This window comes from Zingiber officinale, chromosome 10B (assembly GCF_018446385.1).
Source record: "Zingiber officinale cultivar Zhangliang chromosome 10B, Zo_v1.1, whole genome shotgun sequence".
Lineage (NCBI taxonomy): Eukaryota > Viridiplantae > Streptophyta > Magnoliopsida > Zingiberales > Zingiberaceae > Zingiber > Zingiber officinale.
In genome coordinates this window covers 2,304,024-2,437,322 of record NC_056005.1, presented here as the reverse complement: position 1 = coordinate 2,437,322, position 133,299 = coordinate 2,304,024, and the positions used below count along the sequence as shown (strand labels likewise).

General features: G+C 38.7%; 6 protein-coding genes, 1 long non-coding RNA gene, 1 other non-coding gene and 2 pseudogenes across 12 annotated transcripts; 4 read left to right on the top strand and 6 right to left on the bottom strand.

Moving 5' to 3' along the window:
- Nucleotides 1-6,481: 6,481 nt before the first annotated feature.
- Nucleotides 6,482-12,640, top strand: LOC122028624 (serine/threonine-protein kinase GRIK1-like). The gene is made up of 11 exons (XM_042587471.1): nt 6,482-6,853; nt 7,512-7,586; nt 7,690-7,734; nt 8,128-8,202; nt 10,983-11,070; nt 11,159-11,283; nt 11,408-11,503; nt 11,717-11,783; nt 11,873-11,988; nt 12,089-12,167; nt 12,301-12,640. Exons 1-11 carry the CDS (start codon nt 6,638-6,640, stop codon nt 12,429-12,431), a joined length of 1,113 nt encoding a protein of 370 aa, XP_042443405.1. The 5' UTR covers nt 6,482-6,637; the 3' UTR covers nt 12,432-12,640.
- An 818-nt stretch (nt 12,641-13,458) lies between these two features.
- On the top strand, nt 13,459-18,098 carry LOC122030474 (annotated as a pseudogene).
- A 236-nt stretch (nt 18,099-18,334) lies between these two features.
- On the bottom strand, nt 18,335-21,632 carry LOC122030475. Of its 2 annotated transcripts, none has more exons than XM_042589692.1 (4): nt 21,072-21,632; nt 19,952-20,008; nt 18,783-19,207; nt 18,335-18,594 (listed from the first exon to the last, which is right to left on the bottom strand). In XM_042589692.1, exons 1-4 carry the CDS (start codon nt 21,606-21,608, stop codon nt 18,558-18,560), a joined length of 1,056 nt encoding a protein of 351 aa, XP_042445626.1. In that variant the 5' UTR covers nt 21,609-21,632; the 3' UTR covers nt 18,335-18,557. The 2 variants fall into 2 exon arrangements, with proteins under 2 accessions (XP_042445626.1, XP_042445627.1); XM_042589693.1 differs by having other exon boundaries at nt 21,075-21,632.
- A 14,172-nt stretch (nt 21,633-35,804) lies between these two features.
- LOC122030240 (homeobox-leucine zipper protein HOX21-like) lies at nt 35,805-37,163 on the bottom strand. 3 transcript variants are annotated; one of them, XM_042589413.1, is made up of 3 exons: nt 36,710-37,163; nt 36,264-36,646; nt 35,805-36,191 (listed from the first exon to the last, which is right to left on the bottom strand). In XM_042589413.1, exons 1-3 carry the CDS (start codon nt 36,765-36,767, stop codon nt 35,895-35,897), a joined length of 738 nt encoding a protein of 245 aa, XP_042445347.1. In that variant the 5' UTR covers nt 36,768-37,163; the 3' UTR covers nt 35,805-35,894. The 3 variants fall into 3 exon arrangements, with proteins under 3 accessions (XP_042445347.1, XP_042445349.1, XP_042445348.1); XM_042589415.1 differs by having other exon boundaries at nt 36,264-36,651; nt 36,710-37,158; XM_042589414.1 differs by having other exon boundaries at nt 36,264-36,625; nt 36,710-37,158.
- Nucleotides 37,164-63,279: 26,116 nt separating this feature from the next.
- LOC122030394 lies at nt 63,280-63,784 on the bottom strand. The gene is made up of 2 exons (XR_006125410.1): nt 63,540-63,784; nt 63,280-63,468 (listed from the first exon to the last, which is right to left on the bottom strand). It is a non-coding gene; the product is annotated as an uncharacterized LOC122030394 (long non-coding RNA).
- Nucleotides 63,785-71,837: 8,053 nt separating this feature from the next.
- Nucleotides 71,838-71,909, top strand: TRNAP-AGG. Its single transcript has one exon. It is a non-coding gene; the product is annotated as a tRNA-Pro (tRNA).
- Nucleotides 71,910-74,132: 2,223 nt separating this feature from the next.
- Nucleotides 74,133-79,989, bottom strand: LOC122029458 (protein NEGATIVE GRAVITROPIC RESPONSE OF ROOTS-like). Of its 2 annotated transcripts, XM_042588446.1 has the most exons (7): nt 79,674-79,989; nt 76,790-76,909; nt 76,004-76,079; nt 74,827-75,365; nt 74,584-74,743; nt 74,447-74,491; nt 74,133-74,356 (listed from the first exon to the last, which is right to left on the bottom strand). In XM_042588446.1, exons 4-6 carry the CDS (start codon nt 75,355-75,357, stop codon nt 74,472-74,474), a joined length of 711 nt encoding a protein of 236 aa, XP_042444380.1. In that variant the 5' UTR covers nt 75,358-75,365; nt 76,004-76,079; nt 76,790-76,909; nt 79,674-79,989; the 3' UTR covers nt 74,133-74,356; nt 74,447-74,471. The 2 variants fall into 2 exon arrangements, with proteins under 2 accessions (XP_042444380.1, XP_042444379.1); XM_042588445.1 differs by lacking the exons at nt 76,790-76,909; nt 79,674-79,989 and adding an exon at nt 76,158-76,694.
- A 126-nt stretch (nt 79,990-80,115) lies between these two features.
- LOC122029457 lies at nt 80,116-95,742 on the bottom strand. Its single transcript, XM_042588444.1, has 13 exons — nt 95,207-95,742; nt 94,079-94,225; nt 93,772-93,984; nt 93,598-93,687; nt 91,884-92,000; nt 90,640-90,909; nt 90,341-90,497; nt 89,565-89,642; nt 88,234-88,334; nt 85,330-85,500; nt 84,165-84,239; nt 81,545-81,637; nt 80,116-80,652 (listed from the first exon to the last, which is right to left on the bottom strand). The coding sequence occupies exons 1-13, from the start codon at nt 95,603-95,605 to the stop codon at nt 80,326-80,328; spliced, it is 2,238 nt and encodes a 745-aa protein (XP_042444378.1). The 5' UTR covers nt 95,606-95,742; the 3' UTR covers nt 80,116-80,325.
- A 19,946-nt stretch (nt 95,743-115,688) lies between these two features.
- Nucleotides 115,689-119,037, top strand: LOC122030524. The gene is made up of 6 exons (XM_042589737.1): nt 115,689-116,069; nt 116,775-116,865; nt 117,580-117,749; nt 117,992-118,019; nt 118,106-118,214; nt 118,682-119,037. The coding sequence occupies exons 1-6, from the start codon at nt 115,842-115,844 to the stop codon at nt 118,761-118,763; spliced, it is 708 nt and encodes a 235-aa protein (XP_042445671.1). The 5' UTR covers nt 115,689-115,841; the 3' UTR covers nt 118,764-119,037.
- Nucleotides 119,038-119,617: 580 nt separating this feature from the next.
- Nucleotides 119,618-122,088, bottom strand: LOC122028597 (annotated as a pseudogene).
- Nucleotides 122,089-133,299: the final 11,211 nt, after the last annotated feature.

Here is a 133,299-nt window from a genome sequence, read left to right as displayed (position 1 = left end):
TATTTCTGCCCGGATAATGAGATTCTGCTCCGCACTGAAGTCCCTTTTCTGCTGCTTCATGGGCGGGGCATCTGATCGAATATGAAGTTCGTGATGGGAGACGCTCGACGAGATCCCTGGGAGCTCATGGGTCGACTAGGCTAACACGTTATGATTCCGTCTGAGGCAGGCGGGCAACTCCGCTTTTTCCTCGCTCTCCATATCAGCGACAATGAAGGTTATCGCATTTGACTGGTTCAGGTGAATATGGACTTCTTCTTTTTCTTCATAAACCATCGCAGGGGGCTTCTTAATGATGGCATTCACCTCTAAGCACGGGTTTTTTCGAGCGGTCCTTGCTTCTGATCTGACCATCTCGATGAAACATCGCCGAGCGGTCAATTGGTCACCTTTGACTTCTCCTACCTTGTCGTCCACTAGGAACTTAATCTTCTGGCAGTAGGTGGATACCACCGCTCAGAACTCGTTTAGGATCGGTCGACTTAATATAACGTTGTATGCTGACGGTGCATCTACCACAATAAAGTTTGTTGTCCTCTTCAGGGGCTCCTCGCTAAGTGAAATGGCTAGCTTGGTCTGACCGATCGACAACACTTCGTTGCCTGTGAAATTGTAGAGCGGGGTTATCATCGGCAGCAGTTCGCTCCAGTCAATTTACAATTGATCGAATGCCTTTTTGTATATGATGTTTACCAAGCTTCCTGTATCAACAAAAGTTCGATGGATTGTATAATTGACAATTACCGCTGGGATGATCAATGTATCGTCGTGAGGGATTTTTATTCCCTCCAAGTCTTTGGGGCCGAAGCTGATTTCGGGTCCTTTATCTTTCTCCTTGCTGCAACCAACAACGTGGATATCGAGTCGCTGAGCATATGACTTCCTTGCTCAGTTAGAATCTCCGCCGGTCAGCCCGCCTATGATCATACCTATCTCCCCACGAACAGCATTACTCCGGTTCTCTTCCTCCCATGCCGATGGTTCCTTTCGCTCGGCGAAGCATCGGGCGGGACTTGGATCGTTCCCACACTTAGGCCGATGGTGGCGTGCTTCGGGCGCTGTCCTTTCTCCCTCCCTTTGGACGATTGATCGGTGCCTTTGTCGCTGATCAAGTGACAATGATAGATGACGATATCCCCGCGGGGCTGGCCTGTTAGCTACCAGGTCATAGCAGTCCCGGGTATTGTGCGCCATCGACTGGTGGAAGGAACAGAACATTGACGTCCACACCTTGCCTTTTGCAGCTTTTGGACGAGCAGTCGCCATATGCTGCATGACATGTGTCGTAGGTGTTAGAGTGTATTCTAAAAGCTTAGCTTTTGTATAAATATTTATTTAGAAATAAAGAATCACAATGGTCAAATACCTACATTTATTTGTTAAGTGTAGTTTTTCAATTAATCTATAATGTAGATAACATGGTGTGTGGTGTCACACACAGAAGATCATGTTATCAGTTCTTTATAAATTATAAACAGTTGCTCACGACTAAGATGGAAAGGAACAAACCATTGGAATAGTCGTAGTGTAATTAGGTATTAGTTTATCTTGACTAATAAATTACACTAGTACACTCTAAGTGTATTGAGTAGGATCATTTTAGGTAAGTTCTTTTTATACTGACTTGATAAAAGAACTAGACCTTAGTTATTATGGAAGTGTGTGCTCTTAATCCTAATATAATAACAAACACATATATTTTTAGTATTTATTTCTTTGACTTATCAAAGGGTGAGATTTAGCTCGATAAATCAATAGACTCGATAAGTTGGGAAATGATATTACTTATAGTGTGTGTTGTTGATTATAGAAGGAAACTGTGTCCTAGTAATTTAGGTTGATAATGTCCCCAAGAGGAGCTCATAAGGATTGTCATGTTAAACCCTGTAGGTGGACTTAGTCTGACATGACGATAAGGTTGAGTGGTATTACTCTTGGACTAAGAAATTAATTAAAGTGAGTTGTCAGTAACTCATTTAATTAGTGGACATTCGACATCTTAAACACAGAGAGACTAATACACTCATAATAAGAATGAGCCCAAAATATAATTTGGGATTGGTGCGGTAGTTCAATAATAATTCTTTAGTGGTATGAATTATTATTGATGAAATTAAGTTGTGTGTTCAGGGCGAACATGAGAAGCTTAATTTCATCGGAAGACCAAAACCAATTCCTACTCTCGGTCCTTATCGTAACCTCTTGTATATAGAGATTTATACCCACCACATACCCACTTCTTACCCACCTTTATACCCATCCTATTGAGGCCGACCAAGCAAGCTTGGAACCTAAGCTTGGGCCAGCCTAGTAAATAGGATGAGTTGAGTTGGTGTGGCCGGCCCTAGCTTGAACCCAAGCTTGGTGTGGCCGGCCACGTCATATTAAAAAGGGATTTTTATTAAAATTATTTCTTATGTGGATATCATGGTTTTAAAAGAGAGTTTGGAATTTAAATCTTTCCTTTTATAGCTTTATACAAAAAATTAAGAAAAGATTTGAAATCTTTCCTTATTTGTAGATTGAAAAGTAGATTTTAATTTTGAGAAAACTTTCCTTTTTTAACCATGTTCATGATTTAAAAGAGAGTTTAAAATTTAAATATTTCTTTTATAAAGCTTCTACAAAAGATTAAGAAAAGATTTGATATCTTTCCTTATTTGTAGATTAAAAGAGATTTTGAGTTTTAGAGATAACTTTCTTTTTATCCACATGTTTAAAAGAAAGATTTAATTCCTTTTTATAAACCACCATGAAGGGAAAAATTATTGGAGAATTTTTTTTATAAATTTTCGAAAGCAAATTAAGAAGTTTTAATTCTTGTGTGAATTAAAATTTCCTTGATTGGGAGAAAAGGTGGCCGACCATTATTATTGAGAAAAGAAAATTATTTTTAATTAAAATAATTTTTCTTTTTCATGGCAAAGGAATTAAGGAAGTTATTATTTAAATTTCCTTATTTGTCAAGACCAATGATTATAAAAAAGGAGGTAGAGGTGCCTTCATGGCTAACGACTCTATTCTTTTTCTCTCTCTCTCTTCCTTGGTATGGCCGGCCATAGAAGTTTTCTCTTCTTCCTTTTCTTTCTTCTTCATTGGCCGAACCTCATCATCTCATGGAGCTTGAAGGTGGCCGGATTCTAGCTTGGAGAAGAAGGAGAGAAAGGAAGCATCCCTTGGAGCTTGGTGGTGGCCGAACCTTATCCTTTCATGGAGCTATTGTGGTGGCCGAATATTGCTTGGAGAAGAAGGTGGCTTGGGTGGATTCTCATCTCGGTAGATCGTTGTCCACACAACGTCTGGGATAAGAAGAGGAATACGGTAGAAGATCAAGAGGTTATTTGCTTACAAAGAAAGGTATAACTAGTAATTGTTTTCCGTATCATACTAGTTTTCTTTGTATAAGTTATTTTTGGAAATGCCAAACACAAGAGGCATATGATTCTAGAGTTTTCGGATTTGTTTCGAATTTGTGTTTTCTTTGTTTTTGAATTTGTGATTCGATTGTTCTTTTTGGTTAACCTAGAGTTATTTAAGGAAATTAAATATTAGCTTTCCTTAAAAGGCTTTGTCTAGGTGGTGGTGGTTGCTCCCATATCCAAGAAGGTCATGTGCCTCGCCATGCAGTCCTCGAAGTCAATTTTAGAAATTAATATTTAATGGAATTAATAACATAGGTGAATTTGAATCAATAGTGTTAAGTTCCGTTTGCGATTCAAATCTAAACCATTAAGAACAGATAAGTTAAATTTGGAATCAATGATGTTAAGTTCCGTCTGCGATTCCTAATTTAATTTCTAAAGAACACAATAGGTTATTTAAGGAAATGTTTGACATTTGTACAAAATTTTTATACAGTGGAGCCGGTACGATTTTCCTAGGACTAACCAACAGTGGGCTCGTGTGGCGGGGCTCCTCCTAATCGAGGCCCCTTGGGAGGTTTATGGCTGCTTGGCTGCCGCCGTTCAGATACTCCTGCAGGTTCGACATGCGTCTCCTTCTTCCTTGCCGCCTGGGCTTCTTCCATGTTGATGTATTTGTTAGCCTTCTTTTGTAGGTGGCCAAAGTCCCTTCACGGCCTCCGAATGAGCGACCGGAAGAGCTTTCCTTCGGTAAGTCCTTGCGTGAAGGCGTTCACCAATACATCCGAGGAGACTGTTGGGATGTCCATCGCTACTTGATTGAAGTGCTGAATATAGGCCCTTAATGCTTCTCGGGGCCCCTGCTTAAGTGAGAATAAATTTACACTCGTCTTTTGATGGCAGCGACTACTAGCAAAGTGATGCAGGAAGACCGTTCGGAAGTCCTTGAAGTTGTGGATCGAGTTGCTCGGTAATCGCTTGAACTAGCGTTGCGCCGATCCATATAACGTGGTGAGGAAGACTCGACATTTCACCTCATCCGTGTACTGGTGAAGTGTGGTCGCATTATCGAATTCGACCAAGTGGTCATTGGGGTCGGTTGCTCCATTATATTCCCCGATTGTTAGTGGGGTGTAATGTTTCGGTAGAGGGTCATTTAGAATCCCCTTCGAAAACTGTTGATTGACCCGCTCGGGTGAATTATCCTCTCTGGGTGCCTTCCTTTTTCTTGTGTCTCGAGCGGGTGCCTTATATGAGGAAGATCCTTGGTCTCTGTCCGCTTGAGCCCTCTCTTCTGCTGGAGTCCATAACGGCGCTCGGTGTTAGGGGATCGACGCATGAGGTGCTTCCCCATAGATGTCGATTGGCCTCTTGTTCGAGTTCCGAATGGAAAGCTGTTCATTTGGTCCCCTCGCTCAACCTGGCGACCTGCCGCGAAGGCTGCAAGCTCCTACGCTTAGCGATCGGCCAACACCTGTTGTTGTTGTTATTCCAATATCTTCGTCACTCGAGCCTGTATTAGTACGTCAAGATCGTCTTGCGTCATCGTCACTGTTGTGAGTGGTCTAGCGTCTTCCATCTTCTCGTTCGGATGCTGGCTACGTTCCCACAGACGACGCCAAAATGTTACTGTCCAAAGGCATGAAGCTAGAAAGCCGAGGATGTGACAGTCCCGCTGACTGGATGAAGACCTTTCTCCTATCTGCAAAACAAACCAAACTAGGAAAGAGGTCTCTGGCGTTGGTCCTCTGATGCTCAAGTTAAAAGTAGAAGGAGAGGAATCGAAATAATAGGGATAGAGATGAATCTTGCCTTTCTTCATACCTATCATACTCTTTTATACCTGTTTTAGTGACCCTTCATATGCCCCTGTTTAATGATATTAATTGCAGACAGAAGACATCTTTGTTTTGGCTTCTCCGCATTCAATGATAGATGGAGTGTTCTATTTTATTTTCTTTTCCCCTTATTAAGTATCCGTGTTTTCCTCTTTTATTATATCGGTTCATTACACTGCCAATGACATACCCTCGAGGCAGACGGGTGACCCGCTCGACCCGCTCTCTTGCCGATCGGGCTGACCAGACGTTGTTTCATCCAGACGGCCGACCGAATAGCAGTTCCTTCGATCGACCTATGCAACCCCCTCTCGCTTGGGCGACGGGTTGAACCTCTGAGCTCTGACATTGACCGTTTTGACTTTGATCTCCACTGTGGCCATTGACCTGTGCCAGACTGCCAGGTGGGCTACTCCTTATCGCCGCATCACTAGCATTGAATAATGTTATTTAATTACATCACAGTACATATTTATTTTATATAATTTATATGTATTCATGCATTATATTATACACGAATGTATATATCGATTATTTCTAATTGTTGCATATGAAATACCCTTTTATAATAAATAAAAAAGTTTTTTTTTATTATTTCAATAAAGAATGTCCTTTTTTTGCTAAAATAAATATTGCATTTTTCTTAATTTAAAGAAGGAAAATTAATTTTATTGTTTTCTTTTGTTGTTTTAATGAATTCCTGTTGTCAATAAAAAAAAATTATTTTTAAAAAATTTTTAAAGATACATTTAATTAAAAGACAATATTAAATTAAAAGTCAATACTAAATGACTAAAATTTAATCTGCTAAAATATACTTTTAAAATTATTATAAATACACTTTTAAAATCATTATTAAAAGTATTCAAGTAAAATTATCTTTCTATATATTAATAATTAATTAAATTATATTAATAATTAATTATAATTTAAATAATTAATTATATTTTGAGATTACAATCCATTTTCTCAAGATTTACCAAAAATTAAATAGGTGTTTTAATAAAAATAATAATAATTCTAATTTATTTAGTAAATGATCCGACTTTATTTAAATTTATCATCAATTATTAAGATAAATTAGAAAGCATGCGACAATAAACATATGTCTAATATTTTTTATTACGTTCCCCGTTTAAAATAAATTCTAAAAATACAACTTAACGTGGGCCTGAATATCCTATCGCTGCAGGACGAACAGGGGTTTTAATAATGGCGGGATGGTTTCGACTTTATTCCAATTATTAGCGAACATTGGCGCACCGAGACACGTGCGCCCTCGGCTTAGGCCAAATGATGCTTTATTATGGTCGTGAAACGCATCACGATCTTCTAGGGATCCACGTTTGATTTGACTTCCTCATTCGCTGATCGACGATTTTCTTTGTTTTCCAAGCGGATTCGAGTTCGGTTTATGCTTGCAACACGATTCTTCTAATGTCGAGATTCATGATCTCCGATCTCGATATGGGCATGGGCTGCTGCGGCTGCCTTGGATTCTTTAAAAAGCCTGAAAGAGATGTGGATTTCGAGAAATTTCGCATACTCGATCGGGATCGATTTCGAAAGGTTGCGACCTTGACGCCGGGAAAGGATCGAGCGATCTGCAGGGGAATGCCTGTGAAGGAAACGAAGCTTTTGACCCTGAGCCAGGTACCGTGCGATGATATCGTACTAACGGTTTTTTTTTGGTTCTGGTTACGATCAAATATGATATGTTGTTGAATTCGTTTTGTGATTTTAAAAATGGTAGATTCTTTAGTTGTTTTTTTCTTTACTGATTGCTTCTAGATGTCAACGTCAAATTGCACCATCTGAAAAAACTTGGATTTCAATCCCGCATTCATCATTCAATGAAACAGATCGAAGCCTCCTTGAGTTTTGTTGGTTTTGGTATATGTTTAGACTGCTACTTACCAGTATGATAGTGTACAGACTGGTACGGCTGATTTTTTTTTTTCTTTATAGAAATTTTGGATAAGTTTCTTGATAAATACTATTGCTGCGTACAAACTTTTAGAATTTTTGGATAATTTTATGGATACATACTATTGCTGCATAAAATGTTAACATGATTTTTAGAAAAAAAAAAAATAGCTATGGAAGTCCACAAGCACTTACATTTGGGTGAATTCAGGTTTCAAACCTAAGACGTTTGACAACAACTTCCTAAGGCCCTATGAACTTAGCTTGTTGGCATCCTCAAAATATTAACATGATTATCTGCAATTTATAGTATTGATGAATGTGATCTAGTCTTTATATTCAACATGAACAACATCTTATAAGTATTCTAAATGTATCTTTGCAGGATGATTTTGGCCAAAAAATGATAAATGAATTTGCCCGCATACGTACAATAGGTCGTGGAAGCTATGGAAAAGTGGTATTTATGTTACTTGATTTTAGAACTTAGTTTATGCTGAAATCATCTTTTATGAAGTTTTTTTGAACTTGAGATGATTTGCCTGACTTTAAATATGACACAGATTTTGTATCAGAATACTATTGATGGCAAACAGTATGCATTTAAGGTATGCTTCTTGTTTAGTCCTCAGTTCTTCCTGTTGCATTGTTAAGGAAATATTCATGCTGTCACTGATAAGTCTACTCTTTGCTGAAGGTTATAGTAAAGTCATTTTTCTAAGAGATTTCTTGCATAATAGGTGGTTTCCTACATTGCTCTATATATAATTTCTTGATACTCCCTTCAGTACTATATGCTACTCTAAGTCATAGTTATTGCTTCATAGGTTATATATTACATTATGGGTTTTCACATACCCTGTTACTTCTTTATCAAATCAAGATTAACCACATGACTTGCACAAAAACACTTGTCTCCTTTTCATAATTTTTCAACATTGCCAACAGTTGTTTGAGACAGTAAATAAGTGTTCTCATGTAGGAAAATCTTTCCAGTGCAGGTATTTTACAAGTCTCGTCTATCTAGGGTGCAAGTTACATCCACTGAAACAGCGATGACAGATGTTCTTAGGGAGGTAGGTTTTCTCTTCATCTTAGTCGTGCCTCGACGCTAAATGATTTTTTTTTTATATAGGAGTATATTTTTCATTTTTCATTTTTGACTCATTTTGCTGTTAGGGATTGATTGTTCTTTTTCTTTAGATGAAAATTCTGTGAACTTACAGTTCTTGGCAATAACCATTGGTGTCATAGATTATGTATCCTATATTTATTTGTTTATGTGATCTTGAAAAACATACTGTGAGTCCTGTTTCTTATGGATAATTGGAAAGGATATTATCTCAAACATTCTTGAGTGGAAAGAAAGATTGGCTCGTTGCCTCATTCTAACATGGTGTTATGGTGTTGTATCAAACATTCTTGAGTGGATTATGACTACTCATAGGGAGGTAGTTTTTTTGTTTGTTCTTGTCATCCATCTGCTTAAAATTTATTTAAATATAGATGATGATATAATAGGAGATAGAGCTCAATGGCGTAAAAGGATTCATACAGCCGACCTCACCTAATGGGAAAAGGCTTGGTTGTTGTTGTCGTCGTCGTCTTGTCATCCACGTGCTTTGATTTTCTATGGCAATGGTCATTATTATGCCAAGCTATTCTTCTTTTATATATATATATATATATATATATATATATATATATATATATATATATATATATATATATGTTTGCGTATGTATATTTCAAAAAAATTTCATGGCTTTGGTTCATTTGTTATTTTAGTTTGATGTTTTTGATGGTCCCGTGTAGACCGGCTAGAGGGGGATGAATATCCTATAATAAAAGGTTAATACTTCTCTTGCTTTCAGAACTTAGTAAGGAACACACGTTAGTTTAACAAAAAATAAAAACATAAAAAGAAAGTAAGAGACACTTGGTTTGCAACCGGGGAGGTTGCTAATATCTAAGATAGTGGAAGTTCACTAAATTTATCCTTTGATGTAGGCGAAGAAGCCTCTTACATGCATTGAAAGTACTAGTGATTAAACCAAAGATTACAGACGATTAAAACAAGTGTGTTATTTAAAGTTTGAAAATCAGAGCTCTATTTATAGTCCACTGGTCAAACTAACCGTTTGCTGACATGGCAGCTCCCAAGCACCTGGACCCGGTCTGGATGCCTGGATGTGGTTGCCTCAATCCCCTTCGCGACGGCTCTTTATCGACGAGTTATCGGTTCCGGGTGATTGGAGTCTTACTGACGTGGACTCTAATCTGATCCTCGCTGCAACGGTTCTGTGACTGGCCCGTACTGGTCCGGGCACCTAGACCTGGTCCGGGCGCCTAGACACTGAGTTGTCCGATCGCTTGGGGGATCCTCCGATCTTCAGAGTTGAGCTCACCCAAACTCAACTCCGTCCTTCTCCTCGAGCAGTCTTCCTCTCCAGCTTCTCGTCCCTCGGAAGCACCGCACGCGCCCATCTCATCTATCAGTGTACTCTTCCACAACACCTTATCCCTCAGATGCACGAACCTGACGACTTGCTTCCTATGTCATCCTTCTCGCTAGCTGCATCTTCCGCTCGACTTCTTGTGTTCCTAAGTTCCTGCACACTTAGACACAAGACATCAAATATGCGGGATCTAACTTAACTCTGTTGATCACATCAAAACTAACCCGGGATACTTACATTTTGACCTCACTTGACTAGGCTAAGGCATTGCCAGTTTTTCCTTGGTTTTGTTCAATCCGCTATCTTGTTCACTATTACAATTCTCTCAGAGAAAAACTTTATAAAATATGTATTTGTCGGAAGCATCAAAGTATCTTTCTGGATGTCAAATACCAAGTAAAATGCCTAGTTAGGATTTCATTGATTATGATCATACTGTTTCTAATATTTTATATTTTGGATTAGACCTGACTTTTGCCATGCTGATTTCTTGGGAGGTAACTTCCTTAGTTGATTTCATTCGTCCTACGTCTTTGTTCATAGTATTGCTTGCTAAATTGAAATTAACAACTGATAATTTCATAGATATTTCATCAATTGATTTTCTTCAATGCACTGATCGGGGGTTATTTTTGTCATGTCTTCACTCTTATTCTCCGGAAGGATCCTCTTTTGATTTGTTTTCTGAATAAAATGTGCTTTATCATTAGATATTGATGTGTTTGATAAGTACTATATATGCTAATTTGTTATACTAAAAGTGGTTTTAGACAGATATTTCTGAATAAAATGTGCTTTATCATTGGATGGTTGAATTGTTTTCTTTATCAGTTTGTACAATCAGGTTGCACGATTGTTTCAAATTCCAATTTGTTACTAGTACACAGTTTCTTAAGAGGCATATTTGTTTATCGCATGTTACCTATAGTTAGTAAAGTACATCAACTGATGTTACTTTTTTTTTAAAAAAAAAAAAAAATCAGCATTATGTGTTATCTATGTCAAGTTGTCTTTATCTGCTCGATTGCAAGCTGTCAGTTAATACACAAATTCCATGTACTATCCAGTGTCCATGTGAGTTATGAATCTTGCACATAAATCAATTGTGTTATGATTTTGGAAGATGCAATGTATTTGTCTTCGGAAAATTATCATCCAAGACCAAGAACAACTAGCAAACTAAATTTTAGGTTCCTGGCTAAGAAGTTCAGAACTATGAGCGAGCAGGCAGTTGCATGCTTTCTGAACTTCATGTTTTTTATATTTTATTAGTTTAGCTTCAAATAATCACTCTATGTAGCAGAAGAACATTCTTTCTAGTTATTATTCTTTTCTTTTCTATATGATTGAGCATCATAGTGAAGTGGAATATTATTAAGTTCTCAATTGTTTGGTAGGTGCTAATAATGAAGACAATAGAGCATCCAAATATAATCAATCTCATTGAGGTGATCGATGATCCTGATTCAGTTAATTTATACTTAGGTAACATTGGATGTTCCATCAATCCTTTCTTTGCATGTGCTATTTATAATCATGATTGTCATTATGTAAGATGCTCTTCCTATTGCAGTATTAGAATATGTCGAGGGTCAGCAAGTCTGTGCTTCTTCTGGTACATTCGGAGGAATAGGAGAAGATACCGCTAGGCGATACTTGAGAGACATAGTTTCTGGGCTAATGTATCTTCATGAACATGTATTTTCCTTTCTTTTTCATTTTTTTACAAGAGTTCTCCACAGAAGAAGAAAGCTATTAAGTTTTTGTCAGACTTAATTATTATTCAAGTTTAATCATTTCAAGTTTTTCTATATGTTTTTAGGATATTGTACATGGAGATATAAAGCCTGACAATCTGTTGGTAACAAGAGAAGGATCATTAAAAATTGGTGATTTCAGCGTCAGCCATATTTTTGAGGTAATATTTTCTCCCATTCCGTTCTCTGATTCTTCGCCATCCATGAATTTCTACATGAATCTGTGTTTTATACAACAAAGTAAAATTAGAGTATTATAGTAAATTTCCACAATGTGACCATGCCACCTTAATTTTGTAGTTTCTAATCCGACTGGAGAGAATCATTGTCCTTTCAAACTAAATTCTAGCCTGACTGGATTCATTATTTTGTAGGATGGTAATGATGAGCTTTGCAGGTCACCTGGAACCCCTGTTTTTACTGCACCTGAATGCTGTTTAGGTAGTCACTCCTCTCAACCACCACAACCGTATAAATGAAGTTCCAACTTTGTCGATTCACAGCTTTTAATCTTTTATGTGTTCGAACAGGTTCAAGTTTCCATGGTAAAGTTGCCGACATCTGGGCTGTCGGTGTTACACTACACTGTATGATACTAGGTTATTGCCCTTTTATTGGAGACACTTTACAAGACACTTACGACAAGGTAAACTTTAGTTGCTGCCATTAATCAGTAAAAAGTTGTAGAACACAGTAAATCAGTTTTTTTAAGTTTCTGATCACCACCGGTATGTTGTTCATCTCAGATAGTTCATAGTCCTCTGGATCTACCCTCTGAAATTGATCCTGATCTTCAGAATCTACTAGGAGGACTTCTATGTAAAGGTTAGCATTGCTTATTTTCTTGTTATTTTGTTATCCATCTTTAGAATCAAGCTAGCATTTCTGATCAAGGAATTGTAAATCTCATTAACTAGTTATTCCATATCTAAATTATATCGCAAACTCTTCGTTGCAGATCCTTCACAGAGGATGACACTAGATGAGGTAGCTAACCATTCCTGGGTCATCAGGGACTGCGAACCGCTCTCTCGAACACCATGCAGATGCAAAAGTGTTAGCTTAGACAAGGAAATTAAGGCAAGATGATACTTCAGCAAATTTCGGAATGCCTTGCGTGAAGCTGTGTGTGTTGAAAAGTATCCATCCAATCCGAGTACTTCCATTGTGCTCATTAAAATGTCATCTGCTAGTGACTGTTAATTGCCATGATGTGGTCTATGTGAGTTTATCATCTAGGTTTAGAATTTGGATTGATGCAAGGTTTTCATGGTGGAGATCTTGTGTCTATGTAATCATCCAAAAGTTCATGTTGTGAGGTGCTAAGTCTGACTTAGAAATCAAGTCAGACTTAGCAGGTCAGGTCGAGCACAACTCACATTTAGGTAGAATTGGACCAAGTATGACATGAACCTGAATTGGACACAACCCAAGTTTGGACGGTGGGCAGCGCTAGATAGAGGACAGTATGGATCTGGGCTGGGCATGACCCGCATGCTAGCACATGTGCGCCTACGCTTAGAAATGCTTGAAATAATTAAAATATACTCTCTTTTTTTTTTGAAAAAAAGGCAAGTCTAGAAATTATGCTTAAAATTATAAAATTGACCTTAAAATTATGTTTTGTAGTCGAGTACAACATCACAGGCTATATGTGACAGTTTGTTCGACACAACTTGTGATGAATCATATCGCGCTCAACTTAACATAAATAAAATTAGCTGATAAAATTTGAAGAATCAAATTAGATATTAAAATCCACATTAATATTTTTTAAAAATAATAATAATTTTGTTACGTAATCTTCTTTGTATATCAAAAAATTATTTAATAACCAACTTATAAAATAACCATAGTAATTTTGTTACATAATTATAATTTTATCATCTCAAACTGAAATAACCATATTATATAATTATTTAATAATAATAAAATTTAAAATAAATCAAATAATTATTTTTAAAACTCTGAATATGATTTATTATACTAATTTAGAAATTTTTCACAATAGTAGTTGTTAAAACATCTTGAATAAGCCTCCCATGTCTCTCATCAGTTGTCCCCCACCACTTCACTTGATTGCTTTTATGTTAAAAAAAAATGATTCAGGTCCTGTAAAAAAAGGTCAAACAGATACGACAATTGACAGTTCAAATTCCACTATTACTGTGAATGATTCTGAACATGCTCATCTAGCCAAGAAATTAAAGAAGATGGGGAAACTAACACTCTATCTCATATGACAAAACAATTAGCCCATCCAAATATATTAGTGAAATAATTTTACACATAAAGTTTAATGCAGAAAAGAAAATTTAAACAGCAACTGATCATAATGGTGTTCAGAGTTCAATCTGAAAACTTTCCATGGATGTTGGACAATGATGTAATGAAATGAATGAAATATGATAAGGTGCAAGCTAGAAAAGTAGGAAACTTTTTTAATCCTTTTGTTTTTCAGAGCTTGCTCCTATTGGTGTAGCACCCTTCTTTTGGTCAGTGAGATAAGAAGGCTTAATGGCCTCAATCATTACTGAGCAATATGGCAAGTACTTGTTAGCATTTCAAGTTCTAGGTTATGTTCAGTTTCTGCGAATGTGTTGGGAAACTTTGCTCCAATGAAAGTTGTTTCAGATTGAAATTGAAAAGGGTATTTCATTGTTTGATCGGACCGATCAAAGAGATACATCAATAGCATTGTGATCTAGAATTCTAGTTTGTTCTTGGTTGAATTGATGCCAAAACACTCATTTTGGAATTGAATCAGATGAAGAAGTGAGAGGACATAGATGAGTCAATTAGCATTTGCTCTGAACAACTTTTGAACACTTGAAGGAACAATAATGAGAAATGAGATGCCTTTTAGACCTGAAAATGACCTAAGAAATGTTTTGATGAACTGAGTTTTCACGACTGTCTGATTGATTCCTTTCAAAAAATTTATAGATTGATCTTGCTAGGGTCAAGATCTAATCACAAATAAGTTGAAGATTCTAAGATACAACTAAAATGAGGCATTTACAGAGATTTGTATAATCTTAGAATCTTCACTATGTCACCACTAACATTGATCTCCAGAAAGCTAAAAGTTCAATCTAAATCTATATATGTTCACTAAAAGGTTTCGTTTCTAGCCACTTAATAAATTCTTGGTGGTCCATGTCTTTTCTGAAAAAATTGATTCCATCTTAAATCTCAGGTCATTGGATGAGACATGATATGCTGGCTTCTACACCACCACACTTCTTATTTGGGGACCTTTGGCAATGAAATGGTCTATTCACCAAAAGATTCTCAAAAATGCTATACTGATTATGAAACTACATATTTGCAATATTACAACTGTTTTCCTTGACACTTTTCTCAAAAAGTATAGTTTTATAGTTAGCACAGCATGTAACAATAACTGAAAAATTCATCGATGACTTATAGATAGTATGGATTTCTACCTTCGTTTCCTCTTTCTTTCACAATTGTTGCATATTTTTTGGTGTTGTCAATCCTCAAATGTTTGATCCTCTCCATAAGAGAGAAGCCCAACTAATTCAAGTCAATTTGCTACCAGATGAGAGTCCAACCGCATTAATGTCCAATCCAACTCATCATTCTTCAAACATGTTTGCACACTTCTGGTCTTCGTGCTTTCACTCTCTTTCCCATCTCTTTCGGCATTTTCCAACTTTTCTTGCCTGCAGTTTAAAAAGAGTTCATGCATTTCCAGGAATCCTGATCCAAGATCAACTTATTTTAGTAAAGAGAAAGCAGTAAGAGTTCTCCCGAATGCTTCAAGAAACCATGAGTTATCTCACAAAGAATCTGAGACGCTAATGCTAGTGTTTAATGTTTCAGAGCCACCTTCTCTGTGGCATGAACTCTCAGGATCAATAAGAAGCTTAATTTTACCCACAAGAAACAGACCTTCTTCACTGACCCAATGGATTGTATCAGTGATCTCTATGGCCTCTTCCCCATACTTCATTGGGCAAGGAATTATAATCTCAAGTCTTTTAGGAGTGATCTTATTGCCGGATTGACTCTTGCAAGCCTCGGTATCCCACAGGTGATTGATTGCATGATGTATCTTAATGTGCTGCATAGGTTTTTTTTTTTTCTACTAGCTCAATTGCTACAATTCCCTTGAGGCCATTTGATCTTTCGCAGAGCATTGGGTATGCTAATTTAGATAAACTTGATCCTCAATATGGACTTTGTAAGTTGCCTTTCCTTTCTCAAATCAAGTGTTGTTAGAATCATAATTTTTTTTTCCAAATGAGTTAACGAAGACTCACTCACTGTGATAGATACAAGTTTCGTGCCACCTTTGATATATGCCGTAATGGGTCCTTCACGAGATATAGCAATTGCTCCAGTTGCTGTAGTTTCGCTTCTTCTATCGTCTTCTATCCTCAATGACTCAGAAAATAATGGATCCTTTGGCTGATCCAACTGCTTACAGGAATCTGGTGCTCACATCAACCTTTGCTGGAATTTTCCAAGTTTCATTTGGATTCTTTCGGTCTGTGCTTCTTTCATTCTCCCAATATTCACTACTTGGAACATTTATTTCTTTGTCTCATCCAATGTATGCAATGCTGTCTAGATTGGGCTTCATAGTGGACTTCCTTTCACATGCCGCAATTGTGGGGTTCATGGAAGGAGCAGCAATTGTAATAGGACTTCAGCAACTAAAAGGACTTCTTGGGATCAGTCACTTCACTAACAATACTGATATTGTTTCAGTAATCAGGGTTGTTTGGGTTGCAATTCACCACAATGTAAGTAATTGAAACTCACAGCTCCTCACTACACTTGTATTGTTTCTTGCAGTTGACCCAAAGTTATTCTTTCTCAACAACAGTGGCACCCTGACAATTTTCTCATCGGATGCTCATTCCTCATATTCATTCTTTTGTGAGATTCATTGTAAGTATCTCAAAAAAATTTTTGCACTAACCTCTTTAATATTTGCAAGCTAAATATCAAAATTTCCAACATTAGGGTATGAGGAAAAGAAAATTCTTCTGGTTGGCTGCCATCACTCCTTTGTTTTCAGTCACTCTGTCGACACTTCTAGTGTACTCGACAAGAGCAGATAAGCATGGTGTCAAAATTATTCAGCAAGTAAAAGAAGGCTTGAATCCTAGTTCTGTCACGCAAATTCAACTAACCGGGTCACATGTGGGCAAATCAGCAAAGATTGGTCTCATTTGTGCAATCATAGCTCTTACTGTATGCCTTCATGAACTTGATCAATCCATTATATCCACATTTTTTTTTTCTTTTTCCAAATGAAAGCACAAATAACTAGTTTGCGACACATCCTCAGGAGGCTATTGCTGTTGTCAGATCATTTGCTGCAGTAAAGGCTATCAACTTGATGGTAACAAGGAAATGGTGGCAATGGGCTTCATGAACATTGCTGGATCTTTGTCTTCTTGTTATGTTGCAACAGGTAAATATTACAGCTAAAAGAGTTTGTATCAGTAATGATCAGAAAACTGCAGAAAGAATACCATCATGTCCAGGATCGTTCTCTCGGACTGCAGAAAATGTGAGTGCAGGCTGTGTTACAGCGGTATCAAATATCATAATGGCTATAACTGTACTTATATCCTAGGAAGTGCTAATGAAGTTCTTGTACTATACACCTATTGCAATATTGGCATCGATAATCCTTTCAGCTCTACCTGGTCTCATCAACTTCAAAGAGGCTTACATGATCTGGAAAGTCGATAATATGGATTTCCTGGCTTTGCTTTGGAGCATTTGCTGGTGTCTTATTTGGATCAGTGTAAATTGGTCTCTTGACTGCAGTAAGTAGCTTAATTTTAAGTCAATTTTCTTGCGTCGAGAAGTAGTTTTTTCTGAGATCTTTGATGGTGGCAATCATAGGTGATCATCTCCTTTGCAAGGATAATTATAAGAGCACTAAGGCCAAACATTGAAATGCTGGGAAGAATCAAAGCGACCAACATATATTGCAGTATGAAACAGTATCCCTCTGCCATCACAACACCAAACTTGCTAATAATTAGCATTGATTCACCTTTCCTTTGCTTCATCAATGCCAATTTCATAAGAGAAAGGTAAAATTCTCCTAGCTACAAAAAAATACTCTCTCTAGAATATCTATCAGCACTCAATTTTCACATTGTTGCTCCAGAATCATCGCATGGGTAACTGAAGGACATGATGCCATAAAGGAGAAAACAAGAATTGAAGTTAATTCAGTGATCATTGACATGTCCAGTTATTAGTCCATCAACTCAAAACCATAACATCAGTTCTACATTCTTCTTCATGTCATCATTTGAAACTCCCTCATTGATTTGCAGATGTTCTAAACATCGACACATCAAGCATCTCAGCTATTGAAGAACTCCACAAAAAGCTGGCCTCTGCTTGTGTACAGGTAAGCCAAACAATTCTAGAAGTAAAAGTGAATGCAATTTGATTTATTTTTAATCTGGACTCTATATGGTTTCATTGACAAATGCATTTGGGTTTGGTAGGCTTGTCGACAAGCTAGGAGCACGAATATTCCTCACCGTAAGTGAGGCTGTGGAAGCAATTGCTAGTAGTGCCATGAAACAAGAGAACTCTGATATTGTTTGATAAATATCAATTTTGTAGATGTGGTTGTGGTTTTGTTACTTGGATATCATGGTGTAACTGGAGGGTTGAGGTTTTATTGTTTAGCAACAAGAGAAAAGCCTTTTGCATTTCTAAAATAAGAATACCTACAGTTAAAATGTATGAGTTGAGGATATGAGAATGTTAGTCTTTCATATACTATGGTAACTCTTAGATTTCAGGGATAATATAACAATGGCAATGCTTCGATTTGTTTCATGTTTTGATTTACAAGACAAAGAAACAATCTGTAGACACAAACTCAATCAATCAGTATACTGAACCAACTAAGTATTAACCTTGCAAATTCTCATTCTGCATGAGCAAATATATGAATATAAATAGATTTACTAGCAAGATACTCACAAAATTTAGACTTGATCAAATGTCACTATTCACAAGAAATCCAAGGAAAACATGAACAAATCAGCATTCAACAAATACTCATTTGGTTCTAGTATTTATGCGATCCTTACTACTGCTACTACTACCTACGTACCATAACATAATGACTTCCAAACGCTTAAACTTCACTTGGTTTCATTAAATTATGAAGCCTCCACTACTGCTTCCCAATTACTTTCAGGTGTTGCTTTCACTCCCTTCTTCCTCCACATGCCTGCACAGAATACACAATTGTAATGAGAAGCAAAGATAATTAGAATTCGAAATGTGCAGATGGCCTCTGGTTGCCTAGGACTGTGAGCCAACTTTCTGTAACTAATGCAATAAAAAAGATAGCTTATGGAAGACTTCAGACGCAAATACAAGACTACAAGAGCATGAAGATGAAACAGAGGAACTCACGCTATGCAGAATTGAGTGAAGACCGGGAGTCTTGACCTCTGGTTAAGGCCATACAGAACACGAGTTATCTGAGCATCCTCGATTTCTGTCAGAAGCAATTGAAATGACTTTAGTGGCATTGGTGAAGCAAGAGGTGCCACCAGCTTCGTGTTATACGCTTCAGTTAGATCCGTGATCAGAGGAGGAAGATCACTAATAGTCCCCCCTTCAGTTAATAATGCTGGTTTGCTCAGGTTCAAATGAAGATCAATTGATCTTTGTGGAGAAAGGCAACAAATTTTCAATTTGCTGCAGTTTGTCTCTGTGTTCAAGAGAGTAGTAGGAGAAGCTGAAGCAACATTTTTGGTAAACTCTCCTGCAGCAAAAACATCTGTAGCTGACGGAAGAGAGTGATTACTGCACCAGCCAAATCGTCTAGCCGATAACTGAAACGTGAGACAGTTTTACCTCTGATGGCATACTAGATTCCAAATAAGACAACAATGACAGGAAGCCCAAAAAATGTACTGCTTGATTTAGCTTTACCTAGAATGTGGGGTTTTGACTTGCATGGATGAACTTAATTCACTCGTCATTATGTTTTATGATTATGTAAACATCAAGTTTTTGCTTAATCTTTGAATTCTTAATTGATATGCACATTAAACTGTAATTATGGTAACAATGAACACGACGTATACTGGAGCATGACTAATTGTAAATTTTAGAGAAACAAGTGTATATGTCCCTGAGCCTCCTACTTTGCTTGTAGAAAAACATGTACTTCTTAGACTCTCCCTACTTATTACTAGTTGCACAATGATAAGTTTCATCTCCCACAAAAGCATAGCATACAAATCAAACTTCTGATAAGATTATCTACACTTATACAGGGGTGAAACTATAAGTTATTAGCACTTTCTTTTGGTTGCAATATATTTAAAATGTCATTGGTGGGCCAGAAATTAGAACTCCATTTTCCTTTTAAAAACATTATACATATAGTACAATAAAGAATTTGAATTTATCTATTGATTAATGTGAATCTCATGCAAGGATAATATCAAATGGTTCAGTTTCTTTCACACAGTAATACCTTGTGAATGAGCAAGGGGAAGAAAACATGATTTATGAAAAGTCCAAAACAGTAACATTGTCTTGCAGAATCATCTACTAATGTCCATGCCTACCTCAGAGTTTTGCTTCACATCAGGGGAATTATGCAGCTTCTCTTCCCAATGAGCAAACTGCAGAATTGGAAATCATTAAAACGGAATATGGGTTCTATACAAACTTGAAGATGAAAATATATATACTTATACAATATCAAAAAATTATACATACTTATAGTATGTTTGGTTCATAAAAGAAGCTATTCAATTCCCAATGAATTTTGGTAGAATAGGTTTCCCTGAATTTGGTTGCAGAGCCAAGAATACTCTCTGATATAATTACTATTCTCTAAATCCCTCTTGGTTATTCCTTGTATGGAACACACAAATTCTTGTTTGAATATGTTTAGCTTGTTGCTCCATTAACTGTACTAATGAATATATATTCCTATTCCATTCAGTTTATTCATATTTTCATTCCCTAAAAATAAGTATTTTATTCCTTGTCAATTGCATTCTGTGAACCAAACTTAGTGCTGGACTCACCCTCAAACTGAAGATGTTAGTGGAAGAAATCATGGAACTTGAATTAGATGAAGGGAGCTGAGAAGTTCAAGTGGCATAGTGTTGATATGCAACAGGAAATCTTCTTGTGCCAAAATAGATGTTGGACTATGTTCTTCTTTATCTATGTCAAAAAATTTAGGCTTAGAAGATAGAATCCTTAGTTCCCTTCCTCTATACAGATCTATCTGAGGGCTTGGAATATGGGTTTGTGCACATTGAACCAAACTTAATGCTAGACTCTCCATCAAATTGAAGATGTTAAGGCAGAAATCATGGAACTTGAATGAGACGAAGGGAGCAGAGGAGTTCAAGTGGCATAATGTTGATATGCAATTGCAAATCTTCTTATGCTACAAATGGATGTTGGATCTATGTTCTTCTTCATCTATGTCAAAAGTCGTGCAATTGGTATATATATGCTTGAAGAAGGAATGAAACGATATAAGAAAAATCAACATTTTCAATGAGAATATAGTAATGCCAAAGATGCCATGAAAAATAACAAATAAACTAGAATGGATCTAGTGCTATGTGAAATTGTGAAGCTATAGAAATAAAAATAATAATAAGGCAAGTAAGTATGATTAATAAACTAGTAAGAAATCGTCAGAAAACTGAATAATTGATTGACCACGCATTTGGAACCATTGCGGCAGATGCCATTCTCATCCAGGGCGCCGCGCACATCTCTTTCAATATCACTCCGTCCGATTCCATGTCCAGCGTCGCTCAAAAGCACCCCGTCCATGACCACCATGTCCTCCCCCACCTCCACCTTCACAGGCGTCACGTACTTCGTGACCCTCCTCGGCGGGAGGTTGTCGATCGGAGACAGAGGCGAGATGAAAGAGCGTCCCCCGACCTCCGACGCAGGCGGAGGGGAATCCAAAGAGGGCCGGAGCTTGAGATGGCCGCGAAGGCGCCGCGTGGTGGACGAAGAAAGATCGAAGGAATCGGAGGGATAAAGGTGCTTCCCCGAGCGAGTGTAGCGGAGGAGGGAGGCATCGATGTCGACGGAGTCGCCGCTGGAGGGAGAGTGAGGGGTGGCGGCGACGCAGGCGTCGAAGGCGGGGGCGAGGAAAGCGCTGGGAGGGGGAGAAGAGAGCCGCCCCCTTCGGATCGAGGAAGGAGAGTCCATCCAGGACTCCGGCGGGCCGCTCCGCTCCATCAAATCGTCGCCGGCGAGCCGAGCTTGTCCATTAGGTTTTAATGACCTCGTCCACGAAAAAGGAATAAAAAAATTAACGGCGAAGGCAGCGCGGCGCGCTCTTCGATTTCAAATTTAATTTAAAAAATTAATAAAGAAAAATAATATACTCAGAAAAAAAAATTAAAGAATAGACATGTAAAATAATAGGATCTAAAAAATGAAATGATAAGTCATAACTTTATGTATCTATCTTTAAATTTTTCCTTAAATTTTTTATCTTGAGTATATCATTGCTCATTAATAAATGATGTAAATGATAATTTTAAAATTTTATTATATCAACGAGATGTTATTTTTTTTTAATTGATAAATGAATTGAGTAGTAATTTTTTAGAAATAATATAGATAAGATAAGTATTTTTTTTTTTAAAAAAAAGGCTAATGGTTAGGAAGACAATTTTAAAATTATCCAAATTTAGAACATAAAAGGTGTTTTCCAAAATATAGTAAACTTAATGGATTGAAATACCTCCACAAACCTCAAATAAGGGAATTTAAAGTTCAAACTTGAATATTTTATAAAAGAAGCTATATTGTAATTCGAAAAAAATTAAAATAACTCCCATATAAAAAAAACCCAGTTTTATGAAAAAAAAAGGTTAATATAATTTTATATTATTATTTTCATCTCAAAATATATTATCAGTATGTTTTTCATCTCAAAATATTATTATTTTAATATTAATATAACAACTAATTTTATATTAAAATGTTAGAGTGGGTTAAAATAGACCAATTTTAATTTGGTAAAGTCAAATACTTTTATATTATTTTTTTATTAATTTAATTAAAATTATTTAAATAGGATCAAAATCACTTTAAAATTATTATAGCACTTTGGAACATCTATTAAATAGTTATTATAAAAGTATGATATAATTTTACTATTTTATTAGAAATATGGACCCTTTACTAATTAATTTTTTTAAGCCCAAAATAAAATTATATTAATATCCTTTTTTATTTAAAAATAATTTTAAGTTTTATTAATAATTTACACAGACACATCAATCAAAGATTTATAGTTCAAAACTCAACTGCGATGTATTATTAAAAATTTTTCTCATTAATTAATTAAGGATCTAAAGTTTAAGACTCAATTGGATGTATTATTAGAAATTTTTCTTATTTATAAATAAGAGATCTAGAGTTTGAGATGTAGTGTATTGTTAAGATATTTTCTCATTAAACAATTAGGAATTTAGAATCTCTTTAGTCCCATATTTTAAGATTGACAACACTACGAGTAGAGAAGATTCTATAAATATCTTAGATCATTAATATTAAAAAACATACTTTTCTTGGCTTTTTAACTAAGATCAAATATGATATATTAAATAAATTTTTTAAAAAGGTGAGTCTTGTCATCCTTACATTGCATTATTGTATTTGTCTGACGCACCCTTATAATGCGTGTGCATGATTACTAATGTCACCCTTGTATTGCACTATAGCATAGTCACCTTTATCGAATTTATAGATAGTATTATAAAATTTACGTATATTCACGTATTATATTATAAATGCATAGTGATTTTGATAATATTTAAATAATTTTAATATTATTTCATGTATATTTTTAATAAATTGGATTAAAAAATTACTTTAACAGAAGATTATTATTATTATTATTATTATTATTATTATTATTATTATTATTATTTCTCAATTATTTTATTAATTAGATTTTGACGATTGTGTTATATTTTGCACCCACTCTAGTTTATGTTTTAGGGAGGTCGTAAATGAATTAAATGTTGGTTAATAAACATGAAGCTAGGTTTATAATAATTTATTTATATTTGTTCAACATATATAACATCAATTAAATGAATAAATTTAAATAATTTATTAAATTAAACAAATAAATGTAGGTCCGCTACCTTAACGACCTCTTTACTATTGGTCCCACGAATATGGAGGCAGATACATACAGGTACACAGGCATCATGCGCATGGTTGGTTAAACTAAATAAATAAACTTGAATACATATGTGCTCAGTTTTTTAATGTTCGTGAACAATATTCACAAAAAATATTTGTGAACAATATTATGGAACAATGTTTATAAATTATGGTAATCAATAGAACTCTTACCGTCATGCTAAATAAATAAAGAAATTTTAGAATGGACAAATAATTTTGTATTATCAAGTTCATTAATCAACCTAACAAGTTTAAAATATAAAAGTTTCAAATAATATACTAACCTTAAATTGAGAGTTCGATAGCATCTAGACAAATTAAACTCAAGCTAAAACAAATTTAAGCACATTAAAAAAACTAAACTTGAATAATCATTTCAACTGTTTTATTCATTTTAAATTATACTCAATTTTAATTCGGCTCGTTTATAACTCTACTAGAACTTTTGCATTTAATTATTTCAATGAACAGAGATGATCATCCACTCAAATGGTTGGATGAGGCAAATTTAACCTTAACAAAAGATTCTATACAATGCCCTGTTTTGAATGAATCTATCCAAAGAAGAAGGGAAAAAAAAAGTGCACCGACAAGTAAATATTTGCAAACTCAAGCAAACACACATCCGAGATCATGTCAATCGCTAGAGAACTTTCCAATTGAGGAAGTTTGATCATCGTGGTATCCTTGACCGTGGAGTAGGAACCTAAGACCATGCGGTTGGACTAGAACTCATCTGCATTAGACCATGTTGCAATTTCTCAAGGGAGGCCATGACCTCAGACATGGCAGGGCACTTCTTCACAGCCTCTCCGATGCATTGCTGAGCAAGGAGTCTAAGCTCAAGCGCCCTTCCTTCGGTTACTCCACACGGAGCTTCGTGTCAATGATCCAGCGCAGCTTGTGCTTATTTCCCAATTGAGGCCTCGCCCAGTCCACAAGTTCATGCTCTGCTCCCACTCTTGTTGATCTGTGGTAAGCTCGTTGCCTCGTGAGAATCTCCAGCAGCACAACCTCGAAGCTGTAGGCATCGGCCTTCACCATGATCCTGCTTGTGGCGATGTACTCTGGAGCTGCATGTTCTCAGTCGGTCCGTCTTTAGTCAAGTTGAAGTCAAAAAATTTTATTGGTCTCGGTGCTGTCGAAAAGAGGAGGTGAATTGTTTAAAAAATAAAATTAATTTTTTCTTGATTTTTTTTATTCAGATTAGTAGTACAATTATAATAAATTAAATGAATAACTAATGATCCTGTCCGAATGCTGAATCAACGGACGCTGAACACGAGGCGCTCTTCGACTGCTGATGTGGATCTTCGACTGGTGGCACGAAGCTCCGACGAACCTGCACAGAAGTCGGGCCGGGAAGGGGTTCCCGGCGGTGACCCTCCAACGCTTAAGTCAGGCGAAGCTCAAGAAGGAAACAGTGACTTCCAAACTCGTAGAATGCATACCTCCGACGAAGAATGAGGGCCTTTATATAGGGCAGCGAAGAAGTGAGTGTACACCTACCGAGGTGTACACGTGTCCATGGGCCATACTCCAGTAAAGACTTGTCAGTGAGCTTCCCTAACCCATACTGCTACAGTCTCAGCATGTCTTCGATGGGACAGCGGAATCCCTTGTCACAAGATTTGGAGCATGGCCCACACGTGAAACATACTTGTTGTCAGAAAAAGACGTCCCTGATCCTTTTCCCCTTTGCTCCAGATCTGGCTTCCGGACGGGGACAGCTCCCTCAACATCCGGCCGGACATATGCGGTGGTTTACTTGGGGAGATCTTCCATCACGTGCTTTGTGGAGACTATTAGCAGTGTTACTGTAACGCCCGAAAATTCTCAAAACTGTTTTAGAAATATAGTATGATTTTTCTGGAATTTTTAGATATTTTTCCGGAATTTTCCGAGTAGCGGAAGTAGCAAAAACAATTAGGAAACGAAAATGGCCTAGGCGGGAATCGAACCCGAGACCTATGGGTTGAGGGATAATGCTAGTAACCAGTGAACCCAGCAGGGCCGTGCTGAAAGGAAAGGGGAACAATTTAATTTATATTAGAGTTGGGCCTAGTTACCCACTTAATATAAATAAGAACTTAAGTTGGGGTTTGGTTTATTTTAAGTTGGTTCGGCAATTCCCCCTCACAAAAACCTCACGCCGATCCTCTCCAAACCCTCAACGCCGAACACCCCTCTTCCTCCTCCTCTCTCGGCGCCCAAGCCACAAGGGCTCTCGGATCACTTTCCGGCGAGGACTCCAACACGAAAAAGGTTCATCTCAGCGAGAGGAACGCGAAGACGTGAACGGATCGTCGAGAGGATCAGTTTTCCGGAAAACCTAGCGGATAGAATCGTAAGAAATTACGATCAAGAGGTAAGAAACCCCTCACCTGCAGTATAATAGTTTCCGCTTGAGTTTTTATGCTCTAGTTAGGATGTATGCAGATTTTTATCGATACCTAGGGTGTATTTAGCTCTCTTCGCCAATTAGGGATTAGTTTAGCGCTTTTAGATGGGCCGAATACGTCTATTCTCCTTCAGTTGGGGATCATAGACGCTGTTGGGTGCCTAGAAGCGATTCCCTAATGGAGAGGAGGGTTTAGGCACACCAAGTGTTCGATAAAATGATTAGATCAGCTAAAATGCAACCTAGGCATTTTAACAGCTTAGATAAATGCATTAGAAGCATTTAAACCAGTAAAATAGTTATTTCAGCTTATATGGATTAGATATCCAATGGGTGGGCTCCCATAGTCGCCTCTAGGTTCAGATAACCTAGTCCTAGGTTCAGATAACCTAGTTTCAGCAAAACAGATTAGCTATTCAAGATTTTACTTTCGGATTAGATATCCATTGGGTTGGGCTCCCACAGTCGTCCCTAGGTTTAGATAACCTAGTTAACCCTACTAAATTCGGGACTTGCAAACCCGGGTCTAGTTAGGGATGCGCGCACAGCAAAGTACAGTTGCCGGGCCCTACAGCATGTTTATTATTTTCACTTATTATGTATTAGTTTCAAACTCAAAATCAGATATGCTAGTGGAGTTTGTTTTCAGTTACAGCTTTAGTTCCAGTTAGCTTAACTTATGATTAGCTTAGTGTTATTACTTGCTATGCCATGATTCCAGTGTATATGCCATGCTTATATGTTATGCCATTAGATTTCAGGATGCCATGGTTTAGCTTTTCAGTGCATGTTTTCAAATAGCATGATTTAAATCCATGATTGCATCGTTGCATGTTTTTGTGAGGTAGATGGTTTCTTACTAAGCTTTAAGCTTACAGATTCTATTTTTCCTTATACTGCAGATAAGGGTAAAGGAAAGATGGACTAGCGGAGGCTGGAGGGCAATGCGAAGATGGTGTGTGTGGCAGAACTGGAATGAAAGATCTTAGGGATCTAACGAGCTTCATTTATACATTAGAACTCTTTAGCATTTACTTTCAGCACTTTCAGTTTATTAGTTTGATACTGTCGTTTTCATGCACGTTAAGTTGTTAAAATGTGTTTTAGTGAGTGAAATGCCATGAACCAGTTTAGAATTGCCACCACCTGTTATTAGAATAGTTTATTATGCAGTAGGTAGTTGTTGGATTGTATTTTGGCACACCGAGTCCCGAAATCGAGTTCCGGCCGAATGGACATCGATCGGTCTGCACCGATCGCTCGAGAGCATCGGATCGGCCACCGACCGATCCAAAGGAGATACAGAGATATCAGATCCTCCGGATCGGCCACCGACCGATCCAAAGACGATACGAGCCTCAAGAGATTAGTACCGGATCGGCCACCGACCGATCCAGCTATACCGGATCGGTCTCGCCGATCGATCAGCCGCTGGATCGGTGCCGACCGATCCAAAGACGGACAAGAGCGAACCCAGATTCGCGGGTTTAAGGATCGGTCACCGACCGATCCAATGCAATAGAGCTCACCGATCGGTCTACCGACCGATCAGGCCTGATCGGTCTGTAGACCGATCCAGCCAGGAACAGAAGCAATGAAGCTTCAGGATCGGACAGCAGACCGATCCAGGGTCTTGTGACCGTACCAGTATCAGTAGATCGGTCTGTAAGGCGATTAGTTTATAAGAATCAATTAGTTAGCAAAAATTTTAATTAGCCCAGCTTTCCGCGCAGTATAGCTTAGCAGTATTGTAGCGATTCGCCTTACAGCTTAGTACCCAGAAGGCGGGTCGTTACAGTTACCTTATGGCTTTGGCCGAGCGTGAAGTCCGCTCGACCCCGCGACCTTTTCCACTGAGCGTCGGAACCCTGATTTCGACAGGGCGCCTTTAACCATCAGCCAAATATCGTCCGGTCGGCTAGCCGCTCGGACCCCACCCTCTCCAGACGTTCAGTTCCACCGGGCAACCGGCCGGCCGTCCGGTCGGACCCAGAGTCCTGCGGCGACCCTCCGGATGGACAACTGCCACTGTGACTTCCACGTGGCGTTGACTCCACAGGGCGGGGTCCCCTGTTCTTACTACCGGATCGACTAATAAAATAACAAGAGATGAAAAATTACTTGATTACAACCTAAGTGATTGTTAATCTAAGATAAATAAAAACACTAAAAAGTCTTCTTCGTTGAAGGAGGAGAAACCTCTTACATTCATTGAACGCTCAGAAATATGTTAGGAAATGAATACAAAAGTTGTTGAATGTTTTCTAACTCCAGGGGTCTTTTTATTACCCCGGAAGATCCTATCCATGGGTGGAAGGCGCCTTCAAAAGGGTTCAAGGTGCCTTCAACTGGATAAAATTTTATCCACAACTCAACGACAACAAACGATCATTTGAGACTAGTACTGTTCACCGAAGGCACCTTCCACACCATTGAAAGCGCCTCGACACTATTTATAGAAGACGCCTTCCAAGCCTTTGAAGACACATTTGGTACTGTTCATGGAAGACGTCTTCCAAACCTTTAGAGGCGCCTTCGACACTGTTCATCTAAAAGTGGTTAACTTTTCTTGTTAATATTTTTCGCTCCACTCACTTGGGTGATGCTCCGGTCGTCCGGAATTGAGCTCACCCGAACCTAATTCTGACCTTCTCCTCGAGCAGTCTTCCCCCAAGGCTTCTCGTCCCTTAGACTGTCGCGCACGCCCTTCTTATCTACCTGTGTACTCTTCTGCAGTACCTCGTCCTTCGGATGCACTGAGCCTGTCAACTCCCTTCCTGTGTCATCCTTCTCTTTAGTTGCGTCTTCCGCTCGACTTCTTATGTTCCTAAGTTCTGCACACTTACATATAAGAATCAAATATACGCATGCCTAACTTAACTCAGTTAACTATATCAAAACTATTTCGGGTGCTTACAATCTCTCCCTTTTTGATGTACATCAATCCGAGTTAGAGTTAGGGATAAACAAGACATAAAATTTAAAAAGATAAAAAAAAAAATTAGAATTTTGCTAAGTACAAAATTACAAAAGTACCTCTCCCTTGTACTTAAGATCCAAATTCTCCCCCTTTGGTCGCATCAAAATAAATTCAGAAAAAGAAAATATAATAATTAGATAAAAGTTTGAAATATTTTTAAGAGCTAAGGAAACAAAATTCAGAGCAAAAAAATTTACAACAAAATTTTCAAAAAGCTTAAATTTTCAAGATTTAATAATCATATTTGTTCAAATTTTAAAAAAAAATTAAGTTAAATACTTCAAAAAAATTTGAAAATTTTTGTTAAAATTGAATAGTAGTATATGAATAGGTAGGAAAAAATTTCACGAAAAATATTTTAAGGGTTTTAATAGAAATAAAATATTTTGTATAGAATAAATTTTAAAAATAGATTTTTGTCCAAACAAATCTCCTAAATTTTTCTAAGTATTGACAACAAAATGCATAACAAAATAAAACATTAAATTTTTTTAAAAAATAAGTTTTCAAGAAAGAAAATTTATTATTTGTCAGTAAATTTTAATAATAATTTAATAGACATAGAATTAACTTTTTTATTACCAACAAAAATTTGAATAAGAAATTAAAAGGAAAACTTGTAGAAAAATATTTTAAACAGATGACATTTATTTTTAAAAATAAATATTTAAAAATAGTATTTCTATTCTAAAAATCTGGTTAATTTTTTTATATGTTGAAAATGTAACCATAAGTATACAAAAAATCAGGTTTTTTTAAGATAAGTCTCCAAAAAAAACTTAAAATTTAAAATTATAATTTTTTAATCAAGAAATAAAAGAAAATTTCTAAATTTTTTTTATATGAATAGATTATTTATTGTTGCAATAAAAAAATTAGTAAAAATTATGAAAATTAAGTATACAAAATTAATTTTGTAAGTAAAATTAAAATACATGCATAATCATTTATTTATACTAAGTAATATTTAGAGACCCAAAATAAGATGAAGTAAAAGAGGTGACAAGATGAAGGTGGTGCCGTTGGCTACAAGAAAGAAGAAAGGAAGGGAGTATGGCCGACCATCAAGGAAATAGAGAGGGAATAAGAATATGTTGTCTTAGCCATGAGACACCCTCTCTTCCTCTTTTATAATCCTTGGTCTTGGTAAAAAAGGAAAGTTTAATTAAAACTTCCTTTTAATCTTCTTATGGCCGGCCACATCATGGTATACTAAAAAGGAAAATTTTTACAACAAAAAATTAAAGCTTGCTTTTAAACCATGATGTTTACAAAAGGAAAAGTTTTAAATATAATTAAAACTTCCTTATTTGTGGTCTCCCTCTAAAAGAGAAAATTTTAATAACAATTAAAATCTCTCTTTTTAAATTTCTATTGTACATGACAATAAAGGAAAGTTGTAAAAATTAATCTCTCTCTTTTAAAAACATGTAGACAACTACAAAAAAGGAAAGATACATCATGATATAGCTATAAAAGGAAAGATTTTAAAATCTAAAACTCTTTTTTTAAAACCATGAGGATAACTATAAAAGGAAATTTTAAAAATAAAATTTCTATTTTAAATCCCTTTCATGAATGACTATAAAAGGAAAAATTTTAACAAAAATTAAAATCTCCTTTAATCCTATGTGGCCGACCCCATGCTTGGACACCAAGCATGATTTGGTCGGCCACTACTTGTGCTCCAAGCCTATACTTGGCCGGCCCCCTTGCTCCAAGCAAGGTTGTGTCCGACCCATTACTCGGATAAGAAGTGAACTTAGTGGATACAAGGTTTTATAGAGGCTACAACAGGGACCGAGAGGAGAAATTGATTTTGGTCTCCCGATGAGCTTGAGCTTCCTGTGTTCTCCTTGAACACTCAACTCAAGTTCATCAATAATAACTCATACCACTAAAGAGTTATTATTGAACTACCGCACCAACCCCAAATTACATTATGGGCTCCTTCTTATTATGAGTGCATTAATCTCCCTGTGTTTAAGATATTGAATGTCCACTAATTAAATAAATTACTGACAACTCACTTAATTAATATCTAGCTCCAAGAGTAGTACCACTCAACTTTATTGTCATGTCGGACTAGGTCCACCTGTAGGGTTTACATGACAATCCTTATGAGCTCCTCAAAGGGACATCATCAACCTAGATTACTAGGACACAGTTTCATTCTATAATCAACAACACACCATATAAATAATATCATTTCCCAACTTATCGGGTCTATTGATTTATCGAAGTAAATCACACTCTTTGATAAATTAAAGAAATAAATATTAAATATACGTGCTTGTTATTATATCATGATTAAGAGTATGCATTTCCATAATAACAGAGGTTTTGTTCTTTTATATAGTCAGTATAAAAAGAAACTAGCTCAAATGATCCTGCTCAATACACTCATAGTGTACTAGTGTAATATTATAGTCAAGATAAACTATTATCAAATTACACTACAATCACTCCAATGGTTTGTCCCATTCCATCTTGGTTGTGAGCTACTATTTATAATTTATAATGATATGATAACATGATCTTCTGTGTGTCTCCTCACACCATGTTATCTATAATATAAATTAAATGGACAACTACACTTAGCATAAATGTAGACATTTGACTAATGTGATTCTTATTTTTAAATAAATATTTATACAAAAAGCTACGCTTTTAGTATACATTCCAACAGCTTTCAGTACTATTCATGGAAGGTGCCTTCAAGGATTAGAAGGCACCTTCGACACTATTCATCTAAAGATGGTTAACTTCCCTTGTTAATCATTTTTTGCTTCGCTCGCTTGGGTGATGCTCCGGTTGTCCGAAATTGAGCTCACTCAAACCCAACTCCAGCATTCTCCTCGAGCAGCCTTCCTCCCTAGTTTCTCTTCCCTGGACTGTCGCGCGTGTCCTTCTCGTTCACCGATGTACTCTTCCGCAGAACCTTGTCCTTCTGATGCACTGAGCTTATCTACTCCCTTCCCGTGCCATCCTTCTCACTAGCTGCGTCTTCCGCTCGACTTCTTGTGTTCTTAAATTCTTGCACACTTAGACACAATGATCAAATACACACATGCCCTAATTTAACTTAGTTAACTACATCAAAACTACCACGAGGTACTTATAAGTTTGGCATTGAACTCCTGCAATCAATAGAAATAGAGCTGATATGGTGAATAAGGTAGGGTCCCCAAAGTTGGGGTCGAGGTCAAGAAGGTCGGCTGATATGACGGTCAATGTCAAGGAGGAGTCAACACTTGGGCTAGCATGGTCACATGGCTCAGTCGAGTAGTCTAGCACCCAGGATCCTCTAGACTACAACCCCTGGTCCGCTCCTAGACAAGGAGTGATTCATAGGTGGGATTTCATGGATCCCACCTGTATAATAGGTGAGAAAATTCCACCTATGAGTGATGTGGTCCATCCTCTGGACCCCACTTTGTGGTCCAGAGGATTTGTGCCCGTTGTCCAGCTGATCGGACATTTTGTCCAATCAGACCTTGAGTCCCCCCTACTCGATGGAATCCCAAGCCGTATTAGTTCAATTCATAATCAAGTTCTCTCGGTCTGATTGGATATACTAGACGTATGACTCAATTGGGCTTTGAATCCTCAAGGAAGCTGAGTCTTCAAGGTGGTCAACATTCCTCAGCCGACCCGACCCTATCCGAGAACGAGGTCCAACCAAATGTTAGAGGGTCGACCGACCTACCATCAAAGTATATTAATAGTCCATCAACCCAATGACCTAATATTTCTTTTTGATGTTTTGTGTAACCATTGTCAAAGAATTAAGAGAATGTTCCCTGTAAAATCTATACGATGGAATCTTCTACCCTACAAAGCACATAAATGGTGGGTCTATTTTGGGAAAGTTTTCAGAATATTAGAATGGTCAATTCTTTTTTAGAAATGTATCGATATTCGTGCATATAGAAAAACTCGAGCGGCCTAAGAGTCGGTCGGACCTACGGGGCTAAGCTCTCCACTTCTTATGGGCAAGGCTCCTAGCATAAACCTTAGTGGTCGTAGATCCGACTGGACCTATGAGGCTCAACTCCCCACTTCTCATGGGTAAGACTTTCAGCATAAACTCCAACGTCCCTAGAGCCGGCCGAACCTATGAGACTTAGCTCCCCATTTCTCATAGGCAAGACTCCCAGCATAAATCCGAGCGACCATAGAGTTGCCTACTTCTTATGGGCAAGACTCTCAGCATAAACCTAGGTGGCTCTAAAGCTGGCCAGACTTACGAGGCTGAACTCCTCAATTCTCAGGGGCAAGACTCTCAGCATAAACTCGGGCGACCCTAGAGTCAGCCGGACCTACGGGGCTCAACTCCCCACTTCTCTTGGGTAAGGCTCCTAGCATAAACCCAGGTCGCATTAGAGCAGGTCGGATCTACCGGACTTATCTCCCAGCCTCACATGGGCATGGCTCCCAGCCTAAACCTGGTCTGCTCTAAGTCGATCAGACTCCCTCTACGAGACAATATTGTCAGAGAGCAACAATCTGTCAGAGGATAACGGCTACTCGCCAGATAATATTCCATTACTCTGACATGTCCACGCAATAGAACCTTCCTCTACCTAGAGGAGGGCTGATGTACATCCTTTATCACCAAACATATTTTGACGGCAGATATTCTCTGACGCCTCATTATTGCGGAGGTTATAAGAGACGTATAAAAAGGGGTCCTCTCCGTTGGCCAGGTACGCGCACTCACGCATACGCATCCACATACTTTTGCACGCACTCATCTATAGTAGTGTTTTATTGTTCATTTTGAACCTATTTTAACTTAACCATCGAAGTGTCTACACTAAGGACCTCTTTCTTGGCTCGGTGACTAACACTTTCTTCTCTCAGTTCTTATTTTTGCCGTGTAGGTTCATCTGCATCATCAGGGTCTTCTTCTTCTCGCGATCAACATTGAAGCCATCTAGCCAACGCATAATTTTCCTTGCTTTCTAACAGGAATACACACACACACACATGGTGTGATACGCTGTGCGATGCTATAGTGCGCGACTGTGCGCGTCGCGCAGCGTCTCAGTCTTTCATTATGTTTTCAATATAGTTTTTTTTAATTCTCTACCTCTAGGATTTAGGCTTCCCAATTGAGTTATAGTGTTCGAACTAAATTTTTTTAAGATTTTACCTCTAGTGTTTAGACATACCAATTGAGTTATAGTGTTCAGTTAAAAGAAAAATTAAAAACAAAAAAAATAGGCGTTTACAGGGTATAGTAATATACTTGAGATTTATATTCGTGGAAATGTTGAAAATTTTAAGATTTTATCTTTAGAGTTCAATTTTTCTAATTAAGTTATAGTGTTCAGTTAAAAGAAAAAAATTAAATTTTTTTTTTAAAAAATAGGTGTTTGTGTTTATGGAGTATAGTAATGTATTTAGAATTTATATTTGAGCAAATGTTGATTTTCTAAAAATAAAAAAATGCACTGATATCCTGAGCTTGCATAGTCATACACTGTGCAACGTGTAGGTTATTAGTAGGCTATAATGTGTGATTATACATGTCGTGCAGCGTATCAATTTTTGTTTTTTTAATATAATTTTTTTAATTCTTTACTCCTACAGTTTAAGCTTTTCAATTGAGTATTCAAGTTAAAAATTTTTAAAATTTTATTTTTAGAATTTAGACATCCTAATTGAATCATAATGTCTAGTTAAAAGAAAATTTTAAAATAAAAAAATTAGATATTTATGGGATATAGTAATATATTTAGATTTATATTTGAGAAAATATTAATTTTTAAAAATGGAAAAAATAAACATAAAAAACGAGCTGATAGCGCGCACATGCGACTTGCAGATTATCGTTTCTTTGATATTTTTTGTATAGTGTATTCTTCGAACCCGCTAACTCCAGTTGTGATGGGCTCAGACACGTAAATATTTTCTATGAGTTACTAAATAAATCATACATATAAGGTTCATTCAAACAGTTAATTTTCTAGAATTTAAATCTTATCAAAAAAAAAAAGTATATTTTTAATAATATTTAATATAAGATAATCAATTCTATTTTATAGAAATTTTCTATGGACTAATAGAATAAATCAAAAAAGTATTCATGAAGACTTATTCAAACAGTTAATTTTTTTAGGATTCAAACCTTATCAAAAAGTATATTTTTTATAGAAATATTGAATTAGATAACCTTAAATGTGAGACGATTGATTTAGTCTCATGAAAATTTCCCATCAACTGTAAGATAAATCAGAAAATGATCGTAACGAGCAATCAAAAAGCCTAGTATCATATTATTATGTGCCCTGTTTAAAAAAAAAAGTCTTATAAATATATCATAATTAAGAATCAAATAATGAATAATTAAAGATCAAACAATAAATAATTAAGTGATAATTTAACCCAGCCCCGGGCTCAAAAATTATATCTTAGTTTGAATGCGATATTGTGTTTCGCCACTAATACCATTTGTCACGAAATGCTAAAAATTTGATCTGGCACAGGGTTAGAGAAGAACAAGAACACACTGCGTGTTGGGGATCCAGCCACCGGCATCAGTATCGACCAAGTTCATGTAATTCTCTGTACCAGTCAATTGATCTTCTTGTTTTTTTCTTCTAATTAATTGATGTGACGGAAGGAGAATATATCGGTGAGTTGGATGAACAATGCTTTTGTCCCCTCTGACTGCTTTGGCCCACCCTCTGTGTGGTTCACTGAAGAAAGCACGGCGCCGTGCCTTTTGAGCTGTTCTATCAAGTCCCCTTCTTCATTGACTTTGCATGCCTAACAATTTTAATGCTTATAATCTAATTGATTATAAGTAAATGATGTTTTTATCAGTAAGAACACAATCTTTCTAAATACGATCCGAGTTCGATCGAAACCAATTTTATGAAAACAAGTGGAATTAAAGCACTGCTAGCTGCTGATTCTTGATACATGATCAATGGAAGCTGTGGTGATCTGGCCATGGCCAGAAGGAAGCAGAATGGTGGTCTTCCATGCTGCACAGCAAGTTGCTGAAGGTTCCCTCGGCGCCGCCCCCGTGCTCGGCCTTGGGGCGCTGCGCCTCCATCTCCGCCGGCCTAATCGACGCCAAGAAAGGAAGGACCTGGTGAGGCTGCAAGGAGGCGCTCGCCATGTCCAAGTTGATCTCGGAGCTGTTCTCGCTGCACGAGCCTTCTGTTTCCTTGTTGAGGTTGATCAGCTCCGACGTCTCTCTCCCTCTGAGAGCCATGATCTGCATGAACTTTGTGATCAGATCGTGTAATTCGATCGGAATATAATCGATGAGCAGTGCTGATCTGTACACCTCTGTTTGGAGCTTGTCGTTGTGCGCCTGCAGGGCCTCGTTCTCGGATTTCACGGCCTCTAGCTGTCTCTTGAGCTCGTCGTAGTCTTTCTCCAATTGTTTGGTCTTCCACCGAGCTCGCCGGTTCTGGAACCAGATGGCCACCTGCCTCGGCTGCAGTCCCAGCGCCACCGCCAGCTGCATTTTCCTCTCGGGCTCCAACTTGTTCCCCTGCTCAAAGTTCTTTTCCAGCGTCCTCACCTGATCCACGTTCAGCCTCCTCTTCTTCTCCGCCGGCGGCATCCCGTCCTCCTCCGACAACTCCTCCTCCTCCTCGGCGACGGCTTTCCCCATCTCTCCGATCCTCGGAAACGGCAGCACCACTGCGCCACTCAAACGACGACCTTCACTGCACGCGGATCAATTATATATGCGCAGGCGGCTGCAAATTAAAGAACGTAACTCACCTCCGAGATCACTGCACGGGGAGAAGAAGGAACTGAAGGATGATGATGATGATGCCATACCTCAATAGGCAGCAAATGAAAGCTCGAGGTGTGGAAATATAACATAAAAAAAAATCTTATTGTTTACCAACTGCGATACTGTAACTTGATTTAGTATCATGGCCAAGCCAACAACAGAAGGTGAAGGTTCAGGTTTAGGTTAAGCAGCGTGCTTAATGCCATGGACATGTTCGACATCTTCTCTGGAGTGGGGCTGGCTCCATATCTTTTGTTTTCTTCCTCCTCCTCCTCCCAATGGGCTGTGGACAGCAAATACTCCAAATTAATTGTTTCTGAATCCTGCTGCGTGGAGTTGAAACTGAAATGCTGATAACGGACAGTACTGTGTGTGTGCAGGTGGTAATTGGTAGGATAAACTCAGATTAGCTATCGAGGTTAGTAAGAAAGGAGTGGAGGAGGAGGGCCATGGCTCTGAGATTCATGGACAGACAGGGACAAAACAAGTTTTTAAGAGAGATGGCCCTCGAAGAGAAAGGGGTGGCCGGTGGGGGGAGGAATCTTGGGATGGGGCCCATGGCTGCTGGGACTGCTACCTAACACCCATACACTTGTTCTATCACACACTGATCAGGCAGTCCTTTGCGTCAAAAGGAAGAGTACACATACTTATATGGAGGGTTAAAATGGGTCAATTGTGAAATGTAATTTATATAATTGTATGTATTTATTGTGATAAAAGATGCATACGGCTATTCTTAACGTTTCTATCAATTCGTCTCAAGATTAATATAAAGAAGGTAAATCATAGGTAGTTATCAATCTTTAGAATAATGACTAGCACATAAAAAAGGTATTTATCTTGACAAATAACTCCAGATCTATAATACCTCATATACTAGCCATTAGATCGTTCCGAGTGGATCCAGGGCCGGCCCTGACTTTCGGGGGCCTTTGGCGAAAAGAGAAAAGCAATCTCTATAAGATTTTTTTTTTTTTACTAACCTACAAATTAAATAGAATTTAATAGAAAAATTTAGAAATTAATATATTGTATTTAAAATATGATAAACTCCATACAAAATATATTTCTCAAGACTCTTAAAAAATTATAACATCATACAAAATATGTTTCCCAAGTTTCTTCAAAAGCGTGTGATACCTACAAATACAAAAAAAAAAGTATAAAATAATTATTGAAAAAAAATCTAGATCTTCTAGTATATTTTGAGAAGTAAAATCATTTATAAGGTCTTCAAAATCAAGTTTTTCTAATACTTCATTTTCAATGTATAAAATTGTAAAGTTATTTACATTCAAATCATTATTATCATTTTCGCTTAATTCTTCCTGCTCATTCATTGCATGACTATGATCATCACTTTATCTCAATTCTTCCCACTTATTAATTGCATGATCATTTAATTCTTCTTGATTACTTGATTGTTGTTTATTTGTTGCATGATCATTTAGTTCTTTTTTACTTTCTTCTTGTAATTCATCAACTGAGCATTCAATTGAAGAGCTGACTTTAAAAAACTTATGAAGAACACCATTGTAAGTTTTAATAATCTGTTCCATTCTTTTTTTTTGTTTCTTTTTTGACTCCAGAATGATATTTCTTTAGAAACATGTTTATACTACAAATTTTAATTGTAAAAATAAAACACCAAAACTAGCAACAAAACTAGCAATGAAATAAACATAAGCAGTGAAAATAATAGTGAAAGAATAATAAAGTCTTATTTGTGCTTGAAGCAATCGATATAATCTATTTTATGATAAATAAAATGGGGATGATTTATTTAAACACTTTTAAATCTGCAAGAAAAATCATAAAATATTGAACTCTAATATAATATTAAAAATCAATATTGAATATTGACAATAAGAAAAAATATAGATAAGTGGGTAATTTACGTTGTAAGTTTATATATTGATGAATGATGATATTGTTGAAACTAAAATTTCAATTGAAGAATTGACTTTTCTAATTTAATTAGAAGATATTCAAAGGAGAAGGGAGAAAATTAGCGTCCAAGATTAAGACTTTAATTTATTCTTTAGAGTCTTCTGACTTCTGTAAATAAATTAATGAAGAAAGAGTTGTACCATAATAAAGTCTTAGAAAGGGGAAAAAGGATCGTTTACACTCCTTTTTTTGCTTTTTTTTTGACATTTTTTTTCTTAAATTTTAATGGAATATATATTTTTGGGACCTTTATTAAAACAATGCAACAATATATATATATTTTTGGACCTTTATTAAAATAATCTAATAAAATATTTTTTTTTGGATTTTTATTAAAACAATCTAATTATATATAATATATATTGTATATGCATGTCAAATTTGGGAGCCCTTAAAAATCTGGGGCCCTAGGCCGTCGCCCCCGGTGACATGCCTCAGGGCCGGCCCTGTGGACCATAATTATATGTATTTATGATATTATGGATGATATGAAATGTTATGGATTTTTAAGATGTGTGAATTATGAAATGTAATTATATGAATATATTTGATTATTTGTATATGATTGTATGTGTTTATGATATTGTGGATTGTATAAAATGTATGTGCATGGATTTGTCAAGATGTGTGGATTGTGAAATGTATTTATATGGATATATGTGATTATATGAAATGTTGATTTTTTATATATATGAAAATTATAAACAGGATATGTTCTAAATATAAACTGATTTTTTGATTACCGATGGAATCGATAATTCCATCGGAAGAGATCAAAATAATTTTCCGACATAATAACCTATTCCGTCAATAAATACTGATAGAATACCTTGATTTTGTCAATAATTATCGACGGAATCAATTATTCCATCGGCAAATCCTCTTGGGAAGTACTGATGGAATATCCAATTTCGTCAGTATTATCCAAGAGAATTTGTCGATGAAATAATTGATTCTGTCGGTAAATACCGACAGAATAACTTGTAAGATCGAAAAGTGATAGGGGAGATGAATAACATTTGTGACTTGTTCACTTTTAAAAACTAAGTAAAAATAGAAAACGAAAGAACAAACACACAAAGACAAGGTTGGTTACTTGGTCGGAGCCTTCGATAACTCCTACTCCAAAACTCACAGTTCATCAGACTATATCATTGGGCAATCCACTAAAAACTTCTTCTGAAATCGCCGGAAGAGTGAATCAAGTACAGGAACACAAAATAAGGATAGTGTAACAAGCTACACTGCCTTAGCAATAAATTAAATAGCTTTAAGTAATATAATTGTTACTAATCACAAAGTATGTTGATGTGGGATGCCTGTGTATTGGTGTCGGTCTGCCGACGACAATCGGATGTCGCGGAGTAGTAGCGCAATAGTAAAGCATAGTCGAAGCAATAGAAGAGTTGTAGCACCTCTTATTGAAGTTCTGTGAGTACTGTGTTGAATTCTAGTCGAAGAATGTTTTTATAAAGTGTTAAGGGTGCCTTCAACCTCGTACGTGGCGCCTCCAGCTGCAAGAGTTTTCCATTAGCTTCAGACTTAATAAGCTTCGCAGACTGTGCTCTTTATCTACTTGAGGGTGCCTTCCTTGCGCTCCAAGGTGCCTCTAATGTACTCCGAGGTGCTTTCCATGTGCTCCAGGGTGCCTCCCCACATTGTAAACTTTATCCTGAAAGTGTATCTGTCCGAGGGTACCTCCGTCCTATCCAGGGCACCTTTGCATAGCTTTGAGGTGCCTCCGAGTAACTCTGAGGCACCTCGAGCACTGTTCACCAGAGGCTAACTTGTATATTTCAGTTCTTGCAAAACATGTTAGTTCAAATACCAAAGATACCCTGTAAAATAGAGTTAGTACAATATGAAATAGCATTTATTAATTAATTTAACAGTCGCGGGATTGTCTAGTTATGACTTTCAGATTTCTTATAAAATCCTAGATTGAACCAACACCTACTGTTTTCTATACGAGAACGCGTCCTCACCTACTCTGCTTATAAGAGTTTACCTGATATCACACCGATCTTCTAGATCGTTTGAACTTTTGCTCAGCATCTGAGACTTCATAACTTTCTGCTGGATGTCTGATCCTTGACTTGTCCAGTCTACCGCTTGGTGTCCGCAACCTTCAGGACTTTCACCTACTGTCTTCGACCAGTAGAATTTTTTGTCCGATGTCCTCGACTTGTTAAGGCCTCTGACCAATCACTCGGACCAGGACTTCCTTGTCTAGCAGTAACTAGGCCCTTCCACCTGCCTAGTATCCTCTAGGACTTTTACCTTGCCTAACTCACTTATAACTTTCCTGTATATTCAGTCAGACTTATTAGAATCACAATAACCCTTAACTTTGAATCTTTTGTCATTATCAAAACTTGGGTTCGATCATCTAGTACTTCTTGCACCAATATAACTGATTCCGTCGATAAATCCTTTTGGGAATGCCAATGAAATCGGGTATTTCGTCAGAATATCTTACTATGGAATTTATTCCGTCAGTATATGTAAATTCCATCGATAAAATCATTTCCGATAAATTATCTCCCGATAAATAATTTTTCATCAAAATTTCGTCGCTAAAAGACTACAATGACCGAATAAGGACGAAATGTTTTGTCAAAATTCCTATTTTTTTTGTTTGTACAAGTGTACAATATTCTTGGACCATATTAGTAAACAAAGTTCATAAACCATATCACTCAATAAATATTTTTATCAATATGCTAAAAAAAGGAAGAAACTTTCAACAAATAAATTTGTATTATCAAACTCAATAATCAGTCAAATAAATTTAAAAGGTAAAAGTTTCAAACAATCAAATATGTTTGAATTGAGAGCTACATCCAAACAAACCAAATTTAAGCTAAGCTTGAACCAAACTTAAACTCATAAAAAAAATCAAGTCAAACTTAACAATCATTTCAACAATTTGGTTTATTGTATGCTTGACTTGACTACCTCATCAGATAAGTTTGAATACCACAAAACTTGGCTCATTTACAACTTTAGCTATTGGAGATTGCTTTCTTCTACCTTAATGTGATATTATTCAAGTTTCACATAATTAATCTTAAATTTAGAAGGAGAGTTTGGTGCAACGTAAAGTTGTTAACATCGGCTCTTAAGGTCACAGATTTGAATCATAAAAATAATCTCTTATAAAATATAAGATATGTACAATAAATCTAATATAATTTAATATTTTCTTGGGATCTCATATTGATGGAAACTTCATGTACTTTTTATAAATGATTTTTTTCTTAATTTGTCTATTAGTTAAATTTAGAGTATATATGATTTATACATATTCAAAAATCAACTTTTAAGTTCAGTGTTTTGCTGTTGTACTTTGAACTTTCATACTCTTAGTGAACTTCATGTACTTTTTATAAATAATTTTTTTTCTTCTTAATTTATCTATTAGTTAAATTTAGAGTATGATTTATACATATTCAAAAATCAACATTTAAGTTCAGTGTTTTGCCGTTGTACTTTAAACTTTCATACTCATTTGACGGAAAGCTCAGAGAGAACTTTTTTTTTCATATAGATATTTAATTTTTCGAATCGATTAATTTTAGAAATGATCAATCTAGTATCATTAAAGTTTTCACCAACCACCAAGATAAATATAAAAAATATAAAAAGATCATAGTAAATAGCCCAATATCATGAGTGATTTGAACACCACAAACGTAAGAGGTGCCATGTATGAATTTTAAACTCAACTGTTTGTTACTCCTTCAGCTCCATAGGGTTTCTTTACATAATAGAAGTGATGATCCAAATGATCATCGATAAAATCGATTGTAGTAACATATTTAACTACAAATATGTTGAATATAAGTGAATGGAGAAGAGGTAGAAGAGGAAAGAGACTCCATTGTGAATGAGACTTTAGTCTCACATTATGAGTTTCATGGCATGATGGTTGGTTTATATTGATTCACATGCATTGAAGATGTGAACAAATGCATGGGGAGAGACTCTCTCTCATGCATGGGTGCGTAGGAGGGGTGAAAATCTAGAGCCCGGATTGCAGAATCTAAACGTTCGAGTAATAATAAGTGAAACGGTAGACATTTTATTGCTCGGCTAGTAATGGTCATAAATCGACCATTAACACTACCGTTGATCTGAGCTCCTATATAAGGAGGTTGCGATCACAGGCAAAGAACACACACGCAGCAAGCAAGCAAAAGCTATCCATCTCATTCGACCACCAGTGCTTGGTGGGGATCACGGTCAAACCGTTGTATCTTGGGAAACAGATGACCCGAGTAAGCCTTAAAGCACAACCGGAGGTGGGGCGAATTTGTTTCAAGGAAACTGCGAGCTTTCACCTGCTCTGTCAAGACCGCTCTGCAGACCTGCTCAAGTTGCTCTACAACACAGACCTGCAGCTCGATTGATCTGCCCCGTACGTAACAGAAACCAACCCCTGCTGGCAGCCTGAGATTATCCGCTCAGGTCATCTCTATTATAAATTGAATTTAAATTCTGTGTAATTTTAAAATTCAGCTAACTCCCTAAAATCTCCGGCAACAGATTATTTTGTCCAACAATCTTGAAATAAACTTGATTCTGTTGAGATGGGCACAGAATGGAATGTTGAGGTGCAACAAACTCAACACATGCAGGCCCCTCCGCCCTGATTGGAATTGTGACAATCAACCACGGGGAAAAGCCAGAGAAGTTCAGTGGACTGAACTTCAAGAGGTGGCAGCAGAAGATGCTCTTCTACCTGATCACGTTCAACCTGGCTCGGTTCTTGACCGAGGACCCTCCCAAGCGTGCTGAGGATGCTGATGCACAGACCATCAGTACAGTGGAGGCATGGACTCATTCTGAGTTCCTCTGTCGAAACTACATCCTCAACTGCCTTGTCGACTCGCTGTACACTGTGTATAGCATGAAGAGAACGACTAAGGAGCTATGAGAGTCCTTGGACAAGAAATACAAGACGGAGAATGCAGGGACAAAGAAGTTCATCGTGGGTCGATTCCTAAACTACAAGATGGTTGACTCCAAGACGGTGATCAGTCAAGTCCGGAGCTTCAGGTGATCTTGCACGAGATCCACTCAAAAAGGATGGTTCTGAGTGAAACCTTCCAAGTGGCTGCTATCATTGAAAAGATGCCTCCTGACTGGAAGGACTTCAAGAACTACCTGAAGCACAAGCGGAAGAAGATGAATGTGGAGGAACTCATTGTTCGACTTCGCATCGAAGAAGACAACAAGAGTTTAGAGAGAAAATTGTTCTCTCAGGCTACTATGAAAGCCAACATGGTCGAGCACAGTCAAAGCTCGAAACGGAAGAATTCTAAATCTTCCAAGATGGGACCCAGAGGAGTCATCAGTAAGAAGAAGTTTTCTAGGAAGTGCTTCAACTGTGACAAAGTGGGTCACAAATCTTCGGAGTGCAGAAAGCCGAAGAAGAAGCAAGAGGCCAACCTGAACGAGGGACCAGAAATGGACGACCTCTATGCAGTGGTCTCAGAACTGAACCTGATAGATTCAAACCCGCGACAATGGTGGATCGATACTGGAGTCACTAGACATGTGTGATGCAACAAGGAGCTGCTCCACAACTTCGAAGAAGTCACTGGAGACAAACTGTTCATGGGGAACTCAGCAACCTCGGACATCATGGGCTAAGGAAAGGTGATGCTGAAGATGACCTTGGGCAAGGACCTTACTCTGAACAATGTGCTGTATGTTTCAGAGATTCGAAAGAATCTAGTGTCCGGATCACTGCTAAGCAAACATGACTTTCACATTGTTTTTGAGTCGGACAGAGTTGTATTGTCCAAAAATGGAGTGTTTGTAGGAAGGGGCTATGTTTCTGATGGGTTGTTTAAGCTCAATGTAATGAAGATTAGGCCTAAGATAAATAAAACTGAAAGCTCTTCCACTTATATGTTTGAGTCTTCGTGTTTGTGGCACAGTAGACTAGGACATGTTAACTACAATGTGTTGCGTAGATTAATTAATATGCAAAGCATACCTACATTCCACCTTGACCCAAAAGATAAGTGTGAGATTTGTGTTAAAGCAAAAATGACAAGGTCATCCTTTCAACATATTGAAAGAAGTAACGAACCACTTGACCTAATCCACACTGATGTGTGCGACCTAAAATGTACGCCAACACGTGGTGATAATAAATACTTCATCACTTTTGTAGATGATAACATAAAATACTGTTATGTGTATCTTCTCAAAAGGAAGAATGGAGCTATAGAGAAATTTGCTCTCTATAAGACTGAGGTTGAAAACTAACTTAATAGAAAAATTATGGTGGTTCGAAGTGACCGAGGCAGTGAATATGTATCACTGTTTGCTGAGTTGTGTGTTGAACATAGGATCAGACACGAAACAATAGCTCCTTATACTCCTCAGCAAAATGGAGTTGCTGAGCGAAAGAATCAAACTCTAAAGGAGATGATAATGTTCTTCTATTGAGCTCTGGATTGCCAGAATCCATGTGGGGGGAAGCCGTGTTAACAGGGAATTACCTTTTAAATAAGATGCCTTGAAAGAAAATAGATAAGAGCCCTTATGAGTTGTGGAATGGAAGACAACCGTCCTACAAATATTTACGAATGTGGGGGTGTCTTGCCAAAGTGTTGGTGCCTGATCCGAAAAGGATTAAGATAGTACCAAAGACTGTTAATTGCATATTTATTGGATATGCACAAAATAGCACTGCGTATAGATTTTGTGTGTCTGAGTCACACATACCGGAGATACACAAGAACTCGATAATCGAATCGAGAAATGCCTCGTTCTTCGAGCATGTGTTTCCGTATAAGACCCGAGAGGATGCTAGCTCCTCAAAACGAGCAAATGAAACACAAGGCGAAGAAGAAGATGATGATGATGAGGAACCTATGGAGGTTGAGCATAGACGGAGCAAAAGAGTTTGGATAGAAAAATCCTATGGACCGGATTTTATCACTTTCGTGTTGAAGAGTGAGCCCCAAAGTTACTCAAAAGCTGTAGGTTCTTCTGATGAACCTCACTGGAGAGAGGCAATTGCATCTGAGATAGAATCTATCTTATAAAATCACACTTGGGAACTTGTGGATCTTCCTCCGGGAAGTAAATCACTAGGTTGCAAGTGAATTTTTAAGAAGAAAATGAAGTCAGATGACACGATTGATAAGTATAAGGTCAAACCAGTAATCAAAAGATACCGACAACGAGAAGGCCTCGATTACTTTGATACGTATTCTCCGGTGTCGAGAATAACTTCCATTAGAGTATTGTTGGCTATCGCCGTTCTATGAAATCTTGAAATACATCAAATGGATGTAAAGACTGTCTTTCTAAACGGGGATTTAGAAGAGGAGATCTACATGGAGCAACCTGAGGGGTTTTCTGTACTAGGACAGGAAAACAAGGTTTTTAGATTGGTGAAGTCATTATATGACTTGAAAAAAGCACCAAAGCAATGACATGAAAAATTTGATAATGCCATAAACGAATGTGAATTCAAGATCAATGAATGTGATAAATGTGTCTACATGAAAGCCACAGAGAGTGACTATGTCATCTTGTGCTTCTATGTAGACGACATACTTATCATTAGAAGTAATGATAAGATAATACAATCCACAAAAGGTATGTTGAGCTCAAGATTTGATATGAAAGACATGAGTCTAGCTGATGTGATTCAAGGAATCAAAATTCTTAGAACAACAGAAGGACTTGTTCTTAGTCAGTCCCATTACGTGGACAAAATTCTTGAGAAATTCACCAAGGGTGATACTGCGTTGGCATGAACATCGATAGATACGAGTCAACATTTATCGAAAAATCGAGGCGAAAGTATCTCTCAGATAGAGTACTATCAAGTGATTGGAAGTCTGATGTACTTGATGAGTTGTACACAACCAGACTTGGCCTACACAGTAAGCAAACTGAGTAGATACACGAGTAATCCCGGTGTTGAGTGTTGGAAAGGGATAACAAGAGTACTGAGGTACTTGAGGTATATTCATGAATATGAACTGCACTATACAAGATATCCTGCTGTGATCGAAGAATACAACGATGTAAGTTGGATATCTGATATAAAAGACTCTAAGTCTACGAGTGGATATGTCTTCACTCTAGCAGGTGCAGTCATTTCCTGGAAATCTTCTAAGCAAACCGTAATAACCAGATCCACGATGGAATCTGAGTTTGTAGCTCTTGACAAATGTGGTGAAGAGGCTGAATGACTATGACAATTCTTAGAAGATATTTAACGATGGCTGAAACCTGTGCCGACAATTTGCATATATTGCGATAGTCAATCAGCAATCAGTCGGGCACAGAGTCATCTGTATAATGATAAGTCTAGACATATATGTCGTAGACATAATATCATTAGACAACTACTCTCAACGGGAGTTATCACTATTGACTATGTGAAGTTAAAGGATAACCTAGCGGATTCGCTAACCAAAGGGTTAAATCGAGAGTTAGTTGCAAGCTCCTCACGAGGAATGAGCTTGATGTCGTTGTTAGCGATCAGTGTAGAGGACACTCAACCTATGTTGACTGGAGATCCCAAGAACTAGGTTCAAAGGGACAACTAATCTGTACTAACTATACACACTGTGGGGAATAGCCCAATGAAACAGTGACTAGACCAGGGTAAGCCGATAGGCTTTTAATGATCAAGAAGAATAGATGACAACTCTTGAGGGATCACCTATGTGAGAAAGAAGTTGGGCCGCTTCGAAGAGAATTGGAGGCACAATTCTTAGAGTTTCTCACAGAACCAGGCGTGTTTATGGCCAAGAATGAACACACTCATGAGAACTGAGTTGTATCAGGGAGAGTCATGGGTGAGATTTGTCACTGATTACACAGACGACAGTATAGTTTAAGGACATCGTGTCTACTATCAGTCAGTTTGCAACCAGATCTTCACAAGGAAAGATTCAAAGGTAAAACCTACCTATCCTATACTTGACTCAACTGATGAATGCTATCACATACCCTATTTCCATTCATGTGGGGGATTATTGAATATAAATGAATGGAGAAGAGGTGGAAGAGGAGAGATGCTCCATTGTGAATGGGACTTTAGTCCCACATTGGGAGCTTCATGGCATGATAGTTGGTTTATATTGATTCACATGCATTGAGGATGTGAACAAATGCATGGAGAGAAGCTCTCTTTCACGCGTGGGTGCGCAGGGGGGGGTGCAAATCCAAGGTCCGGATTGCACTGAACCATGTTGACTCGTGTGCGGGCACGACATGCGCACGCCGAATGTCGGACCGATCGGGGCAAAATTCGCCCAAGTGGAACAACCAACGTTTTGCCACGTAAACCTTTTGCTGTTGTAACGGATGCATTAAGTTTGAGATTAATACAAAATCTAAACGTTCGAGTAATAATGAGTGAAACAGTAGACGTTTAACTGCTCGGCTAGTAATGGTCATTAATCGACCATTAACGCTGCCATTGATCTGAGCTCCTATATAAGGAGGTTGCGATCACAGGCAGAGAACACACATGCAGCGAAGCAAGCAAAAGCTATCCACCTCATTTCCCTCCTCTATCGTGCTACTCCTGCTCGGCAGAGTGTCAGAGTGCCTGTGATAGCGATCGGGTGTCACTCAGTTCGCCGTAACCACCAGTGCTTGGTGGGGATCACGGTTAAACTGTTGTATCCTGGGAAACAGACGACCTGAGTAAGCCTCGAAGCACAGTCAGAGGTGGGAACGAATCTGTTTCAAGGAAACTGCGACTTTCGCAGGCCTCGGTCAGTTTTCCCGGTCGGTCTCTTCGTCTGCTTGGTTTGCCTTTCACTTGCTCTGTCAAGACCTGGTCTATCAAGACCTACTCAGTCAAGACTTGCTCTATCAAGACTTGCTCTGTCAAGACCTGCTCTGTCAAGACTTGCTATGTCAAGACTTGCTATGTCAATACTGCTCTGTCAAGACCTGGTCTGTCAAGATCTGCTCTGTCAAGACTGTTCTGTCAAGACATGATCTGTCAAGACTGCTCTGTCAAGACCTGCTCTGTCAAGACTATTCTGTCAAGACTGCTCTGCCAAGATCGCTCTGCAGACCTGCTCAAGTTGCTCTGCAATGCAGACTTGCAGCTCGGCTGATCTGCCTGCTCGGCGACTAAGTCCGCTCTTATGTACGTAACAGAAACCGACCCCTACTGATAGTCTGAGATCATCCGCTTAGGTCATCTCTATTGTAAATTAAATTTAAATTCTATGTAATTTTAAAATTCAAATAACTCCCCAAAATCTCTAGTAACAAGTTGTTTTGTCTAACAAAATATACATCAACTCTTTTAAAGAATCAAACGACTAGCGTCAAAGTAAATTAGTGTCTTATGAGATGAATAGTAGCGTCAAGTAGATCAGTTGGACTTGTCTATACGAGACTTTTATAGACACTAAATAACACACCAAATAAATTTAAACGGCTACTCTCATTCAATGAATTATTCTTTGAACTTAATGATTTTAGCAATCGATTTCAAGATGCACCGATCGAGTGGAAAGTACTTTTGTGCAATAATTAATATTCATGTAACTTTCCGACTCAATAATACAAAGTGAATCAATAAAAAAATCATTAATATAAATAAAACTAAAAGACACAATATGATCCAAATATATAAAATGATCGTCGACGCAAATTGACCTTTTACAAAGATAATTTATTTTTAAAACTATTAATAAATTTTATATCATATAATTCATTATTCAGAATACTTCTTCTATTCTTTTAAATAAAAAATAATTACTTTTATTGCCACGCGTATACATTAAGTGGGCATAAAGATAATTTTGTTTTTTCTTTTTCATTTTCCACGCGCGTAAAAACAACACAGCCTAAAAGCAAGCCTTGTCGGAAGGCCACCGAGATCTCGAATCATCGACAATCTATCTTACGTGTTGCAATCCCAACCGTTCAATTCATCTGCATAATTTCTTAAGCTCATGATCATAACCATCGACCAATGATGAGAAAAAATTCAGTCAAACACGTCGAATTAATCAAATTTTAAAATTTAATTTAATTATTTTAAAATTTTGTTTTTTTAAAAAATAATTATTTTGAATAATTCGGATTTCAATTTTATAAATTGAATAAATCAAAATTTAACATTGTTGTGTACTAATTTTTAAAAATTAATATAAAAATATGGTGTTGATTTTTAAAAATATCAGGACTATTGTATCAACATCACGATGGTAAATGTTGGACTCTGTAAATTAATTTAGTTAATTCGGTAAAAAATAAATCAATTGAAAATTTATCGATTTATTTGATTGTTTTTGGAAAGGTATGTTGGTCCGGTTAATTTGATTTTTTTTTTTTTATGTTGTTTAGCTTCAATTTAATTAGTATGATTTTGAACCGATTGCTCAGTTCTAAGTCTAGCCCCACCATTGTGATATTAATTTTTAAGCATGCATACTGTGGTACTGAAGCACTATGATGATACTGTTTTTTTTTTTTTTTTTAAATTATCATTAAATTATAATTTATTCTATTTAACTAATTAGAAGTTTTAAAACCAAGTAAATTATTTCAAATTATTTTTTTTAAAAGAAATTCTGAATTAATCTAATTAAAATTTTAAATTCGGTTAATTAGATTTTTACTCGCCTCTACTAAGTGTAGCTCTAAACTTTATTTTTTTCATAGCGGACTAGGACCAGAATCCATACCAATCTATTGCCAAAATAAAACTGCCAGATCCCAGTACTGCTAGCGACTATGGAGGGTTTGGAGGCGGATGTTGCTCTTGCAGTGGCTTCCGCTGCTAACATTCTCCGCCAAAAGAGAAGGTGTCGTCGTCGAATGCGGCGTTGAAGGCGATGTTGGTGCCAAATTCGACGATGAATGCAACGTGAAAACGGTGAGGGTGGAAGCGAGGATGGGCCATCGAGAGAGGGTTGATCAATATTTTAAATAATTTGATTTGTCAAAAATTAATATTTTAAAATTTCTAATTCGATTAAACGGAATAAATAAAAAATTAACATTACTAATTTTCAAAATCAATACCATATTGATGCTTAGTTTTTTAAAATAAACATAAAAAATAACTTGATTTTTAAAAATCAACAAAAAAAAAAATAGTTGTGATCTTATTTTCAAAAAAATCAGTACCATAGTAGTGGTATTATTAGTGCAGAATAATCAAACTCAGATTTTAATATGATAAAATAGTTTAAAGTTAGATATGTATTCTAATTTATTTATCAAGTATGCATGATTGAAAGACTTGATGAGATTTAATACTAGACTGAAGTCCAGTTAGATCTAAAGGATCTAATAACTGGTAGGAAGCCTATATAGGTTAATAACTGGCAGAAAATCCAGTTGTGTCCACGGAACTTGACAAATGACTGAAGTTCAGATGGGACATTTGGTAGGAAGACCTGACGGGTTAAGAGTTGAATAAGTTTATAATTAATAAATAAGATAAGCATGGGGAGAGAAAGATCCAGTGAGGACGAGCCCCAGTTGGGCTATAAATGTTGATCCAATTTAGATTCATTTTGGAAATCTAAGTTGAGACCAAAACTAGATTCTAGTCTTGGTAACACAGGATCTAATTAATAACTTTAATTCATGTTATACTTGTTGTACTAACTCTATGGTATAAAAAATCAAAGTTGAAAGTTGGTTGTAAAAGGGACTTTCAAGCGCCCGTACGGATCCAAACACTTAGAGGTCTTAGCACCCTGAGTAGGTCCAGACACCTAGATTGGGTTGAACCCAACCAAGTGTGCAATTGAGTTGACACTCTTTGATTGGTCAACCCACGTCAAAGTCCAGGTGTCCAATGCTAGTCCAAGTGCTCGGGATTGGATAGAGGCAAGATGGATAGAGCTTCGTCGAGGTACAATCATGTTAGTGGTCCAGGCGCCCGGGGATGGTCCAAGCACTTGGTGGTGGATAACTCAACGTCGAATCAAGATCTGATAGACTTTAGTGGAGGCATTCGAGGGTGGTCTAAGCACCTGGAAAGGCCTATAAAAGAAGCTTCGACCAGTAACATCAGGACATTAGTTTGCTATGACTCTTCTACTTACGTGATCTTCCGAAACACTCTCCACAATGCTCCGAAACACTCTCTGACAACCAACATTCAAGATTCTAATCTTAGTAAGATATGATCTAATTAATAATTTTAATTCATATTATTCTTGTTGTGTTAACTATGTGGTGCAGGAAATCGAAGCTGGAAGTTGGCTGGAAAAGGGACTTCTAAGAGCCCATACGGATGCAGGCACTAGAGGTCCAGGTGCCCTGAGTAGGTTTAGGCGTCTGGATTGGGCCGAACCCAACCATGCGTGAAGTTAAGTTGACACGCTCCAATTGGTCAGTACACGTCAGAGTCCAGGCGCATGGGGTTGATCCAAGTGTCCGGAATTGGATAGAGGCAAGATAAATAGAGCTTCATCAAGGTGTGGCCACGTTAGCGGTTCGGGTGCCCGGAGGTGGTCTAGACTGCTAGAGGTAGATAACTCAACATCGAAGCAGGATCGGATAGACTTCAGTAGAGACGTCCTGGGGTGGTCCAAGCACCTGAAAAGTCTTATAAATGAAGTTTTGACCCGCAACATAGGATATCATTTTACTATGCCTCTTCTACTTACGAGATGCACCGAAACACTCTCCACAATGCTTAGAAGCTGCCCCGACAACTAACGTTCAAGATTCTACTTTCAGTTATTAGTATACTTGTATTTAATTACCTACACTTTAACTTTCCATCTCATTGTAATTATTCGATTGATATTAGTGGATTGCCCATCGAAAAGGTCCAAAGGGTCTGGGTCTTATGGTAAGAGTCGTCGAAGACTCCGAACCAAATAAAATGCTTGTGTTCACTTTCTTGTAGTTTCTTCTTTCTTACATTGTTTAGTTTTCCGCTGCGCACTCGATATCAAAAGAAAAGAAAAGTTTTAACTTGCACTTGATTTAGTCCCTCTCTCATGTGCACACGATCCTACCGACACTGGACTTTTCGAATTAATTTGCAAGAAAATTGAATTAACCGATATTTTATCACTTCAGTTTGTTTGATTTTTGTTGGAAAGTTCGGTCACTTCAATTAGTTAAAAAAATTGATTTATTTGGTTTTAGTTTAATTGGTTCAGTCGGTTCAGTTTTGAACTGATTGCTTAACTCTACAATTCACCACCCTCCAACTAACTTAGTGGGTAGCTTCTTGTTGGAAATTTGAATGTAAAGCATGGATAAAGGAGACACCTTTGTGTATGGGTTTTAGTCATACATTGGGAGTTTCATGACTAGTTGGTTGACTTATATTGATTTACGAGCATTTTAGCTGTGAACAAATGTATGAAGAGAGACTCTCTCTCACGCGTTGATGCCAGAGGGGTGCAAATCTAGGGCTTAGATTTACACTGAATCAAGTTGACTCATGTGTGAGTACAACTTGTATGCGTCGAATGTCAGCCCGGTCAGGACAAAATTTGCCTAAGCGAATAAACTGACGTTTTGCCACCCGAATATTTTGCTTGTTGCTCAAATGTAATAGCTACATTAATCGATGATTAATGAATAATCTGTAACCTCTAAATATTTGAGATAGATGGATTAATGAGTGCCCCCAGGGCATAGCCAAGTTGATTATAAGCAAAGGTCAAATTCTCTCAAAGATCGAGGAATTACTCTTCCATGTGATGGCTAGCTTTAGTTTCTTGATTTACTCTGTTCCAATGATGTGGAATAGTTGTGGGTCGGGGGGGGGGGCTGTGGACACCAGGGTGATTAATTTCATCTTTTTTTTTTTTTCAGAATGGATGGGTTAATGGACCATAAATGGCTTTAAGGAGGTTGTGACCAATAGAAAAAAAAAACTAGAAGCAAAGATTTTCCTTCACCGTCATTCCCTCAAATCTTTTCTCCATAGTGCATTTCCACTCGACAGTTTTCTCGTGGTAGCAATCAAGTGAACAATCAGTACTTAGTTGTGTACGTGGTTTTGCTATTGTATCATAGGAAACAGATTTCCATCATAACCTCAAAGTATAGTCGGAGGAAGACGAATCTATTTTAAGAAAACTACATTCATTGCAGACCTCAAAATCTCTTTTAGTCAGCTACTTGACATTTGGTGACTCGGAGTCGACAATCGATGACTCGACATTTGGTGACTCGGAGTCGACAATCGATGACTCGACATTAGGTGTCTTAGAGTCAACACTTGGAGTTGACACACTACAACAACAACGGAAAACAACAATGGATATTATCCGTTGTCGTAGGGTCAAAAAATCATTGTAACTGATAGCGTTGTAGAATGCATTACCCTATGACAACTGTTTTGAATCCGTTGTCTTTGTAGACAGTCGACAACGATTTTTATCCATTATTTTTTATATGCTCAAAAATTTTTTACCCTATACGACAACGTTTTAAAACTATTATGGTAGATAATTTCAACAACAAATATAAACTGTTATGGTAGACTTATTTTATAATAGATATAAATCGTTGTGGTAGATAATATTTATAATATATTTAAATCATTGTGGTTTTGAATTTTACAACAATTATAAACCGTTATGATAAATAATATTTACAACAGATGTTAACCGTTGTGGTTTTTAATTTTGACAACAGTTATAAACTGTTGTGGTATATAATTTTAATATGTTTTACAACGAATAATTGTTGTCTTTTATCAAAAAAACAACCAATCTTTATTTAATATAAATAAACCATCAATACAAAACTAAATATTTACTACATTCAATTCATGAAAATGTTATCTTCAAATTTTAAAAATTAACTACACACATCAAAATGAGAAAATAATAGCTGTGTAATTAAAATCAAAAATATGCCAGCTAAAATATACAAAAAGAGTTCTACTCATCAAACTTAGTAATATCAAACCATAAATCACATGTTTTCCATTACGATGTTCGCCATATGGTTTCTTCGCATTAGCAAGGCAATCTAGAAACTAAACAAAGCTCACTCCTTGCATCAAATATCTCAATCCTCATGAATTGCCCCTGAGTTATGTACCTACAAGAGAAGTGAAGCAATTAAAGATTTGAGCATATCGAAGCCGAAATGAAAAGTCAATTAATCGATACTTAAAACTCAAACCATTGATTTAATGCATAAACAAAGTCAGAAGCAGAGAAAAATTAAACAAAACTTATCAGAGAAAAATATAAAATATTAGAAAAAAAAGAATTGTAGTAACTGCATGAACTGTAACCAGAGAAAACGAGGAGGTTTCTTCTCTTCTCCTCCATAACTGAAACTTTAGAATACTAGAAAAAAGATGGGGACAAAAAAATAAAATTTTTCCAAATCCAAGAGGATAAAAAAAAATCCAAATTCATTTTTAAACCGATACAATTTCCATTTCTATGCTAAATTCACACGTCAAGATCTTTCCTTATCTGTAACCAAATCTCATCTAAATCTTAAAACAAACTCACCCCAAAAAAACCGTAAAAACATGATGATAAATACAAAAAAAAGGACTAAATATACAAAATCAAAAATATCACCATTTCCTACATTCTGAACAAAAACCTACTTAAAATCACTCTCTCAATAGTGCTTAGAAACCATAGAACTTGCAAAATAGAATGACACAAAATATATGAACACATGATAAGCAGTGCACGAGGCTTAAAATAAATAAATAAAGAAAGAAAAACTCCTTAACTGGTGCTGCCTACCTGCTATCATTTTTTTTGGAGAAATATATTTTAGTTTACTCACAAAATTAGAAAAGTTTCTAAGGATCTAATTTAGGCTTCTAGATTTATTTAACAACCATAATGCATAGAAGTAATAACATTATCCAACCTGCTTGAGTTCTTCCCTACCATCATCCATACACCAGTGTGGTACAACAACAACAATTAATACAATAGAGGTAAATCTTATAATTTGAGGATGAACTTCAGTCTTAATCAATATTAACCAACAAGTCTTGACTATTTCAAATTCAAGACTTGAATGGTTCCCATGTTTGTCGTATCAAAGCTGACAATTAGGTGAATGAAAAAAAAATCAATTATAAAATCTAGTAATTTATACCTAGTAATGAATATAATCTAGTACGCATTCCACCCATTCAGATTGCACTTCATCAATGTCTTCGTTAGAGTAAATTGTTTTCATGAACTGTTAACAAACCCAGATTATATTAGTAAAAAAATCAGTAATGAAGAAGCAAAATCAAATCAAGAAAAGTATTTGAGAAGATTGAGAATATGTTAAACATTACCATTGAGAAAAGTGAATCCTTCTTGCTGGTAGAATTTCCTTCAATAATTTCTCTCATAAATTTCATCACATAAAACTCACATTGTTTCGCATTAGGTTGTTGAGGACCCTATGTTAAAAAAAAATTTGTCAACGAATAATGCGCATTTAAATATTTTTTAATTAATCACAAGTAGACATATGTGTGTATATATAATATAGAAACCTTTACGGCTTCCCATGTATGCTTCTTTTTCCCTTTCCTTTCCTTGTTCGAATTGAACAATTTCAAGCTCCTTCGTATAACAAGATTTGACATATGAGTAATAAATTAAATTCTTAATTAAAAAAAATATGTACTCGGCCACTACATATTTCTAGTCCTCATTACAATTGTGATGATTAAGTGAATTGAACAAATAAACCACCTCCGCATAAGGGTTGATGGTTGTCAAAATCCAATGACAACTATGCACAAAACATATAGTCAGTGAATAAATTTCACAAAATTGTCGAAAAAATATATTTAAAATGAAATTGTAATATTTATTTACCCAACATTGGGTGGTGTCAAAACTAGTTGATTTCTTGTTTCAACACTCAGCCTATGAGCCAAAACACTTGCCCAACTATTGAAGTATTCAATGTTTTCATTTTTGTCAAGTTTGGATACATATGACATTACTGGGAGGGTTTGTGGATCCACAAATATGAATTTAATTATCGACTTTGTTTCTTTTCTTTTTTTATCTTTTTGAAGAGATACCTTTCATTCAAGCAATAGACCACCAGCTTCAAAAAATATGAAGCATGATTCAATTTATCTCATAATTCAGATGCCTACAAAAAATATGAATCATGCCCTGTTCCTACAAAATCAGATTCAATAATAAATCACCAACTTTAACATACTTATAATTTCGTCAGCAAAACGTGCATATCTTTTATGAGACAGCCGACGAGGGTATACATTCTGCCTTTGAATGAGAAAAGCTTGCTAAAAATACGTGCAAAAAATATGTTTATCTAGCTTGTTAAAAATGAACTTTTGAGTGAGAAAAGCTTTATATTGATGTCATTTATTATTTGCTGAATGTAAACATCCCTTCGTCCAACTTGGGTCAATATTGTACGTCAGCTGTAAAAACACATAAAAAAATTAACAAGCACGTTAAATATAGCATAACCATGCGAGAGCTAATTTAAGTTCTCAATGCATTCTAACTTACATTCACTGATTCCCATATTAACTCTTTAACATCATTTGGCACCTGCTTCCATGATTTGTAACCTATTGAGATCTTTTCTCGAACGAGAACGCCAATGTAGCTTTGTATTTCACCTGTAAATTCTCCAACTAGCTGTCCAATTTTGTTGAAGCTAACATCCTTTTTAATTCCTTGGACCCTTAGCCTAAAAAATCTATCCAAACATGTACGCCCCCTCAATGTTCTTGTTGACTCCGTTTCTGTAGATTCCATTGCTGACCCTCGCAACTATTGTTAGTGGTAGAATATGAAGTACTTTTTTTAGCCTTCTCAATCCTCAGTAATCTCTTTGCATGAGCTACCATAGTGTCCACAAGAAATGAGGAGAACCCTAAATTCTAGAATATTGTCAAGTTCCTCGATGCCCCATTTCCTGCAAAAGGCAGCAACTTGTTAGACATTTGAATTACAAAGAAAATAAAGCGAGAATGAAGACAAACGACAATTATATTACAATAAGAAAAAATATAATAACAAAATATATCAGCAAACAAAATTTACACGCCGATAAAACAATATATTACACTTAATTATTGTTAATCCATGTCCTATCACAGTCTTCACGAATGCATGATGGTTCATTTTCATTTATGCTGTCAACGTCCATTGATTCCATTGATAGAAACCCTCTTGTAAAACTTTGATAGTGGATTGTAGCATTTTCCATCTCATCACCATTTATGTATTCCATGTAATCCCTAGTAGGAGTGGCAAGTACAACATGCCATGCAAGATCTTGAGGATCTTCAATATAGAATATCTACTTTGCTTGATTCCCCAAGATAAAAGAGTCAGATTAAAATCTAATTCTATTGAGGTTTACCAACGTGAAGCCAAGTTCATCAACTTTAATACCATTATTATTTTCAAACCAATCACATTTAAACATCGGAACTTGAAAATTGTGATAATCGAGTTCCCAAATTTCTTGAATAACTCCATAGAAAGTCATGTCCAACACAATTGGATTTTTGTCCTTTGCACTATCAACTTGCATTGTCTTTGCAAATAAGCTTACTCCGGAGTTTTGAACAACTTATGTATCATCGCGCTCTTTTGTATGATAAGTAACTCCATCAATCAAATAACTAGAGTATTTCAACACTTGATTGCTAGGTCTCCATGCTATCCACTTCAATCTTTCTGATATTTGATAGGTGGAACTGCTAACTACTCTCACACGATCACATAACCAGCCAATAAACGTCCGGTTGTGCTCATCTTGTAGCCACTTTTTGGACTTGGCTTTATGAGGAAAGCTTGAGTTCAAAAATTCCATGTGCTCCCTAATGAAATGATTACGAATAAGGTAACTAATAGAATACTAATAAGTTAATTAGTAGAACGTAAGAACAGTGCAAAAAAAATAATAATAAGAGAATTACTCGATATAAGGATCAACGTCAACATCATTTTTCAAGACATAATGATGTGTTTGATGCAACTTATCATGACAAGTTGAGTGTATTGTTGAACTAGATAGAGGCCTAGTAAGTTGTACTTGCCAATGCCTTAATGGGATCCCAATTGTATGCACACTAGACATGTAATTCGAGAAAAATTCCACAGCCTCTTCAGCAATATAACATTTGGCTATACACCCTTCCAGATGATTGTGATTTCGCACATACCCTTTCAAGATCTTCATGAATCTTTCAAATGGGTGCATTTGCCTATATAAAACTGGTCCACACAATTTGACCTCCCGTACAAGATGAACTGTTAAATGAATCATTATATTAAAAAAAGATGGAGGAAAATATTTTTCAAGCAAATACAACACTGTCACAATCTCTCTTTGTAAATCATTCAACTTCAAGGCATCTATCACTTTATTACATAGCACGTTGAAGAAGCAACAAAATTGAGTGATAGTATCTTTAACATGTTTAGGCAAGACACCACGGATGACGACTGGAAGCAATTGTTGTATCAAAGTGTGATAGTCGTGTGACTTAAGTCCAACAAGTTTCAAATCTTTCATTGACACCATATTTTTAACATTGGATGAATATCCTGTGGGGACATTTATTCTAAACAAAGAATTGCAAAGTTTTCTTTTCTCATCCTTACTTAGTATATAACAAGTTGCTGGCAAAAAGGTTCTCTTCTCCCCCATCTACGGTGTCAAATCAATCCTCAAATTCATCTCCACAAAGGCTAGTCTTGCAGCTACTCCATCCTTTGATTTTCCAAGAATGTTAAGCAAAGTACCTATCAGACTTTCACACACATTTTTTTCAATGTACATCACATCAAGAACATGGCGAACATGTAGATGTTTTCAATACTCAAGTTCAAAAAATATAGATTTCTTTTTCTAGCATGACACAGCTTCGCCTTGCTTTAACTGAAGCTTCCCATTCACTTTTCTCGAACGATAATTAATTCTTTCAACTCGATCCAAAATTTCATGCCCAGTTAATGGTTTCGGTTCAGGGTTAAGCTCTGGGTTCCCATTAAATGTTTTTTTCCCTTCGATAAGGATGATTTGTAGGAAGAAACCTTCTATGACCTGTATAACTCATTTTTCTATTATGCTTCAACCTTGTCGAATATGTTTCTTTACCACAAATAGGGCATGCGTGATATCCTTTCACAACACAACCTGACATGTTCCCATATAGAGAAAAATCATTGATTGTCTATAGTAAAACAACCCTAAGCAAGAAATTTTCTTCTCAACATGCATCATATGCATCAACAACTATATTCCATAATCTTTTCAAGTCATCGATCAAAGGTGTTAAGTAAACGTCAATATCATTTCCCGGTTGTTTGGGACCATAAATCAATAAAGTGAGCATCATAAATTTTTTTTTCATACACAACCATGGAGGAAGGTTGTAAGTGATCATCACAACGGGCCAACAGCTATATAAAGAACTCATCAAACTATGAGGATTGCTCTCATCTGCTGATAACGTCAATCTAAGATTTCTAGGTTTAGCAGCAAAATCTAACCACTTGTGATCCACTACTTTCCAAGCGGGCACATTAGCCGGATGACGCAAGTATCCCTCAAGTAATCTTTTATCAGCATGCCAAGTTAACTCTTTACATATATCCTTGTTCTGAAACAATCTTTGAAATCTTAGAATAGGCGGGAAGTACCAAAGGACCTTTGCAGGAACTCCATTTATCGTAGCTTTTCTACCCAACTTCCACCTTTACATCCCACAAACAGGACAATTAGTCAAATTCTCGTACTCCTTCTGGTATAAGATATAATCATTAGGGTAAGCATGATTTTTTACATAATTCATCCCTAATGCACATAAGTTTTTCTTTGCATCATACAATGATGAATGCAATTCATTCTCATCAGGAAGCATTTCTCCAAACAAACTTAGTAAATTTGTGAAACTTTTATCACTCCAACTATATTTTGCCTTCAAGTTATACAATTTCACAAGTGTAGATAACTTTATAAATTTGGTACACCCAAAATATAAAGTTTTATTGGCATCTTCAAGTAGCTTATAAAATTGATTTGGATTCTCTGCATAACTATCAAATGCAGCATGTACCATATCAATAGGTGCCTCGGCAAAAGATTTCTGTTCAACTTTCATTGAGTTATTGATCGTAGATCTTTCACCATGTCAAATCCATTTATGGTATGTTAAATTTATACCATTACAACACAAATGTGCCCTTATAATGTCAACATTTCTCTTCTGCAGATTACCACATCTTGAACATGGGCAAGGTATTTCATTCAGATCGGTAGCGTTTTGCAATGCAAAGTACAAGAAAGACTACCCCAACATCATATTTATGTGATAACCTATTCTTTGACATCCAATTTTTGTCCATTTTTTTATAACTATCAGCTCTAAACATGTCAAAACCTACCTTCAAAAAATTATACATCATACAACAAGTTCAAAACACAATCTCAAGAACCAAACACTATAATAAAACATTCAAGATAATAGAGTAATACTCGACATAAATCAACTGGATAGAAATACAAGTTTGGGACAAATTTTTGGATATAATGAAATTTAGCAAACTAGGACCGCTCAGGAATATTTAAACTGGTTGTTATAAAATTTATAAAATCAACCATGCATGTACGTATTTGCTTGTTCATTTAGCATCAATTAGTGTGCCCCCTCTTCTTTATATACACAGTATATAAACAATAGTAGTGAAAAATTATTATATTTTTATGTCGAAACCAAACTCAAATCACACGGAATCTCATTGGGTAAGTTTTATATGAGAAAGAATGGATTCAAAATAGTGAAAGCATCAAATAGATTAGATTTGCAGAAAAATGGGCATGTTTTCCACCAATTTACATATCGAAACACAATTCAAGAAACATATTTTTCGAAATAGATTCTGTTGGGACCTTGACGCCCGTTAGAGGGGGGGGGGAATAGCGTCTCACCCAAAACTTTACTTCCTATAATGTTAGTGCACAGCGGAATACAAAAGCAAACTAACAAATACGAAAGTTAACCTAAAACAAGAAGGAAGAAGACAACAAACCAAATACAAACCCTAACACAAGGCGTGTACATGGTTCGGAGATAACTTACTCCTACTCCACGGCGTGTCCGTAAGGTGAACGATCCCTCAATCCGTCGGTGGATTAGTCCCCGACAAACTCCGGCTAGCTCAACCTCCTTGTGGGTGAAGAAACCTTACCACAACTCCAACCAAGACCTCTTGGTACACAAAGATCTCTTGAGCACAAGTAGACTACTAATTAGACTTTAACCAAGTCCAATTTCGTCACCTTGGCCGGTCATACCAAGCTCCTTCTTATAGAGCTTAGAACAAATCAGCAACATGATTTACCCGTTACCAGTCGACTGGTCCATGCACCAGTCGACTGGTGCCAGCCCAACGGCTCTCTGCTACAGTGCATCAGTCGACTGGTCCATGCACCAGTCGACTGCTACATTAACGCTACAGTAACTGCTACAGTGTCGCTACAGTAAACCCCTAAAACTAGGATTTTACTCCGAGTACAATCTCTCATGCACTCGTACCCTCACGACTCATTTGACTCTTCTTTGCAGCCTTGACCTTTTGCCTTCAAGCTTACTTCCTTTGGCTCTCGTCTCTCGGATGCATCCAAGCCTGCGGTTTGTCCCCAATGCCATCCTTCACGTATGCCTCGAAGTCGCTTCCCTCGGCCATTGTCCTTGTTGCCTTGTCCACGGTCCCTCGGATGCTCCATCCTTCACCGGACCCGAAGCCGTCAACCTGAGTCACATGTGTATCCTGCAAACGATGCCAAGGCTACACACTTGGACTTACTCCACCGAATGGACTTACGATGCCAAGACTACACACTTGGACTTACAACGCCGAATGGACTTACGTTGCCAAGGCTACACACTTGGACTTACACCGCCAAATGGACTTACCTTATTGTACATATATCCTGCACACTCACAATGCATATCAAATACAACAATAAACCTAACTTAAACTTTTGCCCAAACATCAAAACCTAGGGTACCCAGATTGCTCCAACAGATTCTACAATCAAGAGGCAGCAACAGAACATGCACATAAACTAGTCCTAATGCTTGCTCATTTGAATCTTTCCAAACCATGTAGCCACTTCAAGAAAATACAAAAAATATAAATTCAGATTTTTCCACCCCATTGAGGAAGAAAGAGCAAGCAAAGAGCATGATGAAACAAATCAAAAGCTAAAAACAAGAAAAGTGAATGTTGCGCTTGCAAATACAAGCATAGGGGGATATGTCAATAAGTAAATACCAATGTTGACAGCAGATCGGCACCATGCTTGCAAATACAAGCATAGGGATAATAAGTAAATATACTAGATACCAACGTTGACATAAGTCCGATACATTAGGTCAGGTCAATAAAATAGTGAAGATTCATACCTATAAATAATATAACAAGCAGAACAACAAAGCTAATTAAATGCTTCCTCCATCATACCACCCTTCTTCCAGACCCTAAAAGACAACATCATAAATTAGATCTCAAGGAAAATTATGAAGCAGTGCAAATCTAAACGAGCCCATTATGGTTAAAACTTTGCTTATTGCTGCTACTGGGATGTAAAGAACATTATAAAGTAAAGATAAAGATGGAGTTAATTATAGATAAATGGGGCACAAAGCTTGTCTCTTTTGACAAACAATCACACACACTAAGCTACGCAATAGTTTAGGTGATGCAACATATGATCGATCACTTGGTGGGCTTGGCCTCTTGACGATCATGACAGAGCAGTGAGCATGGTGTGCTTACTTCCCAGAACAACCCTGCAAGAAACACCCCAATCGATTGCTTCACCTCAAACACAAATAAACACCAATACACAAAGAAGACTTACGATCATCAATCGGGAGTTAGGAAAATCGGGTCTTCGAAATGCACACACGCTTGGATTTTGGGGAGTAATATCTACGACAGCTAACTGGTTCAAGATCCCAGAATCATTCTTGGATCGATTAGGGCCCACCGACAGGAGCAATAGAGACCTACGGAAGCTAACTGAAGATCTACGCAAAGGGAGAAGCAAGATCGATCAATCAATTAGGAGATAGGGCACGCTGATAGGAGCAATAGAGATTTTCTGAGAAGCTAACTCTTTCTTTGTGATAAAAGATTAAAATATTAGGAAATTTTATTTTAAGAGAAAACATTATACAACGTATTATTAATCCGTTGTTAAAAAAATCAATACACAACGATTTTAAAAATTCGTTGTCTATTGGTCCAAAAAATCACGCATAACGATAATGATTTTAAATAACTGTTGTCTTTTTTTTAAAAAAAAAATATTCATAGACAACAGTTAATAAAAATCATCATCGTAGAACACTAATTACCACGGTTTTTATAAAACCGTTATGTTAAATTAAAAAAAAACACATACCCACAATGGTTTTATACAAACCGTTGTCAAAAGTCAAAAGTCAACAGTTTTTCTATAAATCCGTTGTCTTTTTAGTATGATTAATGTTGGTTGCTATACTTGGATTCCGTTCTGTTTCCCTATATAAAAATTTTGTACAAGTACAAAACTTTTCCTAGCTACTCATGTGCCCTACTGAAGTTAAACTTGAATTGCAAACGATGTTTAACATTATTAATCCAAGTTGCTCTTCAGAAGTTAAACTTGAATTGCAAACGAAACTTAACATTTTTACTCCATGTTCAACCGATGTGTTCTTCAGAAGTTAACCCATATTACAGAAGATGATTAAACATTTATTTCAAAGATTAGCTTCCAGGTTAAACATGGCGAGGCACTAGGCCTTCTTGGGTATGAGATCATCCACCACTTCCTAGACAAAGTCTTTCAAAGAAATTCAATGTTTAAACTTCTTACAGTAACCCTCGGTTTAACTAAAGAGACCTCAATAGAAGCACAAGATCGAAACATGAAATCGAAACACAAAATCGATAACACAAAACCGATAGCCTAAAATCGATAGCCTCTTGTGTTGGTATTTCAGGATCCATTCAAAAAATATGAACTAATTATGAAACGGAAACTAATAATTAGTTATACCTTTCTTTGAAGATTTAATAACCACTTGATCTTCTATTATATTCCTCTCCTCCTCTTGGACGTCGTGTGGGCGACAATCTACCAAGATGAAATCCACCCAAACCTTCTTCTTCCTTCCAAGCTTTCGGCCACCAAACGGATATCACAACTAGGGAACCTCCTTTCTCTTCTTCTTCACCTCCAAGTATCCAACCACCAATTAAACTTCGAGCTTGATGTCGCCAGCCACAAAGAAGAAGAAGAAAAGAAGATAATGAAGGGTCGACCACCAAGGAAGGGAAGAGGAGAATAGAAGATGTGTTAAACCATAAGGCGCCGCCTCCTCTTCTTTTATAATCCTTGGTGAATGCAAAAAAGGAAAGTTTTAAAACAAAATTAAAATTTCCTTTTAATTCTCTATCATGGCCGGCCAAACTTCTTTCATCAAACAAGGAAAGGTTTTAAACAAATATTAAAATATCTATTTTAAAATCCCTTTTGTGGATAGCTATAAAAGGAATGTTTTATAAAATTAAAATCTCTCTTTTAAATCCTTTTGTAGATGTTTATAAAAGAAAAGATTTCAATAATTAAAATCTCTCTTTTAAATCTCTTTTATGAATTTCTATAAAAGGAAAGATTTAACAAGATAAAACTCCTTTTATTTTCTTTTATGACCGATCTAAAAAGGAAAATTTTATAATTAAAATCATTCTTTTAAATACTTTTTATGGATCTCAATAAAGGAAAGATTTTAACAAAAAATAAAATTTCCTTGTCTAGTTTATGTGTGGTCGACCCCTTGCTTGGGCACCAAGCAAGTCTTGGCCGGCCCTAGCTTGGACTCCAAGCTTGGCTTGGCCGGCCCCTTGCTTGGACACCAAGCAAGGCTTGGTCGGCCCTAGCTTAGGCGCTTAAGAAGCTGAGCTTTGGGTGGATATAAGACTTTATATAAGATGCTACAATAGGGACCTAGAGGAGGAATTGACTTTGGTCTCCAGATGAGCTCGAGCTTTCCATGTTCGCCCCGAACACCCAACTCAAGTTCATTAATAATAACTCATACCACTAAAGAGTTATTATTGAACTACCACACCATTCCCAAATTATATTATGGGCTCCTTCTTATCATGAATGCGTTAACCTCCCTATATTTAAGATATCGAATGTCTATTAATTAAATGAGTTACTGACACTCACTTAATTAATATCTAGCTCTAAGAGTAGTACCACTCAACTTTATTGTCATGCCAGACTAAGTCCACTTGCAGGGTTTACATGACAATCCTCATGAGCTCCTCAAGAGGACATCATTAACCTAGATAATTAGGACACAGCTTCCTTTTATAATTAACAACACACCATATAAATAATATTATTTCCCAACTTATCGGGCCTATTGATTTAATGAACTAAATTTCACACATTGATAAATTAAAGAAATAAATACTAAATATATGTGTTTGTCATTATATCAAGATTAAGAGTATGCACTTCCATAATAACAGAGGTCCTGTTCTTTTATGCAATCAGTATAAAAGAACAACCTCAAATGGTCCTGCTCAATACACTCAGAGTGTACTAGTGTAATTTTATAGTCAAAATAAACTAATACTAAATCACATTACGACCGTTCCAATGGTTTATCCATATCCATTTTGGTTGTGAGCTAATATTTATAATTTATATCGAACTGATAACATGATCTTCTGTGTGACACCACACTCCATGTTATCTATAATATAAATTAAATGAACAACTATATTTAACATAAATGAAGATATTTGACCAATCATGATTCTTATTTCAAAATACATATTTATACAAAAGCTAGGCTTTTAGTATACATTCTAATAGTTAATTAACATATTTTGTTGTAGTGAAGAATGAACACACTCATGAGAACTAAGTTGCATCAACGAGAGTCCTGGGTGAGATATGTCAATACTTACATAAACGACAGAATAGTTAAAAGACATCGTATATATTGTCAGCCAGTAAACAAACATATCTTCACAAGGAAATGCTCAAAGGGTAAAACACACTTGTCATACACTGGACTCAATTGTTGAATGTTATTGTTGGTTGGTCCTAGGAAGATCGTACCGGTTTCACTGTACAAAAATTTTGTACAAGTGTCGAACCTTTCCTAAACAACCTATTATGTTCTTTAGAAATTAAATTAGGAACCGTAAATGGAACTTAACATTATTGATTCCAAATTTAACTTATCTGTTCTTAATGGTTTAGATTTGGATCGCAAACGATGCTTAACATTATTGATCCAAATCCACCTATGTTATAAATTCAATTAAATATTTATTTCAAAAATTTGCTCTCAGGTCAAACATGGCGAGGCACATGGCCTTCTTGGGTATGGGAGCATCCACCACTGCCTCGACAAAGCCTCTTAACGAAATTCAATATTTAATTTCCTAAAATAACATTAGGTTTAACCAAAAAGAACAATCGAATCACAAGATCGAAAAAATAAAAAAAAACACAACTTCGAATATCTAATTCAAAAATCTAGAATCATTTGCCTCTTGTGTTTGGAATTCATACAAAGAAAAACTAGCATGATGTGGAAAATAATTACTAGTTATACCTTTCTTTGTATACAATGACATCTTGATCTTCTACTGTATTCATCTTCTTATCTCGGGCGTTGTGTGGGCAACTATCTACCGAGATGAGAACCACCCAAGCCCTTCTTCTTCCTCACCAAGTTTCGGCCACCAAAAACTCCTCCAAGGATGTAGAGGTTCGGCCACCACCACCAAGCTCCAAGGGATGTAAGAAACAAAGCCTCCTTTCTCTCCTTTTTCTCCAAGCAATATACGGCCACCTTCTAAGCTCCAAAGGATGAAGAGTTTCGGCCAAGGAGAAGAAAGAAAAAGGAGAAGGGAGAACTAGAAGGGCCGACCACACCACCAAGGAAAAGAGGAGGAGAATAGAATAGAGTTCTTAGCCATGAAGCCACCCCTACCCCCTCTTTTATAATTCTTGGTCTTAGCAAATAAGGAAAAATTAAATAAAATCTTCCTTATTTTCTTTGCCATGAAAAGGAAAATTTAATTAATTAAAACTTATTTCCTTTTCTTAAAACAATATGGCCAGCCACCTCATAATCCCAAACAAGGAAAGTTTTAACAAGAATTAAAACTTCCTAATTTGTTTCCGGAAATTTTAAAATAAAAAATTCTCTAATAATTTATCCCCTTAATGGTTAGTTATAAAAGGAAATATATAAATTAAAATTTCTCTATTAAAATATGTAGATGATTTCCAAAAAGGAAAGTTATCTTTAAAATTAAAATCTCCTTACCATCTACAAATAAGAAAAGATATCAAATCTTTTCTTAATCTTTTGTAGAAACTTATAAAAGAAAATATTTAATTTTAAACTCTCTTTTTAAATCATGAACATGGTTACAAAAAGGGAAAATTTAACAAAATTAAAATCTTCCTTTCAATCTATAAATAAGGAAAGATATCAAATCTTTTCTCAATCTTTTGTAGAAAGCTACAAAAGGAAAAATTTAAATTTTAAACTCTCTTTTAAACCTATGGAATCCACATAAGAAAAATTTAAAAATAAAAATCCTTTTAATTTTCTTAGGGCCGACCACACCATGCTTGGGCTCCAAGCATTGGCTGGCCACATACTTGGCTCATCCTATTGGTCTTGGCCGGCCCCTAGCTTGGGTTCCAAGTTAGCTTGGCCGGCCCCATTAGGATGGGTATAAAGGTGGGTATATTCCAAGCTAGCTTGGCCGACCCCATTAGGATGGGTATAAAGGTGGGTATATATGGGTATAATACTTTATAAATAAGAGACTACGATAGGGACCGAGAGGAAGAATTGGTTTTGGTCTCTCGATGAAATTAAGCTTCCCGTGTTCGCCCCGAACACCCAACTTAATTTCATCAATAATAATTCATACCACTAAAGAATTATTATTGAACTACCGTACAAATCCCAAATTACATTTTGGGCTCCTTCTTATTATGAGTGTGTTAGTCTCCCTGTGTTTAAGATGTCGAATGTCCACTAATTAAATGAGTTACTGACAACTCTCTTTAATTAATATCTTAGTCCAAGAGTAGTACCACTCAACCTTATTGTCGTGTCAGACTAAGTCCACCTAAAGGGTTTAATATGACAATCCTTATGAGCTCCTCTTGGGGACATTATCAACCTAGATTATTATGACACAGTTTCCTTCTATAATTAACAACACACACTATAAGTAATATCATTTCCCAACTTATCGGGCCTATTGATTTATCGAGCTAAATCTTACCCTTTGATAAGTCAAAGAAATAAATACTAAATATATGTGCTTGTTATTATATTAGGATTAAAAGCACGCACTTCCATAATAACTAAAATTTTGTTCTTTTATTAAGTCAGTATAAAAAGAACTTACCTTTACACTTATTAGTCAAGATAAACTAATATCTAATTACACTACGACTATTACAACGGTTTGCTCCTTTCCATATTAGTCGTGAGCTACTGTTTATAATTCATAAAGAACCGATAACATAATCTTTTGTGTGTGACACCACACACCATGTTATCTACAATATAAATTAATTGAACAACTACATTTAACATATAAATGTAGATATTGACCAATATGATTCTTATTTCTAAGTAAATGTTTATACAAAAAGCTAGTCTTTTAGTATACATTTCAACAGTTATTACATACCGTGTTTCCAATCATATGGCGAATTGTTAAAAATGTGAATGGAAAAGAAGGTGGAAAGGAAGGAGACTCCTTTATGTATGAGTGTAGTCTCACATTGGAAGCTTCAATGCACTATGGTTGATTTATATTATTTTACATGTATTGATGTGAACAAATGCATGAGAAGAGACTCTCTCTCATGCATGGGTACGTAGGGGGTGGGGTGCAAATTTGAGATCTGGATTTGCACTAAATCAAGTTGATTCATATGCAAGCACAACTTGCGTGCATCGAATGTCGGATCAATCAAGACAAAATTTGTCCAAGTGAATAAATCAATATTTTACCACCTAAATATTTTTTTTCTACTGGCTCAAGAGTGTAATGGAAGCATTAATCTAAAATTAATAGCCGACATTAAACCCATTAATGATGATTTTGTAATGTCCCGACAATAATGACCGACATTAAACCCATTAATGGCAATTCCGTAATGTCCCGACATTGAATGGTCATAATTCGGTCATTCATTGTAGCCATGGGTGAGCCCTCCTATAAAAGGAGGTTGTGAGCAAGAGTAGAGAGAAGAGAAGCGAAAGCAAAAGCAATAGAATTCCTCCATCTTCGTTCCCCAATTCTTTCCTCTTAGTCGTGCATCCGATTAGCTAAACTATTCATGATAGCACTCGGGTGCATTCTCAGTTCGCCACGAACAACTAATACTTGGTTGTGTGTGTAATTCTGTCATTGTATCTTAGGAAATACAACCCGAGAAAATCATGAAACACAGCCGGAGGTGGAGCGAATATATTTTAAGAAAACTGCGTTGAGCGTAGGCCTCGACATCTCCCTCGGTAAATTCCTTTCCCGACTCGGCAACTCCGACTCCCGTCTCAACTTTTGACTCCCGACTCGACGACTTTACTTTCGGACTCAGCGATACGAATCAACAATATTCCTGACAATCTAGTAGCTTGGCCTGACATTCAAGATTGACGACCTGAGATTATCTGCTTAGGTCATCTCAATATTTAAGTCTGAATTTAATTTATAAATTCAGTATTTTTCACCAAAATCCCCAGCAACAAATTTTCCAACACTATCTTCGGTAAAATTATCCAACGTTCCTTTTTCACTATCTTTGTCAATCTCCGCTTGCTGCTTGATGAGGTACTAATCACAGCCAGCACCCCCCCCCCCCCTCCCCCGGTACTAAATGGATTCCGGAGCCGAGGAGAAGGGTACTAGCCATGAGTAGGAGGATCGATCAGACAACAATTTCGAGGTGAGCTGGTAGGAAACCTCCCAATCTTATTCCTCTTTCCATCCTATGAAGTGATTATTATTTTTTTTTTTTTTCATTCGGGAGGATAATGGAGGTTCTATTGAGCTTGGTGCTATCAGGGTGTTGTTCTTGGTGATCTAGTGACTTCATGCCTCGTGAATGGATTTCAAGATTACTAGTTAGATTCTTTGCGTATTTTTTTCGATGGATTTATGATTCATTCCTTAAGTTTGGTGGAACTAGATATTGATATAAGAGGATTAGTAGATTTTTTATTATTATTTTTGATATATATATTTTTATTTTTTTTATATTTAAAGTATTTTTGATATTTTATATCTTTTTGATAATTTCTTTTTTTTTGTTAATTTGAGTCAATTTAGAATTTTTAGAATTATGAGTCAAAATTTTCCTCTCTTTTAAAATTTCTTTGCTTTCTTTATAAAATATGAATTGTATTAGGATTTTTTTACTAGGGTTAGAATCTAGAATTTATATAAATACTTATATATTTATTTGTGAATCATCCTTTATTTATTAATAAAGTTTGATTTTTTTTTAAGACAAATAACGAACTTCTCTTTATTTTCTTTAAATTTTCTTTTTATCTTCTATTCAATTTCTCCTTCTTATTAATCCGTAAGATAATCATTATCTCATCTGACGTTAAATATATACTTCTAACCGTTATACGGTTGTTTAGGCTTGACTATAGTTATCTATGTTCATTTGGACTTTGTCGATTCCTCTGTTTTTTTTTTCCTTCTTCTTACAATTTGATTATTCAGCGAGATTCTCCGTAGCATCACACAATCACTATAGTAAAAACTACAATATAATCATATTCTCAATTTGCTCATGTTTCATGCTTTCTTCATCAAAATAACTGCTACTTTTGTCCAATGGCTTTTAGTTCAGCAATGAATGGTGTTGACTTCAAATAACATCAAGCTACATGACATTTTTAAACTATTAATAATGTGCTCGTTTATTACCATCTAAAATCGTGTATTCTTTTCATCCTCTAACACGATCACTTGCTTGCTTGTCGGGCGAGATTAGATCTTGATGGTTGGGTGAGATTCGAACAAACTGTCTACTGTTCATGAAAATATCATTTTATGTTTTAAGAAAGCCTTTGTACACCAAGGGCATTTGGTCTAGTGGTATGATTCTCGCTTAGGGTGCGAGAGGTCCCGAGTTCAATTCTCGGAATGCCCCATTAAAAGTTTAGTTTTTAAAATATAAAATGCTGAGTATTTTCAGACATTGATATTTTAAAAAATAGATAAAATATTTTTTTACACTATTTTTACATTGTATATATTTGCAATATTCATGATACAGTCATGTTTTAAGAATATTCAGTAATAAACTTTTAAAAATATAAAATATCAAGAATTTTAGGATATAAATATTTTGATGAATCAAAAATTTATTAGACTCACTTTAAAAACCCAACAGTTTCAAAAAAAATAATGTTTCCTGAAGACACGGTGAATATTAACAGTCTAAAATAATTTTCATAATTAGTAATGCAAATATAATTATCAAACTAAGTTAATATTTGAAGTTGGTGTACTTTAAAACAACTTTAAAACAATTGATACATATTAGTTTCATTGATAACTATGAACCTTATAATATTTTTTATAATTAAATATATATAAAAAAATGTTCAGAAATTAAAATTATTTAAAATTTTGGAGAAAGGCATCATTTTATCTGTATATGTAAATTTCCAAATGAATAAACCTATCTAACCATAATAAATTATCTGCATAGTTTTTTTAATAGGCCAATAATTTATTAAATACAATGGATATTTTGTATAAAGTATATTATCTTTCGTACAGTAGGTTGTTCAAAATTTTCAAAATTGTAATATCTATTTTTTAATTATTTTTCCACTCTTTTGCATTAATAATAATGAATATATAATCATAATAATTAGATAACAATAAGTTGAAACAATAAAATAATTAGGTTGAAATAATAAAATACTTGTTGTTTTTTTTTATAATTGATAGATATGCTCCACCAAATTAACTTCTAAAATATTTGATTCAAACTCTATTTTTTTAGTTGCTCCTCTGAATACTTTATTCCCTCTAAATACTCTACCACTGTTTGTTCCGTGGATGCTGTTTGTTGATGTTCTTAATCCTCAATGAAGTAACATTAAAAAAAACTTTAAGATAAAATACATATAAAAAACTGTTTTTTTTTTCTAGAAATCAAGAAAAATCCTCAAAAAAACATACAAGTTTTCATTAAAAAAAACAGTTTCAGAATATCAGAATCAATAGATCCACATGCATATACTGCTAATCTGAAATTTTAAGGCAAGCAAATGTATGTTTCTGCTACATGAAGTCGAATTAAGACTACAAGGTCTCAAACTTTTTACCTGATCATGGATGGCAGTAACTCGATCTTTGCACCCAAATCCTACTTCATCTGCACCCAAGAAGGTTGTTTGATTATGCAGTAGTTCATCTGCATCTGTCTGTGGAAGTTAAGTCAGGGCTGATTAATATACCCTGGACTCTGGTGATTTGCAAAGCAAATATTTACAAGTACCTTGATCATTTAACAGAAGCACTCAGGTAATGTGTTCTCTGATCATTCTCTGAAGCTCTTCTGGCCACGTTTATGAGGTTTCCAGCTCCTTTATCTTCTTCAGTCAAGCAATTGTAAGAACAGAATCACAGTATACAGTATAACTTATAAATACACACTAAATGTGTGTGTATTTTGTAATTGTATACAAATTTACACCGGGACAAAGAATCATATATTAGTTGTGTCTTGTCAATCCACAAATAATTTAGTTTTAATTGAATCTATTTAACAAATATATTGAATCAAATTTATTTTTAATTTTAATCCACACAACTAGATTAGTTAGGCATGCTGATGGATGTACCCAAGCAAACCTTAGATAGCCCGGATCCAACAAAGAACAAGTAGAGGCTATCTGACTTGGTGCCTACTTCCAAGTTTGCACTCCTTGAGCCAGGCATGTACATGATTAGACTATGTCAGACATGGAAAGGGTTAAAATATGCTGACGATGACTTCGACCTATTGACTCAGCCCATTGCCACCTCTGTTATAGAAACGGGCTTACAATGTGGTGTGGACCCTGGAAGGTTATAACACTTGCCTATCATTGTCTTCAATTGAAGGGCTGGTCTATACCACTGGTTCTAAACACTTATCTGGCTGGAGCTGTGTACATTAAGTCATCAACAGCCATAACAAAAAGATAGTACCATGAACAATAAGATCAAAACTATCAAATAATATAAGCGCAACTACTTTGCTAGAGCATAGAGTATCAGAAAAAAGAAAGACACTCTGATAGAAGCATATCTTACAAGCTTCTTTACTAATTCTCAACTCCCTTTAGGTATGCACAACTGATGACTCTTCAAACGATGCACAGAATATTCAAAGAAATGCATTGCAGAAATCACCAATTAATTATACGAATTGTGCATTTTGTTCAGAATCACACTCATATATGTCATTGAGAAGCTGCAGTCCCAATAACGAATCATTCGTTGCTTATTCAGTGCAACATTTGAGTTTTTTCTTCTCCTCATCAGGTTCCAATCTTTCCAATGCACATAGCTGTCTTTCCATTGCATACCTGCACAAACCTGTGTAGAAGGTTCGCTCGTATTATATACAAAATTTTTTTAGGCTTTTGAAGAACATCAAATTTGCAGTGTCATCTTATGCAAACTTACCAAGTTCATCTTCAAGAATTGGTTGCTAGATTTCGAGAACAATAACTGGAGGCAAGGTAAACACAATCAATCCATGAATACACTTTTAAAAAATTAAAACATGAAGAAAACATTGTAGCAGTGATGGTCGAACTCACACTCTGAATCTGTTTTGACCCATTTTGATTTAGCTTTCTTCCTACACTCCTCTTCCTCTTTGTGTACTTGCTCTTTTTGTTTATTCTTTAGATATTTCTTTGATGAAATTGGAGCAGAACAGTGCTGGCAAATTGCCTTTGAGAGAATTCCTCTTAAGATCTATTCATTCAATTTGTGCTCAGTTGTCTGTATCAAAAAACAAGCAAAAAAAAGAAAAGAAAAAATGATGCATGAAAACATACTTTGTCCATCCTCGACTCAATTACGGGATCTCTTAAGCTTGGAGCTGGTGCAAAGCCACTGCCACACATAAACATCTTCTTCAGAAGAAAGGGAATAGATTTTTTCTTAATGGTGGTGTGGTTACCCAACAACACATCTTTCAGTTTGTATAGTATGAGCTTGGTGATTGGTGACAGATCACCACTGTTTTCATTCTCCAATGACTCAAATTTTGCACTAACAGTCCTGGCCACCTCCAAGCTTGACGGACAATTTAGGAATCTGTTCAATGGCAAATTGGCTCTATCTTCTTCGCCCATCCCCAATCCAACATTAGTCTTGGACTTGGACTTGTGTGAGAATAGCTTTTTTAGTTCCTTTTGTAATTTGTTAGCGTCTTCAACGGTGAAATCAGATAATTTGTCTGAGGAATCCAGGTTCTGAGGCTGGTCATCTTGCTGAGGTTCTTCCTTCAACTCATTATCCCCAAGTGTGCCAATTGCAAGCAATGCATGCGGTATGCCATTATGTTCTTTTAGATCATCAGGCATAGAATTATCTGAAGAACATGTTAGTGCATATGAATTTTTCTCTCAACAATGCAATGAGATGGTTTGATCGATGTTTTACTACATTTTCAACTAAAATTTCTCAGAAAAACATTACAAAAGTCAAATCTATCAGTTGGGCATCTTTAACAGTTTAATTGACTGTTAAAATTATGTTCACCTAATAATACAAGCCATAGAAGTTGAGTAATGATCCATTACTCAAAGGTTGTTCTTCGATTATTTAGTCACTCAGTAATGATCCATTTGTGCAATATCAAAGGTTGTCTTGCACTATCTTGTGGTTTGTCCACATTCATACATGCCTAAATCAGCTTAATCATGAGGGATGTTATACCATAATACTATAAATATAGTCATTTCTTAACATCTCAAACCTTTAGGATAAGTGATAACAATTCAAATATTTAACAATGTTCAAGAATGCAGCATTTTCAAATTTGTGCTTCACCCACTATTGTTGCAAATAAATACGAAAAGTGCATCTAAAGATTGAACTCCTACATATCATAGCAGCACATGTATTTCTACATTTTACAGGAATATAATTAAAAGGATGCAAGATTTAGTAGCCAATCGAAGAAAATTAAGTAGCACATTTTTCCTGAGAGATGTAAGCATCACTTACAATGGACTGAGCACGTTCCTGCATCAAATCTCTTCTCCTGCCTTCCGTTGAACTTGTTTTGCACCCAGCTGAAGATCTAAATCCAAGAAATAACATCAAACAAGGATTCTTGAAGGGGAACTCAAAACTAGTTCAAGTGTTTTATGTTCCTTACTCCCATGGCTCTAATCTAACCAGACACAAAGAACCCCTTGAGGATCTCTTAGCCAATGAAATTAGACTCGAAAGCCTGCCTTGTTCTTGTCGAAGAATGCAAAACTATGAATGCACCACACTTCAGTGGATAAAATGGAAGAAAAGAAAGCCAGTTCTCAGAAATATGGATTTGAGCTAATAGGCAGCGAGGACGGTTAAATAAAGTGTTAAAAGAATTATATAGTAGCAGATGGCAAATCCCCATTTCTTATTAGGAATAGTTTAAGGTCCGATTCCCTAGAGTGAATACTTCAGCCCTTGAAGCTACTTTTTAGCCTTCTAGGTTGCTGCACCCTTCTCTCAGAAGTCAAATAACCATAAAAACAAAAATTCCCTGCAGATATATCTCTAAGCAATAAATCCAAATTGTCCATTTGGGCTCTAAACAATCAATTGTTATTCTGGTATTCTGGAAAATTTCACCCATTATCGAAAATGGATTAAAAAAAATATTCCTAAATTTGCTACCATACTAGCAACAATAAAATGAAGGAAAAAAATTGACGGAAGCATTTTGATTTGAGCCAGAACTAACTTGGAGTGCATGCCAAAGATGTTGATTACTGTAAAGTACTCTAAACGGATTTTTACCTCAACGATTGATCAATGTGTTGATAATTGATATAAGTCAGCTCTAATGCTGTGCAGCTCATGCTTGAGGCCAAAACTGGTACCGATACTTTAGTCCTTGGTTGGACCACCCACCAATACCTGAAATTATTGGTGAAATGAAATGAATGTGATTGTATTTTCCCTAAGAATCTGAGCTTGAGCTCAATTTAAATATCTGGAGAAAAAACATCTTGTTTTTCACAGTTTTCAAAAAATGATTTAAAAAAGTGTATGCGATCAGTATACTTTCTGGTGCATATGCACTAAGACAATACATATGAGCCCCTTGTTTTATATATATATATATATAAAATTAAAACCAGAAATTAAAGCTGATAGTTATAGATTAATAATGTGCAAGCAACCTGTGTCTGAATGCTTGAGAAAATCCAAACTACACGATACAAAAAAACAAACCTATGTAAACTAATAAATATAATGTCTTTATAAATATAGTTTTATCTATTAATCCTTTATTTTGTTCATCTGTCATATTGAGATTATATTAAAGAATATTTATAATATTATTCTCATCTAGTTCATTCATAAATATATTAAATTTGGTTGAAGTAAAAATCAATATCATTAGAGCAAGTCAATTGAAGATTAAGGCTGTGTTTACTTGGATGGAAATTCAAGAGGGTGAGAGAAGGGGGAAGAAAGGCTCACAAAAGTACATACGAAGCTCCATCATTATGTACATTATTATATCACTTTTCTTTTCCCCCTGGTGTCTTACATCCAAGTAAACTGACTCTAGAGAAATATGTAACATTTATATATGTGATGTGGTGAATCTCATGCATATGCATAGACATCCTATTATCTGATGCATGACTCGGTTCGAGACAATGTTCAGGAGAATGCGGAAATAATCTTATCTCATAGGTATCTGCACTCTTATTTTGCTTCTTACCTCACAAAACCTGCCAATATCATGCCAAGGAAACCAATATAGCACATGAAGATTTCAAACAATCTACCTCAACACTTTTAACTCTTCTAAACCTGCTCCTATCTTGGCTATTACAATTTCATAGCAAACATCAACGATTTTGCATATGCATGTAATTAGGTATCAAGCCACTGATAATTGTGCTAGGCTTCTATACAATGGTTTAGTGATTTAGACTTCCCAAGATATCATTCAACAAACTCATTTAGTTACAGGAATGATAAGGACCAAATTGCAGCTTAAAAAACAATTTTATGATGAATATCTTCAGCAAATTTGTCATGTCAAACTTGTATGTGACACTAGATCTAAAAAAATGTACCATTTCTAGATATACAACAAACTGCATGTTTCTAAACCAATAGATCCAGTACTAAGTTCCCTAAACCTTATACGCCTATGAGAATTTGGATATCAATTCATAGAAATAATTGACTTCGATAGAGGCCAACATGGACTCAGTACTAGTCAGTTTGATCACACCACTTAGTAAAGTAGAGTCAACCTAAATTTAAGTTTTCCATTTTTATTATAAATTATATAAAATATATATAATTGACATATGGGCTCAATAAATGACTCAATGGTGCAGTCCTGAGCTTTGATAGTATATAGCTATATAGCTACTACTTAGTTAGATCTGCCAGATTAAGATATATTATCCTTCCCCGGCTCTATAAGCATGGGGCCAGAACAACACTGGCTTATATTTGTCACTCCGCTACTGATGCTATCAAACAATATGAAACTTTATCCTTCTTTTTGAGTCCACGTACGTCCATCCATATTAATCAATCAAACTTTACAGAGGACAGAATTCATAATAAAAATAATATTACTTTCGGATTAATGCTTAATCACGAGGTTAGCGCTATCCAGATTAGGGCTGCAAACGAATCGAGCCGGCTCGCGAGCTTTTCGAGCCGGCTCGAAAAATATTCGATTCGTATTCGAATTTATCGAATTCGAGCCGAACTCGAACATGTTCGAACTTTTTTTCGAGCCGAACTCGAGCCCAAATTATATTGTTCGAGCCGCTCGCGAGCCGTTCACGAGCCTTAATATTTATTAATATAAGTTAAATATATATTAAATAAATAAATTTCGAGCCTTTCGAACCTATTTTCGAGTTATAATTCGAATAGTTCGCGAACATGTTCGAATATTTCGAGCCGAATTCGAACTCGAACCCTAATTCGAACCGAACTCGAACCAAACATTTTAAATTTTTCGAGCTTCGAATCGAGCTCGAGCTCGAATACACTTATTTCGAGCCGAATTCGAGCCTTAAATTTTTCAGCATATTCGGCTCGATTCGATTCGTTTACACCCCTAATCCAGATGCTTGTTCTGACACGTTTATGATGTTTAGACCACAGAAGGGGTCCAGTTAGAGGAATCTTAAAAGGTGCATAAAAAATGAACAAGCATGATCAGCTGACTAAGAGTTTGAACAGGGCCACTTTAAAAATCTATGCGTTGTTAATTAGTCGCAGGGATTACGAGGATCAATTAAGGAGACAATACTCGAAGGTTCTGAGGTTTAGAAAAGTAAACACGCAAGAATTGCAAATGGTAAAAAAAAAAAAAAGTTCTCGAGCCAAAAAAAAAAAAAAGTCTTGCATAGTGTTCTTGAGATGTTCATAACAACAAAGCGTCAATCTTTTGGATATTTAGATATAGATAATAAGGATAGATTCCCAAGGAAGACTTATAAATTATTTGTACAATAATAAAAACCAATCTGAATATCTAGATTGACCTCTTCTAAATTCCTTTGGATGATTAATCATCCAATGGAAATAATCAAATCTTGAGAACACAAGTCAAGAATATACAATAAACTTCGAGAAAAGTCCAAGTGAAGAAACAAATAGATTATTAGAGCACTGATCGAAGCAAGGGTACCTTTTTTGGGGAAGGAGTGAAGGAACTGCTCTCCCATGTGGTTCAAAAGGTAATATACATCGTGCACTCCTGCAGTCAGGGCTTCTCGTCCATTTTCTCGAGATGCATGATGTTGAATGAAGAATGTGATGGAGAATATGCCACAGGCTGAGGCTTGCTCTGCATGAGTTTTAGGGCGCAGGAAAAGAAAAGCTATTTGACACTGCAGCTTGCTCGCCATGAGTTTTAGGGTTCCAGCATACCTGCTTTGAGAATAAAGAAGATATTTTTCCAAAATGGAAAGATTGCAATTGGGATTTGCGCACACACCATCTAATTTTGTTTTTCATAAATCTTAAAGAGCACAAATAGAAGTGAGTGACTGCTGCAGGTGGATCACGTGCGAGTTGAGTTGCATTTCTCTTCTTTTATGATTCTTATTTCATCTGGAATCTACAGCCCAGAAAACAAATAAAATCTGTTGTGTCATTTCTTTGTGACTTGAGTCAGATGATAACAATGACAAATGGGACAATAAATACAAGCGGCGTTACATGATACAACTCACTCATTTCAGTAACATTAGTTTGCAACTGGAAAAGGAAAATAAACTGCATATGTATACACAGCAAATTGATTCAAAATACAAAAACACAACACGAGAGAAATATAACTAGTTGCCGCCCCATAACTCACTGCAGCATTCTAAGCAGGCAAGGCATGATAGAGCTGTACAGAGCTGCGTTAAAACAATCATAAGTTGATCGTTTATCCTACTGCATGTTTTTATGCAGCAGGGGCAGCAGCAGCAGTAGGCTATCTTGCTACAGCGGCCAATGGTCTTGTTGTAGACAGCAAGGATCTCAGGCTTCTTCAGCTCCCCAAATTGGCGATTTTCTTTGGTTGCAGTTGGATCGCCAAAGCCCATAGTCACTCCATGCACCACGGTTGGAAAGTTGTATCCTTGGCCAGCTCGCTTAAAGGATGTTTTCTTCTTCACCTATCAAGTTTATTCATCAGCTTGAGGTTTGATAAAAGAAAAAAAAAGGTGCTGAACTCCGAGGTTCCAAGTGTATTAGGAGTAGGCAATGCAGACAGATAACAAATAGTTTATGCCTACAAGACAAAAACAAGATGCTTAAATTCTTTGTGACATTTACTAGGTAAGATCCAAGTTTCCACCATGGCTGGAGGATCATTAAGAACTGATTATATCCTTCCTGTACATTATGTAATAATACTCACAATTATCACCCTGTAGTCCTCTTTCCATTTGAATCAAGTTATGATTCATTGACTTCTCCAGGTTGAAATAACTCATTAGCGCACACAACTTTTGCTAGAAAAATTCACATTAAGCTTGATTGGTGTGATCTTTCTTTACCTAAACCATCCACTAAACAAAAGATAAACAACTAACTTTATTTGAGGAGACCAACTGGGACCAAAGCAATCTATGACTGCAAATATAAATCTGATCATATCTGATGCAATAGAGCACACATTTTTCAAACATTAAGCACAACTTTTAAAAACAACCCTTACATCTCAATTTCTTTTCTGATCCTGGTAGTTCACAAAACCAAATTAAAGCACAGGTGTTGGCAAATCCCTATCTCATAGCTAAAACATGTCATATCATTATTTTTTTAATGCAAGTTGTTAGCTATTACTGATGCAACATAAATTAGGAGATGTTCTAGGAAAATATAATAAGAGTGAGAATTTATAAATCTTGCTCCTAAAATGTTCCCTTCATAGGATATTTCTCTTTTCGTTTGAGAACAGATGAATTATTTCCAGAAAACATGATACTTGCAATGGCTACAATGGCACAAATCTGAAAATCCCACATTACAGGTGGAATAAATGCAGTTGCACATCATCTGTACCTGTTTTACAGCCTCCTTTACAGTGTCATTTTGAAGTAAAACCATACATGTATACTCTGAAGGAGTGCTACTGTGTATGCTTAATTTAGCCACCTGAAAAAATAAATAAATAGAAAAGGTACGAGATAGTAAGTGCCACTCATCTACTTCTTATCAACATTATGGTAGATATTAACATTATCATGTTAGACCATTAAGTTATTGACCATATCTTAAATCAGGAACAAATACTTGAAACTCCTCTCAACAAATGCATAACTTCAGAATTTAAAAGGAGAAGAGAAAAGAAATTTCTAGAAAAAACACTGAAAACAAAACTGATGAAATATGCTCAACACATGTAGTTGGCAAATAGAATATGATGGTACCAGTCCTTAACTCTAAATTCATAGGAGCAACCTCATTGCAGAGTCAAAGATGGATATCAGTTTCCTTACCTTTCTGTTTTGACACTGTTTTGTAAGAAAGTTAGATTGGACTGCTTTAGGAAATTTAGGTCCATTTGTTTTGGAAAATATTTTCTTTAAAAATATTTTTGATTCCTTCAGTGTTTGTCACATTAAAAAATCTTGGTCAATAGAAAACATGGAGCATGTTGGAGAAAAATTATTTTCACTTGAAATAAGCAGAAGTCACTTTCTTCCATTAAGGTAGTATGCTCCTCTTTCTCTTTGAACTCCCTCCCCTACCTACACCCGTCCATCAAGTTCATCGGCTATTTCACCATACCAGCAAGTAGCTCGATTAGCAAATGGCTTGTCAACTGAACATCCCCACTAATCAATACCTCAAATTTATCAAATATTTTTCTTGTATCATTCCCCTAAAAGGGAAAACAATTAATTTTCTTAGAAAATTTTTCATGGGAAAATATTTCACATATATAAATTATTTATCGTAAAAAACAAGCCCTTATAGTGATATTTCTAAGGTCTTCTATTTTTTAATGAGTTTACTTTTGCTGAATATATAAGTGGTTCAAAATTATTCTGATTGGTTAAAAGCAAACTACTGTTAATGGAAGCAGAATCAAAGACCGTTCATGTCTCATAAGAGATCTTTCATTGTCATGCATGCTTTCTTGAAGAGGCTTGCTGCTTGAAAGTTGAAAGAAAAAAAGAAGCATATCCTTTGCAAGCAAAATTCTTAAAGACAATGTAGGTAGTAGGATTTAAAATAAATGGATGTATTGACAAAACAAAAAAAAAATTACCCATTATGTTTATGCAGAGATCGTACTAATCATGCATTGAATTTTAGACCTACAGAGCTCCAGCAGGTCTGAGATTATTAGTTAATCAGAAACCTAGTTAAATGATATGAAGGATTTACCAAGTACTGCATTTAATTGGGGTGTAAAAACACCATAAAGCATGATTTATTTCAAGTGCGTGCAGATCAGTATTTATGTATAGGGTTTTATTGAGTGTGAGCCTAATGCATAGAATAATTTGAAGTTGGGAAATACACTTTACCAGATTTCAGTATTGAACCTGACTGAATAGCAGCATCTGTTCGTCAAACTATCAGAATTTTAAGAACAGTTCGCATGCTCGAGGAATTGCATAGTCAATTACAGTTTGATTTGTCATAAGAAATGATAAACCCAGTTAGCCTCATTAACTAGTCTTGGTGTGACCGGCCCGGCCATACGAAATTTTCCAACCAGCCATCAAGGTAAATCGGGAAGCGCTCGAGGCGGGCGGCTAAGAAGCCTAGCATCCTTTGGTTGCGCGCCCCATTTGGAGGAAAAATTCCTGCAAATTCGTCATAGCTGAGGATCGAACCGCAAGTGTCTGGGTGACAACTTGAATGCTCTGCCGTTGCACCATAGCCCCGGGGAAAAATGATAAACCCAGTTAGTCTCATTGACTAGCCCTGGGTGACCGGCCCGATCCCATGAAAATTTTCCATCAGCCACCAGGGTAAATCAGGAAGCGTGTGTGGTGGGCAACCCAAGAGCCCAGCATCCATTAGTTGAGTGCCCCATTTGGAGGAAAAATTTCTACAAATATGTCATAGCTGGGATCAAACCGCGGATGCCTAAGTGACAACCTGGATGTCCTACAGCGGCACCATAGCCCTGGGGACTATTATTTTTCTTGTTCCCGGGGCTATGGTGCAGCAGCAAGGGCGTTGAGTTGTCTCCCAAGTATTCACAGTTCAATTCCCAACTATGGCGTATTGATAGAGATTTTTCCTCCAAATAGAATGAGACTTGCAATTAAGGGATGCTGGGTTTATGGGCTGTTCGCCTCAAGCGCTTTCCGATTTATCCTAGTGGCCGGTGAGAAACTTCCATGGGCCGGCCACCCAGGCTCGACGTTACCCAACCTGGTTAATCATTTTTTTTTTATTGATTTGTCATAATAGTAACTACACATGGAAGTAAATGATATTATCTAGGGGATGTGAGGATCATGATGACAAAAAGAAATAGTTACAACTTACAGTGCTAAATCTGCAACAATGACTCTGTCACGGTAAGGTTAGAGTATACATGAAATAGAACAAGATTACTGGGACAAGAAAAGCATGGTACAGAAGAGAAGTTGTGCAAATAAATTTTCATTACTTAGATCGCAAATATAGTGTAATACTATGTATAGTAGCATGAAACCTTTTCCTCAAGTTGTTTACTCTCAGTAAACCACGCCTGAGCTGTAAGAAGATCAATATGCTGCTTGACCAATGCCTGTGAGTACATTCAATAAAAACACTTTTATCCGGTGGTCTGCAGAAAGTGGTGTCAATCTGATTCAGAAAATACATGGGCAAAAATATAAAGAGAGGGATAAAAGATCTTGATGCCATGCAATTATTATAGTACTCAATAATTACAGTAACACCATGTTTCAGATAACAAAAACTCAGTTGCAAGTCAAATAGTAAGTTAACGCGACTTTAAAAATTTTAAAACTTGATCCTGCTTTCTAAAATATCTGACCTTGATTACCATTCAAGCCTTCAATAGGATCCGACTTTTTCCCTCGCAGAATTTTCACATTCCTAAGTCTACATGGTTAAAGCTGCAATATGTTTTTGCTCTATAGCATGTACAACTTAGATCACTAATGATTTTTCTCAAACCTCTAATAGAATCTAGCTCTTTTGTTATGGGTTTTCCCAATATTATTAATCTTCCATCTTCGTGTCTGCAATCTGTCAATATGAGATTCTAGCTTGTGAACAAGTGTCCAAGCATAATATCAGATAGGAAGGGACATCTGCATTAATAAGTCCAAAATATAGTGTCTGGAAAAGTGGGGTGGTAATATGTATCCAGACAAACAAGAAACTAGCATAGATACAGGGGTTGAATACATCTCTTTTATGACTGAGGAGTTTCAACTTTCAAGGCAATAACAGAAAAAACTCCATAAAAGGTTCTTTCTCAAGACAGAGTTCTTTCATATCAGATCTTTATAAATCTTATTTTCTTATTGTTAAATTTAAGATTCAAACAAATAAGAAGTTAAATAGGAACCAGCCTCTTGTTTCCAAAAACTGCTACTACTTGCTGATTGATGCAAACTTTTAGTCAACATGCACAATGGTTATTGTGTCTGTAACTAGCATTTAACCAACATGTCGAAAGACACATCATGACCAGTACAGGCCAAGGCCACTTTTACCAGATGATATCACACAGCCAAAATTGTGGAAATTGATATTTGACAAGAAATTTATGTCACAATTGCTAAGGATCTCCAGATGAAAATATTCAGCCATAGGCTCATTTCACAGAAAACAAAGGAAATGCTACTCAACTTTGTGTTTCTTACTTTCTCAAGAGGAAAATCCTTTGTGTTGTGCACCTTCAAGTTGATAACAATATCAGTCATGTCAGCCAAGATTCCCTTAGCTTGAGGAGTCTCTGGAAATTTTCCATAAAATCGGCCTGATATTATCAGTGGACATTGAGCTGAAAGATCTGGAATATTAATAGAGTGGACCTGAAAGGAAAGGTAGCAGGTTTTAGTTTGTTTTTATCAGAGAAATGTAGTGCTAGATAAAAGAGGTAAAAGCTAGATGAATTTGATAAGTATTTTTTTCATAAATTTTGGCCCTAACCTGCATAAATTGGATTATCCATTATTGAGTTTAAAAGGTCCAAACTACTGGTTCATTTGGCACCCAAAGAAAATTGCAATGAATCCTTCAATTTTAATATGCTGAATGAGGAAAAACCTAGATTCTTCAATTTTGTTAGTAACATGAATGAATTGGACTATCCATGATTTAGTTGATAAAAAGTGATTTATGCTGAGACAATTATAAGGCCCAAATAACTGATTCATTAGGGGCCTGTCTAATTACAGTTAAATGCCTCATTTTAGCAGAGAGGAAGACCAAGCTCACGATATGTGAATCCCCTTCCGCTGCCTCATTAGAAGTAACAGTGGAAGATAAGATAATTGCCATCTTCTGAAGCAAAACACCAGAAGGTTGTCCATTCAACCAGGCAGAACAGTGGAAATGAACGAGTTAATTGTGTAATGTCAAAATTACCCTGCCAACTTCTCCAAAACATTTGAACCCAAGCATAGGCATCATCCACATGGGTTGATGCCTAATGTAGTTCCCCACCATGAGAAAATCCTCCCATTATGATGATTTGAGGTCATCCTCTACAACTCCCTTGTCTTCCAACAAGAGGAATGCCTCAAGAACAAGTCCCTTCTCAAGCTTGGTGACACCAACTCGAGCCTTGCCATACTCGACTCCATGTTGATCTCCAAGCTTGACTCCAAGCCCAACATTGACTAGTTCCCGGACTCCAAGCACTCCTCTATAGCACTTACTGTGTTCTCCCTCACATCCTCAACAACATTTATAGCATCTGGAAATCCGTCCAACATCCTCAATGAAAGGCTCCTTGTCGCTGCTATTTTTAATTCATCAACAAGAGGAAAGATGGGGAAAGATGAAGGGGCACTATTGTTATTTTTCTCTTTTCCTCCCCTCCCCTCCCTGTTTCAGCCCGGTATCAACTACACAACTTTTTTCTTTCCTTTTCCAACTCCTCTTTCTCCTGTTCTCTCCTTCTACCCTCCTTTTCAATTCGCTTCCTTCAGGAAATAGGCCCTTGGTACACAAAAGATTGCAATTTGTAATATGCTATAATAAAGAACAGCCCTTAAATGAAAGTAAACAAACTTTTAAAGCAATTTTGTCAAAGAAATAAACCACAAAAAGAAGAAAAAAAATGGGAACTAGCTAGTATGGCTTAACACTATAAAGTCTTGGTCTTATGAAATTTAACTGCAAGTTTGAATTGTAATAGTTAATATCATGATTATGGTCAAAATTGAATCAGGTCTCACAACCTAACACTCATGAGTACTCTGAATCAACGCAGGCCCACTGATTTCCATTCTCAATCTACCCATGTCATATGTCGTCATTGTCATCTTGTAATAACTATGTCAAAGTTAGACCACCATCTACAGCCTCAAATCTGTTTTCGTTCATCTCTGTCTCTTCTTGGATATTATGCCATCCTCCAAATCTTTAGTATTGAGATTAAATTTCTAAAATTTACTTGTACATAAACCACGAAGATCAACCTAAAGCTAAATTGAACTAATGTGTCTAGATTTTTTAGTGATTTTAAGACAGTGCCAAAGCCAACTCAACTGATAGGAATATATGATCCTAGGGGATTTGCAATTTTTACCATGGTTACAAATTCTAAAGGGCAGGTTAGATGTAACATTTAAACCTTCTTTTTAAAATGACACAGCCATTCCTTCTACTTTCCTACATAAACCTTTTCTAGATCAGAGCTATCTAATAATTTGGTAGTGTTGATGATTTTAAATGAACAAGTAGTTGAACCATTGCACAAACTATGAGTCAAAAACTTTGGAATAATGACACTCTCATGCATAGAACCTTATGACTATAAGGCATCACAGAAATCATGAATAACAGTGATAAGAAAATTTCAATACATAGTTAAGAGTTTGGTTGAGTCAGTCAGCACAAGCGTTATGTAAGTTGTGTACAAAAACTTAAGGCAACTAACATTAGCCTCATCTTGACTTAGAAATAAGGGTCTGACTTTTTTTTCTTTTTTGACACAAGTAGGATTCGAATTATGTACCTCCTGCTCTTGCTCTTAAACCATATCAAAGTTGACTGGAAAGGGATTGGTTTCAAAAACTCAAATTGTTAGAAAAGGTACCACAATTTAAATAATGGACTGTCATACTTATCCGTATGAGAGTAAAAAGCATGCCACATCCTCATCGACAATAACTAATTAACTACTACATAAAGTAACCAATGCAAAAAGCCATCCTAGTACAGTGGAAACTTACTAAGTAGACATTGTCGAAGTGCTCTTCCAAGTACAGTATGCTCCAAGTTAAAATGTTTGTTATAATTTTTGAGTTGTGATGAAATATTAATTCAATTAACTACAAGACAATTAATAGTTTTGTTTCAAAAAAAACAAACTATAGGGGTTGACCAAAATTATAGGTTCAGTTCAGAACCATGTCAACACTGTCCAAACTGTGCCGATCTTTGACTTGGTATCTTTCTGGACTGATTTTGAATCTCACATCAATACCGTAATTTTATATCTTGTTTTCTTATACATTCAAGTTTCAAATTTCATCCATATTTTGGAAGATGTGAAAGAAGATAGTATGGACATCACCTGAATCAGCAGAACATACCTCCAATTCATCAAGGTCAGTGAAGCTGTCAACTGTCAGGTTTGCAACTATGGTTGATGAAGCTCTACAAAACCATTTTGGAATATGTGTTCCTATTGAATCTATATAAAAGCATGGTGCAATTAATATGAAACATAATGAAGATGGACATAAATCTGAGGACAGAGATCATGGCTCATAAGGAAATCTTAAGCAAATATACAACTGATGTATACAATATTACAAATGGATACAAAAGCCTGGCATTCAAATCCAAATCTATTCTTAGCTGCATGTGTAGATTAAAACATTCTAGTAACAGTTTAAGCAGTAGACAATAATTGTTGATTGATCTTGAACAATTCAAAAATGTGAAGCTTTAAAGTTCTAAATAAATAATCTGCCTTATTATGCGTAGAAAATGAAGAATTTAATTGTACAATTTTTCAACCTTGAGGAAAATGTCTCCAAGAAGTAAGCTAAACATATAACTATCTGGTGTTCCTATGCGTAAAACATGACATTTCAAGTACAGCTACCAAATAGGCAGTTGGTCTTTTAAGTTGTAAACAACAAAGGGAAGTGGAATTTTACAAGCTCAGAAGCTACTTTTTAATCAACTTTCCTTTTTCATAAACAGAATTTTGCAGAAGCAGATTTTATTCATTCCTCTCACCATGTTTCTAACAAAAAGATACTAGATATAACAATGTGTGATAAGAAAGGATATTGCCTGGTCCATTATTACCCGATCGATTAAGATTTTAAATCATTGGATGAGAGGACTCACTGTGAAAAGTTTTGCCAAACCAACCAGAATCATACAGCCAACTGAAAAGCTAGGCTATTTATAGCTAGTTTTAATTGTGTTTAAAAAAGGAATCATTTAATAACCTAAATCGTTTTGACCTAAACACCACTATTTCATCATCAGCAACATTATCAAGGCTTGTTAGTCTCAACTATCTAAGATCAGCTGGCTGCACGAACCTTATCCCTACTTTGAACTATTTGGAGTAGGCTATGTCTCTTAAATCACATTTAATAGAGAAACGCAGAGTTCTCTTTGATCTACCTCCTAAACCTATTACTGACCAATTTAGCTTGTCAAATTATAGAATCAATTGGCCTTTTGACATGTCTTCATCTCAACCTACTGTCTCTCCTTTTATAATTTTTGGAGTTGCATCTAATTGCTCTCAGATATACAGTATTTGACTTATTTCATCTGAAATGAAAATTGAAATGGTTGCCACACACAACACCACTGTAGCAATAACCCCTAAGTTGACAAGCTTAAACCAAATTAAGGATGCCTGAAAAACTTTGACATAATTGGAAATGTGACTGACCTGGATCATATGCAGCATCATACTGCCCCCTCCCGATAGAAGCCAGCATCTTCAAGAAGTAATGATTGCAATAAAGACCTAAAACATGTTTTCAGTATAACAGGAAAACATTAGCCTAAATTAGTACAGAACAAAGCCCTGATAGGGGCTTCAAAAGTCACAGAAAACAATATATAAAGCATAGTCTTCCAAGGTAGTAACAATCAAGTGGGAAGAGATATCATAGAAACCTCAATAATAAATTTAGAAATTAGAACTATAGCTGAGGTTCAGATAAACAAGGATTGCATATTCTACAATTTCATGATAAGATGAGAAAAATTGAATCTTACATGACAAAACAAAGACACTACATCTATTAGCAACACCCAGTACTAAAAAATGTTGTCATTAAGTTGTAAATTCCAATGTTTAAGAGATTATTAACAATCACTTCTTGGCCTCCTGGTTGCATAAAATGGCAAGGGGATAGGAACAAGAGAGATTATGTATATATGTCAGAGAAAAATAATCAATTTACTATTTCATATTATCATTTGCAGTTGGTCTCAAGATTAATTTTATGTTGTTAATCATTTTAAGTGTCACCCCAAATACATAAAGCACAAGCTGATAGAAAATGTAAACAGATGGAACCTATCAAAAAAACTTATTACAAACACTTCCTGATTTAATTTTAGTGCTTCAGATCGTGGGGCAATCACATGGAGTACTAGAATGTAGCAGTTTCCACAGAATCATGTAACTTAATAATATGCCATTGATCATATACTTACCAATGCCAAATGTCGAAATCCGAGGAGATACAGATCCAGTATTTGCCAGAAGAGTTTTAATGGTATTACAGATGTTGCGCTCATCTTCAACAGCTCCATCAGTTATGAGAAAAATGTGTGGAACTGAACTATTTGTACTTGATAATAAACCAATTGCCTACAAGAAAAGAAAACAATCCATATTTTTTTCGCTGCATTCGACAAAAGGCAAAAAACAAAGTCTAGAGCACAATTGAAATTTATCCAGCAGAGGTTGGTAGGAATTTGAAATTTTGAACAAATAGGGAACAAAAAGTTACCTCCTTCAAGGGGTGCATGATGTTTGTTCCACCCTCTGCAATAAAATCCTTATTCATCCACTGGATAGCATTTTCTATCATTTCTTCATTAGCATGCTCTAAACATGGTGAAAAAAAGTGAAGCTCATCATTGAAAGCTATGATATCAAACAAATCGCCCGGCCTGAGCTCTAACAGTGATGCGGCTAACGAGCTTTTAACATTCTCAATAAACGTTCCGTGCATGCTTCCGCTTACATCGACAACAAAGACAATCTCATTTTTGAAAGCCTATGGCAATAGAAAAAAAAATCCAAATAGAAAATTTATACAATGACTTGGAAGAAACATTTTCAAGGAAAATAAAAAAAATTACAAGTAACCTAATATTTAAAGATGTTTCCTGGCATGTGAAGTACTGTATTGTGTGCTTCATTTAAAAGGCTTAGCTCATTCTTAGCATGCATCAGAGTCATACATGGAAGCCCCGAAAAAGGAAATCAAAGTACAACAAATGAGGTTGTAAATGTCATATCATGAAGAGAGAACTGACTAGAAACTTAAATCACAATAACAAGTCAATTGATGGTATAAAAATTATATGTTCTAGGTAAATCATTTGAAAAATCTATTAAGATTCATGGTAATAGCAATTGTTTTCCTCAGTTGAAATTCCATTTCATGCCCGATGGCATAGTCAAAATTTACCATCCTTGTAAATTACAGAAACTGATATTGGTTGGTATAGGCAGTCTCTAACTGCATTGCTCCTGTCAAAGAGTAACAAACCGTGCTAATATTTTGCTTCATTATAAGTTAAAGCTTGTCAAGCTGAATTTGGATGAATTTAACTAATGATATATCAATTAATGTTTGTTGTATTTTAAGCCATAATAAACTCAGAAGTTCCCATTTATGTGCATGTCCAAAAAGTTGGATACATTGAAAACTATATACGAAGAATTTAGAGAACCGCAATGAAAAAACAACATCAGTCAAATCAAGATAGCAGGATGACCACAAATTTCAATAGAAACTAACTTCCCTTGGCACATCATGTACAAATATTTATCATGTCTTTCCAAGATATCTGACCTCTTAGTGTTATTAGTGATGATACACTAAATCCCTCTATTAATCACTCCACAAATTCCTCAGTTGAAAATATAAAGTCACATGTCATGTTGGTAGGTGTTGCAACCAAAAAGGTTAGCTACTTTTTGAGTGGGGCACAAGAAGTATTGTTGAGATGCAGAGACACTGACCTTTCTTCTCTGATTACTTCCCGGAAAAAGATAAAAACAGAACATATCTCTGTGGTCACCATCATGTGTTGTTGGAGACTTTACGAGTATACCGCCAGACAAGTCATCTGAATAAAGCTGTTGAAGATAAAAATAAAAGATGTAATAGTGTGCTTCATTTCCAAAAACAGCACAAAAGTTATTTTTTTATTCCCTTACCTAAATTGTCAAATGGGAGACAAAATTAATTGCACCAAAGTACCAAACAATTGAGTTGCTTTATTATGCATATAACTGACAATAGTTAACAGCAGCTTGTTTTTGTATTCAAAAGTCCATCATGCATATCCTGTTTTCTATAATTGAAAGAAGTTTCATTCATGTATTGTAGCAATATTATTATTGATCACAGTTCAAAAAAACAAATGTTAACTCACCGGCAACATAATCATTGGTGTGATTGACCTCTAGCTAATGAAATTTAATTGAGTCAATTATATTCATGTAAAATTAGTTAAGCATTTACTAGCTCTATAATTTAATCGGTTGTCTGCTACACAAGTTCATGTGATTGAATTGATCTAAGCATGAAGCAAGATTCCATTTATTGTTCTGCTATTTTTAAAAGAAAATAACAAACAAATTATATGCTCTGCTATTTTTTAAAAGAAAATAACAAACAAATTATATGCAGTAGGCAGAACTAGTTTAAAGCTCCAGCTAAGTATACGTGGCATACCAGTAAGGAAATTGACAAATTTATTTAGCACAGAGATCTACAGTCAGTGTAACTCAATCTTATTTGGAATAAAAGTTAACCACCAAGTCACAATTGCATTTGACAATGTAGTTGCCACGGTCATGTTTTGCTACAAGTTAGCAGATAATGAAAATCAATGAAGCAAGACTTGGCATGGTTTCAAATGTTGTTCCTGCTTGCCAACATGAACGAACCACTTTATTCTGCTCAAGGACCGAAGGAAACAATACATTCATGAGAAAACTTACTCACTAACCTATGTCATTTGAAACCAAACTATAGATGCCATTGTTCATGTCAGCATTAAAAGATACAAACTGCCAACTGTGGCAAGGAAAGATGAGTGACCTACCAAGATTTCTTCTTCTATGCTTTTATTCTCCTTCCTTGTCCTCCTCCTCTACTAATCATCCTCTAACCTAGTCAATTTCTTATTGCTCATGGTCATATCACCCATAGTCTCCCGGCACACTTGTGCCAAGTGCAAGAGTCCACCTAGGCAATGTGATTGATCTCTCTCCATCTCATGGAAATGCAAAGAATAAGGTGAGGAAGAAAAAAGTTAATAGTATCCTCACCCATCCTATCTTTACCTAGATCAATATTAATTTGTTCACAATTTGAATTCAGTACAATTCAAAATAATTCAAATCAACTAGGTTAGAGGATGATATTAAATATGAAATTGATATATTTTTTATTTAAAAAATAAATATGCAAGCGCAAAGAAATTAGAAACGTGAAGCTAGTCTAAAACTAGGTTTCCTTGAACTAACAGCACCATCAAGCAGCCTATGCCAAAAACGGTAGTGCACCATCTCAGCTACAGATCAAATCCATAATGATTCTGAGATGTTAAACATTGAGTCTTGACTAGTCTCATAATCATAGGTTTGTTATGAAGACAACAAACTTCATAAGAAAAAAAAAACATTCAACACTATACAAAAATGATAAATAAAAATTCGAACTTACACTATATGAGAATTCAAAATCTTTATTTGACCAACTGTCAACATCTGCTTCATACAAAAAATTTAACTTTCCTGCATGGCGATTTTGTTCCTGGAAAAGGAATGAGAAATGTCACTAGCATATCCAACTAAGTCAATGTGTTCCAAATGTTCAATAATAAACCACAATCATCACCTTCAAATGATGGCTTGTCTTCTGGATCAGAAGCTCCTTTCCAAAACCACTATTGATGTTTAACTGAATCTTTTCCCTTTTTGCAACAATTTTTGAGAAAGGAGTGACATATTCTGGAAAATTGAATGGTATGCTAACCAAGAACTGATCATAATTATATGTCAACTTTTGTGACCATCTTGCATTGATAGAAATGTCTGATCCTCCATTGACCTTGGCAAAACAGAAAATATAAAAGCTACATATATAGGTAGTTCAAACTTCAGGAGCATGTGACCCAAAAGAGAAATTTTTATGGCTGAATCACCTGAGGAATTGTTAAGTAAAATATGTGTCGTTTTAGGAAGCCACTGCCTTCATTTTCAGCACTATTTCCTAGGTTATGTTCTTCTTCAATCACCTGGGTATGATATGATTTTCCACCAACCACAATCTCAACACCTAGAACCGAACCCTGTTAGCGACACCATTCTTAGTTTATTTGAATAAATTCAAAGGCTATGAAAATTGCAAAAGAAAAAGACAGCCATGGCCCATGAAAACCTGGCATAATGCATAAATTCCAGATGATTATATTCACATTTTATTACAATATTATTTGGCTTAGGAGTTTACCAGTACATAGTCTGTCAAACAGTCCAGGAAACAAAATAAGTTGTATATCCCCTTTACATTGAAGATACAAAAAAAAAAAAAAAAACTAATGAGGAAAATTTTACATATATTTTATAAATGGTTGTGTATCCAAAATAAGTTGTATATCCCCTTTATATATTGATGATATAAAAAACTAGGGACAATTTTTTTCTAAACAGTTAATTAGGTGCATTTCTCGCGTGGTTAATTCAGAAGTTACTGAATACTATATTTATGTTTTAACAATCTCCAGTCCATTATCAACATCAAGCAAATTGAAGAAAACAAACCTTAAAGAAAATCACTGCAAATCATAGCCTATAAAAGTGCACTTCATTCATTAGTGTGAAATCAAAAATTGACTGCAAGACCTGGTAGAAGTTAGGAACTAGAAAGATTCTCTACAAAATATATTTCTTTTAAAACAAAATACAGATTACAAGCATTATTTCAATTTGTTTTTCCACGAAGATCAATGTTATTACTCCCAATATACAAAGGGAAGTCCTTAAGTTATCCCATATTAAGTCATTTTATACTTAGCATAACTGCACAACATCTAATTTCCTCTCGTTTCATAAGGCCGCCTAACACCATCTATTTTTGTATTTCTTTCACTTTGGCTGGAAATTGGTAGCACTTGGAGCTTCAATATTTCAAACAAGATGATATCAGAGCAATCAACATGCTAAATTGCTCATCAATGATATTCAATGATAGCTTCGAGGTAATCCTGGATACTGGAAAAGCAAACGCTAAAAAAAATTGTGAAAAAAAAAAGAGACCGAATTTGCTTCACCTGTTCACCCATAGGGACAGCCAGCCGGCAGTTGCAGCTCTTATTCCGCATCACGCAATGGATCCGCCACCGGCCGCGGAAAGAGACGAAGGTCGAATCGAGGAGGCAGTCAACCTCCATCCCGATGTCTACCATATGGAGAGGGATCAGGGCCGGGGGGTCGCACTTCCCGTACACATACGGCTGGTAGCTGGGGATATCCGGATTGTCGACAATCCGGGGGTCGGATATCACCGCGTACACCATCGGCGCCGAAGGAAGGAACAAGTCCGCCTTACGATCCATCCCCGCCACCGGATTCGGAGGCTCCAAGATCTGCCGCTCCTTTCCAGCGTACACACGCTTCGCCAGCTTCAGCCCGTCCTCAACGGCCCTCGCGAACTCCTCTTCCTCCGCCATGCCCCTACGATCTCGACCCAATGCCTCGGATTCCGCAAGAAGGTCACGGCCGGCGAGGAGCGAGAGAGACGACGAGAATTGAGACCGCAAAGGAGTCACCGACAGCGTTTCAGTGAGTTGGACGAACGTTCTAGTAAGCAGAAGGGCGTCTTAGTAATTAAACGAACAAAACGACCAGGGCGACGGATAAGGAGAAGATATGGCCGTCGATGGTAACAATAACCGAGAGTCCACGCCGTTAGATCTGTTGACTATTTGGTTTCCCTTCACTCGCTTCGTCTACTCCGCATTTTGTCCTCTGGAAACAACTCCTTTTGTTACTTGGTACCAATTCCAGAAAACCCGACGGACGGGTAGACGAATATAAAGTGGGCCCCGCGAGCTCAATCGTTACGTCAAGCTGGTAGACATTCAGTAGTGACGCTACAATCTCACAATATTGCTTTCCATGCCGGCGTTGCTAGTTGAAGTGTATATTTGTAAATTAGGATCGCAATTGGTTTAAATTGTTTTATTTATTTTGAATTAATAGATAATCGTCAAATTCCGTTTACTTACCAGATCTTTATTAAGAGTTTATGAATTGTTAATTTAATTAATTTTAGATAATAATTCATATTGTTATTATAATCTTTATGAAGAAAATTGGGGGATAATAAATGTATTAAATATTTATTTTTAATTCTGATTATAAAATAATCAAACTGATTATTCCGACTCAATTAATTTTCAAGGTGGACGGGCTCAAGTCCATTTAAGTTTCTAAACGAAAAAAAAAAAAATTAGGCCTTAAAAAAAAATCTCTCATTTGGATTTAGACCGATAATTGTAGGTTTAATTTCTTTAAAAAATAAATTAAAATATTAATTTTAAAAAATAAATTTTTATATAAAATTTAATTTTATGACTTTTTATATGTAAAATAAATCATATTTTTCATCACATAAAATAGAACAATTGTAAATGATAAAATAAAGATAAAAATTAATCTTAATTGTCTATTAAGATAAAAAAAAAAAAAGATAAATATATTTCACTCGCTATTACTTAAAAATAATAAAATCATTCCTTTTAATCAGACATAATATAGGTGGATGCATGAGTATTTGAACTTAATTAAATAAAGAGTATAGTAGGAGTATAGTAATACTGTGAGAAAAGCATAGAGAGAGTTGAAAAATGTGAAGAGAGGGACTCCAAAATAAACTAACATTTTTTTTTTTTTTTTTTTTTGCACTATATGAATAAAAAATTTATATTTCCTGATCTGGTCTATCATAGGATAAAGTGACATTAAAGAAAGAGAAACATAATAAGAAAAAGGATACAATTTAGAGATATTAAAGAAGAATATATTAAATATCATAAAATAATATATATATATATATAATTAAAAATAAATTAGAAGGTTAAAAGGAGAACTCCTTTCTAGTTCTATCTATGGGAAGTATAACAACATTTTTATAAAATTGGAAGCTTTGATGATGAATCATCCAAATAATTTATCAGTCGATTTATGACAATTTACTAAACAGAGCACCTAAATTTTTGAATTTATCAAAAGACGCATACTACTTTGGTATTTATCAAAGGACGTATCTTTTAAGTGCACTTCCTATTTTACCCTGTTGACAATCTCACTTTTTCTGTCATTTTTCTTTTTTCTACTGATCCGGCCGTTCGGACGGGGGACCCTCTGGAGGGAAGTCAACGCCACGTGATGGTTAACAGTCAAAAGGGTCAGCAGGAGGTCCGGCCGACTGGAGAAGGGTTAGGGTCGACCGGTCGAACGGGTCCTGGCGGAATCAAAGAACAACTCGACAAGGAATCGAGTTTTCGACGCTCATGGTGAACAAGGTCGTTGGCCCGAGCGGGCAGCCCGCTCGGCCGAGGCGTAAATCAGTAAGACTGTAAAGGGACATTCCTAGCCGAGCACGCGACCGGGCAACTTCCCGGTCGGACTGATAATGACGTCCGATCGGACGTCATGAGCCTGCCGAGCAGCTGGACGTCATGAGCCTGCCGAGCGGCTGGACGCTCGGCACAGGGACAGAAGAGACAAAAGGACAAGGGAAACATCGGGGAACATATTCTGACAACAGGCATGTCCAACGACCAAGCCATACGTAGAACCTTGCGACAGAAGGTTCTGCCGTCCCATCAGAGAGGTGCTCGGACTGTAGCATTATGGTGTCAGACAAGTTCCTCTGACAAGGCCATACTGAGGTGTGGTAAGAGGACACGTGTTCGCCTTGGTATCTGTGCATAAGCCTCTTCGTAGCTCTATATAAGAGCCCCCAAACTTCGCCGGAGGTACGCATTCTCTGAGATTGGAAGCCACATCATAGTTTCCTCTTGCCTGACTTGAGCGTCGGAGGGTCGTCGCCGGGAACCCCTTCCCGGCCCGACTTCTTTGCAGGTTCACCGGAGATCCATATGGTCGGTCAGAGATCCACGTCATCGGTCAGAAGAGCGTCACGTGCCCAGCGTCCATCGATTCAGCGTTCGGACATGATCAAATTGGCGCCGTCTGTGGGAACGCACCTGCATCCGAGCGGAAGTGATGGATGAAGCTGGACGACCGCACACCGTGATGCTCTCCCAAGAGGAGCTCGACGCTCTAATCGAGGCAAGAGAAGCTAAGCTCGTGGAGCAACAGAAACAAAAGGGTGCAAGTCAAGCGCCAGAGCAACAGGCGACGTCAGCATCAGCAGGCCGAGCGGCAGAAAAGTTCCGACCGGAGAATATCTCAACGTGAGGCCGAGATAAAGATCCGGTCGGCATTCAAGGGGAAACACCACTGGCCCCGATCCCTTTTCACTGAACTGGGTGAGAGGTGCGCCGATGTAATTCATTTTATGTATATCTTGGTCGTCTGTGTCCTTTTAATGCAGGAAGCAAAGTGATAAAACGCATTTGGCATTATTCGCCGCTCGGCAGGGCGTAAAATTAGCCTTGATGGCCGTCGAGCAACGACGTTAAAAATCGAGAGTCGAACCGGCGACTATAAACCCTCCGGGCGGAAGACCATCGAGCGCTGACGTTAAAAATCGAGAGTCGCGCCGGCGACTATAAACCCTCCAGCCGGAAGACCGTCGAGCTCCGACATTAAATATCGAGAGTCGGACCGGCGACTATAAATCCTCCGGCAGGAAGACCGTCGAGCTCCGACGTTAAATATCGAGAGTCGGACCGGCGACTATAAATCCTCCGGCAGGAAGACCGTCAAGCTCCGACGTTAAATATCGAGAGTCGAACCGGCGACTATAAACCCTCCGGGCGGAAGACCGTCGAGCTCCGACGTTAAATATCGAGAGTCGAACCGGCGACTATAAACCCTCCGGGCGGAAGACCGTCGAGCTCCAACGTTAAATATCGAGAGTCGTACCGGCGACTATAAACCCTCCGGTCGGAAGTGTTAGGATCCTTCGTACTCGGCTAGAGAGGGGGGTGTGAATAGCCGACCCCAAACTTTCTCGTTTCTTCCTACGATTAGGGTTAGCGCAGCGGAAAATACAACAAAGAAACGAAAGAGAAGAAAACCAAACCTTAACACAAGGATGTAACGAGGTTCGGAGATTAGGGCTCCTACTCCTCGGCGTGTCCGTAAGGTGGACGAGCCCTGTCAATCCGTCGGTGGATGAATCCCCGGAAACCCGGCTAATAAATACTCCTTATGGGTGGAGAAACCTCGCCACAGTCTTTTGCAACAGCAAACAAAGGAGTACAACAATAGAGACAACAAACAAGAACAACAGAAATTGTAAAACACTTGCTTGCCTCTTGTTGTCGACTGGAACCTTGATGAAGCAACAGCTTCTCGGATCCAACAGCTAGAACACCAGCAGGAAACTCACGCAGAGCTTCAACAGAGCTCAGAACTCGGAAGCTCCTAGAGAAAGGAGAGGAAGTTATCGAACACGAGTTACTGACATTACTATTTTCAGTACTGAAAATACGGGAGAAACTAGTATCAGACACTGATCGGTCTACGGACCGATCAGTACAGCCTGGACCGCTCGAGCCTGCTACTGAACCCTACATGTTGTATCAGAGCGATGCTGATCGGTCCATGGATCGATCGGTCCACGACCGATCCCTGCCTTCTGCTCCCCGCGACATCGTCTCTGATCGGTCCCCAGACCGATCGACATCTGATCGGTCTCGGACCGATCACCGCCTTCTTTCGCCTCGTTGGCCGATCGGTCACTGGCCGATCGATCCAACAGAGTTTCGATGATCCGATCGGTCACCGGATCGATCGAGCAAACAGTATCGGATCGGTCGGTGACCGATCCAGCTTGGTTTTTGCCCAAACCAAGTCCCAAGACTTCAAACCAATATCCGGTCAACCTTGACCTATTGGTACTTCATCCCTAGCATCCGGTCACCCTTGACTGCTAATCTCCTGCCAAGTGTCCGGTCAATCCTTTGACCTACTTGGACTTTCCAACACCAAGTCCGATCATCCCCGATCCATCTGGATTTTCCTTGCCGGCTTTACTCACACTTTCCACCGGCTTCACTCACCGAGATTTCCACACCGCCTAACATTCCAGTTAGGACTTTCTCACCGCTGGCTTCACTCAGGACTTTCCAACCGCCTAACATCCAGTTAGGACTTTCCCACCGCCTCACTTACCAGGACTTTCCACACCGCCTAACATCCAGTTAGGACTTTCCCACTACCGCTTCACTCACCAGACTTTCCAACCGCCTAACATCCCAGTTAGGACTTTCCCACCGCCTCACTCACTCGGACTTTCCCGTGCAAGTCTCCATACTTGGACTTTTCCACAAGTCTCCATACTTGGACTTTTCCAGTGCCAAGTCTCCATACTTGGACTTTTCGAGTGCCAAGCTCCCTAGTTGGACTTTTCCGTGCCAAGTCTCCATACTTGGACTTTTCCCGAATCAGGTCAACCAGGTCAACCCTGACCTACGGTTGCACCAATAATCTCCCAAACATCTATTCTTGTCCCGCATCAAGAATAGAACTCTCTCACGAGTGTCAAATATCAACATGCAACACAACTAGGTCAACCTTGACCTAAGGTTGCACCGACAATCTCCCCAAGTCAAACATCAAAATACAACTCGAGTCACGTCAACTCGAGTCGGGTCAACCAGGTCAACCTTGACCTAAGGTTGCACCAACAATCTCCCCCTTTTTGATGTTTGACAAAACCATAATCAAGTTAGGTTAACCCGATAACCTAACTTAGGTTTTCAATCATCTTCCAATGTCCAATGTTCTTTCCTTGAACATTCTCTGGACATTCTTGAACATTCTCTGGACATTCTCCCCTTAGGTTAACCCAATAACCTAACTTGGGCTCTCCAATAATTCTCCCCCTTTTTGACACACATCAAAAAGAATTCCAATGTTCTTCCTTGAACATTCCTTGACATTCTTTCCCTAGCTTAGGTTAACCCGATAACCTAACTTGGGTTCTCCAATAATTCTCCAATGAATACTCTCCCCTTTTTGACACACATCAAAAAGACAAAGGAGAGTATCAAGGTCAAGAGTTTCTTCCTAATGAAAGTCCCATACCTTTCATTGAAACTCTTAATTTCCCCCCTTGATACTAAACTCAACAATCAACTTAGTGATAATCCCATATCACTAATCCTCAAGAGTCTTAAGGAGTACAAACTCCCCCTAAAAGTCAACTCCTCTTGACAATTAGATAAGACTCCCCCTAGAGGTCAACTCCCCCTTGACCATTGCACCAACAATGTCTTTGAGAGTTCCAAACCTTAGAAATCCACAAAACCCAACTTCCAGCTGAAATTTCAGACCAACTAAAATCGAAAATGATCGAGCGGGCTCTGCGTGCCAGGCTGACCTGATCGGTCCCCGGACCGATCCAGATCGTCACTGATCGGTCACCGGACCGATCAGAACTTCCCTGGATCGGTCCGGTGACCGATCCACACTCTGAAATCAGAGATTTCTGATTTCCCTTCCCGGAAATTCAGAAACTCCTAAAAAATTCCAGAAAATTCGAAAAAATGTGAAATTTTGAGGATATATTCCTCATAACATATACTATCATGGAAAAATAGTTTTCTATGAGAATAACTTCCATTTTCAAATCTTGATACAAAATTCAAAAACTTTGAAATAATTCAAAGTTAAGTCAACTTTGTATCACAATGTTCAATGATGAATGCTATCACTAGGAAAGCTTCATCAAGGTTTTTCACAACAATTTTGAAATAATTTCAAACCCTTTAATTTGGGACCACAATCTTAGGGCTATATGTACATGACTTGTACACAAGCTTTCCCTATGATCCTCCTTTTCTTGAATTAGGCTCATCTAGGTACAAAAACTATGCACCTTGATCCTAACTCATGATCCTAATATCTCACACACATCTAAGGTGTATCAAACCACATTCAAGTCAATTTGATGTGAGATGTGGGTTAAGGTCAACTTAGGCTAAGTTCTCATGCATTTTCTAAACTACACTTTGATCTCAATACCAAAATGTGTTTTTATCCTTAAATCAATTTCATTGATTCTTAATGCAAGAGATGATGACATGGCATAAATAAATAACATAAATGAAAACATGTGCCAATGTCATGATGTCATGGCATAAAGTTTGAAACGAAACTAACACATGACATATAGATAACCTAAGCATTATCATGACATTTCAAATGATAATAAAATAAGTATGATGTCATGGCATGGCATATGGCAACCAATCATGGGAAGTTAGCACAAATAAAATGCCTAAATTCCCTATCTAAGTATCCTTAGCCTTAGCTAACTTAGAATCTAACCCTAGATTGCCCATATATCCCTTAGAGAAAACCAAAATCCCAATTATGGTATTTCTCTAGGTTTTCTTAAATTGTGCCAAATAAGATTGAAATCGATATTTTTCAAATATGGCACAATTTACTCTTTAAGGAGTAAATAATAATTCTTTTTCATTTTCAAAGGTTATCAAAACCTTGAAAATGCTCCTTGAGTGTCAATTTCCTCAAAGTTGGGTTAACTACCCTTCTTATTGGAGTTGACACTCTCTAACCCATCTATGGGGTAGAGAAAATGCTCCTAGGAACCCAATACCTACTTGAGCTCATTGGGTTCACTAAATATTCACTAGGGATAACTTCCCTAGCAACCCTCCTAATGACCCTCTTAGGCTTTAAAGCCTTGGCCATTTGGGACTCATCAAGATCAACTCTAGGGGTGACTCCCCTTGTGACCTTGGTGTTGGTCTTCCTAGCCCTAGGTTTTGTTCCATAATCGAATGGAACATCATGATATGTGGGCTTGACCATTTGGGACTTAGGTTTGTGACTCAAACCTTTCTTGTCCTTGGACTTTTGACCCTTAGGCCCTAGAGTTGACTTCTCTAAACTTTTAAGGGCCTTTTCTAGGGTATCAAGCCTTGACCTCAAGACTTGATTCTCCTTTTCTAATACCTCAATTTTTGATTTATCACTCTTCCTTGAGGTATTCCTAGGCATATGTCTAGTTGATTTAGGGTTTCTACCTAGGTTTTCTTAACCTTAGAAGTGTTAATCCTAGGGTTAGCATTCCTAGTAGTATCCCTATCTAGGCTAACATGTTTAGCTCCTAAGCACATGTATTGGTTCCTAAAGTTAACATGCTTATCATTATTAACAATTGCAACAAAACTACTAGCATGAGTTTTATTAGAATTGCAATAATGAACCTTAGAGGTTACCTTAGGATTTGCCTTAGCTCCCCCTATCGATGTGCATCCCTTGTCCTTGTGAGGTTTCCTCCTCTTCGGACATTGGCTCCTATAGTGTCCCCGTTGCTTGCATTGAAAGCACACCATGTGCTTCTTGCCTTTGCGTGTTGGGACTCGGGCTTCCTTGACCTTTGGTGCCGGTGGAGTCTTCCTAACTCTCTTTGGACATTTGCTCTTGTAATGTCCACACTCCCTACACTCAAAGCATATTATATGTAACTTATTTGAAATTGAGATGCTTGAGTTACCTAGGTTTGGGGATGGGTGTGAGCTTTCTTCTTCAACCCTTCCGGAGGTGGAAACTTCTTCTTCTTGCTCCGAACTTGAACAAGAGGAACTCTCCTCCTCTTCTTCCTTGGATATTGAGTAGCCCTCAACTTCCAATTCGCTCCCTCCATGATGTGAGCTACTTGGCTCACTAGGCTCCTCTTCATGGCTTGAGGTGGAGCTCTCCTCATGGTACTTGGCCAAGTTGTTCCACAACTCCTTGGCATTGTTGTATCCTATCTTACACAAAATGTTAGTAGGCAATGAAAATTCAATTATTCTCGTTACCTCTTCGTTGATTTCGGATTTGTGAATTTGTTCTCTTGTCCACTCCTTCTTCTCAAGTGGTTTTCCTTCTTCATCCACCGGAGGAGTAAAACCTTCTTGTACACAAAACCAATTCATTATGTTAGTCATAAGAAAATACTTCATCCTTACCTTCCAATACGCGAAGTCGCCGCATTCGTAGAAAGGTGGAATGGTGACATCTTCTCCATAGAGATCCATTCTCTAGCTTTGCTCCCACGGGTGTTGATCCGTCGAAGAGCGGCCTCGCTCTGATACCACTTGTTAGGATCCTTCGTACTCGGCTAGAGAGGGGGGTGTGAATAGCCGACCCCAAACTTTCTCGTTTCTTCCTACGATTAGGGTTAGCGCAGCGGAAAATACAACAAAGAAACGAAAGAGAAGAAAACCAAACCTTAACACAAGGATGTAACGAGGTTCGGAGATTAGGGCTCCTACTCCTCGGCGTGTCCGTAAGGTGGACGAGCCCTGTCAATCCGTCGGTGGATGAATCCCCGGAAACCCGGCTAATAAATACTCCTTATGGGTGGAGAAACCTCGCCACAGTCTTTTGCAACAGCAAACAAAGGAGTACAACAATAGAGACAACAAACAAGAACAACAGAAATTGTAAAACACTTGCTTGCCTCTTGTTGTCGACTGGAACCTTGATGAAGCAACAGCTTCTCAGATCCAGCAGCTAGAACACCAGCAGGAAACTCACGCAGAGCTTCAGCAGCGATGAGAGCTCAGCAAAGCTCAAGAGCACACCAGCAGCTCAGTAGAAAGGAGAGGAAGAAGTTGTCGCGCAGCAGCAGTCCTCGACCCCTTTATACCTGCGAAGAAGACAGCGAAGAAACTAGCCGTTGCGTCGCAACGGCTAGAACCCTGATCGGTCTACGGACTGATCAGGGCCGATCGGTCCCCGCATCGACCGGTTAGTGCTGAACCCTTACGTGCGTACTACGATCGATGCATGGACCGATCGATACCGGATCGGTCCACGACATCGATCCCAACTCGGCCGTGCTTCCGCGACATCGTCTCTGATCGGTCCCCGCCGATCAAGACATGGCCTGATCGGTCTCGGACCGATCACCGCTTCTTTCGCCTCTGTTAGCTGGCGATCGGTCACTAGATCGATCAAGAACAACAGAGTTTCGTTTCGATCCGATCGGTCACCGGATCGATCGAGCAAACAGTATCCGGATCGGTCGGTGACCGATCCGAGCTTGGTTTTTGCCCAAACCAAGTCCCAAGACTTCAAACCAATATCCGGTCAACCTTGACCTATTGGTACTTCATCCCTAGCATCCGGTCACTCCTTGACCTGCTAGAACTCCTCGCCAAGTGTCCGGTCAATCCTTTGACCTACTTGGACTTTCCAACACCAAGTCCGATCATCCCCGATCCATCCGGATTTTCCTTGCCGGCTTTACTCACGGGACTTTCCACCGGCTTCACTCACCGATTTCCACACCGCCTAACATTCCAGTTAGGACTTTCTCACTGCCTCCTCACCAGGACTTTCCAACCGCCTAACATCCCGATTAGGACTTTCCCACCGCTCGGCTTCACTTACTGGACTTTCCACACCGCCTAACATCCAGTTAGGACTTTCCCACTACAGCTTCACTCACGGGACTTTCCAACCGCCTAACATCCCAGTTAGGACTTTCCCACTTCACTCACCAGGACTTTCCCCGTGCCAAGTCTCCATACTTGGACTTTTCCAGTGCCAAGTCTCCATACTTGGACTTTTCCAGTGCCAAGTCTCCATACTTGGACTTTTCGAGTGCCAAGCTCCCTACTTGGACTTTTCCGTGCCAAGTCTCCATACTTGGACTTTTCCCGAATCAGGTCAACCAGGTCAACCCTGACCTACGGTTGCACCAATAATCTCCCAAACACCTATTCTTGTCCCGCATCAAGAATAGAACTCTCTCACGAGTGTCAAATATCAACATGCAACACAACTAGGTCAACCTTGACCTAAGGTTGCACCGACAATCTCCCCAAGTCAAACATCAAAATACAACTCGAGTCACGTCAACTCGAGTCGGGTCAACCAGGTCAACCTTGACCTAAGGTTGCACCAACAGGAAGACCGTCGAGCTCCGACATTAAATATCGAGAGTCAAACCGGCGACTATAAACCCTCCGGGCGGAAGACCGTCGAGCTCCGACGTTAAATATCGAGAGTCGTACCGGCGACTATAAACCCTCCGGCCGGAAGACCGTCGAGCTCCGACGTTAAATATCGAGAGTCGAACCGGCGACTATAAACCCTCCGGCCGGAAGACCGTCGAGCTCCGACGTTAAATATCGAGAGTCGTACCGGCGACTATAAACCCTCCGGCCGGAAGACCGTCGAGCTCCGACGTTAAAAATCGAGAGTCGAACCGGCGACTATAAACCCTCCGGCCGGAAGACCGTCGAGCTCCGACGTTAAAAATCGAGAGTCGAACCGACGACTATAAACCCTCTGGGCGGAAGACCGTCGAGCTCCGACGTTAAAAATTGAGTCGTACCGGCGACTATAAACCCTCCGCCCGGAAGAAGACAACAAAGAAGTCGACTTGTAAGTCGTTTGGTCGATTGACCAAGTAACCAAAAGTACATAAACAACTAGTGAAAATCCCATTTGCGAAACATGATATATTCAGCCGAGCGGGCTAGCTATGCAAAATAATTCATAAAAAATCCCTTTCGAACACAAGGGAAGTGGGATGAGAGGCGAATAACTGGGGAATGTACGGGAACATGAACAACGATGGTTGGTGAGCCGAGCGGATGGCACGCGTAGTGATTAGCAAAAGAAAAAGCAGGCGAAAGGATAGCATATCATTAGAGAAATTATGGCCGAACGGCCGAATTACAAAAAAAGGATAGTTTTCGGCCGAGCGGCCTAATTACATAAAAACTTATACTCAAGGAAATCATAAATGTCTTGGGGGATGGTGCCGAGGAGCGCCGCTTGGTCTTGGGTCGGGATGAGAACGGAGTCGGCAAGATGACCCTTGGGCTTCAAGTAAGTTGTGGTGGCAGTCATAGCGAGCTCGAAGGCAGTGTACATCCGTTCGTAGACTTTCTCCGAGAATTCATCTGAACGGATGTAATTCAGCCTCAGGGATGCGACTCGGCCAGGCTCAGCCTCTTGATATTTCTTGAAGGCCACTTGGGAGGCTGCGAGGGACTCCTGCAGAGTTTTCAGTTCATCCTTATGCTTAATTGCCTCAGCCGAGCGGCTCACCTTTTCGCCGGCCAGCTGATCAATCAGCTCCTTAACTTTTTGCTCTAGGCCCCGAGCCTTGACATTCTTCCTCTTCGGGTCAGCAATGGCCGTCTTCTTCCGCTCAATCGCCAGGCTTATTTTTCGGTCAAGTGATTTGTTCTGGCGATCAAGTTCGGCCAAAGTATGAGCCTGGTCGGCCGTCTTCTTCCGTTCGGCCTCCAACAGGTTTTGGGTCTTCTTGAGCTCCCTCTGCAACTCGGCATATGATGGACCCTGGGAAGGCGCGCCGCCCGAACTCCTTAGCCTTTTTAATTCTTCGTCCACCATCGCCAGCCGATTGGAAACGACGATCTCTTCCACCCATCTCTGACATAAGCAAGATTGTTAGTGGCCGATCGGAAAGAATGCATAAAAGACTTCAAAGAAAACATACTTACCCCAGTGGCCTGCTGCATATGACTATTGGCCAGATTGCTGAGAGGAATCATCGCGACGTGCGCCCGAGCGTCGGCCCACATTTCGGCTAGAGACCCCTTCATTGTGATCATGTGCTCGGGCGGGTTGCCCGATCGAATTCGGGCATCAGCTCTTCGGTGGGTAGATGCAGGGAGACCCTGATGGTGCGATGCCAACCGGGAGTCGTTTGGGCGGAAGCTGGAGAAGGATCGGACGCTGGCGTAGACATCTGCGACAAAATTGCCGAAAGCCGAACTGGGCGGGGAGCGGGCGGAAGGGCGCTGACGGGAATGGCCTCGAGGGGGTCCGCGGGACGCATCCAGCTGGGATGGGGTCCGATCGGACGAAATCGCCTCAACCGCCGGGGCTTTGCCGCGAGAATCGGCGGTGGCCCGATCGGACGGTTGCACCGCGGAAGTGGCCGATCGCAGGGGTGTCTCCGCTCGGCGCCTCTTTTGTCGAAGAGGACGCTCTTCCTCCTGAGCGGAGCCCTCCTCCCGAGCAGAAGGCCCTCGGCTGGAAGTTGTGCCAACCGCCGGCTCCGGGAGAGAAGCTTGAGCGGCCGACTCCCCCGCATGCGTGTCGCTCTCTCCTTCATGCGAGCCGACCGACTCGATGCCAAGCACCTCCATCTCTTTGGCAGCCGCGGCCTCGAGCGCCGCGGCTTTCCTCTTCAAAATGCCGGCCATCGCGGACTCCATGACGATGTCCGCTGCAAAGGAGAAAAGGAGAAAATCAGTTAGCAATCAAGACAAATGCACAAGTAAAATTCCGCTCGGCGTTGACTGTCGTTATAGCTACCCCTGTGTGAGCCGAGCGGATGATGGTTGCATGGAGATTCCGCTCGGCGTGACTGGCGGTCTAGTCAGTCGGACTAATCGCCTCCTCCGACTAGACTTGAAGCTAAGGGAAGGCAAGTGATCCGGTCGTTCGGACGGGGGACCCTATGGAGGGAAGTCAACGCCACGTGGTGGTCAACAGTCAAAAGGGTCAACATGAGGTCCGGCCGACCGGAGAAGGGTTAGGGTCGACCGGCCGAACGGGTCATGGCGGAATCAAAGAACAACTCGACAGGGAGTTGAGTTTCCGACGCTCATGGTGAACAAGGTCGTTGGGCCGAGCGGGCAGCCCGCTCGGCCGAGGCGTAAATCAGTAAGACTGTAAAGGGACGTTCTTAGCCGAGCTCGCGACCGGGCAACTTCCCGGTCGGACTGATAATGACGTCCGACTGGACGTCATGAGCCTGCCAAGCGGCTGGACGCTCGGCACAGGGATAGAAGAGACAAAAGGACAAGGGGAACATCGGGGAACATATTCTGACAACAGGCATGTCCAACGACCAAGCCATACGTAGAACCTTGCGACAGAAGGTTCTGTCGTCCCATCAGAGAGGTGCTCGGACTGTAGCAGTATGGTGTCAGGCAAGTTTCTCTGACAAGCTCATACTGAGGTGTGGTAAGAGGACATGTGTTCGCCTTGGTATCTGTGCATAAGCCTTTTCGTAGCTCTATATAAGAGCCCCAGACTTCGCCGGAGGTACGCATTCTCTGAGATTGGAAGCCACATCATAGTTTCCTCTTGCCTGACTTGAGCGTCGGAGGGTCGTCGCAGGGAACCCCTTTCCGGCCCGACTTCTTTGTAGGTTCACCGGAGATCCATACGGCCGGTCAGAGATCCACGTCATCGGTTGGAAGAGCGCCACGTGCCCAGCGTCCATCGATTCAGCATTCGGACAGAATCATCTACCATTTCTCTCTCTTCTCTTTCATCTTTTCTATGCATGCAACTTCTCTTATTTTTCCTCTCATCTCTTCTCTTTCTTCTCTTTTTTACAAGCATGCATAACATATAAATAACATTTTATAATGTTTAGTTAATTTTTAATAATATTTTAATACATTTGGAAAAGCCAAAATAAACAATGGATAGCATATTCGAACTCCTTGCAACCTTAGAAATCCACTAGAACTGAAATCGATGTAATCAGAATTATCTAGGCCCATCAGTGGGTTTCAGTCAAAATCCACTGATGGACTTAGAGATCTTATATTGTATTTATTTCAGTTCCTATGGATTTCTAAGGTTACAAGGAATTCAAATATATATGATATCTATTGTTTATTTTGCCTTCTCGGGAGTGTTAAAATGTAATAAGAAAGATCGTCAAAAAACTTCACGTTGGGTCTGATATGGAATCATCAATGGGAAAGCTAAAGCATGACTATCGGACCGGACTAGTGAATCTAGTGATGAGGCGGAGATCAAATTCAGGTCTAATTAGTCGGCTGCAAATCTCCTTCGACTAGAATGGAAGGGGAAGCTAGTGATACAGTATATTGTGAATGGACCCTGAGGTAATGAAGAATCGATAGTCAAGATAATGTGGTAGTCAAAGTCAAGATGAGGTGACGGTCAAGCAAATGAAAGAGTCACCCTCACCGAGGCCTATCTCCTCACTCCTCAATGCTAAGACATTCAGTAGGTGGCAGTTAGCAAATGGATGAGCCACCCTCACCAAGATCTATCTCCTCACTCCTCACCGGTAAGACATTCAATACCGAGTTGGTTGTCTTTAAAGTAGGCTAGACTTAAGGGCCTTAGCGCTCTACAACTCAGTACCAAGACACACAGAATAAATTTGGTCAACACAAATGGTCGAACAGGTTTACAAGACAACTCTCCACCGCTCAGCATATGACCGATTGACCCAAGTGTCGATCGGGCTTACAGAACATAGCTCCCTATCTCTCAGTATATGTCCGGACGACCCAAAGGCTAGTTAGGTTTGCAGGGTGTAATATAATTCCCTATCTTGTATCACTAAGGCAACCTCAGATCCTAGTATAACAGTTCAGTGAAGTCTTATTACATATGGTCGGTCAGTCTAAAGTGCCGAACAGACCTAGGGCTGAGCACCCCGCTTTTCAGAAAAAGCATTCTCAGTATACAACCGGTTGTACTCGATGTCATTCAGACTTAGAGGATAACTCATTTTTCACTATTACAATACAACCTCGGCATATAGTCTGGTTGGCCTAATAGCTGGTCAGACTGGTGGAACTTAGTTCCCTATTTTTATTATCAATCTCCTATTACATATAGCCGGTCGGATACAAGTCCGGTCGAATTACCTCCAGGGGATAATATTATCTAAGAATCGTAACAACTCATAAAAAAATAACAACTATTCTCCAAGGAATATTCCAATATCCGACGCATACCTGCAATGGAACCTTCTTATGAGGATGACTATACATTTTCTATCATTATTGTAGAGGTTACACAAAACTATTCATATACAGATAATGGAAGATTCCTCGGAGGATGACTGTATATCTTTCAAATTGTACATTTTTCATTACCCGACATCTTCTGACAACCAATATTTCTTATCATCTCATTATTATGAGGTTATAAGAGGTGATATAAGAAGGCGGTTCTCTTTCTTATCATCTCATTTATTCTCTTCTTCACTTTTCGCTCGGCCACTGTACTGATTTGAGCGTCATACAACATATGCCAGGGATCCCTTTCCTGATTCTTACTCTAACGTTCCCTCTGCCATCTCTTTAGTGTGTAAAGAAGAAGGAGGAGCCTTTTTTCTTCAGTTTAAAGTCTTATCCCAGTAAAATTACCTGTCCAGTGTATCATCTCCCGGCCCTCGCTTTCAGACACGAGTAGGAATATCTAGCTTACACTTATAGATAAAGATCTGCTGGATAGCAACCTTTTCAGTTTAGTTTCTAATTCAATTTTATGGCTATGCATATTGGACTAGAAAGAATTAAGCATGGTATACAATTCGATCAATTAATTTAATGGTTGAATCGGTGAACCATACAACTTTCTAAATTCGGACTGTTTCGATTTCCATAACTATGCGTAGACCAACTTGGTTTGGTAGGACGTTGGATCTTTTCTGTCCAACTTAGCTTCCCAATTTGTCACTTGGCACGGCCAAGTTAGATGACGTTCTGAAGCAAGAAAGATTTTTCTGCCAAGGTCAATATACCTCAAATAGTTTGCCCCTGATTGGCTTACGTGCAAACTAATTAACTATTAAGTGAGTCCAGCACGATTCTCTTCTGTTATCATACAAATGGTTAGGCTGCTCAATTATGTCCTCTAATTAATTTGGCAAATCGATCCTTTTGGATGTTATTGCTTCCTTCAATTAATTAAGCTACATTTTAATTCCCATAGATCGGTTTGGATTGTATAGTCCAGTTTTAGTTCATCTGCTTTACATGTTATTCTGCAGATGATGTACAGAGATCAAAGGAAAGGGTTGAACTGTTGACAAAACTTCTTGACCATGACCCTGTTCCAGTTCTTACTCAGGTAGGTTACTTATATAATTCCTAACTTCACTATAACACTTAGAAGCCGTTTGATTTAGGGGAATATGAGTGAAGAATAGGAATGAAAATCATTGATTGTCATTATTAATGTTTGGATTATAGGAATAATAATACAAATAAAAGAATGAATCCTTGAAATTGGATAATAATTCATTGTGATGTACCTCTCCTTCAATGAGTCATTACCCTATTTTCATCAATCAAAATATTCCCTTATTCCAAAAATACTCTTGACCTAAAATAAAAATTTCCTCCCTTAATATCAAATATCAAAATATATTTATTTATTTTTTCTTTTATATCACTTCTCTCTCCTTATTCTCTCTCGTCATATTTTCTCCCTCATCATTTTATCACACACTTTCTCTCTCCTTAATCTCTCCTATCACATTCTCTTTTTTTTTTCTCATTACACTTTCTCTCTCATCGTACTTTCTCTCTCCTCAATCTCTTCCATCACACTCTCTTCCTTTTTTTTCTCATCATAATTTCTCTCTCATCATACTTTCTCTCTCCTCAATTTCTCCCATCAAACTCTCTTTTCTCTTTTTTTTCTCATCACACTTTCTCTCTCCTCAATCTCTCTTGTCACACTCCCTCTTTTTTTTTCCTCATCATACTTTCTCTCTCCTCGATCTCTCCCATCACACTTACTGTTCTCTTATTTTCTCACCACACTTTCTCTCTCACCATACTTTCTCTCTCCTCAATCTCTCTCATCACACTCTCTCTCCTCTTTTTTTCTCATTACATTTTCTCTCTCTTCATTCTCTCCCATCATACTTTCACTCACATCATATTTTCTCTCACATCTTCTCTCATCATGCTCTCTCCTATCACACTCTCTTTTCTCATTTTCTCTCATCACACTTTCTCTCTCTTCATTCTTTCTCATCACACTTTCTCTTTAATCATACTTTCTCTCTCATCATTCTCTTTCATCATATTTTTCTCTCATATTCATCTTTCTCTCACATCTAATTTTTTCTCTTATTTTTCTTTAAGGGTAAAAAAGAAAATTTTAATTTATTCTGATAGAAAATATGTAATTAACTAAACATTATTTTTAAGTGTCATACCTATTCTCATTCCATAATACAATGATTCTTATTCCGATTCCTATTCCTAGAAAAAAATCAAACACCCCCTTAATGTCAAAGGTGACCTCCGCTATTTTTTTCCTCACCAGGACACTTTGATACTATGGGGCAACAAGGATGTCATTTTCCCACTACCACTCGCTCAGCAATTAAAAGGTATTTGCAAAATCAATTACGCTAACTCATACCAATAATTTTCTTCTTTAGATTAGTACAATCTTGTTAATAAAACAAAATCAACTGTTTTTTCTATTAGGAAACAAAAATTAATTGCGTAAGGATCATGAAGATAACAAGTTATGGTTCGGTAACCAATATTAAGACTTTGAGAAGCAAAGTTGAAGTTGTATTCTTCATATTATTGCGTACATTAGACTTATTAGACTTTATTGCGTACATTAGACTTATTAGACTTATTGAAGATGGGGGACCAAACTAAGCTGCATCTTAATTTTCTGAAGTATTATTTGAACCGTGTATAAATAAATTATTGACACATCCATTCCACGACCCTAAGATGATAGCATAAATATATTTGTGTATCTTGTTTGTTATTTCATCAAAAGTAAAATTATTATTTTGTTATCAAAAGACCACGGATTTAAATTTTAGAAATTATATTTTATAAAAAATAGGTAAAACTACGTACAATGAATTTTTTTTCTGAAACTCCACGTAATGAAAATTTTATGCACCGGACTATCGTTTTTATCTGATGTTCTATTGACCTAATAAGTTGATCATGCCGTGAAAGTTTATGCTATCATCTTATTTTCCAGGATTAGCAATAGCAGACAAGATATACAAAAACATTTCCATCCGCAGTCTTGTCGATTTCTGGATCTAGCATTGATTCCTACAACTCCTTAAAAATAGTCGTATAATTCAGTTTAGAGAACAGGAGAGGGCGAGATGAGGTGTCGATTTGGTGAACCTAGGAATAGAGGCTCGATGGCATAATAATGCTGACCTAGACTTATATTTTTTGTTCTGTAACTTTTGTTCATTGTCAATTATAACATGTTTAATCATGAAATTTCATGGAATTTATTAGGAATAAGGTAAGTATTCCTTTGGGAACAAATAACTTTACTACCTCTTTGTTATTGTTTAGTATATTTGGTTGGATAAAGGGGCCTACTAAATATGGATTAAAGGAAAATATGGAGGTCAAAATTAAAGGGATCAACGTTAGAGGGTCAACGAGCCCTTCAAAAGATATTCAAGCAGAGCTCTACATTATAAGTCGATCAGACATGTTTTACCCGATCGGTAAAGGGATAGACCAAGCGAAGCGCCCAATGCTAGAGGGTTAACAGGCTCATCAAAAGGTATCTGTCCGGAGCTCTACATCATCGGCCGACTAGGTATGTTTTGCCTGTCCGACAAAGGGATGGGCCAAGCGAAGCGCCCGTGTAACCAAGATTATCAAAAGTTCGTCATGGAGCAGAGAAGCATTGAGATGACTGGAGCGTTATTCCGGTCAGGTGAAAACATACTATCGAAACTCGTTGTCGCATGGAAGAGTAGCTGAATCCGATCGAGCGGAGAAGCACTTGGCCAAGCGGAGGAGTACTGGGCCGAGCGACTATCTCGCTCGGCCGATCAACGAAATCGCTGACTTATCTCGAGAGATCCTTTTGGGAGATAGTACCGCCGACATGAGGCATGGTCAATAGGGGATCGTACGACGACAAATCGGAGGACGTGCCTACTATCAATTGGAGAACGTGTCCATGACCATATGTCCAGGACCAATTGGAGAATGTATCCGCGACCAATGGGAGAATGTGCCCATGCCTCGAAAAGCGCGTATGTCGCTCACCAAGACATTATATAAAGGGGGTCCGTACACCGATGGAGATACGCATTATTCACTGTTTATGCTTGCGTTACTATTGTTCCGTCTTCTTTTTCATGCCGATGATTGATTTGAGCGTCGAAGAACCAACATCAGAACCTCTTCCCTGACTCAGCACTGATGTTTTTTTATACTTGCTGATCAGAGTATGATCTACATCTAATCAATGCATCAATCACATCCATACTTTTTCATCTCCATAATTTTTGAACAGGATTATATCAATTACTTAATTGATCTACGTAGCTCAGTTAACAGAACGCACTATTGATTAAATATTTTGTTGAGCAGCCAAATAGCTCAGATGACAACCGAGGGAAGCCTGTGAAGGCCAAAGGGTGTCATAGATATCTTAGAACTGGTTTGTTAAGTTCCATTGGTTACTTGATAAGCCATACCTAAAAAAACTCTGCTACAGGATAATCTCAATCATTTTGCTGTTTAACACGCCTTCGCATAACGAGGTAATGTAATTATAACAAAATTGAAGCCAGTATACAACTATTTTATTTGACTTAATTCGGTATAGACATTTGGGAGAGAAGGCGAAGTTGGGAGTGATCAAGGACGCCAGGCATGCGCTACAACTGGAAAAGGCCCAATAGGTGAGTTATCTCATCAATATAAGTGAAAATTTTTATATGAAATTTGACTGATCGTAAATATGATGATTTGATGTGACAACAACAACAACATTATCTCTATCATTGGCCCACATCAACGGATCAGGGAGGGGTGAAGTAACAATATATCCGAAATGTCTGGGGTAATTATGTTTAGGGTTAAAAGGAAATTTTAATTAATTAAAGTGGGTAGGAGTACAAAATAGAGCCGCCGCCGCCGAGGCGACACGGCACGGCAATTTCGAAGCCCTCGTCGAGGGCCGTCGAAGACTCGTCAGTCCTCCTCAAGCTCCGTCGCCATGGAAGCCTCCAATTATCCCGATCCTCGCGCCCCTCGCCAGGAGCCAGCCGACGACGATCACTTCCGCGTCAAGCGACGGGCCCTCGAGACTGTGCTCGAAAATTGCAGGATGGCCCTCGAATTGCTCGAGAACCCCGATCTGGACCCCGGCCCCTCCGTCCCGGTGGATCATGGAGAGCGCTCACCTCGGCAGTCGCAATCTGCCACGGATTCAGGGGCTGATGAGGTATGCCAGAGATCAGTTTGGAAAATTTTAATAATCCCGAAATTAAGATGATTGAACAATGAACACTCATGAATGTTTTTCTGGTTTTGTTGGAAGTTTTGCTTTATGACACGCAATTATCTTTATGCTTTCGACTAACTTATTGTCTTCATTTGCTAGTACTACAGTCGAGAACTAGATTTTGTGACCTTTGATGCAATTTGTTCTGATTGAACACCTATCAAGGACGGACTCGTTTGGAAATTTCTGTACTGTTTATAATCATTGTCTTGGAACTTTGTTCAACTCTCCAACAAAAAAAATATAGTAATAAAGGCCATTCAACTTTCTGTTGAGAGAAGAAATGCATGCTTCAGACTGCTTACCTATTGCTGATTTACTTATTTACTAGTATTATGCCAAATCAATGCAAATCATTTCATGATATAGAAGCATCACTTGTTTCTATTATAAACCCTTGACGTTTTGTTTGGTGATCAAAGTTTAGCACATACAAATGGATAAATGTGTGTGTATATATATATATATATATTGAGAACAACTGTTTGTTCTGTCTATTTGTTTTATGTAAATGTCATTCTTGCTTGTATGTGTTTATTCCTTAACGTAGTGCTTTTATTTCTAATTCATTATACTGCCTTTTTTTCTTAGCTTATCTCTATTGTAGTTTATTTTTATAGTCTTTGGAGTCTTTTCTTTGTGCAGCTATGTTCCCTTCTCAAATCGAAGGTAGAATCACCGAACTTCCTAGAAAAGCTTGGAAATATCAGATCTTCAGTTTCTCAAAGTATTCAAGGTATGCCATGTTGTGCTTTCTCGATCCAACATGCTAGTTTATATGAATGTTGCATTATGGAGAAGTAACTACTGCAGTAGATAATCTCATGGTTAAAAGATTTTAAGGTTTTGAGTTGTAAAGATTTGTTATTAGCCCATTATTATGGTTTTACTATGCGTTATAAACCGGGTAAAGTTAGATCATATTTTAAGAGAACTAGTTTTTTTTTAAATAAAAAATGAATATGGGCCTCTCAATTCCTCATGTAATGTTTCTCTCCAATTTTAATAAAATTTTTGTGAGATTCTCTGGGGTAGATTTGTTCCTAGAGATACATCAAGTGGTATTAGACATTCTCATAGTGTCTCTAGACCATGGTAGTCTGACTTATACAATCTTGATCTTAGATTGGATTTGAATTATACTACTATTTACAAACTTATAATCCAATCCTATGTTTATTCACTTATGGTTGACATAACATAACTTATCGTCACTGTATCTCATTAACACCTATCCTCACCTATCCTCCACATGCTTTGAAAAGTTTCCCTTGCTCATGAAATGAATTGAATAGGTGCTCTCCTTTGTTCCTCGTAGAGATATCCCTTTGTTTCTGAGTTTGCACACTCTTCTGTTCGGAGATTTCAAAGTAGTTTAGAAAATGAATACTGCTTTAATTTATACCCATGTCCATGAAGGACTCTAACTCATATGTTTTCTTTGAAGCAGATGATACTGCATCTTGGAACATTATTAATGCCACAGACTCATGGGAGGATAAGCATATTGACGGGGAGAATGGCTCAGATGAAGATTATGTTCTTGTTAACCAAGAGGATGTTGTTGACAGCATAGCAAATTTCATGGCAGCTTACCTATTATCTCTGGAGAAAACTAAAGTATGTCTAATCTCTTACAACATTAGTGTGAAAACTATACTATTGTTAATGTTTGCTTCTTTTTCCATCTGCCCATCTGTTTCTCTGATTGTGATTTGGTTCATCAGTTACAGTCATTGCAGTAATAGATTATCAAGAAGCTAGTGCTGTTTCTTTATTCCTTTTTATCCTATCTTCATCGGGTTTTCCCTTTATTCTTGGATATTTGTAAATAAATTCAATCTTCTTGTATTATTCTGCAGGAATTAACTCCCGATCAACTTCAAGAAGGTGAGTTATATTAAAGTTCCCATGGCATCATAAGAACTATCCGAGTGGCAAATTGCTTATGATTCCTTTTTTTTTTTGTTGTACAGTTCTTTGCAAAGCATTTTCTGTAAAGAAAAGGAAGAGCAGACTTCGGAAGGCATGGCAGGGAAGCCAAATTATTTACAACGTTGCCTCCTGGAGTGCCACTGCCATAGGGTAGATATCTCCTAAACTAAACACTAGTTTTTTTCACGTCAGATGACATTCCCTTTAAGCCGTAGTACAATGCACCAGAGTTATATGCTGCTATTTTTTAATCACTTTGTAGAAAAGTTTTCCTAAAAGAATAGTCGATTGTTAGGTAAACATTTGTTGTGTTTGGACATATCATTATCAAACACTTTTTGTTGGGTATTTTGAATTGTTATCTTTCAGTTTCTAGGAACATTTACATAGTTTGATGTCTACTGAGGCTGAATTATACCTTCTCTTTACGTAAATAAATTTGGAATCCAACTAACATAGGCAGTCTTTTAGATGTTATGGTCGGCAATTATTTTGTTTGAACGACCTTATGAAACTGGGCTGCATCAATTACATGTTTGATGTTTCTTTCCCTTAATTTACAAAATCAAATATCGATTATGTGTTATGTGATTGCCATTTATCGTTGTGATCTTCAGGATTTACCAGAATCCAGCAATACTTGAGTCAGCCACTGCTGCCATCTGGTCTTCTAGCAATGCTATATCAAAGTTATTTTGAGGCAAATCTGGATCATGCATAAGTTGAAATTTGACACGATAACAACACCTATAAACACTCAAAATGCTCTGAAAGAACAACGGGTAATTCTTTTTCCCCGGTTTGCATCTAAATCCACCGTTTGCTATGCGATTATTGTTTGTTGAATGTACAGAATCAGATGCTGGTCCTCATTTGCTTTTCTACTTCATAAAATGTTTTGTTCCAAACGCAAATGTCTTATAACACTTGCAGTAAATATGGCTGTAACTTAATCGCTTCGACATTTCCTGCCCGTCTCTATATCGTAAGATGCCAAATGGTTAGTCATGTTGGTTGCTATTAGGAACTGCCCATTTCCCTTTGTCAATCTCACAATAATAAATCATGAAGAATACTTCGAGGTTTAGGGAATCTTACAAAGCACTAACACATTTGACTTTACCACTATGTACCTAAACATGTAGATATTTAAATACCACTATGTACCTAAACATGTAGATATTTAAATCTATCGAGAATCAACTGGACCACGAGCTTTCTATCTTAAAAAAAAAAAAAGTAGTCCGGTGCACGAAGCTCTCGCTATACGGGGTCCTGGGAAAGATTCATTGTACGTAGTCTTACACAATTTTTTTGCAAGAGGTTTTTAAGATTCGAATCCGTGACCTTTTGGTTACTAAGCAACAACTTTATCGTTGCGTCGAGACTCTCCTTAAGCTTTCTACCTAGAGAACAAAGAGAGCAAGCAAGAAGGGCCGACACGATTATATACTTCAATAAATAGTTATGTTGCCTCTAAGGCTATGGTAAGAGTAAAAGAGTGTCAAGTTGTCATCCACAGTTTGATCCCTAATTATGATGTATTTGTAAGGATTTTTTTCCCAAATGGAATATGTAATCACAGGATATTAGATTTCTGGGTCGTCTGCTGCGAGTTTTTTTTATTTACCTTGACAGGCGAGGAGCCAGGTTGATCGTCTCAGGTTCGGTATAATCTGATTCAACATTTAACAAGTAGCTTGTCTATGATCTCCATGATCATGACTAAAATTTTAGATGGTCTTTCTTTCTACCAATAAGTAGAAGAAAGCACTCCAGTGACTGTCCTGCCGGAGTTCTTCGGTGCTGTGAGCCACTGAGCTTACTCGTTGCTGGCATCACCTGGAATGCAGTTCACGTGCCCAAGGCCGGGGCCATCCATGACAATGCTCAAACAATCTTAGTCATCTTCTTGAGCTCCGGCCATCAATCTCTGGCGAATGTAGTAGTTTTGCTGGAGCTGATCTCACCGATCCCTGTTCTCACTTTCAAAAACATTCACTTTATGCAATCTTTTTAATTATACACACGATTTTGGTAGCATAGTATTAGTCAAAAGAAAATACGGAGATTTAGTTGTAAATCTCAATTTATAATCCAGATTCACATTGCCATTCATTCAAACCTTAAAAGGGGAAGCATGAACTGCGAGGTTTAATGTGAGTAAAAGCTGTAGAACAACTCTTAATTATTATGATCATGAAGAATCGAAGATGGTTAACATTAGAGATTGGATTACAGAAGAAATGGCTTGCGGTACACATGGAACATTTCTGAAGAAGACAGCTGAGGCTCCTGCAACCCAAATGAAGCTTAAGTTAGACTAAGTGAGCATATATACAAAGAGTTAATGAAGTAGTAGAGAGCGAAAGATGTGTTTCGAGTTAAGAAGCATAACCTGTGTTAGACCAGAATTGAACACTCGCCTCATTAGGGCAGCGATCGGGCTGTTGAGACTAATGCCCGTGCCGCTGGTTCTACAGATCCAATAACAAAATGATATGGAATTATAATAAATATGTGTGTAATTTAAAAATAAAAAAGTAATTATTAATAATAAAAGGGAAATTCCGGTATAAATATAAATATAAATAAAATTCATCTTAAAATTTCGGTATTGCCCTTGGCACTTTAAAAAGTTTTCAGACTTTACATGCTGCAGTTAATGGAGTTACCTGGAGAAGCTGCAAAAGGTGGAACCGTCACCCTAGCGGCCCCCTGGGCCTGGCCCCCTAGGATTCCAGAGGAGTAAATCACGGTTAATGCTGAGCAAGAGAGGTGACTGGGGGTCGCAGGAATTTTTGGCACAGCAGATCAGGATTTTAACCCCGTGTGCAACTGGCGACCTTTGACCCCAGAACCTTAGCTGCAAGAATCAGACACCTCTCCAGCTGATCAAGCCCGTGGTGGCAAAATGTACCTGGAGAAGCGACAGAGGTAAGGGAGGTCGAGGATGGTGCCGCTGTGGCAGGCGTCGACGAGGGCGTGCAGCTTGGCGCCGCGGGGCAGCGGGGCAGCGGGCAGCGGGCAGACGAGCGTCTATTTGACCTCGCCGCCCATGAAGGTGCCCTTCGACTTGAAGTCCACCGGGCAGAACGCCTCGTCGAACCCGTCCACCTCGTCGCCGCTCGGGTCCAGCTTCTGCACCCCGTGGCCGGAGAAGTGGAACACCAGCGAGTCCCCCGCCTTGCATCCCTGCACCAGCCACCGCATCGCCGCCCTCAGGTTCTCCTTTGTCGGGATCCGCTGCGGGTCGCTCTCCTCATCGGCAATTGCAATTGAGAATTAGCGGAGAGATGAGCTCGCACCCGCCCGCCCTCGAATCCGACGCACGGTGAAGCTCGATTTCCTCACCGGTGAGCACGACGATGCACGGCGCGGGGTAGCCGAACTTCTCGGTGAGAAGGTACCTGATGCAGTTGACGTCGTTCACCGTCCCTTTCAGCTCGCACCGCTGGCCGGCGTAGCTTATCCCGACGAGCAGAGCCCTCTTCTTCCCGTGCACGCCGGGGAAGCTCGACGGCATCTGGCCCGCCGTCGGGCGGCCGTAGTAGTCGGAGTAGGAATTCGATCCGCCGGTCCCGTTGGAGAAGTTACTGACGACGGACCTGAGGAACCCCATCGCCTGCCCGGCAGGGTCCTGGTAGTCCCTGATGCCGGTGACGGCGAGGCACACGGCGCAGCAAATGGACTGCACGTGCGGCGGCACTTCAAGCAGGCGGCCACAGCCGCTGCACCTGACCGTTTCTTTTCTTCTCCGGCACATGGACATGGCCCTAGTTGATCAACCCCGGCCGCTCCCTTCCCTTCCCCTGTCTGTGAGGAGAGCCGTCAGGCGTCGGCCATGACCACTGGCTAGCTCTAGTTCTTCGCCCCGCCGTTTGATTCCGTGCTTTCTGACTTTGCCATGGCATCGATCCTCTAAAATTTACAAAGAAAGTGAGAAGGGAATCAGATTCTTGCTTCCTAGCTAGCAACTTCTCCACCGCACCGTACTCACTACCTTCCAACTAGCTCTCGTCCATAGTTTAAAATTTTATACCGACACGGAGGGAATTTATCATTTTACGACGCCGACATGGCATCGCACCGCAGGCTGCTGGATCCGACGGCGATCTCCGTGGGATCCCGGAGGTTTCGCCATCTCGTGCCGACTTATCGAAACTCCCATTCGAATTTTGAAATCATACCCTCATCGATATAACAACAACTAATAAATAATATCAATTGGTTCTTCCTCTATCAAGTAAAAACATAACTACTATTCGTAGGCTTCTTTAACAAAATACTAAAAGAATGTAAACATAATATGTAGGCAAGAGCCATGTGGCAGGATTCACTCAACGCAGGAGCCGATTGACACATTGAGAACTCGGTCAATACAGGGATCATATGACAGATTTAGGACTCGGTCAACACAGATTTCATCAATATTCAACCGCCGAGCGGATTCGAGTTGCTGATGTATCGATTCGTGTTTGTCCGACCTCCCCAACATATAAAGAGACTCGACAGTTATAATAACGCGTGAAAGAACTTGACGGTCTATGGCTAATACTCCAGTCGGCCGTGTCAGCCTGGGCATGCCTATGACTTGAGTCAAGCGCTAGGAGTCAAGGCCATTCCCGATCGGCCGTGCCTGTCCAGGTGTCCTGATAACTAATATTTTTATCTATTATTTTAGCTCTTATACTTGACATTCTAATTTTCTCGTTTGATAAATTAATGTTAATATCATATTTTACGGTTAGGATTTTATTTCGGACTTAATTATAAGTTTTCTATCAATTGTAGAGTTTAATCTTATGTTTTTAATGTGATTTTATAGAAAATCCAAAGAGTCATGAATTAGGATCGAGCCGGATTGAATTAAGCTTGATTTAGATGTCAAATGGGGAAGATTAAGTAGAATCAATGTGAAACTGTTGATCTAGATCAAGCTCTATCTTATTCCTTCATTCAGATTTAAGTATTCTGCTCTTGATCCATATCTGAAATGATAGGAACCATTGGATCTAAGTAAGAAGGCAACTTGATCTGGATTGCTATCTCTTCATTAGTTAAATCAAATGGTCAGACCTTCATCCATCTCCCTCACAAACATGGACGACTCGGATTTAGCCCCACAGGATTATCCGGAGTGATTAGTGTGTAGAAGATTGCCCAATGAGATCGTGGGTTCGAATCACGAGGTATTCAGGGCGTAAATCCCTGGTCCCCGTGTCCCTCTTCCCACTGTGCACTAGCTTCTCCGGTTATCGTGATTAACCTTCCTCGTGATGACCTTGGGCAAGGTACGACGGGGGCGCTAGGGCGAGCGTTATCACCCTCTTTTTTTCGCCCAATGGACGACTCGGATTTAAAGAGAAAAACCCTTCCTTTAATTCACGCAGAGGAACAACAAACAATTTATGCTCGGGTTTTCTTTTCTTTCTTCTCCTATCGCATTTTCTTCCTTGACTCCCCTTTCCTCCTCTTCCACGATTTCTCCCATCCGGCGACGGACGACAACAACTCCGACAACCTCCGTGAGCAGTGACAACCTCATCCTAGGGTTCTCTATCAGCTGAGTGGATTTGCTCTGACGGCGGTGTGTTCCTTTATCTCCCGATTCTTGACATCAACTCTGGCGGTCGCAATCTAAGGCTTCCCCTGCGGAGTGGTTCTTTCTGGCGATGGGTTTCTCTCCGGTCCTTACCTCCGAAAGTTTCCCTGTCAACGTGGTCGCGGACGCAGAGAGATTCCAACAGAGGAATTCGGCTGTTCTTCCCTCTTCTTAGGATGTTCTTCCTTCCTCTCCATCCCTACATTTGAAGATTTCCTTGCCGACGGTGTTGTGAACGCAAGGAGTTCAATAGAGGAAGAGGACGGCAGAGCAGTGAGCACCTTCTTCTCAATTCCAGCATGCTGTCTTCATCTTCTCCGGCGGAAACCCTTTTGAACCCATCACTGTGTTGTTGTGGATGTTCTTCTGTAGACGGCGTTGCGAAAGCAGAAGACTCCTCATCTCAGTTCTTTAATTCCGACAGAGAAATTCTATTTTGATTTTTGTTGATGCTGCAATTTTTGTGGTTTCTTATTTCGTCTGAGCTATCAACTTTGTGCATTGCGAGCTGTAGATCAGCAGTCAGTCGGTTGAGTTAGTGTCCACCGGTTATGGCATTCCAGAACCGGGTCTCCCTGTGACGGCGGGGTATTCGATTGTGTTAGATCGCAGAATAGTGTAATTTACTTTACTGTTTAATTGTTCATGTTTAGTACTTAGCTTAATTTCGTGTTTTATCTATTTGTTATTTTCTTATGGTGCATATCTGATTGTTTAGTTTCGTACTTTGTTTAGTTCCATTTATGTATGATTATTAATCTTGTATCATAGGATGACAATGTGGTATAGATTTAACTTTTATGCATAATTATGATTTTATTCTTGGTTGTATTTAGTTTAATTGTACTTCCTATATTATTGTAGCTTTACTTATACATGTTTGAGTTAGTTATGTTGGTCTCATGTTTGTGTTAATTTCTTTATACATATTTTGTCTGTAGAATGGATCCTTATAGCGTAGAGTGACACTGCGATGTAAGTTCATCTTTGCTAGTAGTTAGGATTTTATTTAGGCTATTTTTGGTTGGGTGTAATGTAATGGGGCTTGTAATATAATCAAGTTTGTAATGTAATGTAATGTAATCTTGATTACATTACTACGTTTGGTAATATAATGTATGTAATCTTTGATTACAAGGATGATTATATTATTTTGTTTGGTGTTCATTATTTTTTTATAAGGAATGTAATTCATATTATTATAAAATGATAAAAATATCCTGCGACTTTTACCGACGGGTCGTCGCACCTCTGTCGAACCTTGTGGCAGCCACCGGCAACTAGCGGTCGTCACCACTGGTCGCTGCTGGCGGTCGGTGGTCGGCGACGGGCGACCGGTGGAGGGGGACCGACGGCGGGGGGTCGGTGGCGGGCGAGCGATCAAGCGTGCGGCGGCCGGGCGATCGAGCGGGCGAGCGGCGACGGGTGGGAGGCGACGGACGGGCCGCGGCCGACGACGGCCGACCGGGCGAACGGCGGCCGGTCGGCCGAGCGGACGGCGGTCGACAATGTAGGCGACAAACGGTGGCGGGGGCAGTGGCTGACTAAGGGTATATTCGAAATAATGTAATCGAATTACATAGTATTTACTTTGTAATCTATATTACAAAAACTTCACTACCTTTTGTAATCGAGTTTATATTATATTACAAGTTTAAAGTTAAACCAAACAAAATAATCAGCCTTGTAATGTAATTTTTATTACATTACAAGGCAAATTATATCCTACCAAACGTAGTCTTATTGCATTAGGTGTAGAAATCATAAAACAAAACCCTCATTATTTGATTCTGTCTGAAAGCAAATGTCCTGTCATTAGTTTCATGTGAGAGGCGACCCTGTCCTCTACTATACTACCTAGTGTAGGTTAAGGGGTTCGGTAGATTAGAAACTAAACAAGTTTGATATAAGTAAGTGACAGTCGTTCAACTTAATCACGCCCCTATCACTTGATTCAGGCACCAGCCAACCGAGATGTCAGATCGAACAAGATAAGGGTGTAAACCTTGGGTCGCCCAAGCGGTAAATACCAAAGTTCTATACCCGATTTTCTGATTATTTATACAATACTTATAAGATCCTTTTCTCCTGATCTTAAACTAAAATAACCAAAAGCCCTCAAATGCATATGCATAATTAAGATATCTCGAAACAACTATTATTAACAGGTTAAAGATAGCAAACTGTCATCATAATATAGGAGAAGATCAAAAGCCATCAAATATCATTAATCGTTAATATAATTGATCCTGTCCGAATGCTGAACCAACGGACGCTGGGCACGTGATGCTCCCCGGCTACTGGTGTGGATCTTCGACTGGCTGCACGAAGCTCCGGCGAACCTGCACAGAAGTCGGGCCGGGAAGGGGTTCCCGGCGGCGACCCTCCGACGCTCAAGTCAGGCAAGCAAGCAGTGAAATGTGACTCTCGAAATATTAGAACCCGTCCCTCCGGCGAAGGATGAGGGCCTTTATATAGGGCAGCGGAGAAGCGAGTGCACACATATCGAGGTGTACACGTGTCCGTGACCCATACCCAGTAAGGGCTTGTCAGTGAGCTTACCGGACCCATACTGCTACAGTCCAAGCATGTCCTCGATGGGACAGCGGAACCTCACGTCGCGTGATTTGGAGTATGCCCATATCACGAAGCATGTCATCTGTCAGAAGATGTCCCTTGTCTTTTTCCCCGAACTCCTGCCGTACGTCCGACCGGCCCACGTCCGCCTTCGGTCCGACCGGTCATGTATGATGGTCCACTTGGGAAATTATCGGTAATGTGTTTTGTGGCGACTATTAGCAGTATGCTTCATGTCTTCGGTCGAGCGTGCTGTCCGCTCGGCCTTACGATCATGCCCAATGAGCGCCGGAACCCCGACTTCCATAGGGGTGCCTTTTGCCCTCGGCTAAACACCGGGAGGCCGCCCGGTCGGTCAGCCCCCTTTCTCCTGTCGGCCTAGCTGGTCCGACCTTCTTCAATGGACCGCCCGGCTCTTTAACTTCCACGTGGCGTTGACCCCTTACAACGAGGGTCTTCTGTTCTTATCGCCGGATCACTTGCCTCCCCTTCAAGTCTAGTCGAAGGAGGCGATTAGTCCGACTGACTGGACTGCGAGTCTGTCCGGGCGGCTAGTATCCTCCGATCAGCCTACCGTAGAGATGGCCTTGAGTGAATCAACAGTGGCCTTCATCGAATCTCCTCGTAATCTGCGTCAATCTTCGACATTAAGGCTGAGCATGCGTTCATTAAATGCTTCGAATGGTCGAATGCCACGTGGCGCAATGCCATCATCGTACGGCGGCGGTGGCATGGTGCTTTGATGTGATCGAAGCGATTAGAAATGGACGGCCCGATGCACGCTTTGATTCCCGTGACCTGGATCCGACGGTGGAGACCGCCCGGCCTCCACCCTATAAATCCTTCGTTTCCTTCTCTCTCGCATCTTCCTTTGCGATTTCGACCCCTGCCCCCAGCGCTTTGGAGCTCCGGCGATTCCGCTTCTGCTTTCCGACGACCTCCGGCGCCTTCTTTCCGCTCCTTCTCATCGTAAGGCCATCTTTCCTTGTTTCCGGTGCTTTCCTTACATTCCTTTTCCATATTTTCATCCTCGGGATATCTTTTCGTTCGCTGTCTTCCTCCTTTTGCCTTTTTGCCTTTTCGATTCCTTCCGATCGGACCATGGCTAGTTCTTCTCATCCGGAAGACCAGTCCCTTGGGCCATGGTACACCACCATGCAGTCACGCTTCGACCGGCGTGACTTTGATATCCTGACTGATAATTTTGATATTCCCGACGATTTTGAACTTCTTTTAGCCGGTCCTTCCGCTCGGCCGCACAGGCCGCCGCGCGGAGCCTTCTGTGTCTTCCGCGACCAATTTACCGCCGGTCTGCGGTTCCCTGTACATCCTTTCATCGTAGATGTTTGTAATTTTTTTGGTGTGCCGCTCGGCAGTCTAGTACCCAACACCTTTCGTCTCCTCTGCGGTGTTGTTGTTTTGTTCAAGATTCACAACATCCCCCTCCGACCGGAGGTCTTCTTTTATTTCTACTACCCTAAGCAAGCCGAGCCGGGCACCTTCATGTTCCAAGCTCGACCCGGCTTAGTCTTCTTCAACAAGCTACCTACTTCCAATAAACATTGGAAGGATTATTTTTTCTACATCCGTATGCCCGATCGGGCCAACTTCCCGACCCAGTGGCAGGTCAGCCTACCTCCCACTCCCGAGCTGAAGAAATTCAAGACCCGACCGGACTATCTCCACGCTGCAAATATACTAGCCGGTCTGCGACTTGACATCAACAAGCTTCTTCACGAAGGAGTGATGTACATCTTCGGCGTGAGTCCTATACGGACTCCTCTTCCGACCGGATTCGGTAAGAATTTTGCTTGGGCATTTGCTTTAATTGCTAACTGATTTCTTTTCTTTCTCCTGCAGCTGACATCGTCATGGATTCGGTGATGGCCGGCGTTCTGAAGAGAAAGGCGGCGGCGCTAGAGGCCGCGGCGGCCAAGGGCTGGGTATTCAGCCGGTCGGCTCCAATGAAGGAGAGAGCGGGACTCAAGCTGAGTCGGCCGCTCAAGCTTCTCAACAGAACGTGGCCAGCGGAGCCACCCCCCCGGAGAACCAACTGCCCCCGAGGAAGGTTCCGCTCGGGAGGAGGAGCAGCCTCTACAAAAGAGGCGCCGGGTGGAGACTTCGCTGGCTCTGCTACCTCCGCGGTCCAACCCTCCGACCGGGCCACCGCAATCGCTCGAGGCAAGGCGCCTGAGGCCGAAACCATTTCGTCCGACCGGACGACTGGGACGAGCCAGCTGCTCTAGTTGAGGCTACTCCGATCAGCACCATCCCGCCCGCTCGTCACTCAGTCCAGCGCTCGACCATTCATTCCCAGTTTTCTGCGCCGGCTTCTGATCCCCTTCCAACCGCCGGTCGGACGACCCCCGGTCATGGCCGCACGATTCGGGTCACTCTTCATCTACCGACTGAAGAGCCGCTGCCAGAGGCCGACCGCCCAACCGCGCCCGAGCACACCATTACCTTGAAAGGGCCCCTAGCTGAGATGTGGGCCGATGCTCGGGCACGCACAACGCTGATCCCCCTCCGAAACTTGGCCAATAGCCACAGCTGGAGGCCACGGGGGTAAGTTCGCTCTCTACGAAGTTTTGTATGCATTCTTTCCGATCGGCCGCTAACAACTATAATTTTCTTTTGCCATAGATGGGTGGAGGAAATTGCGGTTTCCAACCGCTTGGCCTTGGTGGATGAAGAGCTGTGACAACTGAAGGCCGCAGTTGGTCCGTCCGGCCTTCAGGGCCCTTCCTATTCCGAGCTGCAAAAGGAGCTGAAGAAAACTCAGACGGCCGATCAGGCCCACGCCCTGGCCGAGTCCGAGCGACAAGTCAAGTCGCTCGACACAAAAATAACCTTGGCTACCACTCGGAAAAATACAGCTATCTCCGATCTGGAGAAAAAGAACGTGGAGGCTCGGGGCCTGGAGCTGAAGATAAAGGAGTTGACAGAGCAGCTCGACAGGGAGAAGGCGGGCCGCTCGGCCGACGCGGACAAGCTTCAGAGTCTGAATGAGGCCCTTGCTAGCTCCCAGGCGACATTCAAAGAATATCAAGATGCCGAGCCGAGTCGAATCGCTGCCTTAAGACAGAGCTACATTCGCTCGCCCGAATTCTCGGAGAAAATATGCGAGCGGATGTACACAGCCTTCGACTTGGCTATGACCGCCACCGCCACTTATCTGAAGTCTAAGGGTCTTCTTCCGGAGTCTACTACTATTCCGGCCGGCGATCAAGTGGAGCTTCTAAATAACATTCCCAGGGACCTCTATGATTATTTTGAGTAGTTTTCTGTAATTCGGCCACCCGCCTGGATATCATCCTTTTTTGTAATTGGGCTGCTCGGCCTAAAGCTTTACCTTTAATGCAATGTTTTCCTTGTATTTGCTGTCTCCTTTCATAACCAAAATGTGTGTTTATCCGCTCGCCCATTATTACTTCTCGTGCTCCCCCACAAGGGATTTTAACAAAGTAATTGTCGTGATCTCCCCGCTCGGCGAAATATACCGTGTTCTCTGATGGTAGAGCTCGCTTACCAAATGCCAAGTACTTTTGGATACTGGACCAATCAGAGCGTAGAGACGATCGAACGGAATCGAAATCGCGTGCCTCGAGACATTAGATGCTTTAATCCGCTCGGATTATTTATAGACGCCGGCTCGTCTCGATTTTTAACGTCGGAGCTCGACGGTCTTCCGCTCGGAGGATTTATAGACGCCGGCTCGTCTCTCGATTTTTAACGTCGGAGCTCGACGGTCTTCCGCTCGGAGGGTTTATAGACGCCGGCTCGTCTCTCGATTTTTAACGTCGGAGCTCGACGGTCTTCCGCTCGGAAGATTTATAGACGCCAGCTCGTCTCTCGATTTTTAATGTCGGAACTTGACGGTCTTCCGGCCAGAGGATTTATAGACGCCGGTTCGTCTCTCGATTTTTAACGTCGGAGCTCGACGGTCTTCCGGCCGGAAGATTTATAGACGCCGGCTCGTCTCTCGATTTTTAACGTCGGAGCTCGACGGCCTTCTGCTCGGAAGATTTATAGACGCCGGCTCATCTCTCGATTTTTAACGTCGGAGCTCGACGGTCTTCCGCTCGGAGGGTTTATACGCCGGCTCGTCTCGATTTTTAACGTCGGGCTCGGCGGTCTTCCGTCGGAAGATTTGAAGCCGACTCGTCTCTCGATTTTAACGTCGGAGCTCGGCGGTCTTCCGCCGGAGGGTTTATAGGCCGGCTCGTCTCTCGATTTTTAACGTCGGAGCTCGGCGGTCTTCCGTCGGAGGGTTTATAGGCGTCGGCTCGTCTCGTTTTTAACGTCGGAGCTCGGCGGTCTTACGCTCGGAAGATTTATAGACGCCGACTCGTCTCTCTATTTTTAACGTCGGAGCTCGGCGGTCTTCCGCTCGGAGATTTATAGAGCCGACTCGTCTCTCGATTTTTAACGTCGAGCTCGACGGTTTTCCGCTGGAGGGTTTATAGCCGCCCCGTCTCTCGATTTTTAACGTCGGAGCTCGACGGTCTTCCGCTCGGAAGATTTATAGATGCCGGCTCGTCTCTCGATTTTTAACGTCGGAGCTCGACGGTCTTCCGCTCGGAGGGTTTATAGACGCCGGCTCGTCTCTCGATTTTTAACGTCGGAGCTCGACGGTCTTCCGCTCGGAGGGTTTATAGACGCCGGCTCGTTTCTCGATTTTTAATGTCGGAGCTCGACGGTCTTCCGTTCGGAGGGTTTATAGACGTCGGCTCGTCTCTCGATTTTTAACGTCGGAGCTCGACGGTCTTCCGCTCGGAAGATTTATAGACGCCGGCTTGTCTCTCGATTTTTAACGTCGGAGCTCGACGGTCTTCCGCTCGGAAGATTTATAGACGCCGGCTCGTCTCTCGATTTTTAACGTCGGAGCTCGACGGTCTTAACGGCTAATCTTTAACACAGCCGCTCGGCATGCATACTAGCCATCCTTCTAATTCATTTCTGCTTCCTACATTACAAGAACATGGGCGACTAGAATATACACAAAAATGAATTACATCAGTGCACCTTTCACCCAACTCGATAAGGCTGGAGATGATTTGCGCTCCAAGGTCGGTCCAGCTGTCGTCCGTCTTCATTCTCCAAATAGTAAGCGCCCGAGCGGAGCTTTTCGATGATTTTGAAGGGACCCGCCCACGGAGCTTCAAGTTTGCCGACGTCGCCGACCGGCTTGACTTTCTTCCAGACAAGGTCGCCGACCTGGAACGATCTGGGGATTACGCGGCGGTTGTAGTTCTGCTTCATCCGCTGCCGGTACGCCATCAGCCGAACGGACGCCTTGGCTCGCTCCTCGTCGACCAAATCCAACTCCATGTTTCTCCGTTCGGCGTTGTCAGCATCATAACTCTGGATCCGGACGGACTCGACGCCAACTTCAACAGGAATGACCGCTTCACCGCCATACACCAGGTGAAAAGGCGTGACGCCCGTCCCTTCCTTTGGAGTCGTTCGGATGGCCCATAAGACGCCCGGCACTTCATCCACCCAACTTCCTCCCAAATGGTCGAGCCGAGCGCGCAGAATGCAAAGAATTTCCCGATTGGCTACTTCGGCTTGACCGTTGCTTTGGGGATAGGCTACAGATGTGAAGTGTTGCTCGATGCCATAGCTTTTGCACCAATCTTCAAGCAATTTTCCTGTGAACTGCCGTCCGTTGTCGGAAATCAGTCGGCGAGGGATGCCGAACCGACAGATGATGTGCTGCCATATGACTTTTTGATCATTTGTTCAGTGATCCTGGCTAGCGGCTCGGCCTCCACCCACTTGGAAAAACAATCGACCGCCACTAGTAGAAATTTCCGCTGTCCGGTCGCCATAGGAAATGGACCAACGATATCCATTCCCCACTGGTCGAACGGACATGATACTGTTGATGCCTTCGTTTCTTCTGCCGGTCGGTGATAGAAGTTGTGGTATCACCGTCCGAGCGGCATCCTCTTGGAGAGTCGGCCAAAAGTACCTGGCCAGAAGGATTTTTCGCACCGATCGTCCGCCCGGATGTCCTCCGCAGGATCCTTGATGTACTTCTTGGAGGATGTAAGCCGAGTCCTCCGAGCTCACGCACTTCAACAGCGGTCGTGAGAAAGCCTTCTTGTAAAGCTGATCGTCGATGAGTGTGAACCGACCGGCTCTCCTCCTTAGCAGCTGAACTTCATTCTGATCGGACGGTGTGGCACCCGAGCGCGGAAACTCCGTGATGGGTGTCCTCCAGTCGCTCGGAAACGTAAGGCCTTCCATACGGTCGACGTGCGCTACCAACAATACTTGTTCAATCGGCTGCTGAATGGCGACCGACTTTATTGAGCTTGCAAGTTTGGCCAACTCATCGGCCGCTTGGTTCTCCGATCGGGGTATCTTCCGAACAATGACTTCTCTAAAATTGGCTTTGAGCTTCTCAAAGGCTTCAGCGTAAACCTTGAGCCGAGTATTGTTGATTTCAAAGGTGCCAGAGAGCTGCTGAGCAGCCAACTGGGAATCCGAATGAAGTGTTACCCGACCGGCACTCACATGCCGTGCTGCCTGCAAGTCGGCTATGAGGGCCTCATACTCTGCTTCGTTGTTTGTAGCTTTATAATCCAGCCGGACGGATAAGTGCATCTTTTCTTCTTGTGGGGAGAGCAACAGTATTCCAATCCCGCTTCCGAGCCGAGTGGATGATCCGTCCACAAATATTTTCCACATAGCTTCTGGCTCTGAATTCTGCACCTCAGTCACAAAATCTGCCAAGGACTGCGCTTTGATTGCCGAGCGGGGCTGACACTGGATGTCAAATTCGCTTAACTCCGTCGTCCATTTGATGAGCCGCCCGGACGCTTCTGAATTTAATAGATGGTATGCGCTAGGAAGTATGGATGAAGGCGCCGAGCGGCGAGGACCAGAGCGAAAGCCAACTTCTCGAGCCCAGTGTAGCGAGATTCAGCATCTTTTAAAATATGACTAAGAAAATATACAGGTTCCTCTCCGCTCGCCCTCACCAGTGCCGAGCCGATTGCTTGCTCGATTGAAGACAAGTAAATATAAAGTGGCTCACCCGCA

Excerpts from the sequence above, each read along its gene's own strand:
- LOC122030524 (XM_042589737.1), top strand. The coding sequence starts at position 115,842 with ATGGAAGCCTCCAATTATCCCGATCCTCGCGCCCCTCGCCAGGAGCCA. Across the intron at positions 116,866-117,579 it reads AGTTTCTCAAAGTATTCAAG|ATGATACTGCATCTTGGAAC; the intron begins GTATGCCATGTT and ends TCTTTGAAGCAG. Across the intron at positions 118,020-118,105 it reads TCCCGATCAACTTCAAGAAG|TTCTTTGCAAAGCATTTTCT; the intron begins GTGAGTTATATT and ends TTTGTTGTACAG.
- LOC122029458 (XM_042588445.1), bottom strand. Across the intron at positions 75,366-76,003 it reads AGGAACGTGCTCAGTCCATT|ATAATTCTATGCCTGATGAT; the intron begins GTAAGTGATGCT and ends CATGTTCTTCAG. Across the intron at positions 74,744-74,826 it reads TTGAGTCGAGGATGGACAAA|ATCTTAAGAGGAATTCTCTC; the intron begins GTATGTTTTCAT and ends TTGAATGAATAG.
- LOC122028624 (XM_042587471.1), top strand. The coding sequence starts at position 6,638 with ATGTCGAGATTCATGATCTCCGATCTCGATATGGGCATGGGCTGCTGC. Across the intron at positions 11,071-11,158 it reads TTCAGTTAATTTATACTTAG|TATTAGAATATGTCGAGGGT; the intron begins GTAACATTGGAT and ends TTCCTATTGCAG. Across the intron at positions 11,784-11,872 it reads TGCACCTGAATGCTGTTTAG|GTTCAAGTTTCCATGGTAAA; the intron begins GTAGTCACTCCT and ends GTGTTCGAACAG.
- LOC122029457 (XM_042588444.1), bottom strand. The coding sequence starts at position 95,605 with ATGGCGGAGGAAGAGGAGTTCGCGAGGGCCGTTGAGGACGGGCTGAAG. Across the intron at positions 93,688-93,771 it reads AGACAAGCCATCATTTGAAG|GAACAAAATCGCCATGCAGG; the intron begins GTGATGATTGTG and ends TTCCTTTTCCAG. Across the intron at positions 84,240-85,329 it reads AGGATTTTCCTCTTGAGAAA|GCATTGGTCAAGCAGCATAT; the intron begins GTAAGAAACACA and ends ATGTACTCACAG.
- LOC122030475 (XM_042589692.1), bottom strand. The coding sequence starts at position 21,608 with ATGGAGCGGAGCGGCCCGCCGGAGTCCTGGATGGACTCTCCTTCCTCG. Across the intron at positions 19,208-19,951 it reads ATGTGAAGCAAAACTCTGAG|TTATCGGCTAGACGATTTGG; the intron begins GTAGGCATGGAC and ends CTCACGTTTCAG. Across the intron at positions 18,595-18,782 it reads TTCACTCAATTCTGCATAGC|GCATGTGGAGGAAGAAGGGA; the intron begins GTGAGTTCCTCT and ends TATTCTGTGCAG.
- LOC122030240 (XM_042589413.1), bottom strand. The coding sequence starts at position 36,767 with ATGGCATCATCATCATCATCCTTCAGTTCCTTCTTCTCCCCGTGCAGT. Across the intron at positions 36,647-36,709 it reads CCCGTGCAGTGATCTCGGAG|GTCGTCGTTTGAGTGGCGCA; the intron begins GTGAGTTACGTT and ends CGTGCAGTGAAG. Across the intron at positions 36,192-36,263 it reads ACGACAAGCTCCAAACAGAG|ATCATGGCTCTCAGAGGGAG; the intron begins GTGTACAGATCA and ends AAGTTCATGCAG.